At 32.5% G+C, this 133,397-nt stretch overlaps 9 protein-coding genes, 1 long non-coding RNA gene and 1 pseudogene across 15 annotated transcripts in view; 8 read left to right on the top strand and 3 right to left on the bottom strand.

Moving 5' to 3' along the window:
* Positions 1 to 3,405: 3,405 nt before the first annotated feature.
* On the bottom strand, positions 3,406 to 12,593 carry LOC130797843 (uncharacterized). Of its 3 annotated transcripts, none has more exons than XM_057660616.1 (14): positions 12,497 to 12,593; positions 12,283 to 12,375; positions 12,115 to 12,181; positions 11,380 to 11,490; positions 11,069 to 11,264; positions 10,201 to 10,286; positions 9,761 to 9,956; positions 9,214 to 9,325; positions 7,076 to 7,203; positions 6,763 to 6,969; positions 6,524 to 6,633; positions 5,597 to 5,726; positions 4,894 to 5,043; positions 3,406 to 3,984 (listed from the first exon to the last, which is right to left on the bottom strand). In XM_057660616.1, exons 2-14 carry the CDS (start codon positions 12,359 to 12,361, stop codon positions 3,769 to 3,771), a joined length of 1,788 nt encoding a protein of 595 aa, XP_057516599.1. In that variant the 5' UTR covers positions 12,362 to 12,375; positions 12,497 to 12,593; the 3' UTR covers positions 3,406 to 3,768. The 3 variants fall into 3 exon arrangements, with proteins under 3 accessions (XP_057516599.1, XP_057516600.1, XP_057516601.1); XM_057660617.1 differs by having other exon boundaries at positions 12,283 to 12,400; positions 12,497 to 12,585; XM_057660618.1 differs by having other exon boundaries at positions 12,283 to 12,394; positions 12,497 to 12,519.
* Positions 12,594 to 24,424: 11,831 nt separating this feature from the next.
* On the top strand, positions 24,425 to 28,153 carry LOC130797842 (magnesium protoporphyrin IX methyltransferase, chloroplastic). The gene is made up of 2 exons (XM_057660615.1): positions 24,425 to 25,232; positions 27,498 to 28,153. The coding sequence occupies exons 1-2, from the start codon at positions 24,651 to 24,653 to the stop codon at positions 27,891 to 27,893; spliced, it is 978 nt and encodes a 325-aa protein (XP_057516598.1). The 5' UTR covers positions 24,425 to 24,650; the 3' UTR covers positions 27,894 to 28,153.
* Positions 28,154 to 36,240: 8,087 nt separating this feature from the next.
* On the top strand, positions 36,241 to 43,393 carry LOC130797841 (protein MEI2-like 4). Of its 2 annotated transcripts, XM_057660613.1 has the most exons (8): positions 36,241 to 36,751; positions 38,128 to 38,438; positions 38,536 to 39,171; positions 40,148 to 40,790; positions 41,013 to 41,097; positions 41,185 to 41,253; positions 41,335 to 41,514; positions 42,893 to 43,393. In XM_057660613.1, exons 2-8 carry the CDS (start codon positions 38,165 to 38,167, stop codon positions 42,968 to 42,970), a joined length of 1,965 nt encoding a protein of 654 aa, XP_057516596.1. In that variant the 5' UTR covers positions 36,241 to 36,751; positions 38,128 to 38,164; the 3' UTR covers positions 42,971 to 43,393. The 2 variants fall into 2 exon arrangements, with proteins under 2 accessions (XP_057516596.1, XP_057516597.1); XM_057660614.1 differs by lacking the exons at positions 41,013 to 41,097; positions 42,893 to 43,393 and having other exon boundaries at positions 36,266 to 36,751; positions 41,335 to 41,472.
* A 3,179-nt stretch (positions 43,394 to 46,572) lies between these two features.
* Positions 46,573 to 51,077, top strand: LOC130797839 (APO protein 3, mitochondrial). Its single transcript, XM_057660612.1, has 3 exons — positions 46,573 to 47,311; positions 48,984 to 50,186; positions 50,665 to 51,077. The coding sequence occupies exons 1-2, from the start codon at positions 46,905 to 46,907 to the stop codon at positions 49,870 to 49,872; spliced, it is 1,296 nt and encodes a 431-aa protein (XP_057516595.1). The 5' UTR covers positions 46,573 to 46,904; the 3' UTR covers positions 49,873 to 50,186; positions 50,665 to 51,077.
* A 2,772-nt stretch (positions 51,078 to 53,849) lies between these two features.
* Positions 53,850 to 55,784, top strand: LOC130797838 (putative calcium-transporting ATPase 13, plasma membrane-type; annotated as a pseudogene).
* Positions 55,785 to 60,050: 4,266 nt separating this feature from the next.
* Positions 60,051 to 73,396, bottom strand: LOC130797840 (uncharacterized). Its single transcript, XR_009038956.1, has 4 exons — positions 72,379 to 73,396; positions 66,561 to 66,643; positions 65,458 to 65,542; positions 60,051 to 62,274 (listed from the first exon to the last, which is right to left on the bottom strand). It is a non-coding gene; the product is annotated as an uncharacterized LOC130797840 (long non-coding RNA).
* A 2,781-nt stretch (positions 73,397 to 76,177) lies between these two features.
* Positions 76,178 to 85,471, bottom strand: LOC130797956 (RNA pseudouridine synthase 4, mitochondrial-like). Its single transcript, XM_057660761.1, has 10 exons — positions 84,956 to 85,471; positions 84,192 to 84,248; positions 83,970 to 84,107; positions 83,835 to 83,882; positions 83,630 to 83,710; positions 81,386 to 81,499; positions 81,108 to 81,212; positions 78,243 to 78,348; positions 77,119 to 77,165; positions 76,178 to 77,018 (listed from the first exon to the last, which is right to left on the bottom strand). Exons 1-10 carry the CDS (start codon positions 85,304 to 85,306, stop codon positions 76,656 to 76,658), a joined length of 1,410 nt encoding a protein of 469 aa, XP_057516744.1. The 5' UTR covers positions 85,307 to 85,471; the 3' UTR covers positions 76,178 to 76,655.
* An 818-nt stretch (positions 85,472 to 86,289) lies between these two features.
* On the top strand, positions 86,290 to 93,039 carry LOC130797992 (uncharacterized). The gene is made up of 7 exons (XM_057660811.1): positions 86,290 to 86,683; positions 88,569 to 88,938; positions 89,088 to 89,244; positions 90,205 to 90,249; positions 90,599 to 90,761; positions 91,297 to 91,667; positions 92,467 to 93,039. The coding sequence occupies exons 1-7, from the start codon at positions 86,447 to 86,449 to the stop codon at positions 92,780 to 92,782; spliced, it is 1,659 nt and encodes a 552-aa protein (XP_057516794.1). The 5' UTR covers positions 86,290 to 86,446; the 3' UTR covers positions 92,783 to 93,039.
* A 902-nt stretch (positions 93,040 to 93,941) lies between these two features.
* Positions 93,942 to 111,655, top strand: LOC130798722 (protein BONZAI 2-like). 2 transcript variants are annotated; one of them, XM_057661824.1, is made up of 16 exons: positions 93,942 to 94,312; positions 96,472 to 96,519; positions 104,094 to 104,242; positions 104,336 to 104,387; positions 106,339 to 106,395; positions 106,872 to 107,060; positions 107,149 to 107,283; positions 107,413 to 107,474; positions 107,546 to 107,648; positions 107,732 to 107,846; positions 108,239 to 108,315; positions 108,389 to 108,526; positions 108,609 to 108,773; positions 110,036 to 110,149; positions 110,308 to 110,404; positions 110,585 to 111,655. In XM_057661824.1, the coding sequence occupies exons 1-16, from the start codon at positions 94,154 to 94,156 to the stop codon at positions 110,686 to 110,688; spliced, it is 1,764 nt and encodes a 587-aa protein (XP_057517807.1). In that variant the 5' UTR covers positions 93,942 to 94,153; the 3' UTR covers positions 110,689 to 111,655. The 2 variants fall into 2 exon arrangements, with proteins under 2 accessions (XP_057517807.1, XP_057517808.1); XM_057661825.1 differs by lacking the exons at positions 93,942 to 94,312; positions 96,472 to 96,519 and adding an exon at positions 96,540 to 103,241.
* Positions 111,656 to 114,580: 2,925 nt separating this feature from the next.
* LOC130798159 (ethylene-responsive transcription factor ERF114-like) lies at positions 114,581 to 117,632 on the top strand. Its single transcript, XM_057661041.1, has 2 exons — positions 114,581 to 115,103; positions 116,733 to 117,632. The coding sequence occupies exons 1-2, from the start codon at positions 114,809 to 114,811 to the stop codon at positions 117,305 to 117,307; spliced, it is 870 nt and encodes a 289-aa protein (XP_057517024.1). The 5' UTR covers positions 114,581 to 114,808; the 3' UTR covers positions 117,308 to 117,632.
* A 7,424-nt stretch (positions 117,633 to 125,056) lies between these two features.
* The window catches only part of LOC130798644 (pentatricopeptide repeat-containing protein At1g10270-like), a 13,329-nt gene continuing 4,988 nt past the window's right edge, over positions 125,057 to 133,397 (top strand). The window contains exon 1 of one of the 2 annotated variants that reach the window (XR_009039085.1): positions 125,057 to 125,679. The gene's annotated coding sequence lies outside the window, so the exon portion shown is untranslated. Of the gene's footprint in view, positions 125,680 to 133,361 lie in introns of those variants that run through there. The other variant, XM_057661716.1, reaches the window with a different exon arrangement.

Here is a 133,397-nt window from a genome sequence, read left to right as displayed (position 1 = left end):
GTAACCTGAAAACAAGAAGTGTAATAATTTTTTTCAACTAGGGGCTGTAATACATGTTGCGCATTGTATATTATATAATTTAATATTAATGGGACTTTTAGTTAAATGACATGGGTTGTGACTTAGGCAGGTCAAACGATATGGACCTTGATTTAGCCCTTGTATCGATTATTGATTACTAGTTCAACATTGCATGGTCTTTAATTTGCGATTGTTACCGTGTTAAATTGAATTTGATTTATTGTGAATGCCACAATATAATTATGGAAACCAAAAACCCAAAATGGGATGGATTAAAGATGATATTGTGAAGATGAAAATGATCGTGGGAAAGAGATAAAGAAAGTTTAATTCTTATCTAATTCTTCTCATTTTCTCTGTCTATCGATCACCAAACTTAAACTTATACTTATAACGGAGCCTAAAAAGGCTGCTTTCCGCTTATGAGGCTGATGATGGTATAGTACATCATAGTATAAATCCAACGTTATTATGAAAATAGTAAACAAACATGAACTTACGTATACTTGTGACATCCTTTATAAAACTTTAAACTACGATCCTTGAGCAATTCAGCATTTTCTTCCAAGCACTCAAGCTGTTTGCATCAACAAAATTTACAATTCAAACTAAAATTTGAGCAACAAAAAGATGTCAAGACATACATAAATTTACTTTTTTTTTAAATGTTAGAAAGTTTGTAAAATACAAAAAAATATTGCAAAATGAGTAGACTAGATAATGTAATGGTTTTATTTCATGATACGTAACATATTGTATCAATACTTACTCCGTCCTTTAAGAAGAATTATTTCTCATGGTCTTGCTCGTAGGGACTCTAACCTACCCACGATTTTATATATAAAAAACTTACTCCATCCTTCCCTATAAACATTTGTCAAAATTGGATATTCTAATCAGATCTTCATACTTTCAAGAATAGGCGTTGTAGCTGTTGATCCTATGAACTTTAAGTATAGTGGGAATAAAGAATTACATCTAATAGACAAAGTGTTGTTATATAATATAAGTTTATAACAAGTGTTTTAGAAAAAAAAACACAAATCATTGAAGTAAAGAGACATAAGATTGTTTGTATAGACGCTGCTTGTGTAACGCAATCAAATGTTGTGCATTGTGTTGCTTTAGGAGGCAGTAGCTACTTCATGTGGCGCAACGTCTTTGTTTCGTGACGATAGCTTGTCAAATCAATGATTTGTTTCACGAAGCTTTGCGTTCTTACGTCAATGGTGATTTATTCATATTATAATAATATAGGATTACATGAAAATTCAGGACATAAGACATTTGTACAATCCGGTTTTTTAATTTAAGAAACTCTTCTGGTCATTTGTTTATACTCGAATATATAAAGTATCAAGGAATAATATTCCTCTGCAATCATTCTTGATCACAACCGTAAATCAATTATATGGCATTAGTTTAATCACATTATACTAAGTGGTAATGTGATTGATTGTATCTCATGGAAAATTTCCACCATCAAAACCCAAGACCTTTGTGCAGAAAATATACAAGAGGAAAATTTGCAATCGCTTTCAATTTATTATCAAGTTTTTCGAATGACTTAGGCGTCACAAACCAATCTTCACAACATTCCTCAGTTGGCATTCATCTAGAGCAAGACGTCCTTAATTGCCGTACACAAAGGCTTCTACAATTTAATCTTGCAATTGTAGTGTAATTTTCATGGTATTATATTTCTAGTAATCTCACTACTATCTCCTCTCTCACGTGCAATCTTGACCATTTCTTTCCCATTTCTAATAGTGGTTGTTCGGCAAATATTAGTTGATTGTTGATTGTTGATTGTTGATATATATAATGGGCTTGTTTAATCAATTAGAAGTTTGGATGTTTTTATTGTCTTTTAAACCAGCTGAATATAGTTATTCAATAACATAATTAAAAATCTCTGTGAATTTTTAACTCAAACTCCATGCTCAATCAAATTCAATTGCACGAACAAAAAAAAAATCTTTAACAAATCCCCAACAAAACGCAGAATAAGGTAGGCCGAGGAAGAGGAATTCTAGGTGATAGTCAAACCCAAAATGACAGGACCTAAAAATATAATAAAATACTTGAGATTGTTAAATTTTGCAAGGGGTTGAAAAAAAAGAACCTGAGTCTTAAACATGGGAGAATCATCAAGGTTTAAAAAATTCGTTTTTGAGTCATCGCTCATTTTTTTCTGCAAAACATTATTCAAAACAAATAAAAATAATTTATATAATTTCAATAAAAAAAACCACAAATGAACATCAAAATAGAAATTCATAAATAAGTGAAAAAAATAATATACCCAATGAAGTTAGCCGTATCATTAATAAAAAAAACACTTGTTTTATTGTCCTGTCCCACCTCAATTCTAGAAAATTGTTGATTATGATGAAAAATCAAAATCTAAAAAATGCTCAATGAGAAAGAAAAAATAGCATTAATTTATTTGTTTTCCAATTATATACTTCTACTTTTTATTTATCTAATTAAGAAGTCAATGAGATTAGATTAGATATTACAACTTAAAATGATTAAACATATGAATAAAATGGAGAATTATTTGTCAAACCATAAAATAGAATTAAAATTTGATAGAGGAGCGTGTTAAAAGGATGACTTCTTATGCTTAATTAGGATGACACTTTAAATTACTATTATTATTATTTTTTGAAATTTATATTTTGTATTTATAAACTATAACAATACTATTGAGAAAAAATAAATTTGATACTATTCACTATCTATTTTATTACAACTTACCAAGATAGATATTGCTTTCACCATTTTACTTAAATCATAACTTAGAGAGATTTTTAGTTAAAACTTAACAAAAAATAAATAAAAAAGTACAATTTAAGATGATTAGAAAGATCAAATAAGATAGTGAATTTTGCCATATCAGAAAATTAACTTACAATGAGAGAGAGGTGTGTTAATTAGATGACTTATCTTCCTTGATTAGGATGAGGCTTTTTAAACTTATATTAAGGTAATATAATAGTTTATTTATTAGTTAATATTCACTTTGTTTCTTTGAATTTGCATCAAATGATTCAAATACGTAAAAAAAAATATTATCTTATATAATACAAAATTCAAAGTGATAGATATATTATGTGTAATTAATAATAATAAATTAAAAAAAAATTATTTTTGAGATTTTCATATTTAAAAATCACTTACTGCTCCGTGCTTTTGAATTTGTCCGTTTATACTATTTTTTAATGAGCTGGGACAAATTCCAAAAGGCAAAGGGAGTAATAATAATGTGTCGAACTTTTAAAAAGAAATCTTTCTCAAATGGAGAAATCATTTTTTTTACATAAGATTTTGAATACCATTAAAATTTAAATGCAAACACAAACAATCTCATTATCACCATTGTTACCAACCATTTCACCAGCAGACTCATAATAAAGCTTTAACATAAGAAACACATAATCCTCTGTCCCTTAGAATTTGCTAGTTCTTTATAAGTAAGCTTAACTAGCATATTTGCACTAGTCCGATACGTCAAATCTGGAAAACACAACTCACATCCTATGTTCAGTTCCAATAATCCCAGCATCTATGAATGCCTATGAATTACAAAACTGTGCAAATGAAAAACTGTTTAATTGTTAGAACATGCCAATGCTATCAGAATAACCATGGAAGCAAAAGGATCGGCTATAAAATTACATTTAGTGTCCAACTATCGGATCTTGGGAGCGAGCCAGAATCGCACCAATCTGATTAGTGTGCTCATCTCCAGAGCCTACTCATGAAGCCTCTTGCTTTCTTCATCCTGTTCTCAAGTGAAGGAAACTCGATCATGTTATAAGCAAGATCGAGAACGATTGGATTCCTTGGGATTGCTTGGAAAGCTAGAGGGAAAGCTTCGATACGGGGAGGTACTTTTGTGCTCGAATCACTGACAGCTGGCTCATACACATCGAGCTTCTCAGCAAGGAATTTATCCTGTTGGAACAAAGTCACGTGAGAATATGAGATATACAATACAAAGGAGCACACACAATAAATCTAGGCCAAAGAATATAAAAGGAAACAGCTGATCTTGATTAAAACACATATTGCAAACAACTTAAAATAGAAAATCCTAAACAGTAACAATTATTTGCAAATAACCACAAAAAGACAAAATACATAAGGTAGTGTTTGGCAACATAGAATTCATTTTAAAATAGGGAATTTAATTTTGGTATTCAAAATCTTGAATTGTAAATGACATCCACATACTTGGAATTTGCAAATTTTAATACTTGACCAATTTTACATTGTTATTGGAATTCTATGGAATTGACCCAATTCAACATTTTCAAATTCAAGAATTGCCAAACATAATATTTGGATCAATTCAACATTTGAAAATGAATTCCAAGTTGCCAAACATACAATTATTAAATTAAAATAAACAAAATAAGAAAAAGATAAAATAAAATCTCAAAAGTTTTCCTATAAAATAGGGACGCATAAGGGTGATTTACTATTTTCTTAAATAATTGTTATTTACCTATACATCCTTACTTAAAATGTATCTAAATACAAGTATAGACTTATACACTTGATCCGTATCTGCAACAAGTAGTCCTAATCATATATATATATATATGCCAGTAGATTGACATGCAACATCATGAAAATCAAACAAATAATCTATTTGTTAATGTGACCAATCAATGGCGTGACATCTCATTGAGAAACACAGAAACTTGTAAACTAGTAAAGATCTGAAAGGAACTTTATGGTTTTTTCCATTTCGAAGGGGTGATATATAATTATGTGTGGTTTTTTTATGTTTCGAGGCTGGGAGGAGGGTTACTGTGAAATAAAATGACTTCCAACAACCAATGTTTTCAGAAGACAAACCTTCTTATCTGCCCCTGTCAGAGACAAAGTGGATATCTTTTTGGAAAGATTTTCAGGACCCTTCTGCTCTTCCAAAATTCCTGTAGCATGTTCTATACAGATGTTTGATCTGCACTGTTGATGTAATGTCTTCAACTCTGCCATCAATTCCTGTAATATAAAGAGAGCCTTCTATTACAGCACTACTCATATCAAAAGTAAATAAAGAGTGGTCATCCAGGACAACGAAGTTTGCAAGACATTAATTTTAAATGTCCACCATCAGAATCAAATTGTCCATTCTCGATATAGCCAAAAGATTGCAATTATTTCGTTTTGGATTATAGAGGAGTAAAGAAGAATGGCTCGTAAAAACATTTGCATTTCTTATTTATACGAAGTTGATGACGATGTTTGCAAATTGCAATCAAGGATCAACCGGAAACATCTATGTTATTACAAGGATAAGGTTGTGTACATCCGTCCCCCCAAACCTCACCTAGGCATTGGGGCAATGGTATATTGGGGTTGCATCATTAGAAGTCAAAATCCTTCAATCAGACTCCTTCCTTTTCTTTCATGGGTTATAAGAGAATCACTAGAAAGTTAACCAGAAAAATGTATGCTGCTCTAGTCAGGATAAAACTAAGGTGCATAAATTCAGTCATCTGTAACGCAAATTACATCTCAAGAGTAAAGTGTAAACAATGATGTGTAAACTGACCTGTTCACTGTTTGCCATGCTCTGTAAATTTTGCAATGCATTCTCAGCCAAAGAAAGAGCCCGAGAATATAATGCATATGCTTCAGCTCTCTTTCCTGCTAAACTATAGGATTTTGCCAAGTAAAAGCACCTGTAAAGCAAATAATGGAGCAACATAAAATATTTAGAATCTTGAAAGCTCCAATCCTTCATCAGGACACCTCACAAGAATGGGACATAAACCTCTGAGCACATCCCCCCAACTTAGCATAAACTCAAGTGGCAAACCCAGGGTGTAGTTATTTTATAAAACCTTTCCATGTTTTTGGTCCACAATGAAGATCCCTTCGTCCATACCGTTGAAGCACCCAGTATCAAATGCAAATATTTCAGATAAAATGAAAGGGACAGAGCAACAAAGAAATGCTCAAGATAACACTATCTAGGGAGCAGAATGCACAAGATGTGGTCCCAGATCCAATGCATGTCACATCTATAGTCCATAAAAGGAAAACACAAAAAGCAACAACTTCATGTACTGCTATTTCTTTTTAGCATAGCAAAAACTTCACTGGGTCAAATGATTTTAGCATTTTCCAAAATAATGGGACAAAAATAAGCTCGGAGTCAAAAACACAAACACAACTTTGGTAAAACCACTCACACAACGAATTAATCTCTGTCCATATGAGATTTCTTTACTATGGCAATGGCAATGTTTCCTTTTTATTTTAAAACCCACATGGATGGCCTATGGAAGAGAGAGGGGGGAGAGAGAGAGAGAGAGAGAGAGAGAATTTAAAAAAAATGGAGCAAAATTACATGGACAACCATATTTGAATGTGGAGACTAAGCATCTAACCAGAACAAGATAAAGAGATACTGGGCAGGCAACACCAACAAAAGAGGAATAAACATAAATAATGTCATCATAAAAAGACGGAGTACCTTTCTGCACGGAAAGCTAAACTTTTGAGAGCACATTCCTCAGCAAATGACACTTCCTCTGCTTTCCTATCCCTCCCAGAAGTCACTAAATCAGACAGATCTCCGACATTCTGCAAATAAAACAAAACTGAGCATGATATTTACCATATAGTTTGATCCACTTGAACAATCAAATTACCAAACAGTATCACATAATTTGATCTAGATCTTCCAAAACACGAACAAATTACAATGCTTACTTGTAGTAGAAGATCATACAGGCGAACAAGTTCCTCTGGTTTGGTAACTTTTTCATTTTTGTCATCCCGGTTTCTGCCGAGTTTGCTCTTGGCAATACTGACTAAGAGTAAGTTCCGCTCTATAGTACGCTGTCCAAGGACAGCACTTACAGCTTTATCAAGTCCATTCAACTCATCTTTCACATTTTCAGCACTGCCTGCACTAACCTATGAGACAAAACATTCAGCTAAAAAAATAGACTTTGATACTCTCTTGAGCTCAAACTACAAAAAGACATAAGATAATCAGCTCGGCATTAGAAAGGGTTAATACCAGATCATTGCGAATGCAATTTCTTGCATCATGATACGCAGAAAAAATTTTGTCGAAGATAGCAAGTTTTTTCTCAGAAGACAACGAGTCAGCGGTGGGACCATTAAGATCCTTCTCCAACTCCTGAGCTGCTCACGTGTAAACAAAGAGAAAACTCCAGTAGCTAAGATATCAATTGTAACAATCTGATACTTTGTAGCAAATATGGCAATGAAGGTTCAAAAAAGCAACTGTAGCAGTAAACTACGGAAATGATAATCCACTACACAACAAATGCCTAAAAAAGCAAGCCAAAAATCAATAGTATCATAACTTATACGTACTCATACTCTAAATGAAAAATTGAGAAAGTTCTCGATTCAAAGATGCCATTAATGAGGATGTGTGTATCTTTCATATCTCCCTCTCCAGGTTCTTCACCATTTAAAAATTTTCACATGATCATCTCCTATATACACACGCACACACCATATACAAGGTGTCTTGTTACACTACATGCAAAGTTAATCAAGTGAAACAGAGATTATATCAGAAGTTGGGACTACATACTAGGAAGCTTAAATACAACATGTCAACCAAACACATATACCTACTTTACAAGGGAAATTTATAAGGGAATTCACTTCTTGTGAAATAAATTTCCCAAAAATCATACTTCTTATATGTACCAACCCATATATTGCTTGTACTTCCCAGTTCCCAACCCACAAAGCAAGACATTCCAATCATTTATTGGAAAGCTCAAGGCTCTTGTAGAACCTAAACAGCCTACTCCAAAGATTTCTTGTCACGTCGCAACAAAGGAAAAACAAGTGAAAATGAGAATATACTATTAGTTAGGTAAAACAACAAAATCAAAAACTAGCCTAAATAGGTGTATGCTTTTAAAGCATACAATTAACTATTATCCACATAGAAGACCAGTCTTCTGCGCGAACCTTTGTCTTCCGAATGTAGTTTGCCATCGGATAAATTGGAAATTGAGGATGTTAAGTCAAGCGGCAAAGAAATGATTTACAGAGAGGAACCCTAAAGAAAAGAATCCTCATCCACACTCTATAATCTCAATCATATAGTCTAAACCTCAACAATAGAACACTCCAAAACTCCCAATCATATGGTCAAAATGTTAAAATTCATCTGTTACTTGCCAAAATTATTTCATCTCTTTTAACCACTTCCATCCCCATATGGAATAATTGGCCATCAGTCCATTCCCATTGCCAACAATCTTTCATGAAGAAGTATTCACTTACTGTAGTTTCTAACTTGTTCAAGATTTTCGGAAGTGTGTTTTGTTTAAAGGAAAAGATTTTGAGTTGAATCTTTATTATGGGAAAACTATTCACCTACCAAATTACATTTCCTCTTTCATCAGTTACTTGCTAGAAAATTTAGAAATATAAAGGAGAACGGACATGAATGCAAGTTGATGTAGGGGAGAAATCAGCGAAGTACATCATGCAGTGAAGCGTGGCAATTCTTCTTCAAGAAAATCAATTCACCCTTGTCAAAAACATAATGTTCAACCAAGAAAATTGTTATCTTAACACAATGACCAAACACAGCCTTCATCAAATACATTGCTTCTTCTCTCAAGACAACATGGTTTTGAGACAAAAAAATAGCATTTGAAATTTCCCTTTTTGACAGAAACCCAGAAATTATATATAAGTCCAACTTTTTCTATGATATCAATTGAGCAGAGTTACAAAAAACGATGAGCCACCCATGAAAATTCATCTAAGTTGATCAACCTTCATCTGAATTCATTTTCGAGCTGTATGATCAATATATCAATCTCCATTATAGAAGAGGAAAATGCCAGAGGTGAAAAAAAGATGACACATACACAAAACGCAAACAATAAGGATAAAAACTTTACCAAACTCCATGGAGGTTGTTTGGTATTCTTTAAGGTACAATATCCACTTTAAATCTCAACAAATTACGATTTAGGTGACAATAAGAAGGACTGGGTATAGCAGGGTAACTTTTCCAGGTCACCACTCATAGTGTTGGGAAAGCGCAAGGCTAGATATAGTAGGGTAAGTTTTCCAGGTCACCACTGAAAGTGTTAAAAATATTAATTGAAGAATGTTTCTTTCTACAAACAAAACTAATATACATCCACCAACCTTTTAGAATAGAAACCCTTGTCTTAGGATTAGAAATAGGAAATCTGTGTCCTAGCCAATTGAATTCTGTCATTGAAGCAGCTTGTTGAGATCTTGCCTCAGCCATGACAGCCTGTATGAAAAAGATACAATTAGAAGATATAGCCAATCTACACGCCTGACACCAAATCTATTGATGTAACACGAGTCTGTGCAAGTAAGGTTTTAGCCCAGCTTCATAGGCAATACAAAATAAATCATGTATGTATAAAGTAACAAAGCAAGCGCACTCAAGCACTGCAGTCTGCAACATATTATTAGATATGACTACTAAATTTGTAAGAGCTAAAACAAAAGTGATTGACTATTGAACTTAAGAAAAACCACCAAACAAGTGCTGATACATGTTTCTAAAACATCTAAATGATGGAACAAGTCTATGAAAATATCCTAAAATATACTTTTCATTGTAGAAGCTAAAGGATCAAGGTCATCAACAGGTTGTGTGAACATTATTGTTTTCGTAAACAGTCTGAGTGGTTCAAAATACTAGAAGGAATAGACTTGCCTCCAATTTGGATTTGAAAAGGTCCAGTGCTGGCCCCTCCATTTCACCAATTTGCAGAAGTTCTGAAGCTTGCAGGTTGGACTGGCCAATTTTGTGTAAGCAATACCTAATACTAGGCTCTAGCTCCTCTACACGTTCACGACACAAAAGCTGATTTTCGAGGTCTCCATACTTCCCCAGCTCTTCATAGACCGCCCTGAAATTATGAGACACAAACAAAAATGTTATACTCTGCTTACAAAAACTACCAACGATTATTTTGCTCAATCATACAAAACATGCAGCCTACAGGACTTTTCCAACCAACTAAAAGATATTAGTGAAACACTATTGCATCTTCAGGTTTTACTTAAGTCAATTATATATACGCAGTACACAAAGGATGCAAATACATCATAAAAAAAATAACAGCAGAAAATTTAACATGAACAGAGATGCACCTGGCACTCTTGAAATTTCTTAATGCCATATCCCAATTCTGATCTTGCTCAAACAACAAGTTGCCTTTCATATATGATGCATATGCCTGGCAATGATGAAGAACACATGATCAATTCCAATAGCAATTAGAAGATAATTCAAAAAACCATGTCAGTTATTCACTTGAATAACACAGCTATTACACATACTAAAACATATTACATAACCTCATGAAGCTTTAACAATCCATATTGGGGACTTTATAAATAGCTAAACAACAAATGTCAACACAAGGCAAAACTCAAAGAGAAAATAGGGACAAACAATGGCTTTGATAACTTTGTAATTGTAATATGCTACCTTTTTTTAAGGTGCACCGCAAAATAAGGAAGTATGGGAAAGAATGTAAGTGTACAAAAAAGCCCATGAGTATAAGAGAGTATGTAGTCGCCGTGTGGGTCGCAGTAATGTAAACATAGGTGCCCAAAAAGTGTCCATATACAGAAATACTTCACTTAGTTAGACATTTCTAAAAAGGCAAAACAGCACACAAAATTATTAAAGGAAGAACACTCAAAAAGTAGTTGGGGAGTTTTATTCATTAAACAACATCAAATTGCCTTGCCTTCAACACTCAATTAAGAAAACCAAAAATTTACATAAAAGAAGAAATAAGGTCATCACTTTCTTCATTGGTGTCTCTTCAAATCTTATTTAATGCATGCTCTCTAGCCTATGAACAGCTCACTAAATAAAGATTGAATGGAGCTCAACTAAATATATGGTCAAATGTGAGGATAAAGTAATGTCAGAATTCTACTCGAGAGGCACACTACAATCAAAAATACAAGTCAAACAAAAGAGTAAAGAAACTGAACGAGAGCAAACCTCGGCTTCCAAAGAAGTTCTGGAGTCTCCCTTGATAGCACAAAGTTGCGAGAAAAGGGTGGCCCATTTCCCAGCTTTTCTTAATCTGCCAATCAGATAGATCCGTTGGCGTCCATTTGGTCGTTCTCCTAGTTGTCTTTTTTCCATAGCATGGCTCCATGCTCTTTCAGCAGTATAGAGAAGGATATGGAGAAACCTACGGCATCCAAATACCAGAAACTTCTTTGGTAATGTATCAGCAGGGACATAGCAAGGCACATAATCTTAATTCACCAGTGAAATTCAGATTTTAATCAATTAAGAATACATACCTAACATCAGTAACAGTGCTCTCTGTAATAACTTTCTTGCTGTATTTACCACGCCCATGGGTAAACTTGAGAGATTTATACAGCCTTCTCAAACGAGCAGTACAATAGCGTCTACAATTCAAGTACCCCAATAAATCAACAAAGTCATATCAAGAATACTATGATGCTAAAGAGAAAATTTTCCACCATAATGTAATAAAATTCCAAGCCTAACAATAGTTCATTGTGCTATTCTGATTTCTCAAAAACTAAAAACTGATACTTGAGTAAAAGAATAACATAGATTACTGTTCTCTAAGACCTAAGTTATATGCATAACAAGGTGCATTTGAAAAACATTATGTATGAATGATGAACCTAGCATAAGAAATACTATCTCTATTTTATGCTTATTGTGTATGCGAGTATACGGACTTGGCTCAGGCCACATATGAGCAAAAGCATCACATCAAGGAAAGGAAACCAGCAATTCATGCTCTAAGGGGTCATCAATAGAACGAAGAAGAATACTTTGTGCTAGGCACCCCTTATAATTACATAGACCCAAAAAGACTAAAAATAATACACTAAAAACCCTAATATCAACGATCAACAACACAAGCCAATTTGTGAATTTACTCCTCCCCGGATAATAGCTATACAATGAGCAAATTCAGAAAAACAAAATTTGAAGCTGTATAGAATCAATCAAATCTAAAAGTTCAATTGAACAAATAAGATAGATAATGCAATTACCTATAGCGAGTATAATCACCATGACGGAGCCCATGCTGCATTTGAGCAGATTTCAACAGCTGCAAAACTAACATTATCGCAACAATTCAACCAATAAATCGTGATTACTTGCGTTAATACTTAACAGTCACAAGAACAATTAAGCAACTGCAACAGAAACAAAAGTACCATTGATGGAAAATTTAGGTTGATCGGACTTGTCAATGTCCATGTTCATGGGAGAAGTATCATCGTTTTCTTTCCCCATTCCTTCAATCAAATCTGCAAAGCACTTATCGATCTAACCCTTATTCCGACGAAATCCAAAGGGGAAAATAGTTCCTACATTAAAATCAGAATAAAAAGAAAACGAAATTGGGAAGAAGGGAGTGATAAAATTTACCTTGGTTGAACGATTTTGCTGAACCAAACTCTACAAGACGCCTCCCTCACCCTATAGCTCGACTCGGTCAAATGGCGAGTTTACTGGTTGGCTTTTGTTAAAAAAAATTAAATAAATAAATAAATAAATAAATAAATAAGGTTAAGGGAGTTTGATAGTCATAAATTACCTACATATGGTCGATTCATGTCAATCGATTTGGCAAATGGCTTTTGTAAAGGGGGTTTTAGCTCATGAAAATATTAGTTGATTTGCTACACATAATTGTCATGAATATGTTTAATAAAAGTTAATTGTTGGTTATTGTTGGTTTATTAGAAAAACGTATATCGTTTAAATAAAAGAAACCTACTCATAGAGTTTGTTTTGTAAATGAATATTGTTGAAGTTATACTTCATATTGGCTTGTGTGACTTGATGAAAGTATTGGCTAAAAAGCCCGATGTTCGAGATGTTGTAGGGATATTTGGTAAAATTATTTGTTGGTTGTTCATTATTTATTAGAAAAAAAATTGGCCAAAAGCCAATAAAAAAAGTTGTTAAATTTGGAAATTGATTTTTCTATTATCTTTTTGGTTGATTTTTGAATTTTTATTTTTTGCTGGTTAAAGAGCCAAAAGATGTTTGATAAAATGAGTAGCCTATTATTTTTGGCTTAAAAGTTATTTACCTAATATTTTTTTGCTGTTTGGTCAAACAAAATTTTAAAAAGAAAATAGTGAGCTTGAATAAAGTCATTTGCTAAAATTATTAATTTGCGTGGCTTCATTATACCGTTGAGATATCAACTAGGTGATATGAAAAATTAGTAAGGACCGGATAAAATTATTTTGCACTAAGTCTATTGTTAGTGGTAGGGTTTATCACAAGAAAGATTGTTGGTCGACAGACTTATTTTTGTTATCCAGTCATTCTTACAATAAAGATCCTCTTATTGATTGTATCTGCACAAGTAACATGGAAAAATTGACTCTTAGCTTGGGATGTAAATCAATGCAAAGATGATTGAATGCAATTTGTTTGGTTCGTTCTCAATGAATGCAATTCGGAGAGAAGTTTAATTGAATAGTAAATTTAGTCAAAGTTTTGATACCTTGAAAGTGATAAATGAAAGGGTATTTTTATCTCATAATTTGACCGGAAATCCAAAGGTCCCAATAATATCAAGAAATATTTAATTTGTCCTTGGAACATTATTGTTATCAATTTCGAGGTGGGTCGTTTTCTTGTAGAGTCGGATACAACTTCATACGTGGCAATCTCTCGTTGCCTGTACAAAGGAGCATTAAAAACAAAAAATAACTTTTCTCGTCTTAGGGTGAGCTCTGTGTATTCTTAACAAAAGTGCGTCTTTGCCTACTCATTAAAGTGACTGAAGGACTGTAGCTGGATTATCTCCTTATATAGCTCTCATTTAATGTTTTGTTCTTTAGGAGATTTAAAAGAGATCTTCTCGGATTATAAGTGATGGATTTAGGTCCTTCCTTTCCTCATAATATAAAAATCTTTTCCTAATACAGACATAAAAATCAATATTATTTTTCCTATTGCTTATCAAAAACTGTCCATGCTTCGAAAATTTGACTGAAGAGAAAAGATATCAGGCTTAAGTTGAATAGATAAATTGGACTAATCTCAAAAGTTTAGAAAACTAAGTGACAAAGCCCACACAAAATATGTCTAAAATATTGACTATTGAGTGATCATCACATCAATAATGTTCCATTCTATAGTCTATATCTATACAATGTCATTTTCCAATCTTTAACAATCATACATATTATTCATGTATTTCATCCGTTCCGTTTTAGTTGTTACATTTGCATGGGCACGGAAATTAAGAAAAGTAATTGACCTACACTGTAGCTGATTGTTTACTTTATAGAGTATAGTATTTTATTATTGTTAATTGAAAAAGAAAAAGGAAAAATAGGTTGTTAGGTTACTTTATAGAGTATAGTATAGTATTTTATTATAGAGTATAGAGTAGAATAAAAATATAGGTAGGTAGAACTTTAAATGATTGTTTAATTACTAAAAACAAAAATGTAGCAAATAATATAAAATTGCCAAAAATAAAAAATGTAGCAGGTATTATGGAACGGAGGAAGTATAAAGCAACTAAAACAAACATATATATAGAAGTTGGCCCTAACTAATTAACATCCACATCTACTATGCCTAACTTTTTAATTTTTCTCTTTTGAAAGTGCAACAGGAATATCCTAAATATTCATTACTCCATCACCAAACAAAAGGAAAAGACACTAGAAATTCAACTTTTAACTCTACATTAACTAATAAAACTAACCCTATTGATAAATATTTTTAAAATCACGTGTAATTTAAAAAGTTATAATATTTTTCTAATAATTTTGTAAACATTTAATAGTTAATAATATCCTATGGTAATTTATAATTGAGATTCCCAATTTGTTAAACATGTTTAAAACATTCCATGTAAGTTCATCTCTTTCTTCATTTGCAACGCTTCCTTTGTTCATCGATGGCAATCCTTTGTCTGGATTACTTTATTTACGTTTTTCTATGATTTTGCAATGTACTTTGGTATATTATATGGCCTTGATTCTAAAAGAATTGAGTTTGTGACACTCTCAATGCCTTATATTTAATATTATATTATAAGTACTAATTTGAACAAGCTAAATTTATAGGCGTATAGTGTTGGGATGAGTTATCCCACATCGATAAAATGAAAATGGTGTGCACGCTTTATAAGCTATTAGAGACTTTTTCCCATTGCCATATGGTTTTGGGATGGTATATATCTCCTTGGCTTATGAAGTGTGTGCACTTGTATCCTCTGTTAACATGCTGGCATTCACAATAAGTCCAACTTAGGATATTTTGGTAGATTACTATGGGTGATGTGATTGACTTTTGGAAGTAGTAGATATATACCAAGGAATAATTATGAGTTTGACTGATGTTATGATTGGGTTGTTAGCTTTTAATAGATTTAATTACGGTTATTTATTCTGTTTTTAGAGGGTAGTTTAGTAATTTTTCTTTTATAGAAAAATTATACCCCTCCAATTCAATTTACTTGTCTCATTTGGGTTGGGCACGCAAATTAAGAGTTGTGGGAGGATCCACCTAAAAGTGAATAGTTGGGGTATTTTAAGAATATAGATTAATTACTAATGATTTCCTCATTTTTCATAATTAAAGTAGATAAAATTCAAATTTGGAGGGAAAATTCAATTGCACGTTAGAATTCTTTTAATTTACACAATTACAATCCATAATTTTATGATTAACAAAGTTCTAAAGTACTTAAACAAAAATTACATAATTTGAATTACAAATTGAAAACTTAAAATAAAAAAAAATCTTCGTTTCTTCCTTCATTTCTTCAACGTCTTTTGTACGGCAACCGATAACAAACAACCCTCTCGCCACATGCGCATGCGGATATTAAATCTCTCATTGACTTCAGATTTTATAAACAAAGACAATATGCATTTAGTATTTAAATTAGATTAATTAGCTACAAAGACAACAATAAGTCGATTTTTAAGTAATGCCATGTAAATCCGAAAATGTTTCCCAGTTGGAGAGTTAATTTCACAAAATAGAAACCCAAAACAGACACTCATCTCTAAATTAGAAATCAAACACACAGCCAAAATAGAGAGGCGCCAAGTACAATGAATTCAGAAACATTGGTGCCAGGAACACCCAAAAATCAGCCAAAAAAATGAATTCAGATCACTTTGGTGCCAGGAACAACAGAAACATCAAATGGAAAAGCAGCAGCCTTATTAAAAGGACAACCACAATTAATGAAACCACACTTTTCACTTCATTTATTGCTTGAACTTCAATTAACATGGAAAAATCAAGGGAATTAGACAACTACAGTAGGAAACAAATAATGCATGAGTTGCTTTTATCTGTAAACAATGCATTACCATTGAGAGAGGTGGTATTAAGTGGTAATGAAAATTTATAAACAAAAAAACTATTTTGTGATCAAAGTTTCATTACCATGGGAATGATATGGAACTTTTGATGAAATTTTACACTTTAAATCATTCTCATTACCACCATTTAATAACACTAACCAAACGGACCGTAAAGGCAAGTCAGCACATGGAATCATGGGAGATATGTCAACAAAGTACAAGATCAGTAGAAAGACCATGTCAAGTATATGGAGCCAAGTCAAACAACAACAACAACAAAACTCATTCCCAATAAATGTAAACAGCAAAGGGGTTAGGAAGAAATCAAAGGGACAAATCAAGTTGTTGCCAAAGCAATGGGTGTAAGTCAAAGCACAGTGTGGAGGTGGAAGAAAAAGATCATAAGAAAGCACACCAATACAATCAAACCACTCCTAAATGACAAAAACAAGCTTGACAGGTTAATATTTGTCTTTCTAGTTGCATTCTAGATGATGAGGGAATCAACTTTAGATTCAATGATATGTCAAACATTGTACACATAGATGAAAAACTATTTTATCTCACTAGGACACAACAAACATACAATCTCACACTTGGGGAGGAGAAACCACATAGAGAAATTAAATCTAAAAGATATGTGCCCAAAATTATATTTATGTGTGTAGTGGCTAAACCTTTGTTTTCAAATGATGGTGAATTAATATTTGATGGAACGATATGAATCTTTCCTTTTACAACTCAAGTTCCAGCTCAGAGGAGCTCAAAGAATAGGAAGAGAGGGGACATGGAGATCAAACCGATACAATCAATTGCTAAGAATCACATGAGGGATATGATTATGTAGAACATATTGCCAACAATAAGAAACAAATGGCCACAAGAAGAAAGCAAGACAACTTTTATCCAACAAGACAATACCAAACCACACATTTTGGATGATGATTTAGGGTTCAGAGAGGCAGCAACATTAGAGGAATTTAACTTTCATTTGGTTCAACAACCCCCTAATTCTCCAGACAGGAATGTCTTGGACTTTGGGTTTTTTAGATCAATACAAGCACTTCAACACCAAAAATCAGCATGTAATTACACACAAATGGTGAAGACAGTTAATCATGCATTTGAATCTCTACAACCAACTACAATGAAATTTGTGTGTATCAATTTACAAGCATGTAAAGTTGAAGTTATAAAAAATATAGGGGGCATAGACTATCACATTCCTCATATGAACAAGACAAAACTCACAAGGGAGGGAAGATTCCTTGAGTATTTGAGTGTAAGGAGGGAGATCATGTACGATTCCCTGCGTTATTTAGACACAAAAGTAGACAAAAACATGTTTGACATCATCTTGTTCTACGTAGGCATAAATGATCAGTAGATTTTCCACCGAACAGAAGAAGGAACATGTAACAAGAGCGACAAATCTCGATACATAATTAACATATAATAATAATGTTCAATACAAAAATATTGCGGAAGTCTCAAGATGCCAAACTGTTAAAAAACTTTAAATCATAAAAACTGAAACTGTTTAAAACAAAAGTAAAATATTACATCTGATAAGAAATATTGTTTTCTTAAAATGAAAAAAAATACATCATCATCAAGTCGTCCATAAAGATACAAAAAGCAGCTAAGTTCTCGATAAATAGTAATTGCTACGGCTTGGATCGGAACCAGAACTAAATCCTGCAAAATGCTGTCATCCATGATACGGATGACAGCCGATTGAATCGGTCAGCGCTTAACGCCGAGCATAACTTCCTATCCAGCTCAAAATACGGAAATTATACGCTACATTTACAAAATAATAATTTAAGTACGAACTTATAATTAATTGACACCACCGTATACTTTTACCATATTCTTTTTCTGTTCCATACTTTTAAGTTATTAAGATACCATTCTCGATCCTGACAGAAGTACGTTACTGCCACTTATACTATCGGTAATCTTAATACTTAAGTAAGTTCATTTGATTAATACTCATAATCGTACCATGCATCATTGCATCAACACTAATCAAGTTTATCATTGATCAACAAGCAAGCGCAACAATATGACACCTGATATATGTAAGGGTCTGGCTAGATTAGGGCCAAAGCCCTATATCTAACTGTGGTGGGGGTCGTCACCCCGCCAATGTTTATGCTCGAGCTTCTACAGAATAGGTAGTTGACCCCCTGTCTAACATCGCATTTATACATGCCGGCTAACACGGGCGCCGGGATTTTACATGCCGGTCCATGGTTTGACATTACCTTAATATCAGGGTCATTCAACCAATAATCAGATAATTTCACATAAGTTCATCACATTTTCATTATTACATGCTAACTTTGACTTTATTCAACTGAGGTGATAACTTTATTTATTTTATATAATTACTACTATAGACTTAAATTTTATCTTTAGGCCCTTGTAATTTAATCTTTACTCATTATATTTTATTTATCACTCTATATTTAATAGTTTCCTCATTTATCACCAAAATTTCACTTATTTTATTAATAGTCTCCACTTTAATATTTTCTACTAGTAGCTAATAAAATTTATTTTTCTTGAAATAAACTCCTAAAATCGATATTACCTAACTTAGAATCAATACAACTTATTCTTTTCGGATAATTAATTATTTTATTTATAACTCCAAGTTAAATTGTAATCTTAGGATAAGTTTTTCAAATCCAACAATTTCACAAAAGTCAATGTTTCAAGTTTTAGGGAAACAAGTAACTTTATTAAGTTTACAAAAAGATAAATATTTAGCAAATAATCATAAAATTTGGAACTTCTCAATAATTAATATCTCTAGTTATAAAAACAAAGTGACACTTACAAACTTTTCACAAAAATCAATATTTCAAGTAAACTTTGTAATTTTACGAAAATTCAATATTTTTAGTTGCCAAGCAAGTAAAACTTTAAAATTTCACAACAATCATTATTTTAAGTAAACTTTATAATTTTCACGAAAATCAATGTTTTAGATGTAAAACGGGTAAAACTTTATTTTTTTACATTTTCATAAAAATCAATATTTCACTCATAATTTAAGAGACAAATTTCTAAAAATACTTTTACATCTTTGTACGTAAATTTTTGCTCAAATAGTAAACTGAAAAAATATTATTTTGTACGACTAGTTTAATTAATATCATAAAAATTATCTTTATTATAATTTCTCATATATTCAAGGAAACACATTAATTGCTTATAAAAAGTTATTCACAAATATATTTTAATCTTATTATGGATACTTAGAAACTTATATTATTTAATTATTTTTTTTTATTATATATAAACTAATATGGTCAAATGGCCTAGGTTACTGTTGGAGTATTTTCCACTTATAAACAACTTAATTTATTTTATTGTAGTATATCCTAAGTTTAAATAGTTAACATAATCACTAAAAAAAATAAAAACTTCAACACAATAACTTGAAAATTCGATAACATATATATCAAATAAATTTTAATAACAACTTTTTAAATATAATCCTGGTTAATATAACATGTTCATAAAAACTACTCACAACTTATTAAAATTATTTAAAACTAACATAAACATATTAAAATAAATTCTAGCTTAAACATACTTAATTATAATAACATTTCTAATATAACACATAACTCATAAACATACTAACACAAATTTACACATACGTAAAACTTAATTTTAGTTAGAGCATAATAATTCACCCAACTTTCTAACATGTTCAAAATTTATTAAACAACATACAAACAATATTTTTAGCATAACATACTTAGTATAAACATAATCATAAATTGATCAACCAATTTTCCTAATTAATCATGCCCCATATATTTCATAATTTACATATTATACAATAAATATAATGTAAAATTTCCACATAAAAAGTAGGATAGGAAATTGTACCATACTACCACCAAAAATTAATACTAAGTACTAATTAGGAAAATGGATAGTGTGATCCTCCAAGCTCCAATGCTCCAAGCCCAAAACCCCAAAATGATGATCTTCAAGTACCCAAAATTATACCCAATTATACTTCTTTATTTTCTTCAACTAATTAATTTTAGGAAATTAGTATATGATATAATGAAGTGAAATTAGGAGCAAGTGGAAGAAAAGTAGATGACTTAATTCCTTAATATTACATAACTAGAATGATATATTTTAGGTGAGTTTTGTTTTAAGTTTGCAAGGTTAAATGTTAGGAAAATAGCTAGTATATAAAGGACAAGATCTTATAATATTTGGATAAAAAAAAAATTATGGCTCTATATCTTACCCATAACCATCTAACATGATGGTAAGGATGAAGTTTGATTTCTTTTCAAACTTAATTTACTTATGTAAGTAAATAAGTAATAAAAAAAATATAGGTAGGTTTTCGCTAATTAGTTTTAGGTAATTAGGACTAGTTTAGGTGTAAAAATAAGATTAAAAGTGTAATTAAACTTAGTATTATAATTATACTAGTTTTAAAATAGTTTAAGTGAAAATGTTTAGGTCGTTAAAATAATTGTTAGCAAAATTAATTAGGAATTAAGCATCTAAAACGTAAAACTTTAGTAAACCGTAAGTTAATTAAATAATTTTGAAAATTTCGAAGTATATAAATTAGTAATTAAAACTTTTGGGCTCAAAAAAAATATTTTAGAAATAAAAAATTTCAAATTGGAAACTAATTTAAAGAACTCGAACACGTATTGAAATTTTAAGGGAATATAAAATTGGATATAAGAATTACATCTCGAGGAATAAAATTATATATGATGACTAAATTAAATTGGAGTTTAGGGATTATGAATTAAGAATTTATTGGAAAAAAAAATAATCGGATGATTAAAGGAAAATTTCGAGTCTGTTACAGAACATCACAGACCAATGATGAATCAGGAAGGGCAACAGCAACAACAACAACAGATGATGAGCCAGCACCAGGCCACCAGCAAATACATCACAAGAACAAGATCAAAGTACAACAACAAATGAGGAAGCAGAATCAACAGAAATCATGAGAACACCGAGAACAGAGATCAGCAACAACAAATGAACAAATAATAGATTTTTTGAGAAATTACAAGGGCATAGAAGCACATATGAAAATACATGAGTATACTTTTGGGTTTAATGTGAATACTCACTTTTAGGAAACACTAGGTCAAAAAAATATTTAGAATGTAAACATCATGTATGACATGTCATGAATTTGTTTAAGACTAAACATTTTAATGAAATCAAAAGAAGAACAGATTTTGTATGGCCTCAAACTTTATCAACTTGTTGTCTCTCTCAGAGAGCAAATGTTCGCATCACAGAGAACCCTAACCCTAAATGTTGTCTCCTGAATCTAGTTAGAGAATAGCCTCCTAAACATCATGTTTAGTGGCCTATTCCCTCAAAATCCATGTTGGTGGCAAATCACGTTTTTAGGGATTCTTGCAGCTACAAATCAAACGTATACCCTTAAAAAAATCATAAGGCAAATACAAAAACACAGGGTCTCAAATTCATCACATACCACAAAAAATGCATATCAAACAAAGAACAAACAAAACAATACCAAAATCATCATAAGTCAGAAAGGTTGTGTATATCCACATACGAGAAAAGGGGCCATAAACATCATCAAAATTAGGCTTTAGATGAGCATCAACAAGTGACTCTTCGTCTGAAGAGGGGAAAAGATTCTCAATATAAAGATCTTGTAGATCTAGTTGCAAGTCAAAAAAAACCTCTATTTCTTCATCCTCTGAATTCAACTCCCTTCCCCAATTAGAATTCGTTTCACAGAAATGGTAGGAGATGGAGGGACGTATTGGTAGTAGTCGAACTAAGGATTAGAAGGACCCACTAAATCATTTTCCTCAGAGGATATGAAAGACACGAATTTGGTGAATCTATACTCTTAAAAAAGTATATCTACGAAGAAAGAACACAGAGGAAAGAGAGAATCAAACTCAGATCTAGTTTTAGGGTTTATTAGGATTAGGTCAAAGCAGTGAGGAGAGAGATGACGAAGAGAGAGAGGAAAACTAAGGTTGAAGTCAAAGAGGCGAGAGAGGGAAACTAAGGATGAAGATGAAGATGAAGATGATGATGTTCATGTTCAAACATAAACAATTAACACAGGAAGATGAAGATAAGGATGAAGGTACGATTTTAGGGTTAGGGTTAATTAGAGAATGAAGGAGGGGTGGGTTTTATGGAAAAAGGGAGGGAAATTTAGCTCTTAATTATGTTGGGGAGGGTTAATTGGTATAGATAAGTAAGTTAAGTAGAGGTATTTTAGTAATATCACATAGGGAATGAGGGTAGTTTGGTAAAAAAATCCATGCCAAAAAAGGAAATAGGACAACTAAGGTGACTTTACCCAATAAGAAAATGGAACAAGTAATTTAAATTGGAGGAAATAAATATTACCTATAATAGTGTTAGTTGTCAAATCTCTCCCAATGTAAAAAGAATTAGATGAGATATATATTTCTCTTTTCTTCTTTAATTTTCCTCATAAGCAAATAAAGGAGATCAAAGTAGGCATATTATTCACTCTCCTTTCTTTCTTCCTCTTCCACCTTTTCTTTCAAAATTATTTTCCAAGCAAAGTGTGTAATGACATACAATAGCAAATTAAAAGAGATTAAAAAGCTATTTACTTTGTGAATCAGATCTTGCATTAGTTGAAGTCGTACCAATTTTTCCAACAAAAACCTAAATTTAATTATCGCTACTCTTTTCCCACCCAACATACCCCGAATATTATAACCACAAAAAAAGTACTTACTTTGTCCGAATTAATTGATACGCTTTCCTTTAATGATAATGTCTTTTTAGTTGCGATTGCTACTCTTTCTATCTTTAGTAAAAAAAAATAAAAAGAAGTACTAGGATTCTACCCTTATTATCACAATCATAATCATAATTATAATTATAATTATAATTATAATCATAATCATAATCATCATAATCATAAATACTAATAAAAGAATTGAAAAGTAACACATGGTGATTTCTTATAGTTTTACCAAATATAAAAGTATATATTTAATAGGATTATAATTAATTGTGTACATGACAATAATTTATTTTTTTAAATGAATTTAAAGTTAAATTAAGGAAGTATTTAAAATATATTTTACATGAATTCTTTATATCTAAATAAGAATCTTAAAGAGATTAATTATTTTTTAAAAAACTAATTTATACGAAGTAAGAAACTCTTTTTGAAAAATATATTGATTTAAATTATCATCATACTCAATACTCATGAATCATACATATTAATAAAATATTAAAAAATAACAAATGTCATCTTTAGAGAGCCCTGACAAATGAAATTATGTTAGTGGATGATAATTGATTATGTGACATATTTACCTCATTTAGAATTTGATTTTTTTTTAAATTGGAGCTAAATTAAGTTAAGTATTTATATTCTTTATTATAGCAATTCTATATACCTAGCCTAGAATTTAATATATTTAATTGCATGAAAAGTGATATGTTCGATAAATATTTTTAAAATTAGTATTTAATTTTTGCTTTAAAAAAGTAATTTATTCGATAAATTTGATAACAATAATATATACTTGCATTATTCGTTAAAATTATATTTTCATATATTTCATACAAATAAATTTGTGCATTACACGAGTTTTTATACTGATTTATTTTAATTATACAAAATAAACTTTCAAAATATGTTGTACCTCTCATTGATTTGCCCTATTTATAGAATTTTTTATTATACATAATTAGAGACATTAAAGACTACATTAGTATATTTGGCTGCATGAAAAGTTTAATGTTACATGTATTTGAAATTGAGAAAATATAAAATAATCCACCTTTTATCATTTTACTCATTAATGTAGATTTTCACCTTATTTCGTATTAACACTATATTTAAATAGTAAATTAGTATTAAAAATAAAAGAAAGAAAGGAGAGAGGAAGGAAAAAATTAGGAGAGAACAATAAAAAATTTCATTTTATTTCAAATCTTTCCTTTCATAAAAAATTTGTATTTCCTTCCATCATCTTCATCCACAAATTTGCAAAGTGGAGCCCACAAAAATCAAGAAACCAAACTAATTCTATCCACTCAAGGATTACATTCAATCTCCTCTTCCCTCCCACTCATTCTATCCTCCCAATGCTTACTTTCCACTTCCCCCAAATGTAGCTTCATTTCTTTTCAAACACTCCCCTTAGCTTCCAACAATGGCTACCTTAACAACCTCCACAACTCTCTCTATCCCCTCCATTAAAATACCCTCAAACTCATCCCCAATTTCAATCCCTTCCACATTCCCACTTTCGAAACGCAAATTCTCTCCTCCGCCACTCTCCGCTCTCCCACCACTTCTCACAACAGCCGCCGACATAGACACTAGCAGCGCCGCCACACTTGCCGTCATAGGAGGCGGATCAGTCGCGGCATTAGCAGCGGTTCTGACAATTGCCGACCCAGAAAAGCGACGGCAGCAACAGGCGGAGGAAGTTGGGGGTGGGGATAAGGAGGTGGTAAGAGAGTATTTTAATGGAACTGGGTTTCAAAGATGGAAGAAGATTTATGGCGAAACTGATGAAGTGAATAAAGTTCAATTGGATATTCGGATTGGACATGCTAAAACTGTGGAAAATGTAATGAAGATGTTAAAAGATGAAGGTTCACTAAATGGGGTAACTGTTTGTGATGCTGGGTGTGGTACTGGTTCTTTGTCTGTTCCTTTAGCTAAGGAAGGTGCCCTTGTTTCTGCTAGTGATATATCTGCTGCTATGGTGGCTGAAGCTGAATCTAAGGTACTCTCTTCTTGAATTTTGCTAAATTGGCCTTAATTTAGAAGTATTAGAGTAGTCCCAAAGGAAACTAAACTTGCATTTTCTGTCCCTATAGGCTATAAGTATGCTACACTATATTTTGACAATAAGAATTAAAAAAAGTGTTAAATTATGCTGAATTTATTGTGAATGCAGTATATTATCGGAGAAATACGAGATTTACACACTTTATAGGCATGTATCCCAAAACCATAATACCATTTTTAAATTGTCAATGTGTGATAAACCATCCTAACACCCTGGGTAGGAATGTCATTCTTTTCAGACCTACCATTTTAAATTTTTATCAAATTATCGGCTTTGATACCGTGTTAAATTAGGTAGGTGCACACACTTTATAAGCATATCATCCCAAAACCATATAGCAATGGAAATAAGGTTCCAATAATTTATAAAGTGTGCACAATTATTATTAGAAAGGCTAATCAGAAAAATCTAGAAGATGATTATGTAGAACTATCTAGTGTTAAGTTAGAATAGTTAGAGTATAGTAGAATATAGTGGAAGGAAGGTTTGAAGTATGAAAAGAAAAATCTAGATAAAATCTAACTTAATTACTAGAATGTTTCATAGAAAGTATAAATAGAGCATTATGACACTTGCATCATATAGAGCAAAAAGCTCTCATAAAAACAAAGGATTGAGCCATGAGCTCAAATCACTAAATATATATATATATATATATATATATATATATAAAGAGATTGATAAATAAGACATGAGCTCACGTAAAAATAGTTGTGAAGAGAGTATAGTTGCGGAATAAGTGTCCCCCCAAAATATTATTGTACAAATTATGATATAATCAAATATTTGCATTCAGTTAATTTAATACAATATTTATTTGGGTCCAACTATAAATTTTGCGTGCGATTGTCAACGTGGGATAAATCATTCAAAGAGGAAGCGGCGATGATATTAATTCAGTTATCCTAATGCGGCAGAGTACCTGAGTTTGCAACTTAAAAGTTAAAAAAATTGGTAGTATTTTTCTAGCATATTAAGTGGATGGACAACTAGAAATTGTTGCAAATTTAGGGTATGGAAAAGTTAGTAACAAAAGAATACTGAAATGTATTGTACTGAATTGGATTGAGAGGAGACTTATAGTTCTTTATTGATTTTTTTATGTAGAAAGCCAAAAGGGCAATTGTAGAGACAAGAATTACTAAACTCGAGTGGTTAAACCATAATATTCTTTAAGATACAGGGGTTGATTGGTAAAAGAGCCTACCGGACAATTTTGGTTTATTTAAGACAATTGAGCGGTTAAACTGTTTAATTTCTGTTTATTGCTACAAATGAGCTAATTTTGAACAAAAATAGCTCTTAGCAACGTGTTCGAAATCAGCAGGTTAAATCAGATCAAATCAATTATTTCAACCAGCTATTAACTATCAGTCATTTGACAAACACTTTTTTTTTTTTTTTTAAAAAAATCTTAGTTACTTCTCGTTAGCAACTATACTATAGTAGAGTAGTATAGTTTGGATCAAAATTACTATTTAGCTATCTCAATTAGGCTCGGAAATATAAGTGTGCTATCAACTGCATTTGCTTCAAGCTGCAACAACAATATTTTATCATACCAAACACTATTAACTGGCTCTTATCTAGGGTGAGTTTAGAGTCGAATGTAGTCACTGATAATACTAACTACTAACAAAGAGGTTAGTTTCAATTGACCCTTAATAGCAAAAATCACAGACAACTTACATAAATAAGAAGTGCTTGCACATAATTTAATGAACCATTTTATATGAAATCCTTTAGTGTGTCGTGGGAAAATTTTGTATGAAATGTACCGACAGGTCCAGACAAACGGGTACAAACGCAAGATAAATAAAAACATAGAGATTTGACGTAGTTCATTAACAATTTGTTAGCTACGTCCACAAGCAGATAGATCATAATCTATTTATATGTGGAGAGAGAAGAATACATAATACATAATACAAATCAGTATTAAGAGGGGTTTATAAAGGAGTTAGGACCTCTACAAATCTCAATCAGAATATAGGTCTCTAGAAAATCTAAACTCAATTAAATTAGGACTGATTCTAGGCTCAATAACAGAAACAATCAAACATATATGTATGTATCAAAGTTAAGTAACTAACCAGCAGTATATAGTTACTACAACTTCCATTGTCTAACTCTCAAATGCTGTTTTACATACTAATCTGTTGTCTGCACGAACCCACCAAATCGATTGTTCATACACAGGCAAGAACGGAGCTTCAAAATGGTTCATCAGATCTTGTGATGCCTAAATTCGAGGTGAAGGATTTGGAGAGCTTGAGCGGGAAGTATGATACAGTTGTCTGTCTTGACGTTCTCATACATTACCCACAAAATAATGCGGATGCAATGATTGGCCACCTTGCGTCGTTAGCTGAGAACAGACTGATACTGAGTTTTGCTCCAAAGACATTCTATTATTCCCTTCTGAAGAGAATAGGGGAGCTTTTTCCAGGACCTTCGAAGGCCACAAGGGCGTATCTTCATGCAGAGGCCGATGTAGAAAATGCGTTGAAGAAAGTTGGATGGAAAATACGTAAGCGAGGATTAATCACTACACAATTCTATTTTGCACAAATTGTCGAGGCTGTACCTGCATAGAACGCGTTAAAAGGTTTGATCCTTCTCGATTTGTAGAGCTTGTTTGGTTTACAGTTTTGTTCTGATGTAAAGTCCTGTGATTTCAAATGTAAGATAAGATTGTGTATCCTTTATAAGTAGGCTACTCTTAACTGATCTATTTAGGCAATGACAAAAGTTCATGTTTTATGAGAGGCTTTTGTTGCTCATGATACTGAAATCATCTCATTTTTCTTATGACAGCAGTGTTTTGGACATGCTGCCCTACATTGTGTTCTTCATACATTGTGTGATTATTTGATTTTCTGTTTTGTGTTGCGTACTGTGAATTATATATATTGAGATGATCAAGTAAAAACGTGCTAAGTTGGACCAAACGTAAAAATAACAACTTGGAGAGTTTTGCAGGTGACATATCTTGTTAAAGGTATGACACATGTTTTACCCAAAACTGCACTTGAAAATTTCAGCGGTGTCATATTTTTGCTTTAGGTGTGATTTTTTTGAGTGGCATTTTTGATTTAAAATGCGCGCCACCCCCTAAGTAACATTTGTAGCAAGTTAGTCATTTTCAATGCCATTCCTGGCAATTTTTGGGTGCTAAATAAAACACAAAAAAAGGTCCTTGTATTAAGTAAAGTTTCGGGTTTTTCCTCCAACTACGTATCAGATAATTTCTCTTTTTTTTTCATCACATTAATGTTAAATAAATGTACAAATTAATTTTTAATAATATAAATTAATTTAATTTGAGCCCCTTTATAAATTAGGTCCTAGGTGATTGCACTTCGATATTATTCTCAGGAACGGCTTTTGTCATTTCTACTTGATCCTGCCACTACACTCAGTAACTAAAATGTAAACATTCTCATATCCCCCGCCATCCATGATGTACAGACTAGATTGATACTTGTAAAGTGGTATTCTATTATTGTACGTTTGTCTTTAGAGCCCATAAAGATACTGTGGTAGGGTACCTTGAATTCAAACTTCAAACTAGCTAGAAGACATTATAGGCTGTAAATAATAGGGAGGTATTATTTGTGCCCTTATTTTGTAGGGTATTGAAGGGAAGCACATGCTTTCTACGAGAACGTTACAAGTTCCAAGTCCATAGTCCCGCTTTGTCCCGAATAATTTACATCAAAGAGAAAATAGTTATTTTTTAAGAAAAATATGAATAATAGTAATAAATAAAGAGAAAATGAATTGTATGGATGAAATTAAAAGAAAATTAAAATATATGATGAGATTAAAAGGGAGTGGTGGACCATAATTCAAAAATAGAATTGATGCAAATTAAACGGAATGGACCAAAATGGAAAATGCTGCAAATTAAATGGAACGAAGGGAATTAACAATTATGGCGTATAACTCTCTGTGTCTCGAGTCCTCGTAAATTTAATGCATATTTCCCTGATAGAGGAGACAATTTTTTTCATATCTTGTTACTACATGCCCTTGTAGATGGTACTTAATATACGGTATTCTCTTTGTTTTTTTTAAATGTCTCATTTTCTTTTGGATTCCTATGTATTAATCAATTTTAATATGTATTTTATTCTTAATCCGTGCATTAAAACATATTTAAATGAAATATTGTTTGATTCGTCTCAACATAAAGTTTATTAATATTTAGTTTTTATAATTTTTAATCATATACAATTATCGTCATTAAATACTGAATTAGTACATTAACAAACGTACAAAAAGCAAATGAGACATTTAAAATGAAAAAGAGGAAATATGAGTTTTATGTTAAATCCATTGTCCATTGATATCTCGTCCTTGTCTTGACTCTCGAGTATGTTAGTTCTTGTAAATATGAGTATGAAAAAGAGGAAATATGAGTATGTGTACACGCTCCTTATTCGCCCATTCTATATATATTTCAATAGACTTTGTGCGCTTACGGTAATTAATAGAGTTATTGTTGTGAGATCATCTTTCGATGAAATGATTTTAGTAGAGTTTATATTCTCATTATATGTATTAAATGAGTTATTTAACACGTGTAAAAGGCGCGTCTCGATGGAATTGTACTCTCATATAATAATTTATGTAACTAATAACTCCAAATAATAATACTTACAATTTAAATTTGCTAAATAAATTTTCAAACATTATAAAATGGATATGAATGTATGAAGAGGAAAAGGATTCTGAGTTTCTAAACTGATGATATGAAAATTGAAAACATATTATAGTGAATATTAAAGATATACTCCTACAACAATAAAGCTTGGACCATTTTCATATTTAACCTAAAAACAAAGAAATAAAGCAAAAAAGACGGAAGATATAGTTTGGATTTATGAATGATGCCAAAAATTAAGTTGTCATAAGTGCTAACCAAGTTTAGTATTCAGCGTCAGGATCGGATGAATTAGAAGCGTATAATATATACACAAATTTTCAAGTGACAAGTTTGGTGGGCAAATTATTTTTATTGGTTTAATTTAATATATATTTATTGAACCGTTAAGTGAGTATTTATGCTTTTTAAGTGATCACTTATAACCTAAATTGGTCACCTACAATCTTAAGATGATCAATTAGAAAAATAAACTAATTATATGAGTTCGTCTAATACGTCTTATATGATATATATATATATATATATATATATATGTGTGTGTGTGTGTGTGTGTGAGGGATGCATTGAGAAAGGTGTTCAAAATGAGAAGGATAAGAAACATTCCACGCCCTTGATTTCAATAAGATAAAAAAATCTCAAGTCACGATCGAGCCAAAAACATTTAATTTTAAAAGTCACTATCTTAAGTATGAACCACGCGAACCTTGTTTATTATTTATGTATATATATTTTGTGTTGTCTTTTTATTTGAAATTGCCTTTTGGCTTATTAATTGGTTAAAAGGTCAAAAAGAATATTGATAGATGGCTAATATAATTTTTAAGTTAAAATGAAAAAAATTGCTTTAGTTGGCTTTTTTATTGACTGGTAGCTTGTTGATTTACTTTTCTTTAATTAACAATTAATAGTCAAAATTTAAATTTTCAAATATCTCTCTAAATAGTAGATTTTTAAGCTATTTTAAAAGCCAAAAAAAATAACATTTTTTACCGACTACAAATACTAATAATAAACAAATAACAACCAACAACTGATAACCATTTGCGATTTCCACCCGGGATGTAGAAGTATAACTAACTTACAACACATTGATTTTTTTTTTATTTTTGTTTGTTTTTGGTTGTAGAATGCTCTCAAGTTTGAGTGGTCCAATTTCTGAGTGGCCTGTGAATTTCCGAAGGAAAATGACTATGAAAGCCCATTTCATGATGTTCCCAAAGGATAAAGCTTATTTGGCTGACACATGTTCCATTCTTCTTCTAATAGAATATTGATTTTATTTCATTACTATTTCTACGTCTCTTAAAATATTATATTCTCTTTTAAATGTACCTTGTTAAATTCTACCAGATCATAATTATTCTTACCACTTAATATCAACAACTAAGTATACTGTTGATACTATATTATACTCCATTTAATATGTAAACTTTTAAATAAGTTACCTAAAAAGGCAGACATTTTAGGTTCTCTTTTGAATTTAAACCCAACCCTTAATACACATGCCCTAATGTTAGGATTGAGTCTAGATATGCACTATAATCATAAGGGTCTAAAATAATATTTTTATAAGTGAATTTTAAGAATCTAACATTATTTTTGAAATAACACCACTTGATTCAAAAATGTTTACTAATTTTTGTGTAATTTCTTATTATATTAAATGTGATGGGTACATAGAATTAAAAGTTTAAAGTAGTTGGTATTGTTAGTATGATTAATCCATGAATAATGGCTAATACTGATTTGTCAGTATGTTTGTTGGCTTGGCACAAATCTAATGGTGCATTTTTAATTAATTAAACGGCGCAAATAACATGTGAACCAGCCAATTTTTTAAAGTATAATCTCCACATCTTTTTTTTTATTGCTTCCTAACATGATTTTACTCCTCTCATTTTCTTTTAATAAAAGCTACTACCCATTTCCTCTTACAAAAGTTGATATGCTATAAGCTAAAGATTATTAGGGTGTTCGTTTGGATTTAAATTTTTTTTATTTGAAACGATATACAGATAAGACTTATTATTACATGAAAATCTTGAATCTTATTTCTCTAAATAAATATCTTTTTAGAGCATTTACAATACTTTTTTGTCCGTATTAATGACATTTATTATAACTTAAACTCGTAATATACAATAGAAATTAAATAAATAATAATAGGAATTAGCATACTATAATATTTTTCTTTTAAATTTCTTATTATTTGAGATTATCATGTAAGAAGGAAGTGATTAGATTTATATGAAAGATATATATATATATATATATATATATATATATATATATATATATATATATATATATATATATATATATATATATATATATATATATATATATATATATTATACCCACTATATTATACAAGTATTTTAAGATGAAGGAAAATCTAAATAAAAAAATATGAACAGATTAGAAAGGAAAGAGTTGAGCTAAGCAACCAATAATTCCCTAAACTTTAATTTGAAAGCATGATAGCAATGTCATTTACAACACACCAGAGCCGTTTGTGTGTTGAAGTCATATTAAAACAGAAAAATAAAAAAAAAACAAAAAAAGGAGCCAAAAATGAGGGAAGGAAAGGGTGGTGGTGAATATATGATTAGTTCATGCAAATATTGTTTTATTCAACAAGAGGAAGCGTTATTAGTTATACTTCTTTTTATCTTGTTGAGCTTGGAATTGATAGTAACTTGTTATTAATATATTTTATTAATAGATTTGTATATAATAATGAACCTCGTTCTATGATTTTTTTTCATTTGGAATATTCTATTTTAAAGAGAGAAAAATTTAATTAATGTTTTTGTGAGATATATTCAAGATAAAATATATTAATGTGAGATTTTGTTATATTCGTTATAATGTATACTTTCTTATCATATATTTTTTATAATTTTTTATAATACGTATTTAGAAATTTTGAGTCTTGAAAATTACTTTGAAAACTGTGCAAACAGTAAATGGAAATAACAAAAAACAACAAAGAGAGTATATAAGAGGAAAGTTAATAATACACAAATCTGATAAGGATCAATTAAAATTAAATGGTAATAGAAGGATTAGTTTATCAAGCTTATATATTAATCAACTTTTCTTTCATTTTTGGATGTAAATTCACATGTGGGCTATGTAATTATTTTCCAATACTTGTGAGAGAAAATATCATTATCAATACCTAACTCAAAATGAGAGGGACGTATCATTTATTCTGTTATGAACTCAATTTTGATGTACTTTATATAAAGGTGTGTTTAGAAAATGGCGTTTTATTGGCTTTTTGGTTAATTTTTATTTTTAAACTTTTACTTTGACGCAACAGTAAAAAAAATTTTTAATTATTGACTTTAATTTAAGCATGCTAAAAACAGACTCAAAAGCTAAAGTCTATAAGACATTCATAGTAGGTTTTTAATTTACTTTTGGCTTTTTAGCACTTATCTCTAATAAACCATCACATTAGTCGTACGAAGACTGAGTATTTGCGCTGTGACTTTAGTGGGATAACATCGGTAGGTGAACCAGAGTCCAGAGGTGTCCTTTGGTGAAGCAGTTGTTAAATGTACGACCAAGTACAAATATTTGGGATCGATCATTCAAAGGGATGGAGAGATTGACGGAGATGTAAACCATCGCATACAAACGGGTTGGATCAAGTGGCGTGCAACCACCGTGGTGCTATGTGATAGGAAACTTCTAAGCAGGTTAAAAGAAAAATTCTACCGGACGGCAATCAGACCTGCTATGCTATATGGGACCAAATTTTGGCCTGTTAAGAAGATTTTTGAACATAAGATAGAAGTTACAGAAAAGTGTATGTCGAGGTGGATGTGCGGGCATACATTGATGGATCGAATTAGGAACCAAGAGTTTACAGACAAACTAGGGGTAGCCCCTATTTCTGGAAAAACGCGCGAAAATAGATTGAGATGGTTTGGACATGTGTAGAGAAAGACTCTCGGCGCCCCTGTGAGAAGAGTAGAAAGCATCATAGTAGAGGGTAAAAGGAGTCGAGGAAGACTCAAGAGAACTTGGGATAAGCAGATTAAAGTTGACTTGCGTGGGTTAAACCTCTCTGAGGGCATGACTAGGGATAGGGGTAGTTGGAGGCGTCATATTCATGTTTTAGACTGCTGATGTCCTCGTAGTTTACCTCTTTGTGTTCTTGCCATCTTGCTCCTCTCATTTCTTTTATTAGTTTTTTTGTCCCTTTTTATTTTGTAGGTGGGTCTACTTATTTTTATTTATAGGCCTTTATTTTATGTTTTCCGTGTAGCTACGTCTTCGTTTCTTTGTTTTCGTTTGCGTTTCTTTCTTGAGTCGGGGGACTCCTTTGGCCGCACTCTCCTTTATGGGTATGAGTTGTCATTGTCCTTCCCTCCCTAGACCCTGTCCATAGTTTTTTCTATGAGTGGGATATACTGGGTAGTATAATGATGATGATGATCTCTAATAAACCACTAATCAAAGAAAGTACACAAATTCTTTTGAGAGACCATCTTTAATTGGACCAGCCCATTATATATTTTTTAAAATATTATAAGTAGGCATTAAGAATTAAATAAGTAGATATTTAAGATATTGAAAGTAGACATTAAGAATACGGTAAGTAAGCATTAGGATAGTTTAAGTAGGCATTAAGGATACAGTAAGTAGACATTAATCTTTAATGGACTCTCAAGAGACTAGCTGAAGAAAGTATGTGACCCCCTAGTTGGAATTAGTCAATACACTAGCATAGTAAATAATTATTCATACCCTTTTTCCTCTCCACGAATAAAAAAAGTTGTGGAAACAATAACCAAAATAAAAATATTAAATGTTGCGAATTCAATTAGACAAACAAAAACAAAAATTTCCTTAAACTCTTAGGAATGAAGAACTAGTATTACTCTTATTTTAATCAAATGTCCCATTTTATTTCTCACACTTATCAATGTAATACTTTAATCCTAAATATCTCTAATTATGCTAGATTAAAAATTATAAAAATTTAATATAAAAAAATTTACAAACCAAAACTAATTGATAAATGTTAAATAACTCCCAAGAAAAACAAATGCGACATTCAATCAAAATATGAGATGGTACATTTTCTGTTTCTTACTACATTTGACTTTTACGCAATTTAATATATTATTTTGAGCATTTATATATTGAATAATTATGCTTAACTAAAAATTATAAATGTTAATAACTAAAATGTGCGATTAGACACTCAAACAAATTTCTATTTAAAAAATTATAAAAAGTTAATAATAAAAAAATATGCGATTATATGATTCAAACAAAATCCTATTTAACTATAATTTTTCTTACACATTAGGCATAATATATAAAATAAGCTTGAACGATAAATAATGTCAATAACCGTAATATAACAAGTACTCCCCCTTCCCATTCATTTTGCATCAATTGTTATGTTTGCTTGTCATAATCGATTTGCATCATTTATATGTTTGGATAACAACCCCCCAACTCTTTATTTTTCATTTACATAATTCATTCACTCTTTTCATTTATCATCAATATCCATTTTTTCCTTAAAAATCACAAATTTTCTTTTTGTTTGTATTGACTAGAATAAAGAAAGTACTCCCTCTGTTTTGTTTGGTTTGCATCAAAGAGAAAATTAGTGTTTTTTAAGAAAAGATAGATAATGGTAATAAATAAAGATAGAGAATGAATTATGTTGATTAAATTAGAAGAGAGTTAAAATATACGGGGGGTGTTTGGTTCTTAGCTTTTTAGTTGACTTTTGACTTGTTGGTTGGTCAACAAGCCAAAAAAAATGTTTGATAAATGACTTTTAAAGCAGCTGAAAAAGCTGGTTTTTAAGCCAAAATGAAAAAGCTGCTCCAACTAGCTTTTTTTGCTGACTTTTGACTTGTTGACCTACTTTTTCTTTAATAAACAACCAACAACCAATTCTTAAATTTACAAAACATCTAACTTTTTCAGCTAACTTAAAAGCCAATAAAGACAACTAATATTTTTAGTTGGTCAAACGAGTCAATTAGAAAAGCTAACAACTAATTGCCAAACACCCTTATAAATGAGATTATAAAATAGTGGTGAACCATTGTCTAAAAATAAAAATAATGGCAATTAAATAAAACGGACTAAAATGACAAATATTAAAAAAATTAATATGACGTTGGAAGTATTTCACAGCAGAGAAAATATCATTTTATGATATCAAGAATGATATCATCTCGTGTAATCTTCTCGTATAATTTCTTGTCCGAGTATGCATAAGTCTTTCATATGTCAAATCTCATCCCTTTCAACAACAAACAAAAGATAAACAGGCACAGGCCACCTCTATTCTCCTCTTCTCTCTTCTTTCTCTTTCTTCCCTTCTTTCTCTCTCTTACTTAGCTTGAACTCCCTTTCTCTTTTGTCTCCTTCCGTCTTCTCTTTTCCTTTCTCTCTTCCTCTTTTTCCTTCCTTCACTTTCTACAACTGCAAATACATACAAGTATCACCCACTTTCTTTTCTCCAGATTTTCCTCCATTTTTATCTCTTCATTTCTTCTCTACTCCTTCGTATAAGCTCTTCTTTTATGGATCCAACCTGGGTTAACCATAATTAAACTTAGGTTTTCCGAAATTCAACCTAAAAATCATACTACTGTTTTACTTCCCAATTTTACAATGCTAGAGATCTCTTCTCTCTAATCTTTAATTCTATTTCTTCAATTTCATCTTCATTTTTTCACTTCACAAAAATAAGAAATGGGTTTTTAATGCTGCTACTAGTATAGCTTGTACGGTAAGTTTCACTGTTTATTATTTCCCCCTATTTTTTAAATGTCAAGTACAGAGTACGCCGGAAGAAAAAAGGAGTGCGAGGGAGAGCGGCAAAAATTGAACTCAGAATCTTGACCTGAAAATTAGTATATGCTCGAACTAAGAGAGACCCGATTTTTTTTAGTTTTATTATATTTTTGGGGTTGTTATGTGATAAAATTAGCAAAATCAAGCTCCGATCTATCTGTCTGAAAATAATTGAAGTGTCGGAATTTTGTTTTAATTTTAAAATTTAATTATGATTTTCAATTTGTTGGTCTAAGGTGAAGAATATTTTATTTTTTCAGTCTGCTCTGCTTACCTTTAATTATTCCTTACTATTTTATTATTATGACTAATTGATTGGTTTGTGAGTATACTTTAATTATTTTTCTATAATTTTAATTATTAAAAGTTTATTTTTATGTAATTTTAGAAACTTTTGGTGTTTGATTGCGAATGAAGTATATAATTCTGGGAAGATCAAATTTGAAGTAGATGAGTTAAAATTAAAATATTCTGGGGATTCTTTAAATAATTAAGAATTAATATTTAAAACCTATTAGAATTTGGTTAGGTACTAATAAATCTTTTTATGATATGATAGTAAAACTTATGAAAACCCTTATCTTGTTTGTTGTTTCTGATCTGTACTGTATTCTCTACTAATAAATAAAAACCCCAAAATACAATACTATTTTTATGATTATACAATTATAAAATTTCAAAGAAATATAATAAAGTAAAAATATTTGGTCCTTTTGTCCTTAACTCCTTATGGGCCTTTCTTGCAAGCTACAGAAAAGGAAATTAATTCTTCGGATTTCGGTGGTGAGAATCAAATGATGTTGAAAAGTCCTCGACCACTAGGCTAATATATTATTCATACTTAATTGATCTTAAATGGATCATATACATGGTTCATTTGTTAGAGTAGATCAAAAGACTCTTGTGTGAGAGAGGTGTTACGGTATATGATGTGAAATTCTATTTAACTGTAAGTGCATGGTGACGTAGCTGTGGGTTGAACATAAGGAAGTTAGGATAAGAAACTCGCTAATTTCTATCAACTATCTCGTGGGCTCAACCATCAGCTTATGCTTTTGGTTGGTTGGTTCGTTGATAACATTTGCTTGTTTAATGAGTTTTTAACCTTCATGTGAGCTAAGATTTTGTTCATTCATACCATTAATTGCCCGAAAATTGTAAATCTTTTGTATTAATGTAAGATTTTAATGCTTAGAAGTGTGATTGAGTGTCTTTAAAGAAAATGTATGGGATTTCTTTCAGGATTTTCATTGAATTGATATGTAATTTTTGGATAAACTATCTGATTTTGATTCTTGCTTGTGTTGGAAGGTTACTGAGTTTTAGTATTGAAACCAGCAAGAAAAGGATGGTTACTTTGTCATCTTTGGAGAAAAATCCGGCTGTTGGTAAACTGTCTGATTGTTTGGTAATGTCACAGTCTTCTGTATCTAGAGAGCACAAGGTTAATGTAGTCGGAGAAGAAGGAAATATTAATTTAGGTGTGCATAGGAGTGTTTCGAGATCAGTGAATCAGATTAAAACACGCTCTGATATGTATATTGATTCTATTGGTGTGGTCGGGGCTCAAAATGAAAGCAGTCTTTTCTCTAGTTCACTCTCCGACTTGTTTAATCATAATCGTAAGCTCAAATCCTATACTTGATTGATTGTTTCAATTGTGGTATGTTTGTATGTTGGAGCTTTGTTGTGCTTATTGTGGGCGTTGTCCTTATGCAGTTACATTGTCGTCCAATAAACTTATGTCCCGACATTCATCTGCCATATTTCCTCAAATAGATGAGGTGGAACCTTTGAAATCCTTCGAGGAAAGTGAAGGACAAGTTATCAATAATCTTCTTCCCGATGAAGAAGAGTTGTTTTCTGGGATTGTTGATGGAATGGGACATCGCGTTGATGATGTAGAAGAATACGATGTGTTTACTTATAGTGGTGGTATAGAGTTAGATGCCGAGGAGCATTTACAGGGTGGAAGGAGAAATGTGGCGTATCCTTGGGGTGCCCACCAGAATCAACAACGCTCTGGCCTTCATGTGCAGGATCATGGACCAAGGATTCATTCCAATGCGAGATTGTCCAATAGTGGTTTGATGGGTGATGCATCACCCCATGAAAATTCTCGGATTTTCAATGGTTTTCCTTCTCCTGTTAGAATGTCGTCCACTGGCAATGAATTTGGTCATAGTGAGGCTAATCATTCGTTTCCTCAAATCCAGCTTGATAATAGAAGTATTCCTAATTTCCATCCTCATTCTCAAGTCCAAATGCATGGTGTTAATGTAATTGCTCAGAACTCATTGGACAATTTAACTGGCTTTGCTGATGACTTCCGCCCCAGGGAACTTGCTGATGGAGGTACTTCTAGAGCTATAATGTTTTTTTATACCTTGTTTTTATATGTTTGTAGAACGATATATATATTTGGTTGGTTCGACTAAGAATACTCTTAATTGAACGCGTATATGGTTGTTTAAAAGCATGACAGTGAATTCGAAAATGTACTGCCCTTGTAGAATGATAGACATTTTTCCGATAAAAAATGATAGGGATTTCATGTTTGATATTAGGAGAGAGGGACGGGGTGTGAGGTGACGGGTTTTCAGTGGAAATGATGTTGTAGTAGAAGTACTAAAAAAACATCACAATACAAGGAAGGGAATAGAAAGATGCACGAGAGAAGATGGGCGGAGAAAAGGGAGGTAATCGTGGAAAAGAAAGAACAACCGGAGGAGGTAGAATTTTGATCTAAGCTCTTGATTCCATGTTAGATATTGTGAAAACTCTTTGATTGAAGACATTCTCAACAATGAATTATATACTATAGGATTACACTATGAGTCCTAACTATGGTAGGAAACCTCAAAAATAATATATAATACAAAATATGAGAAAAGATATCCTAAAAATGAGGATACTATATCTACCAAAAAGGAATACCTTTTGATGTCTTGGATTGATTAAAGTTTAAGGCATTTCGAGGTTACTTGATGCGTGTAGCTCATGCTATTTGAATCTAGGTTTGTTTATGTTAAGAAACAAGTTATGTAGGTGATGGCTAAATTACGATTTGCAGCTGGTTAGCAACTGATTAACTTTATGCAACCAGTATCCTCCAGTATTACTATTTATAGCAATCAAATGGAACTAAGGGTGGATTAACTATTTTTGTTTTGTTTTGCGTCCCTCATCAGGAATTTAAAAAATAAAATTGTAATGCTTTTTGTGGGAGGGACATCGGACTATCGAAGATTTTGTTGTAGTTATTTATTTGTATGCATTCAAATTTGCTTAGTTTGGAGGTTACAATGTTCTGGTACTCTTTTTTCTCCAGTATTTGGCTATTCTCCAAATGGGCTTCATCGATATCAGTCAATGGCAAGCAAATCTAACTCATATCAGCAACATCATTTAAGATCTTTGCTTATGCCGAATTCCCCATCATTTTTGAATAATAACCATGCACATCACCTTGGAAGGCTTCCTGGATCTCCCGGGGCTCCACATCTTTTGATGAATATGGTTTCACCAGTACACCATCTTCAGGTAGGCTCAGCTCCTGTAGTGCCAGTAGTAAAGGCTTCACTCTGGGACAGACAACAAATTTTCGGAGGAGAATCTCATGAAGCTTCTGGTTATCAAATGGGTGCCATAAGGAATGTTGGCATCCCTGGATTTTCTCCGTCACCTGCCCGAGAATTATCTTCTCCTATCAGCTTTAATCATGTTCATGGGGCTGATATGTCTAACAATGCTGGGATACAATCACCTCAACAAATGAGTCACCTGTTTCATGAGAGAAACACGATGAATTCTCTTCCGACTTCTTTTGGATCTCCCAGTGAACGCGTTAGAAGAAGCAGAAACGAAACCAACTTGAGTCATACTGACAGGAAGCATTATGAGCTCAACATTGATCGTATTTTGCGTGGCGACGACAACCGAACAACACTAATGATTAAGAATATCCCTAACAAGTAAGTTGTTGATTTGTCTTTTAGTATAGATCAAATGGTCGTTCTTTTTTTTTGCATCATCTAGCTTACACATTGTTGGGATTACATATTTGACATTGTTATTGTCGTCTAGCTTAGACATTTACTTGGTTTACTGTCATTCTAGTTCAGCCTTTGTTTACTCCCTCGAACCTATGGGTCCCTTTGTCTTCCTTTCTATAAGTAATATCTTGGTGACTCCAGGTATACTTCCAAAATGCTTTTGGCTACCATTGACGAGCACCATAGAGGAAAATACGATTTTATATACTTGCCAATTGATTTTAAGGTTTGATTACTTAAAATTTTGTGTTATAGAACTACTTGGAAAATCTCGTTTGTAGCTTTCTTATATTCCCACTTATTTGATTGGCAGAATAAATGCAATATGGGCTATGCATTCATCAACATGATCGATCCTCTCCAAATTGTTCCATTCCATCAGGTTTGTTTTTGGAAACTTCTATCTACGACTGTCTAAAGATTTGTCCTTGTTGACACTGAAATGACTAGGTATCTTCCGCAGACATTTGAAGGGAGAAAATGGGAGAAGTTCAACAGTGAAAAGGTTGCGTGTCTTGCTTATGCCCGAATTCAAGGGAAATCAGCTCTTATTGCACATTTCCAAAATTCAAGCTTGATGAATGAGGATAAGCGGTGCCGTCCCATTCTGTTTCACACGGATGGTCCAAATGCTGGTGATCAGGTTTGTCAAACTTTTATTTCTTTCTCAGTTTTTCCAAGCAACCATGCACTCACGTCTGTATGAATAGTATCAATTTTGCACTAAGTTCACCATATGATCAAAAGGTAAAAAATCTTATGAGTATCGTTCACCATATGCTTGTACCTTAATACCATACTCCCTTACTTCTGTTACATGTGTGCTCTTTAGTTTTGTGCACTTTCCAATGCACTAACTCTATACTTAATATCTCTAATTATGAATCAATAAAAGTATAAGTTGATATTAATAAAATTTATATTGAGATAGAATCAAACATGATCGTACTTAATTTTAAATAAAATGCAAATTAAGAGTGCTTGACGTATAGTGCAAAAAAATGTGATTCATGCGTTGAAGCGGACCGAGTATTTCAGAAGAGAGTCACAAAGATAGAGATATAAAAAAAATATATGAAAAATTGTAAAAAATGTGATTAAATAATGAGAGAGAATGAAATGCGTAGATGATATGCGGTAGGGTTCATTTCCAAATAAGGAAATGAATGTAAAATAAGTGGGATAATCCAAAATGGAAATTGACTCAAATTAAATGGGCAAAGGGAATATATTGAATGTGGGACCTCCACTGTTTCATTCATGGGTTGATTGGTTGGGAGAGTAACCCAGATGGTTTAAGATTTAGGTATTTTCTGAATTTAACAGCCAAGAGTTGGTATACATGCTTTAATTTTGCATAGAGTTGATAAGGGAGGTCATTTATTCAATCAGCTAACCTAACTAAGACAAATGATTGTATGGTATTTGGTAATAAGGGAATATTCCCTAAGACAAATTCAGTTAACCTGTGAATTCAAATTGACCTTTTGGTTTGCTTATACCATTACTTCTAGATTATAAGCTAACCAACTACACATGTTATATCAACACTATATTGGTCAACACTATATTGGTCCTTACCTTTTGCATCTATGGAAAAAAACACATGTTAAGGACGAAATACCAATTTTTAAAGTATATAAAATATCCTGGAGCCTTAACTATCAGCTTAAGCTTTTGGTTGAATTGATTTCTTAACATGATATTAGAGCTAGAGTGATTATAGGTCACAGGTTTCAATTTGAACTACCTCTTATTTAAAGTGGAATATTAACACCATGTTTGAGGAGGGCCTGTGTTGTATCCATACTTCTAACCTAAAGGGCTCTCGTGGCAAGGGATGTATTAGAGTATATAACAGATTTTGGGGCCTCAACCATCAGCTTAAGCTTTTGGTTGAGTTGGTTTCTTAACACCAATGGCATGATGCATTTGATATATGAACTTTTCTTCTATTACATTCTCTTTTATGATATATCTTGAATTATGAGCTCATTAACCTACGGTTAATTGATTTATAGGAACCATTTCCGATAGGCACCAGTTTTCGTTCAAAGTCGGGTAGGCAGCAAACGACTAGCAGCGAAGAGGAAGAATAATCAGTTGTAAGAAAATGGTCAGAGCTCGGCGTTTATCCAAACGCTGTAAATGTTTAAATTTCAAGTGGCTCTGCATTGAAAGACATTGCTATTGCTTAGTAGATGACTAGTAGTACTACTTATTAGACTGAAAAAAAGCCATTTCAGTTTAGGTAGGAACTGAATTGGCCCTGTTAAATTCTTTTTCCTAGTGTTGTTGGGGAAGCACCATTTTTTTGTTTTTCTGAAGTTTTGGGAATCAGAAATTTTGAGCTAATGAGTCAGTGTAACTAGGCCAATTTTGAAATTCTGTATATATTTCATTGGGGGCTTTGGTTACTTTAATGTAGGAATGGCCATACTTACAATTGATGGTCTAAGACTTTGTTTAACTGACATGTTCACTATAGGATTCAATCATGAATGTAAGCTTTAGTTGCTGTATGTGTATCATTTTATTTGTCTCCTTTCCTATTTTATATATTGAGACTAACGTTTTAGTAACAGATGTTGGATCTTGTTCGAATCGCCTAATTATATATAGTACTCTTTTTGTTTTAAATTTTAGCTACATTTGTACTTTTCATGTTTGGTAATGCACCATTTTTATATTTAATACCTTTAATGTATAATTATAAATTATTTAAAGTTGAAATTAAAAAATTATGTATTATAACGAATTAAATAAGATTTTGGATGACTATTTTATTTCTTTTATTTGTAGATTAAGAATAATGAAATACAAATAATGGTGGATTGGTGAAAATTTTTATTATCACAAATGAGGCTATAATTTTTAGACAAAGGGAATACTTTCATATTATTAACCTTTTATAGTTTTAGTTATGTATACCTTAATATATAAATAATTAAAGTAATAAATTGAATTGTATGAAAAGTGAAATATAACCAATTAAATGAAACCAAGGAAGTATTTGTCACTTATACACATTCTGTACTATTATCTTATGAGTTCTTATGAGTTATCATTGTTTGAATGTGAAAGATTGAAAAAAATAAGATAAATAAACAATTTAATTCCGAATATAAGATTCGGGAAAACTTATGTCCCAAAATAAGCTTCCGTACATCCAAGCCTAGCCTCGGGTAAGTCGCTGTTAGTAACAGCGAATGAGGAGAAAAAAAAAAATTAAAAGGCCCTAAGTCGCTGTTACTAACAGCGACTTAAAAAAAAAAAAAAAAAAAAAATTTTTTTTTAAAAATTTTAATAGTATTGAACTTGAAGTCGCTGTAATTTATTGTTTTTGGAGCAGCTCATTTTTTAACCTTCAAACAGTTATTTAATAGTAGATGAACTAACTATATAAACTTGTTATTGTTTAATTAATCTTCCGATGTGGGACTGTGTTGAGTATAGTCATATACAGGTAGATTGCACAAACCTATACGATTAGAAAACATGTTGAGTATAGTCATAGTAAACAAACATCCAAGTATATCCATGATATAGAAATCAATATCATTAAGTTTGATATAAGACTATAACAACATAAACATCCAACCGGATCCAGACTCATGCAAACTAGAACCTGCTCCACTCTATAATATTGTATTTCCTCAATATTTTAATACTTGGACCATTGTGCAGTTCAGTGTTCATAGAAGAGGAAGATACATGTTGGGTGAGGACCATGTGGCCAAAGGTTGCTGATGAGATTCACTGTATCACATAATTAAGGTGTTTCCAGTTTAAATATGGGAGAGCATATGATAGTGTTAGTTGATCGATGAGACATTCTTGATATCATTCTAGAAAACAAGAGATTTGGCTACTACATCATGTCTATCTAAAATCCATATCATCAGTTCATCACTTAGACTTGATAAATGGAGCCTCTGGGATGTTGTTTTTTCGTCTCGGAGACAGTCAGGATTTGATGATCTCGTATTTAAATGATTCAAAAGAACTCCAATCGTCCATCTAATACACTTCGACAACAATTTTTGATTCTAATAAATTAAAGATACTTTTCACTATGTTACAAATAGTAGCAAAGTTTTCTGGTATGGAAAACCAACCTTAAAAGGAAGTTTAGCTAGGATTATGTATGCTTGATTCTTCCATTGAGATATTATGTCTAGTACAAAGTTGGGATCTGGATAATCAAGGGTGGCTTTTTAGATATATGCCAAGAGGAGTTAGCATTGCACATTGGGATGCTTTTGGGAACAAGTAATATGAATATTAAGAGAGGAAAAGAGAGCTGGATTTACTCAAGGCTATCAAAATAGGGATTTAGCAATGAATCAGAAAAGGTTGTCATAAGTGTTCTTCTTCAATGGTGGATGTCTTCCTCTTCAATAACTTAGTCCCACATCGGTGCTCTATTCGTGAGCTAATTTTTGGTTTCATTTATTTTGATGTGTTCCAGAAAACAATCCCACATCGGAAGATTAATCAAACAATAACAAGTTTATATAGTTAGTTTATCTGCTATTAAATAATTATTTGAAGGTTAAAAAACAAGCTGCTTCAAAAACAAAAAAATACAGCTACTTCAAGTTTAGTACTATTAAAATTTAATTTTTTTTTTTAAGTCGCTGTTAGTAACAGCGACTTAGGGCCTTTTAATTTTTTTTTTTCTCCTCATTCGCTGTTACTAACAGCGACTTACCCGAGGCTAGGCTTGGATGTATGGAAGCTTATTTTGGGACATAAGTTTTTCCGAATCTTATATTTGGAATTAAATTGTTTATTTATCTTATTTTTTTCAATCTTTCTTTGAATGTCAAGTTTTAGGTTGGATCAAAATCATATTGGAAGTTTCTTGGATCATAATGAAAAAAATGATTTTATTTTTAAATAATTTTTTAATATCATAAAAAAAATATCCCCTTTGTTTATATAGTAATAATCGGAAAAAAAAACTTGATAAACTATTACAATGACTCATTAAATCATAGTATGTATTTATTAAATGCTAAACTAAAACTATGAGAATTCAGAGTTCCAATGAAGTTTACTTCCTATTTTAGTCAATTTACATCATTATCTATTTTAGATTGTCGAACGCGTTTTGCATTATTTTATTTTTTTAATTCAAACCTTATTATAGTTTTTTTGAACAATTACCTAAAATAATTCAACTTTTTAATGATTTTCCTATAATAATTTCACATATTAATTAACCATGAATAATTTCAACTTTAAGGGTATTTACCTAGAATAAACTTGGGTAACCTAATAGTCTGCTATAATAGGTAATTCACCAAAAAAAAGTAAACTAAAAATTAATGTAAAATTAGAGAAAAATTTTAAAAATTTACATAAAAAATCCTAAATAATAATGAAAAAAAGCAGAATTTTTTTCCAATATTTTTAATATTTTATTTTAATTTATATTTTAATTTTTTTTTATTAAATAAAACTTGCTATAATAAGTCATCAGGTTATCGGATTTACTTTAAGAAAATACTCTTTAACGTTGAGATTATTTATAGTTAATCAATAGGTAAAATTATTATAAAAAAGTTAAATTTTAAAGTAATTTTTCCTATTTTTTAAATCCCATTTACATATTTTTACTTTCATTAAAATTATCTACACAATTTAATCTACTCCTTATTGCCTTATTTATTACCAACTTTTCATATTCTGTGTCAAAATTGTTCTTTTTATTTATAATCTGAATCCTCGTTTCTTGTAGCCCTCTTCCTTTTCTCTTTTGTATGCATTTCTTCCAAATCAGTGTGCAAATACTCTACTTCCGACGCTAAAGGAGGTGTAATTCTACATTCTTCCCCTTATTGTTCATAATCTAGTGTACAAAGAACACTGTTAATTTTGCCCACAAGAATGGCGTAAACATTTTATTTTAATTTCAGTTGAACAATTAATTCGAAATTCCCAAACTAATAATCTTGTTTTTTTCGAAACCCAGATAGTGGAATCGTTTTATAGATGTTTTATTGGCTTTGAAGAATCTAATCATAAATGTTCAGTGGGTTAGTGCTTTTGGTGAAAAAACGTCAATATATTTCTCGCCATTTTTGCCATCTGCATCGACATTTTCTTGGAGGTGGAGATGGTGAAGAGGAGGTGAAGGTGATTCCCTTTGGACGCGAAACTGATGATCCCTTTTATATAGATTTGCCTGAGCCTCTTAGATGCAAATCAGAGAGAAAACCATTTCCGACTCCCATGAATATTTTGATAAAACGAGCTAAAGAAGAAAGGGAATTGATGAAATTGAATCCGTGTCGAGTTCTTGAGCACCCTCCTGATAATGGACTTCTCGTTCCTGAGCTTGTGGAAGTTGCTAGAAAGGTTTATTGGGCGAGAGAATCACTTCTAAAGGGCATCTCCAAACTTCTCACCATTGTACCTGTTCTAAGATGCAGGTTAGTCTAGTCATTTGAATTTCTTGGTTAAATTATGTGTATGTTTTCAAGTTGTTTTTGATTATTATCAATAAATTGCAGCCAGAAGTTCATTTCATTTCTCAATCAACTTGTTTTTATATGGTTTGAATTGTGGTTTTGATATTTTGTTACTATGATGAATTGTTTGGTTGTTGTTATTAAATAGCAGGAATGATAATGGAAACGTTAGAGTAATGTTGGTTGAAAAATCTATTGTCATGATTGTTCTACTTGCAATGCTTTGCAGTTTGGGAAGATGGTATAAAGTGGTGATAGAAAACTGTGAGCAAAAGCTTTTTTATGATCGGAAGTTTCGTAACCATGGGAATGATGCGATATATTTCATAAAAATTTACGCTACAGCCGAATGTTATTCATGTTACTAAAAGTGTTTTGATTGAAATCGTAGGAAAATCACTAATCTGAGCCATCATTCATTGATTGGATATTGTTGTGTTTTGTGCCTTGTGTCCCATGCCTATATGGGGTTATTGTGCCTTGAGCTTAATGCTCTTAGGCTGCTGTGTCAGGCGTGCTTTCAGAGATGTGCTTGGAGTAGCACCCTTGTTGCTCGTATCAGCACTTTTGTTGCTCGATGAAGCAGTGTTTATGTGAAGAGTCAGAAGGTTCAGGCATTGTGCCCTTGAACGAGCACCATGATTGCTCAATCGGAGGTAGAACATTGGAAATTCTGGTGCTGAAAAGCCTCAAACAAATACATCTGCCTTTCGAATGAGCAGACTTGGTGATTGAATGAGCAGTCTGTCAATTCAGCTTCTGTTTGCTTTTTGGACGAGGCTCACCTTTCCTTCCTAAAAAAACTTCCTTATGTTCTTTGTATAGTAGTAAGCTAAATATCAGCCTAGACATCCAAAACCATCTTCAAGAATCAAGAGTTCATTTGAACACCAAGCTTCCATAACTCGTCATTATAAAGTTCGGCACAAAAGTGAGGATGTAGCGCAACTTGGATGAACTCTGTAAACATGGTGTTTTCATTTGTCTACTGCTTTCATTTACCTGTTTTGCTCAATTGAATTGCTAGTTTCCGTTCTCAGCTTTAAACACATTAACATTGATTCTTGGATTGATCTTCTGTAAAGTTATCTGTGTTGTGTAACCAAGTACTTCAATTTTTTTTATTGTGTGAAACTTTCATGAGCTCACAAAATATACCAAGCTCTTTGTTTATGTCTATATATGTTGATCATGGTACTTTTAAATTTTATAACTGTCATTCTTGGCATCTCAGAAATATGGGATTAATAATGCGGCGTGCTAGTTTTTTGTTGAACTGATGTAAACCATTAAAATAGATGATACTGAAAGCACCATCAGAAAAGAGCAAAGTGTATTTTATTACTCCCTTTGTCCCTAAGAAATTCTCACACTTTCCTTTTTAATCCGTCTCTTGTATTTTGGTACAATTTTCTTTGATGGAAATGTCCCCACCACTTCCTTTTATTCTCACAAATCTCAATATCTGAGGGACGGAGGGAGTATTTCTCTAATGGTGCATAAGGTTAGCAAGACTTGTAGTTTGGATGTATCGTATATAAATGTTTACTTGTCAGATGTAGTCTGTTAAATTCATCAGATTTATCTACTTCGGTACACTTTACATTTAGATGTTGACATAATTTCTATTCAGGTCCTGTTCGGAAGTTCATATAGGCCATTTGGGACATGAAATACGTACCTGCACTGGACCAAGAAGTGGCTTTCGCAGTGCTATGCATGATTGGAGAAAAGGAGGCTTAAATGATGTAGTTTACTTCCCCAAATGCTTCCACCTTTATGATTGTGTTGGGAAACCTAGAGTTACACATAAGGAGAGATTCAATTATCCACGTATTCCTGCAATATTGGAGCTCTGTATACAAGCTGGTGTTAATCTAGAACAGTATCCTGTGAGAAGGAGAACTAAGCCTGTCTATTCCATTGAAGGAAGAATCGTAGACTTCGACCCTGAAATCAATGAAAAAGGTTCTGATTTTAATAAAGAAGCTAGTGTGGATTGTCTTCAAATGGATACTGATTTCAGGAATGGATTAGATGATAGGAAGGGTGAACTTGTAAAAAACCCTATTCATCCATTAGTGCAGTCGAATTTCGAGGAGGGAAGCTTGAAGGACTTGAGCATTGGGACGATGGAATCATGGCTTGAGATGATATCAGGCACAAGAAAGATCATGGAAAAATATTGTGTATGGACTTGTGGTTACTGCCCTGAGGTTCAGGTGGGTCCTAAAGGACACAAGGTGCGGATGTGCAAAGCATCCAAGCATCAGTCTCGTGACGGCTTGCATGCATGGCAAGAGGCAACCATTGATGATCTTGTTGGCCCAAACTACGTTTGGCATGTTCGAGATCCATCTGGCCCACCTTTAGCGAACAATTTAAAAAGGTACTTTGGCAAGGCTCCAGCTGTTTTGGAAATGTGTGTGCAGGCAGGTGCACCTATTCCAGAACAATACCGGAGTATGATGAGATTAGACGTGGTTCCTCCTGATGTTGATGAGGTCGACCTTGTTGCATGATGCTTAAGTTGAAATGGTGCTGTGGTTTTTGAGTGTGAGGCGTTACCTTTTTATCCAATTGAGCGTATAAATAAGGCGTTACCTTACTGACTGCATCAATGTGCTGAAAGAACACCGTGAATATGAAAAAAGACAACTACTTGCGATTTTAGTCCTGAGCACTTGCTGCTGTGAATGTCATGGTGTTGAGCTGCATGGCTATCTAGCAGAAGGAAGTCTGCCTGATGTGTTGCAAAGCCAGAGCTAGGAATATTTTCCTTTGACGTCCTTTATCATCTCTTAAATTAAGGAAGCTGGTCGAGCATTTGACCTTGGTAAATTATGTTATTCATTTGATTGCTATATCTTTATCAAAGGTCAATTAGAAACAATCTCTTTATTAGTTTTATTACTAACAAGGGTAAGGTTGCATACATTTGCCTCCCCAAACCCCACTGGGAGCCAGCTAATGGCACTAGGGTAATGAAATGTTGATTGCTATGTCTTCCATCTTATACAAATTTTCCCTGTTTCCTTCAAATAAGGGTGTCTACATTGTAGTTTGTCAAACCTTTTTGGTAGAATTTTCAATAGAAATCTGTGAGAACTTGGTAATTTTGTTGGAAATTTGTCATTGCATTTGACCAAGCCCTCAAAGTTGGTTAAGCCATGCCTTAATATAGCCCCTTTATTATGGGTGGGTGGGTGGGGGGCTGTATGCTTGCATAAAATTTAGTATGAATGGTGGTTGGGGCAACGTAATACAAATATGCCTAAACAATGATGGTAAGGTTTCTTCTCATTGTTTTACAGGATGAGTTTTCGACGCATGTTATTAGTTCTAGCCAATGCCCGACATCAGTGATAGCTAGCAGACGTTGCAAGCATGGCTCAAAGATGGCTTGTATGACAAAAGGCTTCGTGAGGATGAGTAACAGGAGCAAATACGTTTCGCTACAAGATTTAGTGCCATCTTTAACCTGTTTCCTTGGAGTGCTTTCAAGAAGTACTTCCTGAAGCTTTCAGGATCTAAAGATTTTTCTGAAGTGCATTTCTGTAGATGTTGTGGCCTATACGTTACGTTTGAAAGATTTTTCCGGTTTTGTTAGTCGCAGGTACCCGTCTACCGGGTTGGCCCGTATATTTTTTGCCTTGTTCATGAACCAGGCATTGTTATACTTTTAACGTTGCTACTGACATTAATCAATCAAAGATTATTCCGATTACAATTTGGTGCTATATATCAAGTATATGCAGGTGCAGCTGAAGTCCAAAAAACACATTACAGAAGACAGACCATGATATTGAGAAATCGAAAATATAAGAATCTATTAGATAGTAGTAGCTTAAGTCTTGACTGATCTTTTTTCGTATAAGATTAGAGGTGTTTAATGGGTCGGGGCTCTGCAAAAAGCCCGTGACCCGGTCCATTTTAAAAAAGTTAAGCCCCGTTAATTTCTTTTAAATGTCGGATTTTAAACGGTCGGGTCAATTTTACAAGTTGGCGGGTCATGCGGGCTTTAACAGGTCACCGAGACAAGTACACAGACAATTTCATAATGACTAGATCAACAACAAACAGAAATATATTGGCTTTTATAATTTTATAGTTTTTGTATAACAGTAATATTGAACATGTAAAACTTGGACATGGCTTATAGCTCCCCCTTCGATGTTTATATCGGAAAAAGTTGTAGTTAGAGAAAATTATAATAAACTACCTATTCTGTACCTTTCTTTGCAAAAAACTATCTTATCCAAAATTTTTTGCAAAAAACTACCTTATATAATACATTTCTTTGCAAAAGACTACCTTATAACGGTTTTTAGCATTTGACCGTTAAAATTAACCGTTGACTATCACGTGATAGTCACGTGACCTTAAAAAAAAAAAAAATAATAATAATAATAAAAAAAAATACTAATAATAATAATAATAATAATAATAATAATAATAATAATAATAAAAATAAAAGTAAAAATTAAAAAAAAAAATAATAATAATATAAAAATTAAAAAAATTAATTTTTTTTCAAAATTTTTTTTTATAAATTATTATTATTATTATTATTATTATTATTAATTTTTTTTTGTTTTTATTTTTGTTTTTATTATTATTATTATTATTATTATTATTATTATTATTATTAATTTTTTTTATTATTATTATTATTTTTATTTTTTTAAAAATTTTATTATTATTATTATTATTATTATTATTATTATTATTATTATTATTATATTTTTATTTCTATTTTTATTTTTATTTTTATTTTTACTTTTTATTTTTATTTTTATTATTATTATTATTATTATTATTATTATTATTATTATTATTATTAATATTATTATTATTTTTATTTTTATTATTATATTTTTTTTATTTTTTTATTTTTTTATTTTTTTATTTTTTAAGGTCACGTGACTATCACGTGATAGTCAACGGTTAATTTTAACGGTCAAATGCTAAAAACCGTTATAAGGTAGTCTTTTGCAAAGAAATGTATTATATAAGGTAGTTTTTTGCAAAAAATTTTAGATAAAGTAGTTTTTTGCAAAGAGGGGTATAGAATAGGTAGTTTATTATAATTTTCTCTTGTAGTTATTAAATTAATATTTCTATAATTAAATTTTAGAATATATGTTATATTAGCTAATATAATTAATATTCATAAAATTGATTTTATAATTAGTTAATGGAATGAAAATTTTTACACAAATGGGTCGGGTCGGGTTAAATGGATTATTGACCCGACCCAACCTGACTCGGATTGCAATAAAATAATGTGGCTCAACCTGACCTGACTCATTAAGAAATTAACTTGATCCGCCCTATTGAACACCTCTATATGAGATGTTTTAGTGTCTTCAAAGTATTGCAACTCAAGTCCTAAATCAGACACAACCATGCCATCTAAAATTACAAGAAATAGTTTTGCTAACTGTAACAACCCGACTTATCAATTGACTAAGTAAGACAAGTCATTACGGGGTTTACTCACGCAAAGAACTCAAATCTCAAACCATAACTCGTGAAAAGGGTCAAAAGGTCTAAAACATAACTGTAGTAACTAATCTTAAACCCAAGCATCTAAACCATAGTCCAAAATAATCATACAACGAAAATTTGAATAAAATAAGATGTTTTAACAACTTAATTCAAAAAATAAGCTTCGTGAACACTTAATTCCCAAAATAAGCGTCCATACATCCCAACCTAGCCTTGGAGTAAGTCGATGTTACTAACAGCGACTTAATGCGTTTTAAGTTTCCAGTTCTCAGTTACTTCCTCATTCCAACCTACGAGATTAAAGAGTTGACCAGTTAACTTTAAAGTCGCTGTTACTAACAGCGACTTAAGGAGTTGACTGGTCAACTCCCTAAGTCACTATTAGTAACAGCGACTTATGGCTTTTATTTTATTTTTTTTTGTCTTTCGTTGTTAGTAACGACGATTTACTTCAAGGCTAGATTTGGATGTGCGAACGCTTATTTTGGAAATTAAGTTTTCACGAAGCTTTTTTTTGGAATTAAGTTGTTAAATAATCTAATTTTATTCAAAACTAACTACAAAAGTCCAAAATAGTTAACATAATCAAATCTACTATACTCTAAAGCCCAATAAGGACACTACAACTTCAATATATACACAAATCCGAGATATCTTCCAAGAATACTCTAATCATCTCCGCTATCTCATCGTTTCCGGCTAGTACGATTTGTAAACAATCTAAAAGATGAAAACAACAAGGAGTCAGATTTAACTGAATGAGGAGAAGTAATCTAAAACAAAACAACATGATAGATCAAAATCAAAGATTTAAAAGCAACATCAGTTCTTAGATCTTTGTGCGCACTAGGAGTCTAGTTGAAAGTTTATACGTTACTTCACGGGAACCACGAAAGATGAACATGGTAATAGAGAATTCAATGGAAGAAAAACAAAAACAAATGATGTAATGAACACAATCATTAACATTGTTTCTGCAGCAGTTACCATTGTAGTTGTAGCCATTCCTGAAGATCTTCCTTTAGCAGTGACTTAAACACTAGCATATTCCATGAAGAAGATGATGGCGGAGAACGCCATGGTAAGGAAACTCTCCGCTTGCGAGACTATGGGGCCTGCCACAACCATATGTACTGATAAAACCGGTACGCTTACCCTTAATCAAATGACTGTCACTGAATTCCGGCAGAGTAAACAAAAGGTAAATAACCCAGTTAGGTTACGAAGTAATCTGCATGAGTTGTTTCAACAAGCTGTTGTGTTAAACACTACAGGAAGTGTGTGTCAATTACCTTCTGAACAATTCCTGAGATATCTGGTAGTCCCACCGAGAAAGCGATACTATATTGGGCCGTTTTTGATTTGGAGATGGATGAACTCGTTAGTGGTTTCCAGATTTTGAAAGGTGAGACATTCAATTCGGGGAAGAAGTGTAATGGGGTTATGGCTCGGAAGAAGAATGACAAAAAGCTGCAAGTACACTGGAAGGGAGCAGCGGAAATGATACTATCCCGGTGTTCAAACTATTATGACAAGAGAGGGGTAGTTACGAGTTTGAAGGACGAAGACATGAAATACAAGGAAATAATCCAAAACATGGCAGCCAGAAGCCTAAGATGCATTGCTTTTGCCCACAAACAAGTAGAGGAAGATAGTTCCTTGAATCAACTTCATGAAAATGAGCTCACCTTATTGGGCATAGTAGGGTTGAAGGACCCATGTCGAAATGGTGTTGAAAAAGCAATAGCTACATGCAGGAAAGCAGGAGTTAGTGTCAAAATGATCACAGGGGACAACATTTTTACAGCGAAAGCCATTGCTCGAGAATGTAGAATCCTTCAACCAGAAGATCAATTATATGAAGAAGCTGTCATAGAAGGTATAGTATTTCGAAACTACTCCCACGAACAAAGAATGGAAAAAATAGATAACATTCAAGTTATGGCAAGATCTTCCCCATTGGACAAACTTCTCATGGTACAATGCTTGAAGAAGAAAGGCCATGTTGTGGCAGTAACAGGTGATGGTACCAATGATGCTCCTGCTCTAAAAGAAGCGGACATTGGGTTATCAATGGGTATCCAAGGCACCGAAGTTGCTAAAGAGAGCTCTGATATAGTCATCCTAGATGACAACTTTGCTTCCATTGTTACTATCTTAAAGTGGGGTAGATGTGTGTACAACAACATTCAAAAGTTCATTCAATTCCAGCTAACAGTAAATATGGCTACCCTGGTTATCAACTTTGTAGCTGCAGTTTCTTCAGGAATCATTCCTCTTAATGCAGTCCAACTCTTATGGGTGAACTTGATCATGGAGTCCTTAGGAGCAGCTCTGGCTACTGAGGAACCAACGGACGATCTTATGAAGAAAACCCCAGTAGGAAGAACCGAGCCACTTATAAGCAAAATCATATGGAGAAACCTCTTGGCACAAGCACTTTATCAAATAACAATCCTGCTAACCCTACAGTTTAAGGGCAAGTCTATTTTCGGAGTAGAGGAGAGGACGAAGAACACGATCATTTTCAATTGTTTTGTGCTATGCCAAGTATTCAATGAGTTCAATGCTAGAAAGCTAGAGAAGAACATATTTGAAGGCATTCTAAAAAACAAGTTGTTTTTGGGGATAGTTGGAATTACTATTATTCTCCAAGTAGCCATGGTGGAATTTCTGAAGAAATTTGCAGGTACAGAGAGATTGAACTGGGGTCCATGGAGCATATGCATCGCACTTGCTGCTGTCAGTTGGCCCATTGGCTGGGTTATAAAACACTTTGCGATCTCGTAGCCCGTAGTTTGGAGTCCCGCATGAAATAAGGAACAAGTCATAGCTTATAAGTCATATTATGATGCCAAGTCTTTGTCAATGGCATTTGGAGTCTTTTTTTAATACTAGTCAATATTTATTATTCAATATGATCCTGAAGAATAGTACATAGAAAGAATTAATATGCCCTATTTTAACTTTACCAAGTGTAACTAAAATAATCAAATCTACTTTGATTTTAGATTGGAGTATATATTTTTTTTCATAACCACTTACCCTATTCTCCAAACAAAAAGACAACTATTATATCTACCACACTAAAATAAGTACGCAATGCATACTACAAACATCATTATCATTGTTGTTCACTCAGATGGTTTATGATGCACATGAACACAGAATTTCTTGTGTAATCAAGATCCTACAGCCAGAATTCCAGAGTAACCACTATAAAAATCATTCTACCTCAAGAAGTCATGTTACATATAATAATTGATACCTTAATTCGAATGAAGAAATAAATTCATGAAAAATAAACAAAGACTAATAAATAACATTGCCTGTATTGAAAACCAAAATTGCACAACATTTCATTACTCCAACGGCTCTCACGTTACGTGGTTTGGGGATTCAAACCTTACCTTTGTTAGGGCTAACAAAGAGGTTGTTTCCAATTAAAACCCAACACCAATGAAAGTATATATTAAAATGCTTGAGTCAGTTACATCTCTGATTGAGCTCAGCTTAGACTTAACTGAGAAGTAGCTCACAATCACGTTAAGCTCAGGACCACTTTCAAATTCCAAACAATATACATGACATTTCCATGAGCTCTATCCTCTGTCTTTAGCTTACAAAGCAAGTGGCCACAGATCAACTACCTTTTCAAGTCTTCGTAACTTAAGATACTCCCTCCATACTTTAAGAGATTGTCACACTTTTATTTTAGTTTGTTCCTATAACTTTGCAACATTTCTATTTGGTATAACGTCCCCACCACTTTCTTTAATTATTATCCACATATTATCTCTCACTTTAAATCATACCCACATATTTTAATGGTCCCAACCAATTTCTTAATATTTGTGCCAATTATTGGTATTTAAAATCTCTTTTGAACAGAGGGAGTAGAACTATAGAAATATATGTTTATTCGGGTTATCGGATCGAGTAAAGTGTTTTAGATCGGTTCAAAACTGGATCATGTATCCATTTTCATTTTTACATATTTTATTCATTTTGACGCCAGGTCAAATGAACTTCAAATTATAAGGTCGGATAAATATCAATCACCACATCTGTTTTGAACACCTATGTATACCCTTGAAAAGAATGACCCCACCATATCTTTTCCCTCATGGAATGTCTCGACTCTCGTCAACTATTGTGTTAAAATTTTTGTGAGTAGAACTATTGTGTAAAATTGGGTAACAAAAGGAATAAAAGGAGGCGTACGCAGGGGTGGATTCAATATCCAAAGATGAAGTAGACAATACTAAACCATCAAAAAATCCTAATTAATCATCGTGATTTGTAAATTACCATAAAAATACAAAGAATAATAGTAAAATAAACAAACGAAAAAAGGTAAATTAAAATCATAAAAATCCCACTATATCAAATCCTACCATATAAGGGTGATTTATAATTTCACAAATCACCGTTATTTAATAAGATCTTTTCCTAAACCATTGTCCATTAAGCACAAAATTGCTGGCATGTTCACTTGGTAAAATGTAAGTTAATTGATTAAAGTATTGGCCGTGGAAAGGGGCAAAGTGTAAATTGATTCCCTAAATAAATAACTAACACAGTCCCAGATATGTCAAAAATGTCGGCCAGGCGATGGATTTTTCTAGTTGGGTTATTTTCGAGTTGGGCATGTCAAAACGGCAGACCGGAGGGTTATTTTTCTGTCATTTGAGTTGGACATTTATGGGTCGAATCGTTTCCGATTTGACCCGGAACATATCGACCTAACTGGTCAAAGTTTTGATTGAAAAATTTCTTTAAAAATACAAAATAATATTTTTTATTTTTATAAAAAAAACTCTTATATAGACAATAGACAGCTTAACGCTTCAACAAAGAAATATTAACTCTGTTTCGATTATGAAACAAAGAAATGCAAAAGACACTTGAAACACCAGAAGTGGAAGCGTTATCAAGATCAGAGGTCAACGGAGGGGAAGTGACCTGAATTCCTGCAACACAACACGTTAGTCTTGCCTGGGGTGATCTCCCAGAAAACCCCTCCGACGCTCAAGTCAGATCAATGAATGAATAATATTAACTTGAATGTAAAGTAATATATGGAGATGTTGGATGATTGTATTCGGGTTTTTTGGTGAATAATAATTTGGGCAGATTTTTGTTATAGAATAATGAACATGAACCAAAAATGGTGCTGGTAGGTTTTATTTATAAGAATTAGAGGGGAGTTATTTCAGGAGAAAGAAGGATATGATGGGTATCATGGGGAATGGTGGTAAATGATGGGCAATTACTTTAGGATCATGGAAGTTACTTGCTTGGTAGCCAAGCAAGACAATTGAGAAGTTAAGAAAAAGCCCCTTGATTGAAAGTCAAAGTCAACAAAAAGCCAAAGGGTGTTAAAGTAATGTAGTATTAATAATTAAAAAATAAATAAATATTACCATAACATAAGCCAAAATTTAGATGTCTTCGTTATACATATATAATAATAACCATACATATTTTAAAGCAATTTATATAAGAATATAGTCAAACTTTTAATAAAAAAATTACTTACCCTCGTGTTTTTGAAGGCATGTCGATATGCGTCCCGAACACGTGTCAATCCTTGTTTTAATATATCACTCGGATTGCTTTCTAATATATTTGAACGCGAAACACTAAGGGGAGCATTCCGCTGGTTTTTCGACCATTCCATAAATTTTCTAAGATAATCCAAATCCCCCACTTTTAACAATTCCTTGATAAATGTAATATTTGATTTCTTCATCATTTCACAGAAATCAATAGCAATATTATCAATAGGATTTACAAAAGCCTCTTCACATGTTGGGTAGAGACGAATGATATTATGCTCCATGAGATCATGCAATTCGATTACAAACATGATTCGCATTTCAACACTCCAGAACACAACATTTTGAAAAATCAAGTTCGGATTTCCTAAAAGTTGTTGATGAGTAAATTTTATCAACGATTTACCAAATGATTTTATCTCTTCACGTATGGTAGTTGAATTTCGGGCTTTGTTTTTTCCAAGAGTGTTGAATAACACAAAAAGTTCGTTTGCCTCATATGCCCAATCATGAGTTTGACGTCTTGATTCATAGTAGGTGAATACAACATTGTTGTCTTCACTTACATACATGTATCTAAAATCAAGAATCGGCCGAAACGGCAAGACAACAAGTGCAACGACCGTGTTGACAACGCTGAGCACAAATTTCTTTAGTTCCACAGTCATATACATAACTTCAGAAGCCGATATATTCTTGGATGGATCATAAGATATTAAAACTTTTTGAAAACACCAATCGATCTTTACTTTTGAAAATGGATCAAAATTTACACATTTGACCATTAAAACCGGATCATCACGATCAACGGTGAAAAGAGGGAGGTGATTAGGAATCGTGTGGTGGTTCATCACACGTCTTATACTTTGATGAAGGCTCTCTACTTGATTTTGAGGGTTACAATGCACTTCTTTGTAAAAAAGAGTATCATCTTTCCAATAAATCGAAACTTCTACGTGCTGAATTTGTGTGTAACATTATGGAAAATCTAGCACCATGATAAAATGTTCGTGTCTTTCTTCAAAGGAAATTTCAAAACCTGGTGGTCGGTAGCCGACGCACGAAGGACGGCTGAGAAGAACGGAGGGTTGCCGACGAAGAGTGAGTAGCGGCGGGTAGGACCTACTCTCTCCTTTTCCTACTTATTTTGTTTGGAAAAAATTAGAAATAAAACCAGAACCCTTGAAGCTGCTTCAATGGAGGTGAGAAAACTCAGAATGCGCTTCAATGGAGAATAGAGAGCACGAGTTCAATGCAGTGAGAGAGCTCGTTCTCACCTTCTCTTCTAAGCCACCACCTCCGAATTCCCACCTTCTCAATTGAAGCCGCTTTTGAGCTCTCTCACTCCATTGAAGCAGCCGCAGGCACCTCCTTCTCTGCATGTACTTCAATGGAGGAGAGATATGAAGAGAGAAGGAGGTGCATGCTGCTGCTGCAATGGAGTGAGAGAGCTCAAAAGCGGCTTCAATTGAGAAGGTGGGAATTCGGAGGTGGTGGCCTAGAAGAGAAGGTGAGAACGAGCTCTCTCACTGCATTGAACTCGTGCTCTCTATTCTCCATTGAAGCGCATTCTGAGTTTTCTCACCTCCATTGAAGCAGCTTCGAGGGTTCTGGTTTTATTTCTAATTTTTTCCAAACAAAATAAGTAGGAAAAGGAGAGAGTAGGTCCTACCCGCCGCCACTCACTCTTCGTCGGCCACCCTCCGTTCTTCTCGGCCGTCCTTCGTGCGTCGGCTACTGACCACCAGGTTTTGAAATTTCCTTTGAAGAAAGACACGAACATTTTATCATGGTGCTAGATTTTCCATAATGTTACACACAAATTCAGCACGTAGAAGTTTCGATTTATTGGAAAGATGATACTCTTTTTTACAAAGAAGTGCATTGTAACCCTCAAAATCAAGTAGAGAGCCTTCATCAAAGTATAAGACGTGTGATGAACCACCACACGATTCCTAATCACCTCCCTCTTTTCACCGTTGATCGTGATGATCCGGTTTTAATGGTCAAATGTGTAAATTTTGATCCATTTTCAAAAGTAAAGATCGATTGGTGTTTTCAAAAAGTTTTAATATCTTATGATCCATCCAAGAATATATCGGCTTCTGAAGTTATGTATATGACTGTGGAACTAAAGAAATTTGTGCCCAGCGTTGTCAACACGGTCGTTGCACTTGTTGTCTTGTCGTTTCGGCCGATTCTTGATTTTAGATACATGTATGTAAGTGAAGACAACAATGTTGTATTCACCTACTATGAATCAAGACGTCAAACTCATGATTGGGCATATGAGGCAAACGAACTTTCTGTGTTATTCAACACTCTTGGAAAAAACAAAGCCCGAAATTCAACTACCATACGTGAAGAGATAAGATCATTTGGTAAATCGTTGATAAAATTTACTCATCAACAACTTTTAGGAAATCTGAACTTGATTTTTCAAAATGTTGTGTTCTGGAGTGTTGAAATACAAATCATGTTTGTAATCGAATTGCATGATCTCATGGAGCATAATATCATTCGTCTCTACCCAACATGTGAAGAGGCTTTTGTAAATCCTATTGATAATATTGCTATTGATTTCTGTGAAATGATGAAGAAATCAAATATTACATTTATCAAGGAATTGTTAAAAGCGGGGGATTTGGATTATCTTAGAAAATTTATGGAATGATCGAAAAACCAGCGGAATGCTCCCCTTAGTGTTTCGCGTTCAAATATATTAGAAAGCAATCCGAGTGATATATTAAAACAAGGATTGACACGTGTTCGGGACGCATATCGACATGCCTTCAAAAACACGAGGGTAAGTAATTTTTTTATTAAAAGTTTGACTATATTCTTATATAAATTGCTTTAAAATATGTATGGTTATTATTATATATGTATAACGAAGACATCTAAATTTTAGTTTATGTTATGGTAATATTTATTTATTTTTTAATTATTAATACTACATTACTTTAACACCCTTTGACTTTTTATTGACTTTGACTTTCAATCAAGGGGCTTTCTCTTAATTTCTCAATTGTCTTGCTTGGCTACCAAGCAAGTAACTTCCATGATCCTAAAGTAATTGCCCATCATTTACCACCATTCCCCATGATACCCATCATATCCTTCTTTCTCCTGAAATAACTCCCTCTAATTCTTATAAATAAAACCTACCAGCACCATTTTTGGTTCATGCTCATTATTCTATAACAAAACTCTGCCTAAATTATTATTCACCAAAAAACCCGAATACAATCATCCAACATCTCCATATATTACCTTACATTCAAGTTAATATTATTCATTCATTGATCTGACTTGAGCGACGGAGGGGTTTTCCGGAAGATCACCCCCGGGCAAGGCTAACGTTTTGTGATGTAGGAATTCAGGTCACTTCCCCTCCGTTGACCGCTGATCTTGATAACGCTTCCACTTCTGGTGTATTGTCTTTTGCACTTCCTCGTTTCATAATCGAAACAAACTCAATACAAAAATTAACAAGCAATAGAGTGGATACCAACCAAAAATTGACGAGAAACTGAGTACTTAAAAAAAAAAAGGAAAATAGGTCAAGAGGATCTAGTTTACGATATAATCGAGTTTGACCCTTTTTCGGCTTTTCTGAATCGTGCCACCATTATTAGTCAGGTTTCGGGTCAAATCAAAATTTGCAATAAATTCAACAAATTGCTAAAAGTTTATGGTGCAAAAACTTGAAAGGGTGAGTTGAGATCACGGCAGCATAAACTTAAAATCAGTTTGCCAAAGTCTACTATTTACCAGAAATTATCACAAGCTGTAACGCAAACAAATTAAGCATCAGGAGTCTCCAGTAGGCACAATGTTAGTCAATCATCACTGCAAATTATTGAAAAGCGTAACATGAGATTCAAGGCAAATTCAAAGTTAATGTACCTCAAAGGTTACAAGCAATAACTATATATATCAAGTACTTCAATAACAAGAACAACCAAGCTGCATGCTCACACGAACTTCTAAAGGTCGGAAACAAATTAAATAGTACTAACAGAGAAACAAACTGATAACAAGCTCACTGCAAAGAAATTAACACGTATCAGCCGAAGTAAGATCAGAGGTGCAAAAAGTTTCAACTGGCATACATATACATGTAGTTTTACAGATCAATCATCAGTATTGATGTCGAGCGAATAACTTTGGCACCAGATATCTCAATCCAACCATATAAGTTGGTAAATCATTGGTATATAAAGTGAAGCAAAGAACTTTGATACCAGATCACCAGATATCTAAACCTAAACGTTATATCAACTGCTAGCAAACAGAGAGGAATGACCAGATCATCAGAAGATTGACATAGTGATGCTATATTACTGATAGGCCTAAAACCATAAAGTGAAGGCTGAATTAACACTCACACCAACAAATAGTCGCATCATGACAGGGATTTCTGAACTTAAGTTGGTAGTATCTCTGAATTGAAAAGCATAAAATGCGATGGTTCAAATAGTCAATTAGATCTAACTTTGAACCAAAACTAACTAATAGAAGTGAAATTGGCTCTTATAGTCCAGAGACTCTTCTGCGGAGAATGATGTTGCCAAGAGCCAAATACAAACTTTATGATCTAACTCTGATCAAGTGACCTACAACTATAATAGACTATATTAAAATAGCTAGCTCACTGAATCATGTGCAATTTTTACTTATGTGAAACAGAACATGATGTTTGCCAACAAGGGTCAATCGGAACAACCTCTTTGTTAAAATTGACAAGGGTAAGGTTGCGCACAACCGTCCCCCGACCCCAAAACCCCAGGAGTCCCTTGAAGACATTTGGGTACGCTAGGGATTGTTGTACTTTGTGTAGCAATGTGAAAGATCTATAGTGGTGTAAACATAAATTTATCTTTCTTATATAATTAGAAAGATCTGCAATAGCTTAATATCATCTTTTTCGTTTCCTGTGTAATGGTCTACTGCTTTCGTATGATCCATAAAGTCCTGCGTAGGTTCTATCCTTCATCAAGGATTGCTTGTGTAAAGGCTGTAATATCATCCTTACCTTCTCATGCAGCTTTGATTTAGATAAAGTAAAACTCTATGTTTCTCACTATGGGTCCAATATGTGACTTGAAGAAATTAAATCATTCAGAACAATCAAACACCTAGCATATTATTGAGTAAATTTAGAAAAACAATTGTGGCTCTTGTTCCAATCAAAATATTTAGCTCAATAAATGTAACATTCTAATTTCTAATTTATTTTCATTACCATATCATAAATAATGCAGGCTAATAACATATTAGTAATGGATAAGACAAGTTAAGAAAAATAATATTAACAAAGCAAATATAAAAAAAAGAAAAAAAACAAAACAAGTCAAAACACAGAGCTGCCACAAAGCATGCTTTTAACAAACCACATCTATCAAAAAGTTTTTTAAAATTAAGTGACGGCTAAGCTATGTTTATTTAATAGTTTCATTACTTTGAATATATGCTTAAAAATCTTAATTGCAGAAAGGTCCTCTACTACTTTTTGTGGATTTTATATATCAAGTTATTCACATTAGGAAATAACGTCTTTGTTAGTTTTATCATTAACAAGGATAAGATTGGGTACAAGTTGTAGCTAGTGATCCAAAAGCATATTGATTTGTACAGTCATATATGCTAAACAAAAACTACAAAGAAAAAAACAAACTAGTGCGTCTGGAGCCATGCTGACTCACACATTTAGGACATGGATATGTGTTTAACAGTCACACTCAACTATTTAGTTTTAAAAAATTCCATGTTTGGTCTAAAATGAATTGTCAAGTGCTAGTTTTAAGGGTTCAACACAAGTATCAGAGAGTCTGGGTAACATTAGATGGGACATGGGAGGTCTTAGATCCAAACACTGAATCGCCCCACTGAAGCTTCTTTTGGATCAGGGCAACATATAGGGGTTTGGATGCTTCATTGTTAACTTATCCATATCGTTGTCCATTTGTCTTTTTCAATAACAGATTCATATTATTATCTGGAATACTCCATCTTATAGTCTTTCTACAAAATGATTTTCAATGACTCATTTTGACCTTTTAAGCACATGCTAGCCAAAAGTTTAACTGAGTTTTGCAATAAAGTATATATTTTTCCATGTCAAAATCTGTTCTTGCCTGTGTTCAACTTACCTGTGAGATAACCCCTTGTTTAGGATAATACTCGAAACTTAAAACAATCTCAATAAAAAGTTAATGCAAAATCATTAAAGAGAATTTATTCGTAAATAAGGACAAGGACCGATCAAACACTTCTTAACAATCAACCCTGACTCATGACGGATCTAGGCCTATATTCAATGTTAAAATAACCTAAAAAACACCAAAGAAAGATAACTATAACTTAGAACACAACTAATGGTGAACTAATTAAAAATAAGTCCAAGTCTTAATGATCAAAGGTGTCACTAATAACATCCCTACATAAAAAAGTAAGGTAAAATCAACTGAATCCAAAACAAAAACTAGTAAAATAAGCACTCCCAAGTCCAAGATTAGTTTAAACACTTCTTTTATTTTCAGAAATCCCACCCCACCACTCAAATTACCTGTCCTTTCTCTTCCATTCAACAAAAGAAATACCTCATTTTCTCCTAATACATATTTTTCTAACTATGTAACTTAATAGTTGATGTGTATCAAAGGAGTATGAAAAATATAGGTTAAAGATTCACATCAATCTATCCATCCCCTCTTACTTTTGTGGAACAACCACAAATAGGAAGAAATGCATGTGGGGTGTTTGGCAAACAATTGTTGATGATGGTTGTTTCACTAAGCTTGTACTATTGGCAGTAATTTTTGGCTTTTCAACTTGTTTGTTTCAATGCTCATCATCCATAAGACAATCATAGGCCAATAGAAAAAGGTGTACACAGCAAATTATTCATTTTGGCGGCAAAGCTTGCCTTTCAGTTCCTTGAGTAACTTATCCAACATGTGTTTAACTATTGATCATATTAATCAGCCTAAACCAAACTAATGAGCTGGTTAAAGCCATTCGCCAACATACCTCAAGACAGGGAGGGTGAAGAGGACCTACAAAGTGACCAATTGATCAACAAAAGAATGCCTCACATTGTACAGGGCCCAAGATTCTGTTATTAGCAATAAAACGTCAAACTTTCACAATTAAGGCACCTTATCCTATTGAAAAATAATTTTCAAATTGATCATATTATGAATAGTTTTGTACACTGTAAAAACATGCGTTTGTTTGAATTTTTTGATGCCCAATTTACCCAAGAAGCACATTGGGCTCAAATCGTTTAAAACGGCTCTTTCTCAAAATGATCAAAAACGGGACACAAGTGAAGTTACTTGAAAAGAAATACAATACATTAAGGGCAACGGAAATGGAAATGGGCGTTAAAGGAAACGAAGGGTTCACGTGATAGATCATATGATCCTTTTTATCATACATAAATTAAGAGAGTAATATTTCAATCAATTGTAGACTGAAACATTTTTTCATTAAAGTTTAGGAACGAAATTTTCAAAATGTTAATTTAAAGTTTCGGGGACAAAATTTCCTAAACAGGATTCTATGGAAATTTCCGGTTTCTATAATTAGGAACACAACAAACTAGAGATTAGGGAAAACGGATGATCCAAGTTTTGATGATCAAAATTGGGAGTATTGCACAATCCAATAATTCATCCAATTATAAATTAAATCCAATAATTTGATTGTGGTTTAAACATGTAAGCATATTGTTACAGCATCATCATCTCAGAAACCTAATTAAGTACTTAGTCAACCATTAACAATCAAAATAACAATAATCATACAAACCCAATAATAAAAAAGTAGGGTAGTTTTCATCAAATCATTTTGGAGTGTTCTTCACCAATGATTTATCATTGGATGGAATGGTAGTTGTGGTTGTTACATGTTAAACACAGAAATGTCACTATCTTAATTCGACATTAAAAACCCATATTTGGACCCCAGAAAGTGAACAAAATTGTATAATACCCAACAAACAATCCAATAATTGAAAATTCCAGCTGATAAAATAAATGCCAAACAATTATTGAAAAGAAAAAGATAACAATAAAACGAGATCCTTATCGAATAAAACAGTAAAATATGACAGCGTGCTCTTAAGTTACCTTTTTGATAATTCAATAATAATGGATGCAAATTGCAAAAGTTGGGGAATTCCCAATTCAACCGCAATTCAATCGATAAAGACCTAAATTTGCAGAAAACCCTTGCATGTTAGTGAGATCAGACCTAGAAAACTCCGTAAGATTCACGGGAGAAATGGAATTTATATTATTCTTATTATTATGGGTGATCGTAAAAATTGTATGTCATAATTCAGAGGGATGGAAAAAACGTGAACGGGAAGAGAAAATAAATTAAATTCGTAAATAAAATGAAAATATAAATTAAGATTTTTAACGGAAGAAAAATGAAAAAATAAATTAGTTATAGAAACGTACCAAATGTGATTGGACGAACTTGAAATATAGATTAATTTTTAATTATAAAGATTAACTTAAATTGGGCCCTAGGCGGTTGCACCTTAAAATACCCTAAAATATATTGTTGGTTGACAAGTGCAAAATCAAAGAAAAATTCAGTTATACATATTCCCTCTATCTTAAAGAATAAGCTTAAAGTACAAATAGGATGAAAATCAACAAAATATGGATAAAAATGATAAAAAAATATATATTTTATGAAAAAGTAAGAGAAATTTATAGATGAGATGAAAAGGTAAGTAAATTTTATGAATGAGAACTTAAAAAAGAAAGTGTGTCATGACAAAAAATAGACTAAGGCAAATTCAATGAGCCGATTAAAAAAGGAAAATAAGACTAGTTCTTATAACAGAGAAGGTGGTAGTTTTTCATTTTTCTTAAATGCTAGCTTAAAAACTACTTTCTCTGTTCTTTTTTTTTTCTTCTCATTTACTTTTTACACAGTTTTTAAAAAACAAATTTAAAGCTCCAATATCTCTGTTTACACATTATAAACAATCATATAAAAAATATATGATAAAAAAAGTTATATTAAGACAAATCTAACGAGATTTCATATTGATATATTTTATCTTCTCTCTCTTCAAAGTGGAATATTCTAAACGGGAAGAATATTAGAGAACCAAGAAAGTATTTAACAAATAAATAATTATTTGATCAACCTACAAACCATATGAACCAAAAGTATGTAATATTCAATATGATGTTTTAGATTTGTCATCAAAAGGACAAAATATTGGCTAAGACTAAGATGGTTTGGTTTTTAATAATAGAGGTCTCATAACTTGAAATAATACGTAGAGGGTTTCCTTTAAGTTAAAGCTTTACCTAATTCATTATTTTGTTAAATTCTGTTTGATCCAAATTAGAGCAATGATTCATTGAAATAAAATTTAATTTTCCGATTAAATTTAACTTACGTTCAATAAAAAATAAATTTCAATTAATAAAATATCGACTTAAAATAAAAATTATATTAACAATATAACAAGCTCAATAAATTGTGCTTTAGTTTATAGGAAAAAAATCTTAAGGTAAAATCGAGTATAGTTTTTATGGGATAAAATTACGTATTTGTACAATTAAAGGGGCAACTGTAACTAGAAAATAAGATCATTGAATGTAACAACCCGGTCCAACGGATTCTTGATAACTACTCATAGAGACTGTAGACTGGCTCCACAAACCAACACAAGTCTTTTCCAGCGCACTTTGACCTTACTTGTGCGTGCCCGGGAAAACTTCTCAAGAAGCATCCATCCTAAGATTGCTCTCCACCTAGCACGTTTAACTGTGGAGTTCTTAGCAAATGAGCCCCTATGAAAAGAAGATACACTTTATTTATATGAGTAATCTATCAATTTTTTTAAAAGCTAAATCTGAGGTATCACACTCTTCCCTACTTAAGAATACAATGTTCTTGTTGGACCGTAGTTTCACGATCTTTTCCTCCGCTAGGTGCACTGAACACACAATCAGCCACGGTCGTAGGGTTGCTCTGATACCATTTGTAACACCCCGACCCCAACGGACTGCTGGTAATTACTCATGGAGACTGTAGACTGACCCCACAGACCAACACAAGTCTTTTCCGACGCACTTTGACCTCACTCGTGCGTGCCGGGAAAACTTCCTAGGAAAGTCACCAAGTCTAAGATTGCTCCCCACCAAGCACGCTTACCTGTGGAGTTCTTAGCAAATGTACCCCATGAAAAGAAAATGCACCTTGTTTATATGAGTAATATACCAATTTTTTTTAAAGCTAAATCTAGGGTATCACATAGAACTTAGAAAACCTATAGCAAAAGAGATAATTTTTATTGAGTAAAACGGTTCAAATAATAATAAAGGGGGTAATTTTCGCATTGGGTAGCTTTCGGTTCTGGCTTGAGTTTTCAGATCGGGTTGCATTCGAACAGTTTTAGGCGTGATGGTAGTTGGTATGCTAAAGAATTTCTATAGGCATTGGTGGAGAAACTAAAAAAAATAAGACAAATAATTAATGCGAGAAAGTAAAAGAAGTATGTAGATGAGATAAAAATGTAAATTAAAGATATACATCAAATTTAGAGAAATGTAAATCATAAAAAAAATAAAAGTTAGAAAAATTTGATGATATTTACTTGAAAAGAAAAATGGTAAATTCCGTAAGACACAAGCGCTATACCATAGCCAAATTGATTGCTATTTACTTTTGTCTTTTGGTAATTCTATATCCTTTCAAACTAAGTTGGATTTGTAAGCAAATGGCCAAAACTTTTGGTGGAACATGATCTTATAATGTTGTTTGAAAATAGTAACATATGGTTTCCTTAAAAGGTATTTTTACCGAATTCAAAACCTAAAAAACCTTGACATTTAATTCAAAATTATAGTATTTCTTTAGTAATTTTCTAATAAATAGTTTAAAACTTAATAAAATTTGAAAGAGTTATTACACGAAAATTTTATACATAATATTTTTGGAAAAATTGTATATAGCAAGTTGAACTTTGGCAAAAAAAAAAAATAGTTTATCATGTCGAACTTCTGTTGAACATTTAAAGTATATAAACCTAGATTTGTATATACTACATACTTAGTATAGTAGTGGGACTAAATAAATATATTATACGTCCAATTAAGTGCCTCAAAGAATTTGATGAATCATTACTTTGATTCATAAGTTTTGTTTGATGAATTATTACTTTGATTCATAAGCTTTGCTTGGTGAAACATTACTTTGGATCAAGCTTTACTTGGTGAAACATTACTTTGATTCATAAGTTTTGCTTGGTGAAACACTTTTGTTTCAAAATGAGGCATTGTTTGATGCATAGCTCTATAAATAGAGGTTGCATGCCAAGGGACATTCAATCCCAATTTCATATCATTTATGATTTCTCTCTTAAGAATACTCTTATTCTTGTTCTTCCTTTCATGAGATAATATTGAGAGAGTAATTAACTCTTAATATCATCAAAGTTCATAATACACTACAACACTTGTATTTACTATTGCAATTTCCTTGTGCTAGAATTTTGTTGTGTAGATTGTATCTTATTATGAATTTCATTTTATCATCCCAAGCACCTTTTGTTGGAGAAATATCACAATAGGAAAGTGCATGAACACCTTCTACTCATATCAAGTTTCCAAGCGACTTCTCTGATTGTTGCAACCTTATCTTCATGGTGTCCATTTGGTCATTTACAAAGCAAGGAGTTCCATTGCCATCCACACAAGGGATATACAAATCGGTTTGTTTATTTGTATTTGCATTATATTTCCAATAACTTCAAGTATTGTGTGGAACGAATCTAACAGACTTTTTCCTATTGGTGACTTGAACATCAAGTCACCTGTTGACTTGGCTACCATATGTGCTGCCAAGTGTGTTGTCATATGTTAAAAAATTTTAGAAAAGGATGTCACGTGTACAACTACGTCAGAAAAGGGGTACATGTATAGCCACGTCAACAAGTGATTCGATGTTCGGGTCACCAACAGGTTAAAGTATATTAGATGAAAACTAGGTTTAAAATTTGTCTAAGCAAACACAATAATTGAAGTTAGACCTGATAAACATTTTTGGTCAAAGTTCAGCCTGTTACATACATTCTTTTTTCCTAACATTATTAACTCTATGTTTGGATAGCTTATCTGAGAGGAAAAAGAAAATGATTGAAGCTACAAAGAGAGAAAGGGGGAAAGTGAAACAAAAGAAGATCATTTATTAAGATACAAGCTAAGTGTAGAAAAGAGAGAAGGTGAAGGAAGGACTCTCCAAAGTATTGAGATGTTAATTGTTAGGTGTGACTATTATGAAAACGATGACATTTGCTTAAAATTCGTGCAAGTCACTTTTGATCTGCTCCTCCCACGTCCTCCTAGGTCTTCCTCGACTTCTCTTGCCCTCCACTATGATGTACTCGATCCTTCTTACTGGTGCATTATGGGTCTTTCTTTGCACATGCACAAACCATCTCAACATGTTCTCCCGCATCTTTGCGAGGTGCAACCCCAAACTTCTCCCTGAACTCCTGGTTTCTTATCCTGTCCATCATAATTTTACCACACATCCACCTCAGCATACGCAGCTCTGTTACATCAATCCTCTGTTCGAAAAATTTCTTTGCGGGCCAACATTCTGTCCCGTATAACAAAGCCTATCTAATTGCAATGCGATAAAATTTACCCTAAGTCTACTAAGGAATTTTTTATCACAAAGCACCCCAGTCGCTGCTCTTCACTTAAGCCATCCGGCCTGTATACGATTAGACACGTCTCCATCAATCTCCCCATTACTCTGAATCACCGAACCCAAATATTTGAACTTGGACGTACATGCAACAATTTCTCTCCCTATGGTCACTTCTGGCTCCCCTATCGATTCTGTCCCACTGAAGTCGCATCGCAAGTATTCTGTCTTCGTACGGCTTATGCGCAACCCCTTACCCTCCAAGGCTTCCCTTCACCCTTCCAATTTACTGTTAGCCTGCTCATTAGTTTTTACAGTCAAAACAATGTCATAAGCGAAAAGCATGCACCATGGTGCGGTCTCCCAGATGGATTTTGAGATTTCATCCATAATAACCGTAAAGATGAAAGGACTAAGTGCTGATCCCTGATATAGGCCTACTCTAATAAAACAATTTTTCATTCATAACAAATTTTCCTCGACATTATAAAATTCACAGCATAAATAAAACAATTTTCAAAATTGCTGTCTGACCAGACCCTTCAAGGGACTGCTACTATTCACCAACAATGACGCTTCCAAGAGTCAAGATAGGTTCATCACAATCAATTATAAGGCTCCTTGAAGTAGTCGTATCCTAAAGCACGACAATAACAACGTCACCAGGGTGTATACGATGCAACTATACTAACATATAACTCAATACATCTCCTCCTAAGACTAAAGCTTAACTAAGACTCTTGTTTTAGCATGTCTAATTACTAAAGAATTGTGCATGTTCTAACTCAAACCACAATAGACCATCAAAGTACCATAACTATGCTCTAAATTCATTTACATCCTTTTTAAATATCTCCGCAATCTCTTTATATTTCCAATTAAGACACAAAATACTCATTCTAACCCAATTTCAACAATCTCTTTATATGTCTAATTAAACACAAATGTCTACATTTAAACACAAAGTCAGTAGTCATCAAAAGAATCTAATAATCTCTTCAAAAATATCAACTAATCCAATATTTTATCAACAACCAATATTTCCCAACACAACTCATAATCTTAATATCCACAAAATTAATATCATGAACACAAGGGCCATCCCTTTTATAATTGTCAATCATTGTGGTAATGGTTTTTAAGGATAACAATAGGAAAAGAAAAAAAAATGATCCAAGAAGAGAAAGATGCTTGCAAATTGATAATAATATATGTCAAAAAAAATCATCAAAAGAGTAGAGAACATGAATTTATTACTACCTCATAAAAATGGCGGCAATGGGAACCCAAAGAAAGTAATCTCGCTCAGAAATCAGACGTGGAAAGAAGGTTTTGTTGTTGGCTTCTTTCAAAACTCACAAGAATAGGGAAGAATCAAGGTTGGTCACCGATGAACGGATGTTGCTTGTTGTTGTCTTTACAAGAATCAACTGCTATTGTGTTTGAATTTTCGGACAAAAAGCATAATGGGGCTGCATCCAAAATTCGAAACTTGAGGAGGAAAATAATAGTTTCTGGGTTTCATGAATTTCCAGAAAATGGATGAAGACATACATTTAATCCCCAATTTTAGAAGGAAAAATAAAATAGGATGAATGTTTAATAATGCATTGAAAATCAAAGAAAGAGGAAGAATATACTTATTGGTTTTTGTTTGTTATTTTCGAAATCAGAGGAAAATGGAGTGTACCTAGCTGCTGGTTCGAAGGTGTTCAAGAAAAGTTTTGGTGCTTGGAACTTCGAAAAATCAGATGATGGAACAAGAATTGAAATGGTGCTTCTTGATGCTGATTTTTGTTTGTGCTTCAAGCCAAAATAATACAAGAACCAAGTTATGGCACTTTTGACAATCAAAGACCAAAAATGAAGGAATTCCCAGTTGTGCTTTCGAAAATCAGAAGGAAGAACAAAAAGAAGGGAAGTTGCTTGTTGTTTCCAATTGAATAAGGAATTGGGGAAGACATTATTGTTTTGGGGTTTAGTGCAGAAAAGAAATCAGGAAAACCAATTTTAGGGAAAAGAATAAAAAGAAAATAACATAAAAAAAAATACTTTATGATATTCATAATAAATATAGGTTCAATACCATTTTCACAATTCAATCTATATTTGACCCAAAAATAATTCTCATTACCATATTTATTTTAAATTCTCAAATTTTAAAGCATTAATTCCTCAAATATTATATTCTACCCAGCTTAAAAATGAACTTCATCCTCAAAGTTTAAACTTGATCCAAAAATCTTTATTCCTGAGAATAGAGTTCTAGTACGTATAACATAAGAACCTATGTTAACCAACTGACCTTAAGATTTCTAACGAACATAAAGACTTCTACTGAGACCTAACAAGACCTAGCATTCCCCTCGAAATCTTACGGTTCTACCCAACATAGAATAAAGTTTGTCCCTGCACTTACTTCTCGAAGACTAAGGAGATGTAATAGTTATAACAACGATAATCATAAGGACACATGAGCAAACAATCAAGGATAGTCATGTTTCATGGCATCCTCTGCCTCCCATTTGACCTTTATAGCACCTTCACAAATGCTCCAAAACCTTGACGAGTATTACGCGTCTTCCTATCTAGAATTTGAACATGTATCTCCTCGTACTGCAAAGTGTCAATAAGGGTTAGATGTTCGGGCTGAAGAATGGGTGAGTTGTCTCTAACATATTGTCTTAGCTAAGATATGTGGAACAACGTCATGCGTTCGGTCGATAGAAGCTAGTAAAGCAAGGCGATAAGCTACTAAACGATAATCGACAACGAACTATGATAAAAGTAAAAACATAGGCATCATCAGAAAAAACTTCCAACATTGTATCGACGAACTAAATCTTCTTATCGCCACGATCAATCGTTAGAGCATTTCCCGTTTTACCTCGTTATCCTCACACCTCACATCCTACATGTACTAGAATAACCTACCTAACTTAATCACCTAGGTCCAAGCGTCACCTATTGTTTAGTCTTATCCTGATTTCATGTCTTAAGGGTTTATGTCCTCAAATCACACTTTTCTCATGACTTCTTCTTACTCCCAAGATTGTATGCTCGCTAGGTGAACAAACCCTAAAGATTAGCAACGTTCGCAGGTTGACTCTGATACCAACTATAACAACCCGAAGACTAAATAATTGATTATAACTATTAGTTTTTAGTACGGAGGCTAAATAATTGATTATAACTATTAGTTTTTAGTACCGAGGCTAAATAATTGATTTTAACGTACTTTTATTAAAGTAGCGGGATATTTAAAATAATAGAGTTAAAGGCGAGTTTAACCCTAGGCTAGGTTATGGGAAAAAAAAATCAAAAATCAAAAATTTATATACGAATTAAAAATTAGAGTAAATTCAGAGAGATTAGAATGAAAAATTCAATAAATTGAGAAGGAAGAGGAGACCACAATAATTTAAGTAAGTGTGCAGTTTGTACATTTGTAAAGTTTGTATTGTGATGACTGGTAAGTTAATTTTATTTTGACTTTAGATTTTTTTTTTTCTCTCTTTAAGTTTATCCAAAACTCTATATAGAAAATTGGGGTCAATTTTCTCATATAATAGTAATTAGTTAATGAATAAAGTAGGAGTATTCATTTAAAAAAAATAAGAGTGTTGGTAATAAAAGATTACTCAAATTCCTCCTGTCCTCTCCTCTAAAGAATATGAATATAGTTATCCGCTATCTCTTCCTCAAACTTTGACTTTGTGTGGAATATCAGACTTATAATCACGACCATGACAAAAAAATTGATTGGGAGAGATAACGATTTATCATAAGAACTTAAATTCGAAAGGTAGAATTCTTGCCTTGGAACCATCATAAACGTTGAATTTCCTCCCAAAATTTCCAAGCTAGTATTTCTTTGTTATTACAAATCAAATAAAATAACTCCTTTATTATATGTACGTCTTATTTATGGGAAGTCATATAGTTCTTCCTATTCATTCTAAGTGTCTTATTTCTTTATTTGATCAAGTCATCCTAAATGTCTTATTTCTATGTTGAGTATGTTAGCTTTACTAATTTACCCCTACTAAACTTAGCCTTTTCTCACTTTTACACCTACTAACCTTACTTTATAAAATTTTAAAAAATAAATCATAAAAGTGATAGATCATTCCTAAAGCTAAATAAATCATAAAAGTGATAGATCATTCCGAAAGCAATACTAATAGAACAAACTTAAATAGAAAATATTGCAAGTAAGAGATACAGATAAAGTACATTTCAATTCAGACATGGTGTGAACTATAGAATACAAATAATTTAAATTCAAAAATCAAAGGTATGAATTTATTTATTTAAGAAAAACTTGATTATCTAAACTACTAATACAAGAGTGGTCTGTGTTTGCTCTAGTATGATTTTTTGAAACTAGGAGCAATATATATAATTATATAGAAATAGTTTGTTCACTAGAAGTAAGTGTATGAATAATTGCTAGCTTTTTGAGTAGCTATTAAGGAATTAAGCTGTAATTAAGTGTCTTGCAACTATTGTTTTTTTTCCCTATAAAATACTTAAGGGTAAAGCAGATAAATATATTTCTATTAAATTAAACATGATAGCAACTATTGTTTTTTTTTCCTATAAAAAACTTAAGGATAAAGCAGATAAATATATTTCTATTAAATTAAACATGATAGCAACTATTATTTTTTTTTCCTATAAAAAACTTAAGGATAAAGCAGATAAATATATTTCTATTAAATTAAACATGATAGCAACTATTGTTTTTTTTTCCTATAAAAAACTTAAGGATAAAGCAGATAAATATATTTCTATTAAATTAAACATGATAGTCTTTATGATGAGTATAAAGATATGATTGATCATAAATATATATATATATATATATATATATATATATATATATATATTTAAATAATATTCAATAATATTTAACAGTAGGTATATATCATAACATAAATTCAATTTGTTTATAAAAAAGAAGCAAATGTTAGAGATTAAATTATATTTGCATGTAGAGTTAAGCTATTTAAAAATATGTTTAGCAAAAAGTAGTTGTGAGAATGTTAAAATATAATTTGAAAGATAAATAGCTTTTTACAAAATATTATATCAAAAGCGTAAAATTAATACAAAACGCTACTCGTAAAACATTATTAGACTGCAACTTATAATTAGCATTGTTCCAAATCAAACTGAAAAACTAAAAACTACTCCCATTGTCCCTTCAAAATTACAAAAAATTAAAATGTGGATGAAACCATCAGAATTGTTTTAATGGCACATCTTTAAAAGTTAGGGAGCATTTCGATTTTGGGATGCATTCTCTTCACAAATGTAGCCTCTCCAAATGATTAAGGCATATTTTATAAAATTACCTAAAAAAAACCAGTGTCCTAATTTAAGTTTTTCAATTAAATTATGAGACCGTCTCACCATGAGACGAGTTTATACAAAAGACCCGTTATGCTAAAAGTTTCTATTATTGGGTTATTTAACCCAAATATAAAACACGTCTCACTAGTGACCGTCTCACACAAGAAACAGAAGGATAATTAAGCTTTTTGTTGAGCAAGAGATTTAAGAAGGTTCCAACTCCTCTGCATGTGCAAGGGCAAGGGGGCTACCAAGTTAATGCTCTCCAATTTAGAGCAATCGTAGTCCACATCACGCGACACATGATCAAGAGCAACAGAAATGTTGGGTAAAATCATTTGCTTACAGTGTAGATGCAAATGGGGTTGCTTCTCCGATATGCTTCCGCACTGTAAATTGAGGCCGAAGGGTAGTAGTTTTGGTTCGGTAACGTTCTCATCAAGGCTTGACGGTAAAGGTTCCCATCGCCGATGAGCTTGCCAGCCATATTTGTAGTCTCCTACAATAGGTGTGCCTAGAACCTCTGCACAATGCACTCGAAGCTGCATTTGTACGAGGATGGAAATTCGACATGAGGCTGTGATGTTAGCATAGCATACTGTAACGTGGGACAAGGAGCACAAATGTTCATCCAAAAATTACCTGGTGTTTCCTGCCGGTGACTGGGCATAGCTCTAACCATGTATACCCTTAAAAATTATCAAGAAGAGAATGCTATGTCAGTGAACTGTGTTTCTTAAAAGGAATCCTGATCAGTGTAACATAATTTGCTAGTTAATTCGCTTTTTGAATTCGCAATTCGCTCAAAATGACTATAAAATAGCCCAAAGTGGACCATAATTCGCTTTTTTTGATTCGCGATTTGTAAGATCTGTAATGATTCTTTGATAGAAAGAAAATTCCGAAACTGTAAAAACTGAGACAATGAACTTTCACTTAAAGACTGGCTGAAACAAGACAATCAACTAATGGTAATTGATACCCCAACAGTTTCTCCCTCGACAAGAAACAAATGACTTCTTCAGCCATTTTGCAACTTGTACTAAGGTCACTTAATGAGTTACTGAAACTTAAAAGGTTGAAAAATGAATTGACTAACTTAACAACAACATTCCATTAAACCAATTGACTACAATATCAAACATGATCTGCAGCTTTACATAAACAATTTAACTGTAAACAATTGACTAGCTTAACAGTAAAAAAGTTTAACAAGATTGACAAAATAAAACAAGTTGCACGTTGTGGTTTAGATCCTAATGAGTTATCCGATTACCGACATCATGGTGCTCTATCAAGTATATTAATCTCTGTTAAAAAAAGTTTTCTCCTTTAAATTTTAGAAAAAATTATTATGAATAATACAACCTTTCATTAATTTCCCTACAATAATACAAGCTTTTAATTAACTATTTAACAATGAATAACACTAACTTAGGGGTTTTTTTTCCTAGAATAATACAAACTTTAGCTTATTAGCTAATTTACCATTTTTTTTGTCAAATAATCTTCTATAGTTAGATTTTTAACCTGTTAGGGATATCTTGGGAAATAACCCCTAAGTTGGTATTATTTATGGTTGATCAAAAGTTGGTATTATTGTAGGAAAATAAGCAAAAAATTGTATTATTCCTGATAATTTTTCCTAAATTTTATATACCAAGTAGAAAGTTCCTAACAAGAGTGCAAACAACTAAACTGTTGCACAATAAAAAAATATTCAATTTTAATTAGTATTAAAAATACATATGAAAATAATAAAGTACCGTAAGCTGAAGTCTCAACGACTCTAAACTCTGTCACAGCATGCTGACTTGAAGAAGAACCATCCGCAATAGTAATTCGTTCAGACCTGCCATCATCTAGCAGCACCTAAAACAATAAAACCGAAAAAATAAATGATAAACCACAATCGCCATACTAACAATATTTAAACTACAATTGTAATGAATAGGAAAAGACAGAAAAGGCAAGCAAAATGATATTGATGGAAGAATGAGTATTACAAGGTACTCGAGAGGCTTGTTCTCTCGCAAAGAGTCTAAACACTATTTTACATCGATTCTCTAATTTCCATTCACTCACTCCCCACTTATATATAGGCTATTTCTCACCTCTAACAAACTCTTAACAACTTATTTAATGACTCCCATTAATGTGCTAAATTCTCTAATTCATACTAGCCCCTCGTCCCTCTGAAAAAGTACCATTTGACTCGAATATGTGAGAGCTTTTTGAGTCAAGTGGTGCTTTCTTAGAGGGACACAAAGAGAGTAATATTTTGTAGCTTTAATAACTAAGATACCCTTTTCTATGTGTAGAACCCTGGGCAAGAATTTACAGTCACACCAACTAACTAGGAAGGACTAAGAGAGATGGCCACCCTTAAGTTGCCAAGTTAAGTAAGCTATAAGCCATAATCATGGTCCAATAGATGGCCAATAGCTAAATATATGCCTATCCAAGATTCATTCTTGATTCGTAACCAAAATAAAGTATCCATTTGTGCACCATCAAGAATTAAACCAAAAAAATTCACGCATTACGAAGGCAAAAATCATCATATATAGGCTTACAGCATTTTCTAACAAATCAGGGGTCACCAAAGAGAAACTAAAAAATGCACCAAATACCAATGTCAATGTAATAGGAACTAAGAAACAAAATAGAAACAATGGACCATAAATTTCTTATAATTCACGTGTCCATATGATGCCAATGAAGCAATAGTGCTATCATATCAAAGATAATAGTGCCAATGAGAGTTCGTGAAGATAAAGTACATCATGTCATTAATGTTAGTAAAACCAAGGAGTTAACATAAGATGAATATTAAGGCTAATAGTTTGAGTTGCTGAAAAGTGTTCAAACTTCGTGACGATTACAATTGACTTGTAGGAGCGAATAGTAAGTATTATAAAAGTTTGATGTTCGAATTCCTTGAATAGACAAAAGAGCTATGCAAATCATTGGCATAGACCTATCGAGTTTCAAGTTATTGATAAGGTGTTCCGTCGTGTTTCACCAACTAGAGCAGTAATGAGATTCTAGAAGGGTAAATTAGTGTAAGGTTCATTGGACCCTAGGAGATTTTTGAGCGCATTGGTAAGTAGCTTATTGACTTTGATAACGATGAACTTTGATAATTTTGTGACATAATATGAGAGTTCGTGAAGATAAAGTACATTATATCATTAGTGTTAGTAAAACCTATGAAATAAGAAGATTATTAAGGCTTACAGTTATAGTTGCAGAAAAGTGTTCAGACTTCGTGATGATTACAGTTGACTTGTAGGAGGGAATAGTAAGTATATAGAAGTTTGAGATTCGAGTTCTTTGAATAGACAAAAAAGCTATGCAAATCAGTGTTATAGACCTATCAAGTTTCAAGTTGATGATAAGATGTTCCTTCGTGTTTCACCAATTAGAGCAGTAATGAGATTCTCGAAGAAGGGTAAATTAGTCTGAGGTTCGTGGGACCCTACGAGATTCTTGAGCGCATTGGTGAAGTAGCTTATCGACTTTGATAATGATGAACTTTGATAATTTTGTGACATAATATGAGAGTTCGTAAAGATAAAGTACATCATGTCATTGGTGTTAGTAAAGCCTAGCAATGAACATAAAAGGATTATTAAGGCTTATAGTTTCAGTAGCTGAAAAGTGTTAAGACTTCATTATGATTACAGTTGACTTGTAGAAGGGAATAGTAATTATTATAAAAGTTTGAATTTCGAGTTCTTTGAATAGACAAAAGAGTTATGCAAATCAGTGACATAGACCTATCGAGTTTCAAGTTGATAATAAGGTGTTCTTTCGTGTTTCATCAACTAGAGTAGTAAAGAGATTATGGAAGAAGGGTGAATTAGTCCGAGGTTGGTGGGACCCTACGAGATTCTTGAGCACATTGGTGAAGTAGCATTTCGCCTTTGATAATGATAAACTTTGATAATGCTTGTGACATACTAGTATTATAAAAGTTTGAGATTCGAGTTCTTTGAATAGAAAAAAGAGCTAAATGTTTGTCCATGAGGCAAAAAAAAGGCAAATTGAAGAAAAATTTGGAAAAGCAAATCTTGCCTTTAAATGGATATATTTGAATTATAGAAAGTATAAATCGATAATTAAAAAAGTAAAATACAATCAGCCATTAATTGCAAAAATAGCTTATTTATTGATTCTTTTACTTGATTCATGCTTTATAAAACACTCTCATGGGACAATAGATAAGCACATGGGTTACCATACAAAATCTAAATAAACAAAAATTGTTCGAACACAGAAATTTTGTTCCACAAATGCAGAAATTCAATTGTCAAAATTTTAGAAAGATGGGAGCATTTAAGGACCAAAGCATGAATTATGATTTTTTTTAAAGAATCAATTGAGGACAATTTTGTGATTTTGTAAACCAACTATGGACATTGAGGTAACAAATACTATCTTAAAAGAGTATATATTCCATATGGACAAACAATATAAAATTGTTCGTTACAGTAATGTGGAAAAACTTTTGGAAATGGGGCGAACTACAACCAATTAATCATAGATGAAATTCCAAAAAAAAGGAAAGAAAAAGAGCAAGTGTACAATCAGAAAAGATGTAATATGTTAAAGAGAAAAGCAAGAACCTTAGTTAGTGGTACTGAGATCATTCCCTTCCGTTGATTAGGAACCCCAAAGACAAGAGCCAAGTATCTCTTTTGTAGGTTTCTCTTCCCCAAATCAGTTTCCCTCTGAAAATAAGAAATGACTTTAGCATCCCTATAAAAACAGATACTTCACAAGGCAATGAAGCTAAGAGTCAAAACACGGAAAACCTCAGCAAACAACAAGAATTCGTGAGTCAAGTTTTCCATAAGCTATCTGTCAAGAAAATACAACTAAAAATGAAGATACAACAACTTACGTCTTCTGATATGCCAACAGTTTTCTCACGGAAAATAGAGTGAAGAATTGTTGTGCTTGTTTGTGTTCTTCCCATCACCAAGATTCCACTACTATCTCTATCGAGTCTGTGAACCTAAAAAGAAACATGAACTTCTCGTTAACAAGCTTATTTAAACAGGAAGGCAATATATGTATTTTTACACTGTCCTCGGCCCCTTTTTTCTTCTTTGATTTCTTTTCTGTTGGGACGAGTCAACTTATCTGGCGACTTACAATTGCAGATAGATTGCAATTTTTTTTTTTATCCAACCTTCATATATTCTAAGCGAAAACAAAAGGAAACCACACACAATATCATCAAGAGAAATGCCACTTCTAATGGGTGCATTAATCTTGTTAGAAAACTAAAACAATAGTTCAAACATTCCATCCAAACACTACAATTAAAAACACATACACTAGAATCAACAAAGTGTTCTAATCTTCTATCCTATCAAAGACATGAGCCAGAAACAAAGAAACAACACAAAGCGCTACAAGTCCACAAAACTTCTAACAATGAACCTCACGAACTGGAGTAAACGAGAATGACTTACCGACGGTATCCATACCTAGAAAAGACATTGTTTCTAATAAATATTAATAAAGGAAGAATATGACCAACTCAAAATTGCGAGATTTTAGTTTAATTTATCACACTCAAGCTGATAATCCCTAACAGTGATCTTTCAATGTAGTTGAAAAATGGACATAAACAAACAGCAATAAGTTTATAAAAAAGTCAAGTCACTCTGTTACGCTAGCTAACTAATTTGAACCCACGTAGACTAATCTCCTATAGTCCTATTATGAACTTCCAAATGCAGATGCAATAAAGAAAACCAACTAGCATGTTCTCTGCTAGTAAAGTACATAATTCACCTTATACTTTAAGAAGTATACATATGGCTAACTCCAGTGATATTCATGTTCAACAAACAAGAGTTCCTGCATCCCAAGTTCTTACTAGTGAGCTTAATGAGAACAAATAAGTTGTTTACCTCTAAAACTATGAATGATTTTAGAAGTCACATTACAGTTTGATGTTATGTTACCAGTGGTGCTATAACTAGAAGTCCAATACACTTTACACTCAAAGATTGTACTCTAAATATTGTGCAACATATGGGTTTCAATTGTGACGGGGTAATGCGATTGTTGCACCACCAAAAAACAGCCAAAACTATGAGATATCTTGTGAACCGGCCTAAAATGTGATTTTTTACACCATTATGATGCAGGTATACTGGTTTAGTAGGTCCAAAACCGCTAAGAACTCCACCCCATGGTGCCACATAATGGCCGTTATAACACGACTCAGGCGAGTTGTAATGATTTTCCAAGCGACCGTTCCAAAATAACGCGATTCTTAACAGGCTGATAAAAAACGCTGAGTTGACTTGGGTTTCGTACAATTTGGGCGAGTTGAAATGGAATTTCGCGGAAAATGCAGGTGAGATTTGTTTTTCTTCATGAGTTTTTTACTGTGACTATAAGTCCACCATTAAAGCCCAACCCCTAAGCTTGAATCCCACGCCAATCCGACCTCCAAGCTTAAATGAGTTGAATCTCGCAAGGTATCACACTACTGCTTGAATGAGTTGAATCAGAAAAAAAGAAATGAATTAGTAGAATAGAAAATAGAGAAGAGAAATAGGAGAGATAGGGTAAATTTGAAATCGGAGAATAGATGTAATCATCATTTAAGAGAAAGATGAAGAGATAGGAATAGGAAAAGTCAAGGAGAAGATGAGTATAGACTGTACACTGTAAAGTAAAGTGATTCTGGAATGGGATGTGGGGGGGGGGGGGAGGGGGGCATGTAAAAATTTTAATTATTAAAGTATTGAAGTTTTTGCATATTTACTTTTTATTGTTAGTCATACACTCTTTTGTAGTACTTCATGTGTTAATTATTATTAAAGATTTTTTTTTAATTGTATATGTGTGTTAATTGTAATTATATTTTTTAAATGTAATTACAAATTTTAATTAGTATTTTAAGATAAATGACAAAAAAATTGAAATATAAATTACTAAAAAAATTAGTTTAAAAGCAAATTAAAAAACATAATTCTGTATAACAATCGCGACCCATTCCGCGATAACCGAATTTTTTCGGTTCCCATGATACACGATCGTGATCGCAATCGCGACCGCATTTTTGCATCATGGTTCACCCACAAAAATGAAACCACATAAACAAAGTATGCACATATCTCACCAATCTCGGACGTTCCTTGATGTCATATCTAAGACATGTGGCAGCCAATTCATCTAAACTCTTTTTAATCCCAAGGCCACCCTGAAGAATGTCGATCAATCATCACAGTAAGTCATAATTTTAAAGTAAAAATGCTTACATATCAAAGCTGCACATTCTTGCACAATGCAGAGGATACAAAATGCATGTTATACCTGTCATTTACCTGTACTGGCAGTTTTGGGGGTTTGTTGATAGCAATTATGGCAGAATCCTGATTTCACAACATACTGAGAATGTGACATTATCCAAGCCAAATTCACAAAACAACAGTAAAAATAAAAGTTAAATGATATCACACCTTATATATCTCAAGGCAACGAATGAAGTTCATTTCTTCTTCGCTACACTCATACTCCTGCTTCTTGATAGGTGGTTCTATAACACTTATAGGAAGAAAGATCCGCTCTCCTTCCCTCATCATGTCTTTAGCTCCCACCTTCCAAAAATTGACACCACCACTCAGATTAATACAGTATTGGACACTTCAACAAAGATTTAAAAGCTACACATCAAAGGTTACCCGTTTCAACCGGCATTCAGAAGCATCAGCGTTGCCGTCTACATTGTCCCTTCTAACCTGCCCACACAACCTCAAAAATTAAACGATCAAGAAGAATTCCCTAAATCCACTATCAACTTCAAAACAATACCTCAAAAAGATTGTTCACATCATCCAATATCCCCATCTCTCATAATTAAGTACATTACTTAAAGGGGGCTTGGCAGGTGGGATTTGAGTAAGAGAATGGGATTTTGTCTAAAAAAAAGTTCGTCTTTTAGTTGAGACTTTCATTTTCATCTCTTTCTTCCAAGCCCCTAACACAACAAACAAGGCACAATATTTTTTTTCTTCAAAGTCTTATAAAGTCTCACTAAGTCCTATTCCTTGTACGAAATTTTCTTACAAAAACCTTCACAATAATATCTCCAAGGGGTTTAGTTTCCCAACATGAACCAATAGACCGTTCAAATAAAAAATCCTACTCCATTCATTTGAGTTCAACCATTTCTCAACCCGTAATTACAATTAAGTGTTACAAAAGAATAACATATATGGGTTGAATAATCACACAACAATATTTCATTATTCAATCTCATTAACCGGCTCCCACATAGGCGTTGTTTTGGGATTTAATAAAAGAATAATCACACAAAAAAAAAATTTAACTGCAAAATTATAAAAAATATTACAAAAATGTCATGAAAGCAACTCTATACCTTCCAATCATAAATTTAGTTTCATTATTTTTGCCCCTAAATTCTATTTTCAAAGTAAAATCATACCTGTCTAAGACGAAAGAGTTTCTGAACAAGTGAACGAGGAAGGTGTGGACAACAACGATTAACCCATTTCAGAGCAGACGTCATCGTTTCAATTGAATCAATGTCACCTACAATACTGCGGTGACTGATTCTTTTACCCAATGAAACAACATTAATAGAGGAAGAAAAAGGCGGTAAAGTTACCCACTTTCCTTTGACCCTTCCACCGCCACTGTTATTTTCAGTTAATTGATGGGTTTTCTCTTTAACAATGGAGGTGGAAAATAAATGATACTGTTGTTTGAAGAAGGATTTGGTTATGGCGGAGAGTCGTAAACGGAGGATTTTACGGAGATAGAAAACTTCCGTCATAATCGAGTAACAAATGGAGGGTTCTGACTTCTGCGAGGGTTTCTTCCTTTTGTTTTTGTATTTTGAGGCGCCATTGATTGATTTTATTACACCGTCATAGAGCCTGTCGTATCTTTGGTTTTATTACCGTATAGCTGTATAGCAATATAGGTATAAATTGGGCAATGTACTCATGGTTAGGTATTAATGGAGTATTATTTTGTTATTACATTTTCTTCTTGACTCAAGTTAACATTAGGAGAAAATCCATATTATTTTTTCTTAGCTCTCATAGAAAATAAACTTTTGATTAATTTTGTTATTATAGAAAATCCATATATATATACACATGTTGATTAATTTTGTTATTATTTTTTCTTCTTTAAATTTTAATGTAGTAGTGCACGTGGTCTGGTTTGGTCTACAATTTTATTTTTATGTTTTTTTCTTTTTATCAAGACAACAACCAATATTTAATAATGGAAGAAATGTCAAAATGGTGAATTAAATAAAAATTGACAATAATTTAATGAAAAATGTTACGGTAGATAGATAATGCATAAATTGGATGCCACTCTGTGGAAAAATTTTACAAAAGTGCTACCACCGACGTTTCATGAAAGTTCGATGCTACCATGTGAAAACTTTTCCTACTTTTATTCACATCTATATAATTTAATAGAACTACTCCCTCTGTTTTTTTTTTCGTTTACTTTTTCCATAGTTTTCAAAGTAAACTTTAAACGTTAATATTTCTAAATACGCACTATAAAAAATATATAATAAAAATATATACATTAACAGTTTAACACGCATCTAACAAGATTTCACACAGATATTTTTCTATCATCTAGTCTTCAAAATCTTAATTATATTTCTCGTTCTAAAATAGAACATTTAAAATAGAACATTCTAAACAAGAAAAAATTTATTAAAAAAAAATTTAATTTTTTTTTCTAAATAATTATGTAATTGCATATTATTACAAACATCTTAAGAACCGAAGGACCAAATCCTTGTGAAGTTGTGTTATCGAGTTGGAGTAACTTTCAATCAGAAGGCGTAACCGCCGAAACAAGAGAAAACACACTTGCAACTTGGAGAGAGAAAGCAAGACAAAGCTAGAGGGAGAAAGAGAGGGGAGAAAGAGAGGGAGGCGAAATGAACGGAAAAGGGATTCTAAAAAAACCCAAAACAGAAGTTGAATCCGATGGTGAACCAGACATCAAAATTGAAAAACCTAATAAAAATATTTCTACAAGTGGTGATGATGATAATAATAATGATGCTAGTACTAGTAATTATGAAGAACAAGAAGAAGCCCTTGTTGCTCTTATTGAACATCGCTCTAAAGAAGTTCAACATCTTACTAATCGCATCTCTTATTACCAAACCGAGGTTTTTCTTTTCTTTTCATTCATTTTTGATTTATACATTTTATTCTTGTTTTTATATTGTGTTCTTGTATTGTTGGTATCAAGGCATTGTTTTTGTTGTTAGTTTCCGCCATTTTCATCTTAAATAAACTCATGGAATGTTATTTTGGACATTTGGTGTTGGATATGAAAGTGGGTATCAAGCCAGTGAAGTGGGTGGGGATGGTGTTGCCGTATTGGGTATCCATTGTTACAAATAAAATCCTACATACCTCTAAATGACCTACATACACCCATTTGTTGTAGGCATGGGTTAATAGTTTTACCTGCCATGAGTCATGAGTGGTGGGTATTGAAAGTTAAGGTGGGTATGTCCGCCCATTTTGCCATATTGTGGTTCTGGGTTTTTCGATGGGTTATTATGATTTTGTTTTACTTATTGGGGTTATTGGTTTTTGTAAAATTTAAGAGTGGGTTATGCAAAGATTTGCAATTTTCAGAACTACTTTTTAGGGTTTAAGATAAGGTTTAATTTAGTAAAGCCAGCAACTTTGATTGATAAAGATTTAACTATTTTTTTTTTGGTTGTGTTTGTGTCGATGGACTGGTTAAATTTGTATATGTGGGCTTTTTTGTTTCCTTTTGCTTTTGATTTTACATATTAGGGCTGTTGATATTTTAAAAAACTTAATTTAAGGGTGGATTATGAAAAGATTTGCATTTTTATACTATTTTTTTTTAGGATAAGATGAAGTTTAAGTTTGAAGTTTAAATTTGACAAAGATTGAATTTTGCTGTTTGGCGGTGTTTGTGCTGAAGTTGTATAGGAGGTGCTTTCTAAAATACCTTATGAAATATTTGAATTGGCCTGCTCTCCGAACGTTGTGATCTGATCTGCAAAACACGTGGCTGGCCGGGGTTTCTTTTGCAGAACAATCCTCCGGTTCCAGTGTTCAAATGAAATGTGTAGGGAGACAAAGTAGGATGCATTGGTTGCTTTGAGAAGTGAATGCTTGATGATTAGAGTTAATGCTCAGTAATCAGTAGTTGGGGTGGAAGAATATTTACTTTTTTACGAAGGAACTTGATCTACCAAATGTCCAAATGCTCTTTTGTACTCTTTGCACCATTCCAATTAATCAAAATCTAATATGACAACGTGGCGATTTTTCTTAGACTTCTATTTTCTTTTTTATGTTGTTATTGAAGATTTATAGTTCCTTGATTTTAAATCATAATGGACTATGCTAAAATGACTTTATTAAATTATGTGCAGTTGTGCACTTTCAATTTATGTGACATTGCACGTCATGTTTGCTACCAATCGAAAATAACCTCTTTGTTAGGCTGGTGGGAGCCACTTAATGGCATTATGGTAACAAAATGTTATATTTCCTGTTTTCCAATTCTTTTCAATCAAATAGGATCTCTATTGAGTATAAGTTTATATGCTTTTGAACATTACACTTTCTTATGAGTAATGTAATGGGTACACATACCTAATTAGGTAGATTAAAAGACACAAAATTAAATTAGAATGGACATAGAGAAGAAAAGTAATAGCTGTAATTGCAGAATTCAGTAGTGACGCTGATTTCTATCTATGGGCTATGAATGTGAAAGATATAACGTTGATGTTTGAGACCTACCTTGAAGGTATGTGATTCATTTAGTTGAGTGACAATTAGAAACCTGAATTACTTTGATGCCTTTTTTGTCAGATATTTAGAAGAAATTAATTTGCTTAGATGGTTTCTGTATTAACAAAATTCATGAATCCTTTTTATAATTTTTTTATATTAGTCTATTATCAGTCTTCCACTGGAGTGGATTTCTCTGATGACTACAAACTATTCTTCAACAAATTGAAGATATCCCTCGGTAATATTTTTATTTAAATTCTGCAGCTTAAACAAGCACAGGAGAGGTTAAATGATACAGAGGCCAAACTAGTTAATATTCGGCGCAAAATAAATGACAAGTGGAATAATCATTTGCCTGGTTCCAAGAAGGAGGTGAAAACAGAGCATAAATCTACTAGTTCTGTGGATGGCAAATCCGCTCAGCGCCAGCCACAATCTAAACCACAACTTTTGATATCAAAGGTAAGTCAAAAACCTTCCCGACCAATGACTTTGAGTGAATCAGGTTCAAAAGCTTCACCTAGTCGCTACAATAGTCCCATGAAGGCAAGAGGAGATAGATCTAATGAAACTCCAGCAAGATCAGCATTGGAAGAGACTAAGTCTCAGACTGTTGGAGCAAAGAGGAAGCTTGGTAAGATATGTTTGTCAGTATTCTAGCATCACCGGTTTCTTGTGGTTTGTTTGCGTTGACTCTTGAGCATAGGCTGTTTTTGGAATTGTTCAATATTTATTCTCATGCTGGTAGGATACACTACTTTCCTTTCATGATGGTTTTTACAGAGTCCAAAGAACATATAGAATTGATACCCAAAGTACGTAGCTCTTCATCACCGTCGTTGATTCACTGCCATTCAAGTTCCCATATCTCTAGTCAGCATAAAAGGAAGCTCAGAAGTCTATCTATATGTCCTGCAACAGATAAGCTATTTATTACGAGGTACTAATGTTGTATACTTGTATTTCATTGCCTTCATCGACTTTGAATTCCCTATTTTCTCCAATATCCTTTACGTATTCGTTAATTTATTTTATTTTATAGTTTCAATTATACCGCAGTGGGGAAGATTTGAAATTCCGCTTTGTAATTGTGATATTAAGATGAATACATTGGTATGGCACACTTCATTTTAGGTTTACAATTGAATATTTTAGACGTATCCCACACATGGACACGTACCGGTATCCAACATTGGTACCCGATCCAAGTAACATAGGGTAGGTGTAATGGACCATCATAGCAAAGAGATGATGCAGTGTAAAAGAAGTAATTCATCCAAGTAATCTGCTAATACATAATATGGAGGATAGGTCTCAATTTTTCGAAAGCTCTGAAATGAGCTGAAAAGCTCTTACTAAGCACTCAAAATTTTCCAGCTGTCCTCCTCTCTAAGCTCTCCCCTTATTTCTAGAATTATCCTTTTCATTTCCGTATTTTTCCTGTAACTAGCTCTCTATTTCTTCTTTTGGAAGCTGCATCCAAACCGAGTTATACTGCTCGCCCGATAGTGAGTATGTCCACTGCCATTGCAACTGGAGTCTGGACAGCCAAAAGTAAAGATTAATACGTTCCCTGGTTAATTAATTTTTGGTCGATTGACTTTTTATTTAAACAATGAATTTCACGAACAAAATATAGCTTGTTTAGAAATTATGAATGTCATCTTTCTACTAACCTAAACAAAAAGCATCATGTACTCATATTTTTTTGAGGTGGCAAGAAAATTAAGTACACTTCAATTACATTAAGTTGTTGCATAGAATTAAATAGTACTGCTTGTAATAGCATTTTATTGAAACTGTTGGGATGTTTTAAAGTTATATTCCCTCTGAAATGAACAATAATAGTCTTCTTGTGAATAGAAAGAATCCTTACTAAGCTACTTCTGATTTGCTGCAGTGCTTTGGATGGGATGGTCCACTTATGGCAGATCCAGGCAAAAGGGTATCTCCTCAACTCTTTTTATTAGACTTTTGACTGATAACTAAAACAGATAGAGAGATTTGGATGTGGTCTATGCATGCAAAGAAGGGTTCACCTCACTAGCTTAGAGTCTTGAAGCAATTTATACATCTTTTATACTACTGTATGAAATACTACTTTTTTTGGTGTGGGTGTGTGAAGCTTAACTTATTTCACTCTTAGTTAAAACCATCTTCCTGCCATCCATCTCACAGTGATTTGATTAATCTACCTTTTTGTTTTCTTTATGGAAAATTTTATGATTAGACACCAAGCTTTTTTTGTGGTGCTTGATGCTCATGTGTGTTCTTTTGGTACCATAATTCATCAGATCAGGGGCAACTCTTTTGCACTCTACAGAATGCCTGTCACCAAAACAGAGGAGATGGCCTGAAGATATAGCTTGGCATCCGGAAGGTAATAGGCTATTTGCTGTATATACTGCTGATGGTGGGGATAATCAGATATCAGTGCTTAATTTAAACAAAAGTCAGGTACTGCTGTGTTTTTTTCTGTTTTGTTTAGATGATGGTTTATCTAATATGTGCCATGGGCACGATTAAAAACAACTTTTTTTTCCTTAATCAATAGAATAGGAAGAATTTCAAAACTTGAAAATGGTAGGTTGCATATTTCACTGTAGAATATGTTTGATGTAATTTTCAGTGTTCTTTCTCACACCAAGTATTTCTCTCCTATTATATTCATCGCACCTACCTTTTTCATTTTATTTTTAAAAAAGTTCTTATTTCTTCATATAGAACATTTCATAATGAAGAACGTATTCCTTTTTAGATGTGTTTGTGCACAACTACACTACCCCCCACCAAAATAAGTGCTAGAGAATGGTGGAGTTGCGAGTTATGGTGTAGAGGGGAGACGACTTTGTATCTTTTTAATTTTGTAGCCTTCGTTATCTATTTGATTATGAGAGAATATATGTTTTGTTGGAAAACCGTTTTTTTTATTGTTCCCATTACCTCAAACACACGAGATTTGAGGAGGGTCTAACTTCTATGTCTTTGACAGAGTACTCGTGTCTCTTTTATTGCTGAGAAACCGCATGTCAAGGGTATCATCAACAACATTTCATTCATGCCTTGGGATGATACTTGTTTTGCGACTGGTGGAAGCGATCATGCTGTCGTATTATGGAATGAAAAAAGTGAAGGTGATGTATGGAAACCCAAGAAATTGCACAGTGATCAGCATACGTCTGCAGTCATGGGAGTTGCTGGAATGCAACACAAGCATATGATAGTGTCTGCTGGCTCTGATAAGCGAATAATTGGATATGATGTTCTTGCTGGAAGAGCAGATTATAAAAATCTTATAGAAAGCAAATGCATGAGTGTTCTTCCGAATCCATGTGACTTCCACCTTTTTATGGTTCAGACAGGGTAAATACATCCATAACCATCTTGTTTTTGTATTTTTATTTGTGCATTCTTGACTTTATTTATTTATTTATTTATTTTTTTATGTTTTCATTACCATGCTTTCACTATTTGTTCATTCTGTGCGTACTCTATGTATGTTTCATCATTTTGTTGTCATCACTCGAAGTTGGCTTTTATTGATAATTTATCTTTTATGACACAGCTTTAACCCGATTCTTGATTTTGTTTTTTTTTGGACCCAAGCCCGACTGAAAACGCTGTTCTGGTCTTTTTTACGGAGCTAGAGTTGGATATTTCTAATATTAGCCGTGCACTTTTTACTAATAAGTGATCGACATTCGACACAAACTGTAGGAAGATCTCTCTAATGCTCATGCTTATCATGCACTATACATGAATTAAATTTTATACATGAATTAAATTTAAACTATTCAAAACAAAAAATATATCGTGTATTAGGCTTTGGCGTTGTTGTGTTCAAAAAAAAATTAACGCCCCTAATTTCATTTGTGCACATTCTTATGATTAGACTAAATGAAATTTTGTTTGTATACTTGTTTTTCTCGAGTCTGGAATTGGGTCGAGTGGGGATGAACATATAATGTATCTAGATGTCCAGCATCATTATTGTAACACTTGAACGTCTTTTATTTGGAGCTTCTAAAGATAGAACCGAATGAAATCTTTATAAATATTATCGGTTCTTTTTCCAGTAATCTTACAAGCCGAATACTAGCTGCCTTTTGAACATTCCAAGTTTTGTATCTCATCGCTTACTTGCTACGACATAATGTTTCAGGACCGCTGAAAAGCAACTTCGACTATGTGATATTAGGTTGAGGCATTCAGAACTTCATGCATTCGGGTGGAAGCAAGAAAGTAGCGATTCTCAATCGGCTTTGATTAATCAGGCGTGGTCTCCAGACGGGTTGTATCTCACTTCAGGTTCAGCAGATCCTATGATCCATGTTTTTGATATCAGATACAACGCTCACAAGCCTTCTCAGTCTATAAGAGCTCATCATAAACGGGTTTTCAAAGCCGAGTGGCACCCGTCCCTTCCGCTTTTAATCTCCATATCCTCTGATTTGAACATCGGACTCCACAAAATTTGATGACGTCTCTATATTCTACCTTCCGCTCCAATTTTGTTCGCCCTTTTTTTCTGGATTTGTGTTTGTTATCGTTTTTTGGGCGGAGCAGGGAGAGCGACTTTTGGACTCGTTTCTTTGGATTACACATAATTTTGTTGTAGAAAATAGCATCTGTAGAAATTAGTGCAGGAAGAATTTTCTTGGGGTGGTAGATAAAACTTTTGCCTCCTGTTATACAAACATGATTTTATATCTTCAAGAATTGATTAAACAATCCATTTTTGGTCTTTGCTCACATGCTTGCACAATTCTTTAGCATGCTACCATTGTTGGGATGCTGCTCAACCATGGTCTTACATTACTAGGTGATTGTGTCGATTTGCTCGACATTTAGGGATCGAGCTCCAAGACAGTCCGATTTTCTCTTGATTCAAACCGGAATGAAGTGATTGAACCCGAATCCCTTTATCACTCATTCAGAGTTCGGCATTGTTTAGTTGATTTTATTTTTATAAGGATACTTTTTCTCATAAAGTTGCAACACTTTCATCATCATCATATTCGATATATGCTGCTCTATGATATGGGTCTAAAGAGGATGCAGGATGACCATATATATATATATATATATATATATATATATTATTTTTATTATATTGTTTTTCACATTTGCGCATTGTCCTAAGCGAAAGTGATTGCGTTGTCCTTTCTTGCCAAGAACTTTCCGCTTTTATTATATTGTTTTTCACATTTGCATGTTGTTTGATTTTTCAAAATTATTCACAAACAAAAAATATGCTTGAAAATTGCTACAATTTTTATTCCCACCATTTTGATTTTGCTACAATTTTTCGTTTGTACCTATTCCACTTAGTCAGCTATATTTTTTTTATAAATATAATTTTCATCACTTTTTTTCTCAATGTATATTTCTTTTTTTTTCTCAATGTATATTTCTTTTGAGGGGACAGATTTGTACATTCATAAGAAATGTGTAAAAGTTATTTAAACAAGTTTGATTTGTGAATGAAATTTTTAAAAATATCAATCAAAATTAACAAATAGAATTATGATAAATGAGTGGAAAAAAAAATTTGCAATAAATTAGCACAATACTCCTAATTCCTAATTATACTCCCATTTGATGCAAGATGTTACTTTAGTCTGAAAAGGAAGAAAGGGAAAGAGCAGGTCAAAAGGATGGGACCCACAGTAATAGTAGTAGTCTAAACATATCCTTTACAATTGAGTTGCCTACTCATCTCCTTTGTCCCCTTCTTACATACGCTGCTTCCTCTTCTTTTCCTCTTCTTGTTCTTCGCTTTCACCATTTTCTATTCTAATTATTCAAATTTAATTGTAAATTATTAGTTTGACAGCAAACAAACCACAATGGGAAATGGCTGCTGCTTTGGCGACGCCGGAGGAACAATGGCGGTTGGTAGTAGCGGCGTAGGAGGCTATCATAAGTATCATAATGATGGTCCAAACGACGCCGTTAGTCTCTTCCTTAAGTATCGCGGTTACCATGGTCTCTTCTCTCAGATCGAGGTGCTTTTATCTCTCCTTTGACTCTTTTTTGACCATACTTCTAGTATACGGTATAATTACTAAATTTAGTAATTGTATGAAGTGAAGTACTTCTCATGCTTGATTTAATGTTTTGAAGAAGGACAATCCTACTCATCTGTTTCCTGAAATGTTTAATGATTAGGCTTAAATGTAATTGTTACTGCGTACTATGAATTGTTGTAGTTTAGATCATTCCGGTATCAGGCAGTTTGATTGATTATAATTGGTTAATTCTTGATGCTATTGTTTGGTACAAGGCAATTTGGTTGCCTGAGAATTTATGAAAGTATTACACTCAATTGCAGCGCCTTTTTCCGGCTGTTTCAAGTGGTTTTGTTTGACAATATGATTGCATATGTTGGAAGGAATTTGACACTGTCATTAGAATTGTGATTGAAATATGTGATTTTTGCGGATGGAGGAGATGTTTCATTGCATACTTAGATTTTCTTTTGTAGCTAAATAATAGGACTTTTACAAATTCGGAAACATTTGATTGTTTGAAAATTGCACACATTCGAGCAGTGGCTTTATCATGGTTCACAATTGCACATATTCCATCTTCTGCCTTTAGGATGTTTGAAAACCTGAGCTTGGCATGGTTGTTTTTTTTTTTCTTGGAAAATGACTTATAATTCTCACTGATTCTTGGCAGTCTTAGAGCTTCTGTACATGTCTAAGCGATTTCATGGCTGCTCATGAGACTACCCCCTCCCCCTAATAGTTGAATGTATATATCCTTGGTGTAGCAACGAGAAAGATATAAATGGTCCAATTATTAATAATTGGAGTGTAAATTAACCCCATTTTGCTGCCTAATTTTGGTGTGTTTTGTCTTTTAAAGGCTCCACCAAAGAATGAAATTCTCTGGAGAAGCAACATGGGGATCCATGATAGATTTTAGACCTTCAAATTAGGATAAATGGAGTACTTATTTTGCATTTGACTCCCTTAACCGTTACATCTTGCTTATTCTGTTCCATCTAATGTTACTATGTTTTCATTCGTTTCCTTCTCTCACTGGGTGTACTCTATTTAACTCATGTCTATCTTCAAATCTCGGGATTCTAATTATCTCCATTACTTTAACTTAGAATAAACCCAAAAATCTCATCTTGTTAGCAGTACAATATTATTGCAATTAACATACCTTATGTCATTGTTTGATGAAGAAAAACCTTAATGATATCTTGTAATATGTTTGTGCTGTGAAGTGCAATCGTTATTCTTCTACATTACAACATGTTATTATTCCAATGCCATTAAGTTGCTCTCATGTAGGCGGACTTTGAGTGGTCGGATGTACGCAATCTTATTTCTTACTCTTGAAAAAAAGAGGTCGTTTTGCATAGACCCTTGATAGCAAATATTATTCCTCCACACGTGCCTTAATATTTTTTAGCACTTTTATATTCATATTCATGATTCGATGAGTGTGTTCACGAGCTATACCTTTCTTTATGATTGTCAATTTCCATACATGATACAACATCTTAAAATCAATGAAAATTATGAGCCAACTCTTATTTGTGGTATTTTCAATACTTCATTATTTTCTTCATCAATTGTTGTTAGAGATGAGTTTGAGTTAGATTTGGGCTCAAATTCCATGTTTACAAGTGGATTTGGATTTTGGTCCAAATTCATAGGGTCTTAAAATTAGGATCCCAACCTAGATGTGGTGGGTTTAAATTGGTTCTCGGATCCAACTTTGGATTTGGAACTAAACCCAAAACAAACAATTCCTAACTTCAAATCTAAACAACATAAGTTGACAATCTTTAAACTCATCAAATAAAAAGAAAAAAAGGCAAAAAAAATCAAAACTAAAGTACCTATATTATTAACCGCAATTCAAATGGTTAAAAATAGAATAGTTGAATTTTTTTACTTGTTAGTACAATTATCAAACATTGTGCTGCTAGCCTGGCACATCAGCCTTTAGAATTGAGTTTAGTTTTGCTTCATTAAATTATCATAGTCTAAATCTTGAAATAGAGTCTTAAATTGTTCTCCATACATTTATCATTGTTTTGTTGATCTATATCATCATACCACTGGCTGATCATTGATGTTTAGGTCTTGCTATCAAGTTCTTTATGATTGGCACTAATCCTTCCACTTGTGTTATTGGGCAGTTGTCATTGTCAGCTTCAACCTTACGTGATAGGGATGTGCTTTCAAAGGTTCGTATACCTGTTTCTTAACTTTCTATGTTTGAATCATTTGTATTGTAGCTTGGTTGGTCTGAAAGTACCTTACAAAACCTTCATATAGAGAAAATACTTTCCATAATTTTTTTGTAAGAAAACACCTTATAAGATCAAAACAATGCGGTGAGTACCATAAGCACATTATGCATAAACTAGATCATTTTCCGTCGTTGTTGGTTAACCTTTACCCCTACTTTATCCTTGTAGGCTGACATAAAGAAATGGTAGGAAAAAGAGTTTAGAGATGTTTATGAGGTGAGGAAAAGGCATAAAGGATAGTTGAACCTGTCTTTTAGGCTGTTACTTAAAAATAGGTTCCTAGTTCTACTTCATAAAGTCTTGATCTTATAAGGGGAACTTTTGACAATATGTTGATATATAAATAACAACGACTTTTTAACTAAATGAAGTTTTCCAAAGGATTTCTTACAACAATTTGTATCAGGATTGAAGAATTAAATGTTCGTTATTCATATAGTAGAAGTCAAATTGTGTTCTAAGTTTTACATTAATATAATTGGAGCACTGCTTGGAACTTAATTTTTCTCTATGTATCTAAGTGAAATGAAAGAATTATTGTGATCATTATGCATCACTTGAGCATGAAATATCTACTTTTTGAATTTATTAGTCTTTGGGAAAAAGCACAAAATTAGGTTTCACGAGCAAGTCAAAATCTGGTGTTAAAAGTTGTGTGATTGGTGAAGAATTTGTTTTGTTGCGCTTCACTTAAGAATACCACATTTTCCATTTAAACGCGTGCTTAGTATTTAAGAGGGCAAAACATTTTGCTCTATCATGAACTACAATCATCCTATCGTTAATAAAACACTGGATTTTGATCATTGTCTATTTGGATGCAGTAGATTTTGGAAGATGTGAATCTGATCTCGTTTAGTTTGAGTTTCCTTTTTGGAGTTGTAAATCTGATTACATTTTCCATTTGTTTTCTTATGTCTTAATAATTGCATAGTTAATAACTTAAGAATCAGAGTGGTTGGTAGCTCATAGCTCATAGCTCATAGCTCAGCTCATATCTCAGTTGGTTTGAGGTTTGTGCAAGTGTGGGATTGATTCTCATCCCTCTCGTTGTGGCTTTCTACGCACCATAAAAAAATTTTAACTCAAATATCTCATTTCTCCCCCTATTTGAACTTTAGTTGGCTCATTCATATAGCTCGAAAACAATCTTGTTGTGTTCATCACATCATGCCGTATGTGGTAAACCATGGAAGACTACCCACGAAACTTCTATAGAGTCTTCTCAACCTTCCTGTTCCCTTCATACTATGGTAGTTTTCATACAATAAAAAAGTTCACTCTTGCTATCAGATAATGGTGTCTATCTTAGGATGAAATAATTGGCATATCATTGTTGTTTTACTCCTAACATCCACGTCATACAAAATTCTCTTCATTATTTGCAAAATAAAGATTCCATCTTCACATCGATGAACTTGAATTATAAGAGTAATCTATAAGGCCCAAATTTGCTATCTCAAAATTTCCTTCTGCCTCAATAAAATATGTTAAATATTTTTGGACAAAGTGATAACAACATATCATTGTTGTTTTGTTGCTTTACGTTGTGGGCATGCACATTCAATTCCTCGTAAAGCCTTGCTGGTTTTGTTGGAAGTCTATATTTGTATATATGCACTTGGAGCTTGTTTTAAAAAGTACAAAACCTTTTTTAACTTGTAAGCACAATATTCTTTTTACTCACGCAAAAGTCTTAGGGTGATCAACAAGAATCTCCACTTCAAATTGCATTTGAAAATAGCCGATTTCAAATCACATAGTAACATTTCCAACTTTTTTCGAGCTAACAAACAATCCATGTGTATTTGTACTTTTCCAAGTCTTTCCACTATAGAATACATATCACCTTATTCCAAGTTTTTTTTGGTATCTTTCCATGAATTATCATCTAGGTTTAGCTTGAATTGTGATCCCATTGGATATTAACTACTTTTATGATTGTATTTTAACATGCAAATTGCACATGTTCTTGCATAAACTAGTTTAAAAACCTTTATTTTTTACTACTAGGCTCATCAATTAGAGGGTGACATTATCCAAACTTCTTAAGCTATAGATGAATAATACGTAGATTTTCAAAGATCGTTACCTTGAGAATAATAAATTTTCATCTTTTGGTGGACATGTAACAGATGTAAGAGAAATCAATGTCACCACTATTTACTTATTATTGAGGCAAAACATAACTTTAGATTGAGATGTCTATTTCTTGATTTTTTTTTATTGATACATATGCCATATGACAGTGTCATCTTATTCACAATTCTACGAATAATAATTTGAATTTTTCATGTTGAACATTCTAACTATATGATTGTTCGCTACCCCTATGTCTCACCTACATTGTTGTTTGTCTCACCTACATTGTTGTTTTTGTCTTTATGAAAAGGATGGTGGAAGTTAGTGGGGAAAGTAAATAGGGAGGAGAGACAAAGAAAGATTGAAGTACAACCAAGTTACTTACAAAGGAAATGGTGTAGAATATGAGGAGCATAGGAGTATAGATATAACCAAGATTTCTTAGTCGTTGAACGAAAGGACACTATTCATCGTCTAAATATGGAGTCTAATCAGTAATCAGCAAGGGATTGACGCTCCATCTTCCAGATGCGCTTGTAGTGTTAAGTGTGCAAGGGTTGCTAGGTTGTTCTTCATAAGCGATTCACCATATCTCCTTAATGTAGTGTCAAGTGAGCCAAGATTGTTATGATTTAGGGATAAGAGATGAAAGAAAATAATTCAATCTAAGCTAATATTAGCATCTTAGACGAAAGACAAATGTAAAATTGATATTCTTGCATTTTTGATACAAAATGGGTTAGGCTAAATTATTTACAAAGGAAAAATGCTAATTAATGTATAAATTGAAGGTGTAGAAGCATCGTGTTTTAGGACGTTTGGAGGAACATCCTATGCTTTTGTCCACTGTCACATGATTCGCTAATTTTCTTGCGAATAGCGAATCAAAATAAGCGAATTCTGGTCGGTTTTGGGCTATTTTAGGGTTGTTTTGAGTGAATCGCAAATTCAAAAAGCGAATTAACTGGCGAATCATGTTACATTGCTTTTGTCCAATATTTGTTCGCCACATATTACATTATAATGATTACATCACTCTTGTTACGCATCACCGTGTCCATTATCGCAATAGCGGGCGTTAATGCATTTTTGTATTATTTTTTGGACATTAGAAAGTAATCTTAAGGATTTTTCGGGAGTAAGATGGAGTGTTGAAAAGTATATCCACATTAGAAAAGCTATATTCTAGCAATGATTTTAATGGAATTTTGGATATGAAATGAGATTTGAGGAGGGAAAGTTTAATTTAGATTTTGCACAATCATATAACTTGTAGTACATAACACAAAGCATGGAAACTATTTGGTACATGAGACAGTACTTATGAAATTTTTTTGGTTAGTTAATGGCAAAGTAAGGTATATCATATAACTATATAAGTTTATTGGTACAGTCCAAGATATATAAGTGCAAGCCAATTTTAGGACATGTGGAGGAGCGATTACATCATTTTCTTTTTGTATAACAGTGACATGAGATATGACGACCTATTCATGGAGAATTTCCATGATTGGTACATTGTTGTCTTGCTAATGACATCTTTTTAGTGGATGAAACTTGAGATGGGTCAAAGTTTGGCTAGTAATATGAAGGTAGGTGATGAGATAAATTAAGACGAAGTATATGGAATGTTGTATTGGCATGGATGATCATAGCAAAGACTTTTTACATGTAGATGTGAAGGAATTTTTTCCTAGTGAGTGCTTAAGTACTATGGATTATTTTTCACAAGACTTGTAACCAAAAGGTGATGTTGAGCTTTTGAAAGAGATTTTTAAAGATGATAAGGGTATTTGAGATGTGCATGTTATGATGGATGAATGAAAATACTTTAAACTTTAAAGAATAGAGTTAAAAATGAAGACACAATAAAGGATTTTGGAGTTCAAACTTTTGAAGGCAAAATGAGAAAGCTATTTATGTCGTTTTCATAGAATAAGACTGAAAAATGCACCACTTAGATTAATGAATGTTTAGAATTTCAGGAGCCTAAAAAAGGATGAGGTTGACCTAAGATAACATGTGAATTATAGTTTTGAAGAATAAAATGAAAATTAAAATTTGTGGGACCATATGACAATAGATAAGACCTAATGTGTTAGAGTATAGGTTTTAATTCAGAAAAAATTATGGGTTAAGGTTTTTAGATCTAGACTCATCCTGAACCCAAACCCAACCCACGAGCGGTGAACCATCCTCTCATTAAGTTTATACCTATTTAAATTCATATAGACTCATTTGGGAATAGATTTGACCTATAGCTCCATTTGAAGCTTAGTTAAAATTGGTGTGATAAGAACACTTAAATTAAAACCCATTTGAGATGGTAGACTCATCATATTTATTGGGTTTGGTTTTGGATTTTGAATTTTCAGGATGATCATGTTTGTAATTTCTATTCTTGTATGGTGGGAGATAATCAAGTGGCCTGGTCCTTTTTCTTTAGGCATCACCCTTTTGAAAGAGACCTTTATTGTGTTGTTGAGTTGTTATCCATTCTTTAGAATTTTACCACATTTAAAAGTTTGTATTCAAGGTCTTAAGGTCCAGATATATCTAAAGGCTTCTCTTATGCTTTCCTTTTACTCATGCTTAGTATCATTTTCTTCCTCATTAAATCACTTTTTTGCGGTTAACTTAATTTGAAAATCAATAGTTCCCTATTAGATTAAAGCTTATGTGTGGTTGGTGGTTTTAGGGAAGGTCAATACTATGGAGAATCTCCAAATTACTGATAAAGCGTTGAATTCGCAACGATGTGTTATGTGCTTGAAAGATGGAGAGGATAATGATAATCTCTTTTTGCATTGTAGTTTCATGTGAGAACTATAGGGCAAACATTTTAAGATAAGTGGAGATCTTTTGGGTAGCTCAGAGGAGGATAGGGAATTTTCAATTCTTTGATCACCACTTTGGGCTATTTGGTTGGAGAGGAATAGACGAATTTTTAATGATCGGTTCTTACCGTTGGTATATATTCTTAGTGTCACTATGAGCAAAAGCAATTGTTCTTTTTGACACGCTACTCTAAATGATCTTTGTAGGAGTTATTGGGAGATTGTAATGTGGATTTTAGATGATCTCATTTAAGATATATCATCCCTAATCTGCACTTTCGACCATTTCCAATAATATAATTTTCTTTATAAAAAAATGATCTTGCTAAATCCTTAGAGAATAACCACAGTTCATCATTTGAGGCACACTTGATTAGTTCTTTGCAAGATCAAGTACTAACATCTTGATAAATTTAGTACTACTTTCTGTTTCTACAATGATGGCTCCTTTTCCTTATGAGTCTACTACCGCATCATTTCTTATGGGAAGGATCTCTGTATAAAGTACTCAGATATATATTCATATTAGTTAAAAAAAGTTCACGAGTCTTATGCTATACGGCTTTTACAACAGTCGAAAGTCCAAACAACATTTTGCCACCACAATTTGCATCTTTATAAAGTAACCTTTGTCATTTTTTCTAGTTCAAGGAATTTTTTATTGATTAGTACTGGTCTGCTGATTTTGACGTGTGCTGTTTTTTAATCTGACCTAACTTCTCTCAAAATGTGCTTTTAGCTTTTGTTCGAACCAGAAATCTTGCTCCGAGTAACGTTTTTATTAGAGGTGGCACTTGAAGGAAAACCCTACAACTAACCTTTTTCCTTTTTTTCGTTCATCCTTTCTTTTCTTTTATTCACTCGTCGTTGCCGTTTTTATGATGTGATAATTTTGAGTGCCATCACTGCCATGTTTGAAAAGCATCTTTTGTTGAATCCTTATTCTCGTTGCTAAATTTTACGTTGTAGGGATTCGTTTATCTAGATCTTTGATTCCTGGATTGTAGGGATTATGTAATTGACTTTTTTGGAAGGGTTACACACATTTTTTTACATAATCCTTTTTGTAATGATAGTTTCATCATAAATTTTGATTTATCTTAAAATCTAGCTTAGTATTCTTTCATATCCTCTCCTTTGATGTGCATATTCTTTATTTAGAATTACTCTTTTTGTTCCTTTGATTTTGCTACACTTTGTATTTGAAAGCTATGGAAAAACAATGGAGGTAAAGCATACAGAACTTGATGAAAGCAAAATGCTAATTCATTCTCTAGAATGAATAGTTAAAAAAAACTACAAAAGAGGACAAAACATCTCTTAAATAGAGAAGGACAAAAACTATTCTATGATAGAAAAGAAACTAAACAATGACGTGGCAAGATTACATTGAAGACCAAAAAGAAAGAAATAAAAGAGTACAAGTCACATGACTTTAATAGTATTTTGGGTAGTTCCTTTGCTTTTGCTCTATTTTTATCTTTAATGTGGTCCCATATTCCTGTTCTTAATCTCATCCACAAACCCATTATTTTTCTTCATCCCATAAAGATATTTTTTCAATCTGCTTGTCTTTTGTCTTACTCTTCAACTACAAATTAATAAAGTAATAAAATCCTATTGTAGCACAATCAAAGGGACAAAGGGCGTATAATTTTTGATTTTATCTTGGTTCCTTGGAACTCCACTAGAAGGATGATTCGAGCTACCTTACATGTCTAAGCGTTGATGATCTTGGTGAGATGAGACAATGTCCATTTCTGATATTCATCATTCTTTGGTTTTGTATTTTTAACGGACTGTAGTAATATGGCTCATCAAATCATGTATGCTTATTTTTATGGATGATGCTTACATTCGAAGGTCAAACAGAAACCACTTTGCTATTACAAGGGAAGGCTGTATACATTTGAGCCTTCCTAATCCTGCCTAGGCAAGAGGGACTTGATGGCATCGGGGTTTGCAATGTTGTAGTAAAGATCTGAGATAGTGCCTTTGCATCCTTTACATCTGTATTTTCTGTGACTGTTGATGTGTATCCTACATCCTCCTTTATTGGCTCGATTTTAGTCTCTATAGCCCCTGCACGTCCTTAGATTGCAAGAAAAGCTTTATTTTAGTACGATATTAGAATGTGCTACTTGCAAAGTTGTAAAAGTTGAAGGCATAGTGGGAGAGTTTTAATTTCAAGTATTAGTTTTTCCCTTGATATTCTCTAGTGCTCTGATTGAAGTTGAAGATGCAGTAGAATATCTAGTTTGACATGATTTTATGGAGTAAATCTGATCTCATTTTCACTGGCCATGTAGTGCCATAAAATTGACCTAATCAATGCATACATGAAAATGCGCTTTTTGTATTGGTCAAATTTTCTTGACAAGTCTGAACTATTCTTATTAAATGCAAAAGGACTCGTGGGTTGACAGATTTACTTCTGAATTTTCAGACTCCTGCTTTATTTATGTAAAACTGCGTTTGTCACACCCTTATAAGGCCATCTTGGTTGTTCAGCATGTTGTTGGTTTTAGCATTGGCTAACTACATTCTCATCTCTCCTCAATTTTCCCCCTGTTGCTTTTATGGTTGTAGAGTGATCCAATTGCAGTAATTTATATGAAAGGAAGAGATGGTAGGCTTGAAGAACTTGGAAGGACAGAAATAATAATGAATTCACTTAATCCTGCCTGGATCAAAAAGGTCAATGTAATATATCATTTTGAACTTGTGCAGACATTAGTGTAAGCTCATTAGCTCTCTCTTGATCTCATGGTATCTGTAATAAGGTTATACTTGTTTTTCTTGGCTATAATAACATGAATGTTTATTTTCAGGTTTCGTGTTTATGATGTAGATACTCAGTTTTTCCATGCCGAAGATGTACAGGTACATGCAAGGCTCTTAATCTCTTCAGCAGCTGCTAGGCCTATCTGCATTGTGTCTTAACTGTTTTAAGTAAATAATATCATTTTGATTTTTTTGGATGAATTTGGAATTTCGCATAATTAGGCTAAAGTTTTGGCTTTATTTCCTTGCTGAAACAAATTTTGAGGATTTGGCAGCAGATTCGGTGCATAATTTCCTTCAAAATACGATTTTGGTCGTGATCACAATAATTGCAAAATTTCTTTCACTTTGAATGCTCATGGTTTCGTGATAATCGCGGCCTGTATTTCGGTCACGGCAAGCTAAATAACCTTTTCATTGCGATCGCGATAACGGTGATATGAGCGATTTTTGTACTATGGTCTTTTCATTTTTCTCATCATGTTGGTGAGTAAAAGCACTGTGACCAGTGTCCTTACTGCTTAAAGGTCTGATCAAAAAGCCTTGTTTTTAAATGATTTATGGTATTATATCTGAGGAAGTGTTTACATATCTGAAGTGGGACATATTCACTTCTGTCTGGTGAAATTGTTTGTTAAAGTTCCTTGAGTTAATGATGCGAATATGGGATGGAATGCTTCAAGAACCCGTTTAGTTCCTTCAAGAACGTTGCCAAGAACACTCTTGACACACAAAGAACAAACGAACCTCCTGTTTTGTATGAAAACAGAAGGGTGACAAGAACAATTCTGATGAATGGTTCTATGTCGTGGATAGAAACAAATTGGCCTTATATCAACCAATTAGCCTCTTCCTCACACTAAGATACAGATTCACTCTCCTAACCCTTGTGGAACAAACCGAATGTCTCTTTGCTTCACACACAAAGAACTCACCCAGACTAGCAATTGCGAAACAATTACTTGAAGAAAAATGTATTAACCAAAAACTGAGTCATGATACAATGAGGATGCTCCTTTATATAGAGCTTCTAACGGTAGTTTGGGGAGCCTAACAAACTTAACTACCCCGTGCCTTATTATTAAAACGCGTGCATTACATGAAGACTAAAACAGAACATAAAATAGCCCAAGTATTCTGAGATCAGCCATTATCCAGAAGCTGACGAACACATGACCTTGCAGCTGTCCTCGTGGGCTCTGTGAGGACTCTCCGTGTTATCTTTGAGTCGTGGCTTCTTATTTCATGTATGAAGATGCCATTCTCTGAATTTCCACGCTCATACATGCACCAGGCTAGGCGTCCTATTGCTCGCAAGGTGGCCTGGCAGACCATGCGATGTTCTGCTGGTTCTGCTGTTTGTAGGCTTTGAAGCAGCCTTCTGTTCTGTTCTTGTCTAGTTGGAAGGCTTCCCTTTGCTTCTTCTTGATCTTGCCATGCTTCTATATTCATGATTATCCCATTTGGGAGATGACCTTCCTCATTCAAACAATGATCAGCAAGTTCAGTAGGTTTAGTACATGAAGATTCAATGGGCTTAACTAGTGTTTTGATACAATTATGCTTTTCTTGTTTGATATTGGATTGTAAGCCATCCATAATTGTATCAGTTAACAAGATGCTACATTCCTAGGAGTGGGTCAGTTTTTCTACTCTTTGAAACCTGTTCAGTGTTCCTTCTATCAATTCTGTCATTCAACATCTCTTGTCTGTATTAAACTTTTAAGCATTCCCCCCAAAAACTTTATTCGATATTTCTCCATAATTTTGTTTTTCTTGAATGTGACAAACTTAAAGACTAGATATTAAATCGGAGGATCTGAGGAGTAGAGAGGACACACCTAAATAAGAAATATATATTATCTGTTTTATGATTGAATATACAATGTGAAGCAAACTTTTATATAGTGAGAAATAAAAGGGATGGATTTTACTTGAAAAGTAAAATGGTGTTCGTCTCATGTTTTCTTATTTGGGGGGGGGGGGGGGGGGGGTGCTAGTGGAAGTGCAGAAAATATTGTTACCTAAGATGCTGCTTCTTCTCCTGCAGATGATTAACTTGGATGACCAGCAATTTCTAGGCGAGGCTTCATGTGCATTATCAGAGGTACACCCATATTATCACATGACCTGTCATGTGCTCTAATTTAGAATTTAGTGCCATATTTCTTCTTTTGAAAGTTTATGCACGATCCTATAGAAAAATCAAGGCTTATCCTTTTTTTTCAAATATTGTTGAGGGGTTGACATGATGTAAAGAATTTACATCCATTTTATCGTTCTGAAACCTTAATGGTTGAGGTGATGGACATTATTGCTAACGTTATGAGCAATTCCTTGATTTTTAGGTACATAGTGCTTCGTTTTTGTTTTTGTTTTTGTTTTTTTTTTTTTTTTTCTAGACAGTCACTAAACAAGAACATGGTTAATGGTAGATGTCCTTTTAATGTCAATTTTTGAGATGTATACCCTTTCTTCAAGCTCTCTTTAACTTGTGAGCATGTCTGAAGTTTGAACAACCCATTAATTTTTTGTGTACTCTTGCTTATATCTGATGCGGAACTTTGGTGCCATTACAAGCAGATAATTACGAGATCAAATAGATCATTGACTCTAGATCTTGCGCAACCTGGAGAAATTGTAAAATCAGTACATCCAAGCAGCTCTGGAAAGCTTACAGTTAATGCTGAAGAATCTATTAGTTCCAAGACTACAACTGAATTGACATTCAGGTGTTCGGAGTTGGAAAATAAGGATCTCTTCTCTAAAAGTGTATGTGTTAGCTGTTTTTCTTCTCTTCAGTCACCCTATTGCTGCAAGGAAGTTGTGTTAAGGATGCCGTTTTATTCATATTCTGCAGGATCCCTTCTTAGTGATATCTAAAGTTGCAGAAAGCGGGACCACTATTCCAATTTGCAAAACTGAAGTTGTAAAGGATGATTTGGACCCTACGTGGAAGCCTCTGTTCTTGAATATTCAGCAAATTGGAAGCAAGGTATTAAAATTTCTTTGTCAGGATTTTTTTTTTACTGATGCAGACTAGATTAGGGATGTATTTGCATAGGAAAAGGTTCTATTTTTTGCTTCTTATATTTGTGTTAAAAACTTCTCTCCTGTGATGCAGGACAGTCCATTGATTATAGAGTGCTTGAACTTTAACAGCAATGGGAAGCATGATTTGATTGGGTAAGTTATTCTTTCTCAAGTATTCATGTAGGTGCTTAAGTTGTTCTGACCTTTTTCCATATTTTAATTAGGAAAATTGAAAAATCACTAGCAGACATGGAAAAGATATATTCAAGTCGGAATGGTGCAAATCTATATCTACCTGATGCGATTGGACATGATAACCACAATAAAGTATTATTTGGTGACTCAAGGGACATTTTTTTTTCTATTTTCAGGCTTTTATGTTGTATGCTAAATTTTCTGTATTAACTTAGGTCTTGAAAAGTCAACTCTTTGTGGATAAGTTCTTAGAGAGCGTCCAATACACTTTCCTTGATTATTTAGCTGGTGGGTGTGAGCTGAATTTTATGGTGGCAATCGATTTTACAGGTGAGATTGTGTGCATCATAGTCCTCTTTTTGAATTTTCATGAACATGTAATTCTACAAGTTCAAATTAACTTTAGACATTGTTTTCTATAGTTCTTTTTAGAGATGAATCTGCAAAATTTCTATTCATTCTTCATATGCTTTATTGGCATATTATGTGTGTGAAAAAGGTCATTACCCTTGCAAAAGATGAAATAGACTAACTGCATGTTTAGTGAGCTACTCATAAGGTATAGTTCTATTATGGAAGGACTTTTGAACTTGTGTGCTAGATACTTCTCCCTGCGTGTTCGTGTTGATTTGTGTGCAAAATAGAAGACTGAAACTTTAGTGATTTATTCATGATTGGAAGCACATTAGTAGGTTCTGAATTGAAACTATTATCCTTGTCAGCCTCAAATGGAAATCCCCGCCTGCCAGATTCCTTGCATTACATTGATCCATCAGGTCGTCCAAATGCATACCAGAAAGTAAGAAAATTAAACAATCTTGGATCCCTTCAGATGTATATTTGGGAACTTTAAATAAATATGTACTTGTTAGGCAATATTAGAGATTGGGGGAGTGCTGCAATTTTATGATTCAGACAAACGCTTTCCTGCGTGGGGTTTCGGAGCACGTCCAATTGATGGTCCAGTATCTCATTGCTTCAACTTGAATGGAAGCAGTAACTACTGTGAGGTGCTAATTATCCACTTATTTTTTTCTCTGAGCAGATTTCTGTGCTGTGGTTGTTGAATTTAAGATGTTCATCTATTCTCAGGTTGAAGGGATTCAAGGAATCATGACAGCTTATACAAGTGCTTTGTTTAATGTTTCACTTGCTGGACCGACTCTTTTTGGTCGTGTTGTTACCGTTGCAGCTGACATTGCTGCTCAGGCTCTTACAGAAGGAAAACAAAAATACTATGTGTTGCTAATAATCACGGTAAGCTTTAATTGAAATTAGTAATTTGTTCGGTAATGCGCATGAGAATTTTTGTGCTTTGTGAACCATGCATTTTAACTTCCTTGATGAATGACTCCCAGATAAATTGCAAGTCTTTTCGAACCTTTTGATGATGAGGATGTTAGTTCCTATGAATTATATGATTAGGTGTACATGCTCTCCTTGTAAGGTCCATTTTGTTTGCACTTTTTCGTTTACTATGTTACTCCTCCTAAAAGTTCTTTTGCATTCTGCAAAGAGGCCATGTAGCCTGGAAAATTGGAAGCAGAATATAGCACTATAGCAGTGGTATTGAGGGTGTCCTTGGAAAACACGAAGGACTTGTAAAGAATTGAAGCCTTGGAAGAACAGAGAGAACTTAGATACAAAAACGAGTTAAAGGAAAATATAAGATTGGGATGGAGGGTCTGAGCCAAGGAAACTGGACTGAGGAAACTAGGATGAGAGTTATCGGAGTTCTATAGGATTAAGATAAGATTTGGATGGAGTGTCTGAGACTAGGAAGTGGACAAAGGAAACAAGGATGGGGGCAGGTGGTTGGATTTGCCCTTGTAATATTGAAGCGGTTGATTCTTGATTGACAACAAAATATGCAACCTCACATAAAAGCACATATGATTAAATGTGCCATTTTACTATAATCTGGTCCGTTAGTATCCAAAACCAAGAAACTATTTAGGAGTTAATTTAAGAAAGTGAAATCTTAACTTAGTACCAATAACTCAATAAGCAACCTCATTTATGAAGTCTAATCTAGAGACAAATGTATTTATAGTTCGAATAGCTCATCTTGTCGTGTTTTAAACTTGCAATTGATCAATGTAAACTTGTTTATTTTTGTTTACATTCCCAACTGCATCTGGAAACTAGATGCCTTCTGATTAGGAGACTGAAAATTTGAACGAAACTGGCTAAAGGAATTTGAAGATGGGCTCCGATAACTTCTCCAACTAACAAATATGAGTGCCTTTAAAATTAAGATCATGCAACTTTTCAATTAGGACTTTGTTCCTACTTATTAGACAGACTTAGGCTCTCTGAGTCTCAGATAGATGAGAAATCTTTCTAGGTCAAGATTTGTGAAACTTCTCTGTTCCCTTTAAGGAATCAAGGATTGCTTTATGAACTCCTTAGTCTTTCATGATTTCTGTAATCCTTCAAAAAGTTTGGATGGTCTTCCTCAGTTAAGGACAGATATTTGTGTTGGCTCTTTACGTGGAATCTCATTCAACGTGTTTCAGGACGGAGTGATAACAGATCTCCAGGAAACAAAAGATGCCATTGTAAACGCGTCTGATCTACCATTATCGATTCTCATTGTTGGCGTCGGAGGAGCCGATTTTAAGGAGATGGAGGTACATGCATGTTAACTAATTTAATAAACATATTCTTTTCCAACCACCTCAATACAAACCCTTCAGCTTTTATTCTGACAGACTGATACATATATTACCCATCAGTAGATGATCTCATGCTAATTGTCTTACCAACCCACAACTTTTCATTTTTACAGTTTTTGGACGGAGACAATGGAGAGAGACTGGAGAATACAACCGGACGTGTTGCATCCCGTGATATTGTACAATTTGTACCGTTTCGTGATGTCCAAGGCAAGTGATTCATCAATCTTTCTATGTTTTTCTTGAATAAATATCAATACAAACGGTTACAAATAAAACTCTGCAAACTTTAATAATTTTTTAATTATTTACTTCAATAAATTGGTGCTCCCCATGATTTTGGATCCTGGATCCGCCATTGTGCGTACTGATTCGTGTTTTTGGTTGCAGGTGGAGAAGTATCGGTAGCTCAGACACTTTTAGCAGAATTGCCTACACAATTTCTAACATACATGCGGACCAAAAGCATCGAACCCAATCGCATGGTGTTGTAATAACTGTACATTTTTTTTTCTTCTTTACCTTGTTCTTTTTTTGTATCTTAGCTTCTTTTTTCTGTGGGTAATTCGAGTCAAAATTATCAGCTCGATACCCATTTCTTCGATTTCTTTTTGTTCTGTTGTGTTTTCTTCTTGCTACTTGTTTATTTTAATTAAAATTTTTGTCTTCCTTTTGGAAAGGGAACATGAAAAGGGTGAATCCTAGTGTTGTAGGAACAAATACGAAAACATTTTTTGAATGTCATACAAAGCAATGTTGGCTCTTTACATAACAGGTGTGAAGATTCTTTGTCCAATTCTTTATGGTAATTGCGGGATTAGGAGACACAAATGTCCATCTATGCAAACTTTTTTTTGGATTTCTTGCTAAAGTTGTGATTAATTTTACAATTAACCATTTGTATTCTTAGTGCAAGTGAGCAACTATTGGTGCATTTTGTTTTATTATAATAATTATGTTCCAAATTTTTTAGTTTATCCTTTTACTCGTGTATACTTGTTTTCCCAAAGTAATTATACAAATTAAATGATGTACGGATAATAATAATCAAAGGTTTAAAAAAGAAAGGTGTAGTAGGAATGAACCATCTCCAAAGTTAATGATCTGATTTATTCATGTATTTGCTTTCTGGGTGATCGTCTTGCTTGGCAGTTGGCATAAACTATTGATGAATGATAGGAATCCATCGCCAAAGTTAATGATCTGAACTCTTAATAATCAGGCAATCCCTTGTGAATTTTTTCTTTTTTTTTTTTGCTTGATTATCAAATTTGAACATTTAAGGTGGTATTTGGAAAACTAACATTTGAAAATTTCATCTTCAATTCAAATCAATGTAAGTGATTTTCTATTTTTGGGAGATATCTTCCTTTAAAATCAACTTTTTTATGAAATAAAACTCAACTTCTAATCAACGATTGCTCGTTAGAACTCAGCGATCCTCTCTATCATTCCAACTTTATGAGAGTTATCAAATATCATTGTACCTTGATGTACATCATAACACAACAAATAAATATTTTCACCCAAAAATCTTTTAAAATAAAACACAACAATTATACACTAAAACACCCATAAACTTATTAAATATGGCATCAACCCCTTTAAAAATATCTAAAATAAAACTTAACATTTAACTTTAAACTTGTGAGCTAGTCTAATATATTTATCATACTCTTATTTGAAAAAAACCCATAGTCAAAATTGATAGGGATATTATAGTAGAAAAATATAATTTTTCAAGTTTTTTTCTAACAACATCTACAAAATAACTATTGGAATGATTTAAAGCAAATTAGAACACTTCTTACACTATAAATATAGTGGGACTTATAAAGCCTAAGATATTGGATCCAAGAGCTTAATGTACAAACTACAAAGCAAAAAATAAACAAAGTCACTAATGCCTAGCCAACATGCTCGTTCGAGCAATATAGCACTTCGGAATTTTAACATACATAATGTTCAAGTGCTTATGTTCTTCCGTTTAAGGGGTGTGCTCGAACGAGCACCTTTATACAGTGTGTACTTTTGTAAATCAATGCTTTGTTTTCTTTAGATGTGTTCTTTCATTTATTCGATGTTATCATCAGTCACATAACACAAAATCAAGGAATAAGATGACATTCATGTGGTAATAAAAATACTTAAGAGAGTTTCTAAATTCTTGCTTCATATTCAATTCTCTCCACACTTGATCAGTTAAGAATTTCACAAACTTATATCGTTTCTGATTTTATAATCATCCAAAACACATGATCATTTATTTACATCCTTTGTACTATGTGTATAATGTGATTGTTTGTTATTCATTGTGAATTTCATCTTATTATTTCCAAGCTAAGTACCCTTTGTGAGGGAATATCACAAAACAAAAGTATTCCGTTATCAGATTTTCAAGCAACTTAAGTGCATGTTAAAGAGGAGTCTATTACCTGTTACCGATTGACCATACATACAATAAAAATATAGATATGACTTGTGCTTTCTCTTTTCCTTTGAATTTACACCTGAAATTTCAAACATATGAAAATTTTTAAAATTTTAAGTTGCAAATTCAAAAAACAAAGAAAATAATTTATAATTTATTCTCTTGCATTGTTTGTAATAATAACAACTACTTTCAAAGAGGCTTCATAATTATTAACAAGATATGTAACAATAATAATATGTTAAGAAATGGAGGGATTGAAACAAGTGAGAAAGGAATGAAAAAGGTCCACACGTTTTATCATGGACATGCAGTGGCATAGCAATTAGCATGCTCTCAACTTAAAGTTATAAGCTGAAACAGTATATATTATATTGGTGGACTGAACTCGTTACTGCTTTACTATTATTATCATTCATTATTCATTAGTTTGTATCTCTAATTATATATTGGCGAATTTTACTCATTGTTCACACTTGCCAAACTCAGCTTTGTTATTACACTTTATACTATGGTTTACTAGTACACTCATCTGTCCTACTCATTATACGTTATGTAGTAAAAATACTCTTACATCGTAAATTAAAGTGTTGTAACTTGAGTGTAATTAAAGATTATATGTAACTAAAAATTAAAGCTAAGTGTTAAAATATCAAACATTTACAAGTCTTTTTGTAGTCGTATCTTTAATTTTGAATTATGTTTAAAAACTTCTTTTCAAATTCAAATCCCTCATCTCACTTCACTGGAAGTAGGCCCCACAAACACTATATGGATCTAATTAGAAACACCTAATCTTAGATAAAAACTCACTTGATTTTACTCAACCAGAAGCTCTTATCCCCACGCTCTTAATCAAGGCTTCAAACCTTATAATCTTCACGGGATCTTGCTATGATCTCTCTTTGCTTCACTTACAACGAAATAACATAGGATAAGAAGAACACATGTAATTTCCCTTGAAAGAGAACATCCCTCGTCCCTAGTTTCTAATCTTTTAAAAGGAAATTACAGGTTGCTTTTCCTAACCTGTGATTCTTCCTTTGTGAGTAAAGCAAAAAGAGATCATAGCAATATCCAGTAAAGATCAAAGTGAGTAAAGGCATGATTGAGAGCGTGGAAATAAGGGCTTAATTGGTGAATGAAGCCAATAGAGTTTTTATCCAAAGATCAGTTTCATTTAGAAATATCCATAGCCATTTGTGCAATATGCATTAAGGATCCAGTATTAAATCCTTGCATTCAGTCACTTTGTTGGATTCTTGCATTCATTGGCTTAGCTAATCTTTGGGTTTATACATGGTGCAACATTATTATCCAATCCCTCACATATAATAGTAAATGTTTATCATCATTAATCTTTCACGGTTTCAAATTTCATTCGTTTGGAATAGTTAATGTAAATTTAAAAATTAAATATAACATACTTCACTTCATTGTAATACTACTCATAAATATAAAAAAGTAAATGTTTATCATCATTAATTTTTATTTAATTTCCACAAGAAACTCCAACTTTATTTATCATCCACCAATAAATTTTCGTGAAATTTGCTATGAAATAAAGGGCGTATATATTATTACAAGTTTTAAAACATAAATTGTTATATATGACAGTTTCATGGTGAAACTAGCCCTATATATGAGCTAGTCTAGTGAAATAGTCTAACTAGTACATGTTATGAGAATATAAACTTTTTATTGTAATATTATTTCACCAAAAAATATTCTCTCACAAAAATAACTAATTTGAAATTTATTTTTGGATAATTATTGTAATGAACTTAAAAGATGACTACAATATAAAAATAGTTAAACACTAAGAATAATTTTTAAGTGAAAAGGGGAGAAGTGGAGTTAGAGTAAAGTTAAAAGAAAATGAAAAAAAAAGGAATTTGATGACATTATAAAAGGACTCCAAAATATGCAAAGCTATCTAAAAATTAGAGAGCAACAAAAGTCTTAAAGCTCATTGTCTATTGTGCCTTTTAGACAACTCATTGTCTAGGGCCAATTTTTTCACTATTCACACCAAAACCAATCTTGAAAACACAAAAAACCCTAGAAACTTACTTTCTTATATACTAAATCATCTTCATATTCAATCATTTTTCACTCCCAAATAGCTAGCTCATACCAATTAATTCATTCAAGATACCTTAAACCACAAGTTAATTAATTTAATGGTGGATCCAAGGCAAGGAAAGAGGCCTTTTATGGCATCCAATGAATATGATTATAGCCAAGGTGATGGTGTTCATGGTGTAGATGATGGTAGTTTAGTTAACTTTCCGGTGTACTCGGCTCGATCTCAACATGATATGTCGGTCATGGTTCATGCCCTTGCTCAAGTTATAGGGAATTCAAGCCCTAGTAATACAAGTGCACATCTTGACAATCCATCACCTAACCCCACTCATGTACTTCATGCGAACCAACCTCAAACTATAGCCTTTCAACGTCTTGAAGTTCCACAAGGTAAAACTTCTATTTTTCTTGATTACTTAATTTTTGACCATTACTAATTATTATATATATTATATCATATTTTTTAAATTAATTGAGTATTACCTCAAGTTTTCATTGGAGTGACTATATTATGTGTACTCTATCAAGAAATGAGATTTGAATTTGGATACTATATCACGAAACAAAGTCAGTTTAAGCTAATGTTTAAGACCCAAAATAAATATTATAAAATAATGAGTGCTTTGGACTTGTTTATCATGTGCTTGATATGTATAACAGTACTATTCTAGCTACTTTATAATAATGTTTTATGGCAAGTTAAATACTATGATGTTTAGTGTTAATTACCTTATGTTGTTAAGGATATGGTACCTAAGTATGTATTACAGTGTGCATCAACCTTAAAAAGTAGTAAAATAGTAAGTATTTTTACTTGACAAGTACAATTAAGTATAATTATGGGGAAATACTTGTTATTGTTATTAGTTTGGTGCAAACTAAAATAATATGAACCAAGTCTATACAAGAATTTTATGTGATTGATTCACATTATATAAAGATGCGTGTCATACCCAATTTGCTCTTCTTAAGGCTTTATTCAGAATAATTCAGCTAGTCAAATGTTTCACACTACCTTACAAATCATCATTCAATAACAAGTGAGATCATATAATTGGAATTTAAAGAGATGATGTGTTTAGTGAGAATGATATGATGTGTAGGACTTGTTGTGCATAAGAATATGTTATACTTTTTAAATCATCTTGAATGGGTGTATTATTCAATTTATATATATCACGAAAAAAAATCTAAAAGTCGTATAATTGTATATATTTTATTTTGCTACAGTATATAATATATTTTGAAGTTTCAATCATCTATTTAAGTAAATTTTAATACCATATTATTTTGTCATGTTGATTAGTTAAATTAAACCCAAAATATGTTATATAGTAAAATAGGTCTTTTAAACACTAACGCTTCTTATATAATATACACATCACGTAGGGAAGGATCGGAGTAAGGAAGATGCAAAACTAAAATATAATACTTTTTAAAGGTTGTTCGTCATTATATTAATTAGCTTAACATGCATGCATGGCTCCTTTGCTTGATGAATGTCCCGATTCCTGCTTCTTGCATTATATATGCATGGCTTGGTTGACAATTTGGCATATGAATGATGAATCCTTTCGATGCAGTATAATTCAACCTTTTACTCAACAGCTCTGAATAATTCCACCTACTAATTAAGATCATTAGGTATATATAATGGGAGTAAATACATAGCAAATGTTGAATGATTATTAGATAATAATTCAAATGTGATATTATTCGCAGTGGATGAGTAAAAGTTCGGATTAATTTCCACAATTTTTCCTTTTATTAATTAGTGTAAGAAACTAAAAAAATCGGTCTAAACTCTAAGATCATGTTATTCAAATGTAAAATGTTTAGAATTTAAACTCTAATTTGCATTGGTGCAATTTCCTTATTACAAGCTATTTTATTAAATATCAAAACAATCGTTTTGAATTCATTTTAGAGTCGGGTCAAAATCGAGTTTGATTTCAAAGTCTAGTGCATATCAGGTCATCGAGTCACACGTATCTTTAATTTATATGAATGTGTCTGTAGGTGATGTAAGAAAAAGACACTATAGAGGAGTAAGACAAAGGCCATGGGGAAAATGGGCAGCTGAAATACGTGATCCTAAAAAAGCAGCTCGAGTTTGGCTTGGAACTTTTGAAACAGCTGAAGCTGCTGCTCTTGCTTATGATGAAGCTGCCCTTAAATTTAAAGGAAACAAAGCCAAATTAAATTTTCCTGAAAGACTCGTTCAACCCAACTTAAATGACTCTAGTGTTTACATGATACAACCACAACAACATCAAATTCTAATACCACCCCAATTGCCTAATAATAATAATCAAACTCCTCTTAATTACAATTTTATGTTCCCTAATTATGATGCGCAAACCCTATCTTATTCACAACATAATCCAAACTACTTATATAATAATAATAATAATAATAATAATAATAATAATAATAATAATAATAATAATCAAAATTATGAAGCTAATAATAACAATAATTTATCTCAATCTTCTTCTTATGGTAGTGACGATCATAGTTTTGGTTCTTCTGAAGAACAACACCTACAAATGTTTTTTCCAAGTTCTTCATTTTACGTACCCAAGAGCAGTTGATCATCATTATGATCAACTCAATATCCCGCTTAAAAATAGGGTTCTGGAAAGAGAAGGTAACGGACATCCATATCCCGTACCCCTAAAAAAGAGAGGACTAGGAGAATGTGGTCAATTTTATCGAAACAAGAGCAGCTGATCAACCCTAGCTATACTAAATATAATATGAAGGTCACCCATGAAAGCTTGTTTTTTAAGTTAATTATATATGTTAGGAGTATTTATTATCCTTTTGTTGCTTTTGTTTTCTATTGTATCTCTTATATTATTTTTGAAGATAGAAATCATAGCTTGGTACGTAATTAAGTTAATTAATTCTTACATTCCGATCCTAATATTATGTTTAATTCACTTTCATTTTGTATGAGTTTTTATGCATACAAATGGGTTAATTCCTTATTTGATAAAAGTACAAAATAATAAGTAGATTCATATAAAATCCATATAATTAACAAATATTGATAAAAATAAAAAAAAAATAAAAAAGAAAGTGAAAAATATAACAAGGAATTTGAGCCAGATATACTATTAAATTTGGACAAAAAGAGTGTAACATCTATATATTAAGTGGTTCGTTGTTATATAGCATTGTTGCATAAATTATAGAGCAAATGGTATTTCTTAAAGTTTAAATTGATTTTATTATAAAGAATACACCTTTATTTTGTATTAAACATTTTTAATATCTCCAAAATACTACAAAATGAGATCAAATTAGGGTTTCAAAAGCTTATAATACTATTTACAAAAAGCTTATATAAACTATCAACAAGGTTGATATTTAGTTAAAAATAAACAAGGTTGATATTTATGCAGATAAATTTAAATCGTCAAAATTAAACAATTCCTAAATTATTTTTTTTAATATTAGAAAATGTTGATGAAGTTTGAAAATGTTTGGAAAAACATGTGAACAATGAATCAATGTTATTGCTTAATAGTGTCCCAAAAATTTTCTTTGTCGTTATAGTTTAATGATAGGGGGACAAAATATTGAAGAGAGAAATATTGAGGTGTTTAATGGAATTGGCCAAAACAAGTCGGGTTAATTTTTTAACTGACTGGTCAAGTTAGACAAAATAAATAGTAGATTGGGCTGAATCAATAGCTCGTTTAACCTGTCTCTACCAGACTTGGACTACCGATGAGGGAAGAAGAGCACGTCGTACTCTATTGTGTGTGCCATGTTTGTATATAAGTGAGATCGAGAACGAATTAACAATAATGCTCGAGCATACAATCATGAGACAAAGAAAAACTGCAATGGCAAGTCATTCATAATTTGAGTGTCCTACCTAAATCCAATTCATGTCCATTTCCGTTTGCAAAATATAGAACAAAAAGCAAAAAAAATAGAGCAAGGTTAGGCCAAGACGACAAGAAGGTCCACAAGTAACGTTTTTTATTGCTATGCACGAGCAAAAATATAAGTAAAAAGGCATCTAAGAAGAATGAACAAGTACTATATGTCTAAAGAGGTGAACTTAATTGGGACATATTCAATCAAATATTAATTAAAATTATTGAAGCAAACTAAAGAAATGGCATGCTTTGTTTACTTTTTGCCTACCAAAAGTGGCAAATACTATGTAAGATGTCACTTGGTGTCTTTATGAGATTAACAAGTAAATCAAGAAAAGTAAATTGTTGTATCTTAATTATGTACCAATGTGATAAACAAACTCTTTTAGAACTCTTCAAATTTAGCTTATAAATTTGTAATTATAATTATATACTTTGATTTTAGCCTTGTGGGCCCTTTATTACCTCAAATCTCCAACTTTTTCTTTAAGGTTATCAACTTTGTGCATTTTCATAATTAGAAGAAATTATTGTGAATGGATTGAAAACATGATGACAAAAATAATTAAACATGAAATATAAACACCAACTGAAATATAGAGGATAATTAATTTTTTTTAAGTTGGGTTAATTTTTAATTACTTCATTATCAATCTGATTTTTTTTGCATGTGACAATCGATAGTTTTTAATAAAAATTATTAATCTTAACACTTGGTCCGCATTATATATGTACGCTTCATATAATCACAATTTTATTGAATTTAATTGTTTTATTAATTATTTAAACTTTATATAATAATAAGATAAAATTAATATCCTTAATTTTGCAAATAGTTTTTAATGATCGAATATATGCAAAATTGATATTTTGTACTTCACTGTAGATATGGATCGAGTGGGTATGGGGTAGAGCAACTGGATTTTGGGCCAGGCGGGTGGATATGGGGTGGGTAAGACTTCAAACCACCACCTATACACTACTCATAACGGGTAAGACTTTTCATACACATCCCCACTATCTACGAAATTCATATCCATAACTGCCTCGACTAGGACGAATGTGCTACGAAACTTGTATAATTATACCCATCTATCATCTCAAGAGATCTCAAACAACATAATATTGACGTACAAACTCATAAGTAAGATAGAAACTTGCAACCCAATGACAATCAAAATAGGATGAGAAAGATCGAACCTGACTTGGAAAAAAGAATATGAAAATTTTAAATTTATATAAGTTGAGATTGTAGACGACTGAGATGAATTGAGAAGAATAATTTATTTAAACAATCATAAAAAATGCCTATTAGTTCAGAGCTTCATGCACTCAAATCCTAATATTTAGAGATTAAGGCTTTAATGTTATTATTCATTTTTAAAAACTAGATTATCTAAAATTTAGAACAAATCTAAAAAATGGGATTATAATTATCCAAAATGATAAACCCTCCAAATTTATTGGGTTATAAAAAGTGTCTAAAACTTGATGATACCGAGACTAATTAAAACCGTCTCTTAAACGTGAAGGGTACGTAGAGATGTGGGAAGAATGAAATAAGTCGTTGAAATCGGCGGCAAAGTTAGAGCTACAAACTTATGAGAACAAATTACATAATTATTTCTTTGCTTCCCTTTTTGTTTTAAGGTTTTTGTATATATTGATCAGAATTCATATCGGAATCAGAACGAGCCAATTAAAGCCAAAAATCAAAATCGAGAGATACAAATCTTATCTCAGTTGAAAAAACGATCACTTTTCGCAATAAGATTTTGCGTTTTTGGTATAGGCATAACCTCTTTTCTCTCCTCAGCATATCGTGTATTCCCTTCGTTTTTTTTCAAATATCTCATTTGCTTGTTGAATACTATTTATCAATCACTCTTAATTTATAGTTTATTCTTAATCTATAAATTAAAATATAGTCATATGTGATCTTGTTTGATTCATCTCAACCTAAGATATATTAATATTTATTTTTTATAATTTTTAATTATCTCCAATTAGAGATATTAAAAATTAAATTAGTAAATTAATAAATATGTAAAAAGCAAATATAATATTTGAAAAGGAACGGAAGGAGTAGTAATTAATAGAACAATCAAAATCAAAAATCCTAAAAATCCTAATCAATCATATGTGAATTGTGATGATGATGATTTGAAAAACCATAGCGTATAAAATCTGCATGAGCGAGCGTGGCTGAGAATTAGGCGAAGAATGTCGCTTGCTGTGTCAATATTTACGGCGGGTGCCAACACCAATCCGCCGCCCATCTCATTTATGCTTCCTGTCGTTGACTCGTGTTTAAACTTTAAATTTTTACGGGTTTTTCGTTGCATGGTGAGAATTGATTTTACTTTGTAGATATATATAGATATAAAAACAATAAAGTCAACGATCAAAAAATAAAAATGCTTCAAATTTCAAAAATTAAAGTATAAAAATTTAATTTTGGCAGGTATCAATTTCAATTTAAAGCAAATTATATATAAATCGATTAAAACAAAAGCTTACTTGACTTCATCGAAGAAAAAAGAAATGCCAAATTGGTGTTGGTTCTAGCAAATCATCTCTATGCACGTGGTTTAAGACGAGTTGAGTTTGGTGGCCCTTTAGTGACTGCCTACTCGGCGTGGGGTGCTGAAATAGTCATTTTGATCGACTTTTCTTAGTTTAGTAATTATTTTTATTTTATTAACTTTTAGGTTAAAATTAGGTTAGTTTTATGTTTCTTCTCCCTAAATTAGCTCTAATATAAAAGGCTCTAAAAAAATCATTATTAATACTCACTATTCTTGTAAATTTTTCTTTTCCACGCTTTTCGTTTCTAGTCAATTATTTCAAATACTTTCATTGTTATTAAAGATAAGATATCAATAAAGTTTGCATTTTTATATTCAATTGTTCCTCTTCATTTTATATTATCATTATTTGCTATGTATTTTCATTGCTTTTATTATAACTAATGTCTAGAAGCATGTTTAGGTTTTTATTAGAAGTTTTTATGTCAGATTAGTGAGTAATTAGCTTCTAGGGTATAAGGATTGATCCCAATTATATTATGGCCTAAATTTATTGTAAAAATGTCTATGACATATGGTTCTATAATTGAAACAATATTAATTAGTTTTGAATTAAATATTATTTCTTAACCTTTCTGATATTGCGTAAGGTATGTTAACTTAGATTCAAGTCAAACTTAAGTTAAACTCTTATTAATTTAATTAATATAGCGAGAGCTTAAAATTAATAAAGATTACTTTTTATTATATATTTGATCCATAAATTATAAATATTAAGTAGTAATCATCGTTCAATCATAGATATCCTTGACCTTTAAATTATAGATATCCTCTACCTAGAGCTTTAATCATCGTTCAATTATGTAGTTTAAACCCAATTAGATGATTGTTTTAAATAGTTTTAGATATAAAATTTAATCACGGATCATTTTTTTTTTCACTGTGTGGTATTTAGAGTAGTGTAAAAATTATTTAACTAGCTTTTTTGTGTTAACCCCGTAGATAAATATACACCATGTGTTGACGATAAATAAAAAATTTCATTCACTATTTCTAATTATCTACTCACTTTGTACACAAATCCTAATATCATCTTTAAATCATATAAAAGAAATAGTAAAATACAAAAAATTGAAAAGTCTTAAGACATATCATTCTATATACGTCTTAATTTAATAATTACTTATTTTCCAGTAATTCTAATTTACAAGAATCATTGGTTTATCTTATCTATCCTTAAAAGAAAACAAAATGAAAAGTTAAAAACAACTGGTAAGTTGAATATGGAGAAACTACATGAAATGAATGAGAGACAACACTTATCATAATCCCACTAAATATTAGTTGTTGACTTATTACCCATTCGATTCATATAATTATATTAAATAATATGATATTTTTTAATATTTATCAAATAAACTTCTAAATATTTTCATATATTATAGCACTATAAATTAATACCCCTTCATACCCTAATCTACACATTCTATACCTATTTTCCCAACCTATTAATCCCTCTCCCTCAAATCATTCGATTCGATTCTCGTTGCCTTTTTCCCTGGCCCTTTTTCCTCAGCCTTTCATATACCGAAAAAATCCCAATGGCAAGAAAGAAAATAAAGCTAGCATACATGGAAATCGTGCTACAAGAACAACATATAGAAAAAGAGTAAAAGGTCATTTGAAAAAGACACGAGAATATTAATCTTGCGTAATGTTGATGTTTGTGCCATCATTTATAATTCTAATGACCAAACCTTTGTTGTTTGGCCTTCTTCCCTGGTTTATTCTCAAAAAATAATATCAAATTACAAACTACGATTAGAGTTGACCAGTTTGAATAGGAGAGTTGAAAAAGAAACATATCTTCAACAATGTGAAAAGAAAGTTAGTGAGCAAGTGATGAGACTACAAAAAAAGAATCAAAAATGGAGATGGAGAATCTAATGGAGATGGAGAATCTTATCAGAGAGCTTTTGTGGGAAAATCTATTTAAGTTAAACCACATCTGATCCTTCAAATCCTACGAAATGAGATTTATTTATAAGTGGCATTGGGATTCTAAAAGTTTGTTATAGAAATTCTTTATATAGACCACATTGTTTGTTATTGTCGTAAATCTAATCCTTTAATTACTACAAGGGCGATATATAACTGAATTGGGATAATGGAATTTCGTTATAGATTTTTTAAAATCACATTTTTTATTATTGTTGTACATCCAATCTCTTAAATCCGACGTGGGTGATGCCTATTCAATGGATGAGATGATGAAATTTTGTAGAAAAATAATGCTGTTTTTGTTTTAATTAGTCTTGCATATTTATGTTATAATAAAGTTTTGCTTATTTTAGTTTTTTGTTGAATGAAGCTTTTATTTCCTAAGTTCAAATAAAACATTAATTTATAGGCGAAGATGCTGGTTTTAGAAAGTGTCTTGTTAGTAATTTAAGGGATATTCTACAAGTTAGACACAAATTTTTGCAAAAACATTTGGATTTAAATTATCTTGGAAAATTTTTTTTTTGTCCTTGTCTTCTTCTTCCTTCATCTTCATCCATCTTCATCCACAAAATTGCTTTAATTTTTGCCAAAAAGTAACACTTTTTAAAAGTGTTACTTTTTCATCAAAACGTGTTACTTTTCGACCATAAAAATTCCATAAAAAACAAATAGTAACATTTTTTGCCAGAAAGTAATAGGTTCGCACGGTTCAAGTTATGCCAAGTTCGCACTTGAACTCGACCATATATGTATGTATGTGTGTGTGTGTGTATATATATATATATATACATATATATATATATATATATATATATATATATATATATATATATATATATATATATATATATATATATATAAACAAATAACTATGATGAAAAATAATACTCCCTCTAATTTAATTTAGTTGTCCCATTTAGTTTGGGCACAAATATTAAGAAAATAAGGGATCACCTAAAATAATAGACTCATGTGCAATATTAGGTGTTTTTAATATTAAGAATTGGAGGGGACCACCAAAAATAGTAAACCCACGTGTAATATTGGATATTTTTAATATTAAGAAAATAAGGACACCACCTATAAATATAGGTCCTAAAATAGAAATGGGACAATAAAGGTGAATTATCTCTATAAGAAAATGAGACAACTAAAAAGAATTAGAAGAAATATAAAGTAGTATAAATAAAATTCATAAATTGATGCTCTTCTCTAGGTCATAATAAGTCTTTTAGTGAACCTTATTTCTTCCATACGGTACCTAGAGCATATCCGAAATAGCTTATGACATAAAAAGAGAGAAATTATGTTTCCTAGACACTATGTGAGAGATGATGGATGAAATGAATAAATTTGATAATAAAGAATGATCAAAACTTAAACTTTAATGTATGTATTTTGCAAAGTCACAAAGAAAAATTTGATATTTTTCAAAATTTATCACTTCAAAAGCTTATTTTAGATATAATATTAATATTGGAGGTTGATTTATTTTTTGGATAATTTGTTAAAAATAATTTTAATTTTAACTTTTTCGAAATGGAAAAACTTAAAGTAGAAAAAACAAAAAGGAAAGACGGAGTAATTTTTTTAGAACACTCATTTTATTTTTTCAAAATTATTGACATCACTTAATTTTTTTCTAGTTTCGCCTTAATAATAAACGAGTTAAGTGATTAACAAATATATTTATGAATTAACACCTAGCTTGTGGCCATTTCTAGTCTTAATTCTCAATTATATCTCTCAATTTTTTATCAGAGCTGAAAATTTGACCATATTTGATTTGATGGACATTTCATTGACTCAACTTTATTTCCTATGCCTTGTCAGCATTTATTATCTCATATAAGTTATTTCATTTAAGAACAATGTCTGAAATATATTATTACATAGTGAAATTTTTGAAATTTTAGGGTTTATTTTTCTTTTTATTTTCTCTGTTTGTGTTTTAATCAACCAAACCCCAAACATTTCTTCTTGGATCTGCAAATATTCTCCTTTAAGTTACTTTTTTTCTGGGAAAAATTTGTTCTTGTGTATAGGATCTTAATGCTTCGTTATACTTATTGCGTTGACACTTTATTGGGAGTTTTTCTGGAAACCCATTTAAGTTTATTGATTTTGCTAATCTGGGTTTCTTCAATTTTCCTGTAATTTATATTTAGGGTTGATAAATTAACAGTTAATCGTTATTTTTCATCTCCATTTTCCCATTCGTTTAACAGTTAATCGCCATTGTTTATGTACTTCATTCAAATCTCTGCCATTCTCATCGTTTTTTCTTCTATATTTTCGATTTCACCGCCATTTCCTCTGTGACTCGACAATTTATCTTCCACCGACGACACCGATACCTCGCCGCAGCACCACCGAAGGTTTTAATAGGTCGTCGACCAACAACAAGTCGTCGGACGGTGATCGTAGCATGTGTGGACGCTGCTATACTTCTTACAACTCAGACACCATAGGTGGTCCAAAGCGTTGTAAAGGTGAAAGCACCGTCGGCGTTAGTACACCAGTAATCACCCAATCGAGGTGCAGGTGATACCCCTCCTTAACCTTCATCTTCTTATTCTTATACTCTATCTATTTAGTGTTTGTTTTATTTAGCTGCTTACTTTTTAATCTTGTTTGGTATTTTGGGTTTGGAAGATCTGTTTTTTTTATTGTATTTTGTATATGCACTTGCTGTTATCATATGTTGGAGTGTTCTCATACTCTTTGAAAGGATTGTTTTCATACTCAGTAGTGTTCTATCTTTCTTTCATTTAATTAATTTTCTATGTACTTATTTATTTATTCTATCTATTATTTATTTTGTGTTGATCTCTGTTAGTGATCTGATTGTAACATTTTACCTTAGTCCAAGGAGAGGGGGTTAGGGAGGCAACTTAAGTAGGATCTAGAACTAAAAGTAGAGACTTAGAACATAGGTACCCTAGAAGCCAAGTCGTTGGAGTTGGCCAATGAGCACAAGATTTACTAGGTGGAAATGGCAAAAGGAAAAGGGTATAAAGGGATATAAGTTGTGGTATGCAGGTTTGGACGGCAGACGTAACTGGATTGGCATCCTAGTGTCTAATGATATCCTAAAGCAATTGGTTGAAGTAAGGAGGTGTAATGACAAGATTATGCTAGTTAGGATAGTAGTGGGGGGAAGAGATTATATCCATTGTCAGTGCGTACGGGCCCCAAGTTGGGCTCGATGAACAGGTGAAGTGCGAGTTCTGGGATAACCTAGGAGACCTCATGAGAACTATCCCGAAAGATGAGAAAGTTTTCTTAGAAGAAGACTTTAACGGACATATAGGCAGAGATGCAGGCAACTATAACTCGGTGCGTGGAGGGTTTGGTTTGGGGGCAAGGAATGAGAGTGGGGAGAATTTTCTGGAGTTTGCGCTAGCAAAGAATTGGTTATAGCAAACTCGATCTTTAGAAAGAAAGATGAGCATTTAATCACATATAGAGCGGTGTGCATGCAACCCAAGTTGACTATTTCTTAGTGCGCAAGGGAAATCGGGCCTCATGCTTGGATTATAAGGTGGTGTTGGGTACAAAGATGCCCACCCAACACAGGCTTTTAGTACTGGTTTTCAGGATGAGGAAGAAAATCATAGAGAAGAAGGTCGAGTCCAGAGGAAACATCATGTGGGGGAGACTCAAAGGGGATATGGTCACAACCCTGTCAAGCAAGATAAGTTTATTGGGCTTCCCAAGTCAGTCCGAGGATGCGAATGAAATGTGGGTGAACATGGCTGAAATAGCCCTTAAATTAGCCGCTTAATTAATAGTAATTATTAAGTTAATTTGGTATTAAATTTTAACTATGTTATTTTATTGGGACTCAGAATAATATTTTATTACTTAAGGATATCAGTCGTATTTAATTTGGGATCGAAGTAAGTAATACAAAGAAAACTGAACGTAATTGAAAATAGTTGAAATGATGTATGAGTCATTTAGAGGATGTGTCAATCTATTTACTAACCCACCTCTTCATAAACCTCAATACTCATCATCAGGAATCATCATCCTTCACTTCCTCTTGTAGAGAACTAAAATTACTCCTACTTCATAGCGATATCACCATCTTATGGAATCACGATTTCTACTCCAAAACACACCAAAATTCAGAATTCAACTTTTTATTGCTTTGATTATCAAAAGACCTAAGTTATTAGAAGCAAATTGATTAAGTATCATCAAGTTCCAATCATCACTAAGGTTAGGGTTTATATCAATTCAAGTGTAAAATTTGGTTAATTGAAGAAACGAGAACTAGGATTCATCTATCAAGATCAAATTGGAGATTTGTGACTCAAATTAAAGTTCAAGATTGAAAGTTGGAAGGTTCTTCAATGGTGATTAAAAATTGTGTTGAAGTTAGCTAGTTCACCCATGTCTTTTGAAGCTTACAAGTGTGTTCTTCAATGGTGATTGAGGTAACCCACAAACTATTTCATTTATGTATAAATTGAAAGTTTTAAAGTAGTTTAGTATTTGTGGATTCAATTTGGGTCTTTGATTCAAATTTAAGTATCAACTTAAATTTAAGATGAATATATGAATTCAATTAGTAATTGGGTTGTTTTTAGTGTTGATTAGTATTGGTTGTTTGTTATTTGGTTCTAGTATAAAATTTAGTATTTTGGATATTGAAAATTCTGTTCAGAAACTGAGCGTTCTGTGTTGGCCATTTTCAGGTTAGTTATAATTGTTTTTGAGTTCTGGTGTCTCATAAAATTTGTTGAGCTCCGAGTCTCGATCATGTGGGCACTTGAATCGCCCCAAAATGAGTTCGTATGAGGGAGTTATGTCCAAAATACTAACAGGCTGTCATGGAAATCGATAATAAGGTTTCTGTTTTTCCATTTTCGGGGCCGTTCTGATTTTTTCTAGGTTTTAATCTTTACAAGAATTGTAGAGCTCTGAGTCATGGCCACGTATCCACTTGAATCACCTCTATATGAGTTCGTATGAAAAAGTTATGACCAAAATACTAACAGGTGTCCTAAAATGATACTAATACGGGTTTTATAAAGTGGGATTAGAAGCTATGAAATAAATTGGGTATTCTTTTAATCAAATGTTTAAGGTTATTTATTGGGTATTTGGGATCAATTTAGGGTTATTATTCTTTCTTTATTGATTGGTATTGTTGAGTTATGGTTCTTAATTGATTATTATGGGTGTTGGTTCAAGTATCAAATTCGGGAACATAAGTATCAATTGGATATTTGATTAGTTGATATTATTTGCATAGGATATAAGTTGGATATTGTTAAACTCCATTGATAGTAACTCAAGTTCTTATATGTTGATGGTTGATGATGAATTGATTTATATTTTAAGTAATGATTGTTGATTTCAAAGCAAATCAATTGAATTCTTGTTTTGTTTTATAATAAAACATTCGACATTGAAAAATGTCCGTTTTTGAGAATTGGCAACGGATATTTATATCCAAATTATTGTGAAATCCTATAGCTTGATAATAGGTAATGGTTATTCGGATCGGTCTCGAGCCTTCGATCCCGTTTTGTTCTTGCAAGAACCGTATTTTCGGTGATGACGATCACCCGTGTTCTCAGGATTTAGGTCAAGCCTACTTCCTGACAATCCATATATTCCCACGTTTTTAAGTGTTGTTATATCATTGTTTTAATATGAGATTTGAATAAATACGTTTGGTATATAAAGTTTTGTTTGTTTCGCAAATGAAATCATATGTTTCATTTGTCGTATTGTTTCGTTATTGACTTGTAAAGTAATAGTCGTATTTTGATTTTCGCTATAAACTTATAAAGTTATAGCCATGTTTTGATTCACTATGAACCAAAGGTTCTTAGTCGTATTTATGTCGATACCCAATGGTCTTTTAAAAGAGTTTAGGTTTTGGTAAATTAATCTTTTATAAGGAGATACCAAATGAGCAAAAGATTAAGTTGGACATGTTTGTTAATGACTTGTATATAAATGTAATAGTTTGTTGGATTACTCAACAATTCAATTGTTGACAGTCTTTGATGGGGCCTATCCCTTACGGAAGATAGATCCATTTTCAGGTTAGCTTAGCTTTGGAGACGATGCCTACATGTATTATGTGTTACTTGCGAGGCGAAGACTTCTTTTTGAAATACATTTTGTAAATTAGATATTTGAAAATTAAATTGTAATAATTTCATAATGTTTTTGTAAATAGTATGTACTTAATTATGTAAAAAGTTTTAAACACTCTGATATTGGTTTGTTGCGGATATCGAGCCACAGGTCGGATTCAACCCAGACTTCTATAAATCTTTCGCTATGATTTGCAAACAGTATTATTATACTGTTTATGCTGGTCTGGACTGTTTCAATGGCAAAAACCATTAGAAAAGTGGCAAAAGAGACCTTGGGGTGTCATCGGGTAAACCAAAAGTATTCAAAGAGTCGTGGTGGTGGAACGATGTGGTGGAAAAGAAGATAAAGGATAAAAGCAAGAGATTTAAGGAACTCATGACATGCACGGAAGAGGAGGATAGGATATAAAAGAAAGTGAGCTATAAAGAAGCAAAGCGGGCGGCAAAGAAAGTGGTAACGGAGGCAAAAAAAACCGTGGTTATAAGGACTTGTATCGGAAGCTTGATACCAAAGAAGGGGAAAAGCAGATTTTTAAGTTGGCAATGACTAGGTCCAGGCAGTGGAAAGACTTAGAGGCAGTGAAATACGTCAAGGATGAGGGAGGATGAGTTCTCTGGAGACAAGAGGACATCAAAACCAGATGGCTTTAGTATATCTCTCAGCTACTCAATGAGTCTAGGGAGCCAAAGGAGGCGGATAATCAAATTTCTGACGCCCAAAGACCACTGGAATATGGGTCAACGAGTGATATTACCACAGAAGAAGTAGGAGAAGCTCTCAAAAAGATGGGGTGAACAAAGGCAGTCGGGCCAGATAACATCCCGATGGAGGTGTGGAGGGGGTAGGAGAAGAGGGCATTCGTTGGCTGACTAACCTCTTTAATATTATTTTGAGGACACATAAAATGCCAGAAGAATGGAGGAATAGCACACTAGTACCTCTGTTTAAAATCAAAAGCGATGCGCAAGTATGCAGGAACTATAGAAGTATCAAATTTTTAAGCCACACAATGAAATTGTGGGAAAGATTAAATAGAGAGGAGAATTAGACAGGAACCAGTGATTAGAGAGAACCAATTCGATTTTATGCTAGGAAGGTCAACCATTGAGGCAATTCATGTTTTGAGGAGACTGATGGAGAAATATAGGGAACGAAAGAAGGATCTGCATATGGTGTTCATCGACTTGGAGAAAGCGTATGATAGCATACCACAACGTGTCATTTGGGATAGCCTCAAGGCTAGAGGTATTTCTTTTGTGTACATTGAGGCTATACGGGATATGTATGACAAAGTTTCGACTAACATTCAAACACCAATGGGGATAATAGAGCCTTTTTCGGTTAAAGTTGGATTATATCAGGGATCGACTCTAAGCCCTTTCATTTTTACTGTCATTATGGAAGAGATTTCTAAATCTATTTGGGAGACGGTACTGTGGTGCATGCTATTCGCTGACGACATAGTGCTGGTAGTAGAAACTAGAGAGGAGGTTAGTAATAAATTGGATGAGTGGAGGGAAGCTTTAGAAGATAAAGGATTGCGCATTAGTCGTACGATGACCGAGTATTTGTGCTGTGACTTTAGTGGGACATCACCGGTAGGTGAACAAGAGGTGTCCATTGATGAAGCAGTTGTTAAAAGTACGACCAAGTACAAGTATTTGGGATCGATCATTCAAAAGGATAGGGAGATTGACGGAGATGTAAATCATCATATACATGCGAATTGGCTCAAGTGGCGAGCAGCCACTGCAGTGCTATGTGATAGGAAATTCCCAAGCAAGTTAAAAGAAAAATTCTACCGGGCGACAATCAGACCTGCTCTGCTATAGTGGACCGAATATTGGCCTGTAAAGAAGATTTTTGAACATAAGATGAAAGTTACAGAATTGCGTATGCTGAGATGGATGTGTGGGCACACATTGATGGATCGAATAAGGAACCAAGAGTTTAGGGACAAACTAGGGGTAACCCTTATTACTGGAAAAATGCGCAAAAATAGATTGAAGTGGTTTAAACATGTGCAGAGAAAGACTTTCGACACCCCTATGAGGAGGGTAGAAATCATTATAATAGAGGGTACTCTGCCTTGTGCAGTATTATCACAATTAATGGGGTATATATCATATATATTCCGCCTCTTAATCCTTAGTTGCAAGTTCATACTAATTATTGAGATTATGAAAGTCACATTTAACATGGAGATGATTTGAAGACTAATTTAAGCTTTATATAGAGTTGTATCTATCAATTGAAGGTATGTTTGAATCAAGTAGATTTCATTTTTTGAGATTTTATTTAGTCAGTTAGGCCTTGCCTATTGCTATATTTTTGTGAATTTTTCATTTGTTAAATGAAGGTTGTATGTGAATATAGGACAAATAAATATAGGAAAGATGAATAAGAAACTTATTTTTTTTGTAAAGGTTACTTCAATATATAGAAGAAAAAAAACAAATAACTATGATGAAAAATAATACTCCCTCCAATTTAATTTAGTTGTTCCATTTAGTTTGGACACAAATATTAAGATGAATAAGAAAATAAGGATTAAGAAAATGGGACAACTAAAAAAAATTAGAAGAAATATATAGTAGTGTAGATAAAATTCATAAATTGATGCTCGTTCTCTAGGTCATAATCAGTCTTTTATTTAACATATCCGAAATAGCTTATGAGATAAAAAGAGAGAAATTATGTTTCCTAGACACTATGTGAGAGATGATAGATTGAGATGAAATGAATAAATTTGATAATATAGAATGATCAAAACTTAAACTTTAATGTATATACTTTGCAAAGTCACAAAGAAAAACTTGATATTTTTCAGAGCTTATCACTTCAAAAGCTTATTTTTGATGTGCTCTAGTATTTATCTATATCGGAAAAATTTTATCCAATCTCCAACGCCTTAAATTAGCCAAAGCCCTAAAAGAATGTCGGTTATCCAAAGTTCAAAATTCACTATATAGTGAAAGTATGTCAAATTTGCAGCACTGAATGAAATAAATTTGTTTTGGTGAACAAATTTAGAGAATTTGCAACAGTGTTATTTAAATTTTAAAATTGGTAAACATGTGTATCATATCCCTAAATTGCAAAGGAAACCAAGAGAAGGGGAGGAAGTACCCTAACGGCCTGTTTGGTTGATGGTAATGAAGTAATGGGAATAAAATGTTGTAATGGCAATAATAATGAAGGAATGGATATGAGAATTGGTAATGAAGATTCTTTTGTTTGGTGTGCAAGACTAAAGAATAGTAATGGAAGATAATATTCCATTGATTGCATTTGGTTGTTAGTAATAAAAAATGGTAATGACTCTTAGTTTCATTATTGTATATTTGTATCTAAAAGCATTATTGTATCTAAATTATTCAATCTAATGATTCTTTTTTTAATAATAATATTTTTGTGGATAATTACATACATTACCTTTTTTTTCTTCATTATTTTTTTTGGACAACATTACCTTATTTTATTACCACAGTAATACTTCATTACCATTACAGCCTAATACCAGGTTGTTTGATGATAATAAAAAGGGCTCTTTTTGGTAATTTCATTACCTTATTTTATTACCATCCATTACCATTGAAGGCATCCAAACAACCAAATTTTTTACTTAATTTTATTACCATTACCGCCCTCTAATACCATGTACCAAAGAGGCCGTAAATTCATAACTTTTGAGATTGAACCATAGAGAATTTGCAAGATGAAATTTGCGTGTAATTTGATTGTGAAATTAAGATATTAACAATCACAATTTTAATCAAAACATAAATTCGACAATTAAACTTTATTAACACTATTAAATAATAGTACATTGAAATGCATATATAATCTTTGTCCGACTAGAATTACATTAAAGAGAAAATAAATAAATATTAAAGAGAGTATGAAAAGTTAGTAATAGATGAAAAAATATATTGCATTTGCATAACATTGATGATGTTAAAGAGATTTAAAAAGTAGATGAGATTAAAAATTGTGATATGGTCTATTTATTAATATGAAAGAGCTATTCTCATGAAAGATCGTTTTTTTGGTAAAATGACCTCAAAATAAAAAATTACTCAACCTATATATACTATGTCTCACTGTGAAACCATCTCATACAAAAAATT

This window comes from Amaranthus tricolor, chromosome 13 (genome assembly GCF_026212465.1).
Source record: "Amaranthus tricolor cultivar Red isolate AtriRed21 chromosome 13, ASM2621246v1, whole genome shotgun sequence".
NCBI classification, from domain to species: Eukaryota; Viridiplantae; Streptophyta; class Magnoliopsida; order Caryophyllales; family Amaranthaceae; genus Amaranthus; species Amaranthus tricolor.
The sequence above is the reverse complement of the archived record's forward strand: the minus strand, read 5'-3'. Positions and strand labels throughout refer to the sequence as shown.

Bases quoted from the DNA above. Each gene is read 5' to 3' on its own strand.
- LOC130797842 (XM_057660615.1), top strand. From the start codon at position 24,651: ATGGCTACCTTAACAACCTCCACAACTCTCTCTATCCCCTCCATTAAA. The intron at 25,233-27,497 runs GTACTCTCTTCT...GTTCATACACAG, and splicing joins TGGCTGAAGCTGAATCTAAG to GCAAGAACGGAGCTTCAAAA.
- LOC130797841 (XM_057660613.1), top strand. From the start codon at position 38,165: ATGGTTACTTTGTCATCTTTGGAGAAAAATCCGGCTGTTGGTAAACTG. The intron at 40,791-41,012 runs GTAAGTTGTTGA...TGGTGACTCCAG, and splicing joins ATTAAGAATATCCCTAACAA to GTATACTTCCAAAATGCTTT. The intron at 41,098-41,184 runs GTTTGATTACTT...TTTGATTGGCAG, and splicing joins ACTTGCCAATTGATTTTAAG to AATAAATGCAATATGGGCTA.
- LOC130797843 (XM_057660616.1), bottom strand. From the start codon at position 12,361: ATGGGGAAAGAAAACGATGATACTTCTCCCATGAACATGGACATTGAC. The intron at 11,491-12,114 runs GTAATTGCATTA...CTTGAATTGTAG, and splicing joins GGTGATTATACTCGCTATAG to ACGCTATTGTACTGCTCGTT. The intron at 9,957-10,200 runs GTGCATCTCTGT...TCATAATTTCAG, and splicing joins AGAAATTTCAAGAGTGCCAG to GGCGGTCTATGAAGAGCTGG.
- LOC130797839 (XM_057660612.1), top strand. From the start codon at position 46,905: ATGTTCAGTGGGTTAGTGCTTTTGGTGAAAAAACGTCAATATATTTCT. The intron at 47,312-48,983 runs GTTAGTCTAGTC...ATTTCTATTCAG, and splicing joins GTACCTGTTCTAAGATGCAG to GTCCTGTTCGGAAGTTCATA.
- LOC130797956 (XM_057660761.1), bottom strand. From the start codon at position 85,306: ATGACGGAAGTTTTCTATCTCCGTAAAATCCTCCGTTTACGACTCTCC. The intron at 84,249-84,955 runs GTATGATTTTAC...TTGTGTGGGCAG, and splicing joins AACTCTTTCGTCTTAGACAG to GTTAGAAGGGACAATGTAGA. The intron at 84,108-84,191 runs GTAACCTTTGAT...AATTTTTGGAAG, and splicing joins CTGAATGCCGGTTGAAACGG to GTGGGAGCTAAAGACATGAT.
- LOC130798159 (XM_057661041.1), top strand. From the start codon at position 114,809: ATGGTGGATCCAAGGCAAGGAAAGAGGCCTTTTATGGCATCCAATGAA. The intron at 115,104-116,732 runs GTAAAACTTCTA...ATGTGTCTGTAG, and splicing joins ACGTCTTGAAGTTCCACAAG to GTGATGTAAGAAAAAGACAC.
- LOC130798722 (XM_057661824.1), top strand. From the start codon at position 94,154: ATGGGAAATGGCTGCTGCTTTGGCGACGCCGGAGGAACAATGGCGGTT. The intron at 104,243-104,335 runs GTAAGCTCATTA...GTTTATTTTCAG, and splicing joins GAACTTGTGCAGACATTAGT to GTTTCGTGTTTATGATGTAG. The intron at 108,316-108,388 runs GTAAGAAAATTA...TGTACTTGTTAG, and splicing joins GTCCAAATGCATACCAGAAA to GCAATATTAGAGATTGGGGG.
- LOC130797992 (XM_057660811.1), top strand. From the start codon at position 86,447: ATGAACGGAAAAGGGATTCTAAAAAAACCCAAAACAGAAGTTGAATCC. The intron at 88,939-89,087 runs GTAAGATATGTT...TGGTTTTTACAG, and splicing joins TGGAGCAAAGAGGAAGCTTG to AGTCCAAAGAACATATAGAA. The intron at 89,245-90,204 runs GTACTAATGTTG...GATTTGCTGCAG, and splicing joins GATAAGCTATTTATTACGAG to TGCTTTGGATGGGATGGTCC.